At 45.7% G+C, this 144179-nt stretch overlaps 1 protein-coding gene across 1 annotated transcript; it reads left to right on the top strand.

The window, feature by feature from the left end:
- Positions 1–57079: 57079 nt before the first annotated feature.
- On the top strand, positions 57080–141767 carry SMYD2 (SET and MYND domain containing 2). The gene is made up of 12 exons (XM_040351454.1): positions 57080–57338; positions 81717–81780; positions 88267–88377; positions 93372–93432; positions 96114–96238; positions 108421–108488; positions 124135–124237; positions 130792–130902; positions 133382–133502; positions 135280–135454; positions 137631–137739; positions 141027–141767. The coding sequence occupies exons 1-12, from the start codon at positions 57172–57174 to the stop codon at positions 141102–141104; spliced, it is 1293 nt and encodes a 430-aa protein (XP_040207388.1). The 5' UTR covers positions 57080–57171; the 3' UTR covers positions 141105–141767.
- Positions 141768–144179: the final 2412 nt, after the last annotated feature.

The following is a 144179-nucleotide window of genomic DNA, read 5'->3' as shown; positions in this document are numbered from 1 at the left end:
CCTTGGGTATCTATTCTAGACATGTGATCTCCCTGCCATAGTATGTGGCTGCTTCTGTACACCGTGGCACCATCCCGTTCCTCCTGTCACATTCTCAATAATATACAATTAAAAAAAAATCATCACAGAAGGTAGTGGGGCTTCCTTGTGATGGATGAAGAAGGCGTGGACACCTGGGGACTCAAGCCTAGATATCCCACTATCACAGTCAACATGAAAAATACATAGGGCCAGATTCACAGAGACTTATGCCGACGTATCAGTAGATACGCCGTCGTATCAATGCGCCCATTCTTAAAATGAGATACGCTTGAATGTTGCCAAGATACGACCGACGTAAGTCTCCTACGCCGTCGTATCTTGGGTGCATATTTACGCTGGCCGCTAGGGGGCGCTTACGTTGATTTACGCGCCGAATATGTAAATGAGCAAGATACGCCGATTCACGAACGTACATCCGCCCATCGCATTAAGCTACGCCGTTTATGTAAGGCGTACATCCGGCGTATAGTTATTCCACCAAAAAGGAGGCGCAGCCCATGCAAAGGTATGGACGTCGGATTTTACGTCGTTTGCGTAAGTCGTACGTGAATGGGGCTGTGCGTAGGTTACGTTCATGTCGAAAGCATTGAGCCGACGTATCTTAGGGAGTATTTGCGACGTGATTCTGAGCATGTGCGCGCATGCGCCGTTTGATCGGCCATTCATTTACATGGGGTCACGGTTAATTATAATACAACACGCCCACTACCTTCCTAATTTGAATTAGGCGGGCTTACGCCGACCCATTTACGTTACGCCGGCGTAAATATGGGAGCAAGTGCTTTGTGACTACTCAGCTTGCCTCTCAATGTTACGTCGGCGTAGCGCATATGAGATGCACTACGCCGACACAAAGATACGCGGATGTACCTGAATCTGGCCCATAAAATATAATGACTTTATACTGAAATCCTCCAAATGATTGGAATCTTCCAAATCCTGAAATATCAGTTTTGGTTAGAATGACCATTTATTAGTTAAAGTAAAATTGTTATGATAACAATTAGTGTCCTTCTTTTGACACAGCAACTTACATGGCTGTCATTCTGATCATCTTTCTCCAGATATAATAGACACAAACTAATGTAGCTCTGAAAATATTATTACATCATTAAATATTTTTTTTCAAATGCAAGCAGTATACATATCTGAATTTGACATAATTTAAGCCTCCAATAAAGTTGGAGTGTGAGAGAATCAGTACCGGGAGCCAATCATGTGCTGACAAGGAGCATGTTAAAGCGGAGGTCCACCCTAAAAAAAATTCACATTAGTAGTTTCCTTTAACCACTTAAGACCCGGACCAAAATGCAGGTAAAGGATCCGGACAGTTTTTGCAATTCGGCACTGCGTCGATTTAACTGACAATTGCGCGGTCGTGCGACGTGGCTCCCAAACAAAATTGCCGTCCTTTTTTTCCCACAAATAGAGCTTTCTTTTGGTGGTATTTGATCACCTCTGCGTTTTTTATTTTTTGCGCTATAAACAAAAATATTTTTTCCTTTTTGCTATAATAAATATCCCCCAAAAATATATAAAAAAAACTTTTTTTTCCTCAGTTTAGGCCAATACGTATTCTTCTACCTATTTTTGGTAAAATAAAACGCAATAAGAGTTTATTGATTGGTTTGCGCAAAATGTATAGTGTTTACAAAATAGGGGATAGTTTTATTAATAATTTTTTTTACTACTAATGGTGGCGATCAGCAATTTTTTTCCTGACTGCGACATTATGGCGGACACATCGGACAATTTTGACACATTTTTGGTACAATTGTCATTTTCACAGCAAAAATTGCTATAAAAATGCATTGTTTACTGTGAAAATTACAATTGCAGTTTGGGAGTTAACCACTAGGGGGTGCTGAAGGGGGTAAGTGTGACCTCATGTGTGTTTCTAACTGTAGGGGGGCGGGGCTGGACGTGTGACATCATTGATCGTGCTTCCCTATATCAGGGAACAGACGATCAATGACAGCGCCACAGCTCTCCTCGTTCTTCAGCTCCGGGGACCGATCGCGGGACTCCAGCGGCGATCGGGTCCTGCGGCCGCGGTCACGGAGCTTCGGACTTAAAGATGAAGCACAGGTACGTGCTTGTGCCCAGCCGTGCCATTCTGCCGACGTATATGTGCAGGAGGCGGTCCTTAAGTGGTTAAATGTAATAAAAAACATTTTGTTAAAAAAAAATGTTTTACTTGCCTGAAAGAGCCGTTGCTAGGCAGTCGCCCTAATCTGCCTACTAACTAGTCCGCGGTGCTCCTCGTCCTCACGTTTCCTCCTGGGAAATGGGGCCCACTGTCTTCTGGGTCATGTGTGTCTCCCAGAAGACAGCCGTCTATTCACAAAGCGACTCGCACGTTAGGATGGTGGGGCCGCACCCGATCCAATGGACGGATCAGCCTCGGGGGGCCATCATCGGGGGGGCTCTGGACAGGTGAGTGTCCTTATTAAAAGTCAGCAGCTACAGTGTTTGTAGCTGCTGACTTTAAAAAAATGTAATAAAAATCGCGGGTGGAACACCGCTTTAATATGAGGTGAAGGCAGAGTGACAGAGAGGTGAGTTTTTCAGTGGCCCGCTTCGCCTATCACTGACGAGTCCAGGATGACCTGACATCCAAGGAAGTGGGTTGAATGTTGCTGGCCATGAGACTGAGGACAACTTGTGGCAGAAAAAATGTACTGCAGGGGAGATCTGTTGCAACAAAATATATTTTTTTTTTATTTTATCTTTTATTGGGCTATTCATTTTTTTTATTGACTGGAGTTCTGTCTAAATTACATTGTCTTGTTTTCTTGTAGTGCTTCGTACTTTCTGGATGCATCTGCTTGACCGCCCTTGAGTTTCCTTTGTAGAACCGGACTGAGCACAGGGTGAAGGGAAGTGACCTCTTGTGTATGTACGGCTGCTTCCTGTCCAGCCCGTCCCTGCCAATCATTCTATTATGAAGTCTTCTCTAGACCAGCAGAGTGAATGATGCTTCCTCTGGAGAGAGTATATACCTGGTTACTCAGCGCAGCCTTTTGTTCTATACACAGCGGAGGAACGGTCTCTGTTATCACCTCCGCCTTGGTTTCAATGGGTCATAAATTTCACCTTTTCTCATAAAATCCCAAGTCCATTCCTTTCCTCCGCTGTTTGTTATTCTTACTGTAGAAGAGACCGTTGTGAAACTCGGCTCCAGCGCCAAAGTACTCACCAATCTGTCAGTATCAATTGTGAAGACCTTCCGAGCCTTTCAGAGGTGGAAAGAAGGTTTTCTGTAGAAGGTCACACACATGCAGAGGACTTCACACACACCGCAAGATAAGGGGGAACATTCCGCTAAATGAACACTTAGCAAAGAAGTTGTTTTTCTTCTACGAAATGATTCAAAGTACATTCCATCCGGAGATAATGCCATTTGAAATGAGGTAGGGAATCCATCTTACCTTCGGAGAAGATCTAAATTCGGGCATTCGTTATATATGCCAGGGCCGCCATCAGGAATTTTGGGGCCCCTTACACAGCTTCAAGCATGGGCCCCCTGGAGCACAAAGCCGGGGAGGGGGGTGCTGCCGCTGCAAATTGAGAACCGGGGGGGGGGTGCCGCCACTAACTGACTGAGAACCGGGGGGGGGGGGCCGCAAGTTGAGAAGCAGGGGGTGCCGCGCTGCAAGTTAAGAAGGGGGGGCCGCCGTGAATTGAGAAGCTGGGGAGGTGCTGCCCCCGCAAATTAAGGTTTGGGGGGGCTTTGGAAGCTGGCGAACAAAAAAATGTAAAAAAAAAGGGGGTTGCAATCCGGGCCCCTTTGAGGTTGGGGGCTTTGGGTGCTGACCAAAAAATAAAAAGGGGGGGATGTCATCCGGGCCCCTGGGGACCACCAGGCACCTTAGAGGTCGGGGGGACTTTTGGTGCTGACGAAGAAAAATTAAAAAAGAGAGGGGGATGCCATCTGGGCCCCTGGGGACCACCGGGCCCCTTACAGGTGTACTGCCTGTACCCCCCCTGATGGCGACTCCATTCATAATAGCTCTTTGATTGCCACTATTATTATTTTTTTTGAATGGCCATTAATTATAAATTGCAGTGTAATGCCGCATACAGACGGTCGTTTTTTGTGATGAAAAAAAATGACGTTTTTGAAAACGTCATTTAAAATGATAGTGTGTGGGGAAAATGTCGTTTTATGTCTTCAGAAAAACGACCAAAAAAAAATTCGAACATGCTCTAATTTTTTGTGTCGTTTTTCAAAATGTCATTTTTTGTGTCAATGAAAATGATAGTGTGTGGGCAAAACGACGTTTTTAAACCCGCACATGCCCAGAAGCAAGTTTTGAGACGGGAGGTAAAACTACCATTCATAATGGAGTAAGCACATTCATCACGCTGTAACAGACAAAAAAGCACGAATCATCTTTTACTAGCAAGTAACCAGCTAAAAGCAGCCTCAAGGCGAATAGAACTTCCCCTTTAGAGTGCCGTCACTTTGTTCATCATTTTTCAAAATGATGGTGTGTATGCTACATCGTTTTTGAAAATGAAGTTTCAAAAATGTCGTTTTTTTTCATCACTTCAAACGTCATTTTTTTTCATCACAAAAAACGATCGTCTGTATGCGGCATAAGGGTTCCCTGCAGTTCTAAAAATGGCAAGTTTACGCCAAAGAATTCTGTGTCTTCCCCAGAGGAACATCTATTAGCACAAAATATCTAGGCAAAGGACACACCCCTGCCCTTCGTCTCAGGTACATAGACCACATAAAATGATATGGAAAAATGTGATTGGTTAAATCTGCTGATAATTTTCACCAATATTTTTCCTTTGTCCTCAACAGGGGCTACTATGTAATTTTAGTTTTTGGTTGGGTCGTAGTTAACTCAGAGTTATTGTATTGTTTTTTTTGTCCTAGTTTTCTAAAGATGTTGTGAAGGCAGAAATTTTTTTTTTAACTTCATGCATTCTATGCGTAAAGGTAAAAAACCTTCTGTGTGCAGCAGCCCCCCCCCCCCCCCCAATACCTACCTGAGCCCCATCTCAATCCAGCAATGTGCACAAGAGCTTTAGCTGTCCCAGGTCTCTCTCTCCTCATTGGTTGAGACAGAAGTGGCAGTGATTGCCTACGACTACTGTCAATCACAACCAGGAGACAACAGCAGTAGGGTCAAGCCGTGTCTGTGTGTGAATGGACACACAGAGCAGTGGCTTGGGAGCGAGTCTGCTTGGGTGCCCCCATAGCAATCTGCTTGCTGTGGGGACACTTGGCAGGAGAGAGGGGCTAGGAGCGCCAGCGAGGGACCCGAGAAGAGGTGGATCGGGGCTGCTGTGTGCAAAACCACGGCACAGAGCAAGTAAGTATAACATGTTTGTTAATTTAAATAAAATCAGCCCTTACAATTACTTCTTAACAATCACTTTAAGTTGGCTTGTGATTTCCCACTGTCGCCAGTAGATGTCACTGGTATTACTGGTAATAGTATGAGATTTTGAAAAACAAAACTAAGTTATGAATGTTTATATTTCCTTTAACCAATCCAGTAGGAGGTTTGTGTCACTGGTGCATGCTGGGAGAGGATATACATATGTGAGACGGGCCATGTGTTTGCTTTTTCCCTGGGCTAAGGCCTAGGGAGGTGCTGCCTAATGGAGCTCTGATGTTAGGCCCACGCTAGTTCACACCATTTCTCTCTCTCTGGGTCCAGACCGCTGTCCCTTTTATCTCTCACAGGGCTGGGGGGTCCGACTCAGCAAAACCCATCAAGAAAAACCCGGGAATTACAGTTAACCACTAACTTCCCACTGGGGAAGCAGTAACTGCTACCTGCCTACACATGGAAGGGAAGCAGGCCGGTCGGGACTCAAGAAGCAACTTTCTACGCGTGTAAGCGGGTGTAGGGGCTTCACAGAGGGAATCACATGTACTGACTTATAAAACAGGCAACGTTTATTACCAGAGAGACTGTAGTAGAAAGAGTATTTACAGCAGTAAAACTACCATTCATAATGGAGTAAGCACATTCACCACGCTGTAACAGACAAAAAAGCATGAATCGTCTTTTACTAACAAGCAACCACTTAAAAGCAGCCTCAAGGCGAATAGAACTTCCCCTTTAGAGTGCCGTCACTTTGTTCATCATTTTTCAAAAATGATGGTGTGTGGGCAACATCATTTTTAATGATGAAGTTGGAAAAATGACATTTTTTTTCATGATAAAAAATGACATTTTTTTTCATCACAAAAAGTGATCGTGTGTACAGGGCATTAGGGGTCAAGCCAAATCCATGAAAAACAACCCCACTCCACCAAATGATTTTAGCCAGTGCACAAAGCAAGGTCCATAATGACATGGACGAGCGAGTTTGGGGTGGAGGAACTTAACTGGCCTGCACAGAGTCCTGACCTCAACCCAATAGAACACCTTTGGGATGAATTAGAGTGGAGACTGCGAGCCAGGCCTTCTCTTTCAAAATCAGTGCCTGACCTCACAAATGCGCTGTTGGAAGAATGGTCAAACATTCCCATAGACACACTCCTAAACCTTTTGCAGCCTTCCCTTGCGAGTTGAAGCTGTTATAGCGGCAAAGGGTGGGTCAACTTAATATTGAACCCTACTGACTAGGACTGGGGTGTCAATGTTCATGTGCTTGTAAAGGCAGGCGTCCCAATACTTTTGGTAATATAGGCCCAGATTCTCGTAGATGGGCGCAAAAATGTGCGGGCGTAACGTATCTCATTTACGTTACGCCACCGCAAGTTTTTCAGGCAAGTGCTTTATTCACAAAGCACTTGCCTGTAAAGTTGCGGCGGCGTAGTGTAAATCACCCGGTGGAATTCAAATTCGGCGGGTAGGGGGCGTGTTTCATTTAAATGAAGCGCGTCCCCGCGCCGAACAAACTGCGAATGCCCGTCCCTAAAATATCCCAGCGTGCATTGCTCTAAATGACGTCGCAAGGACGTCATTGGTTTTGACGTGGACGTAAATTACGTACAGCACCATTCACGGACGAGTTACGCAAACGACGTAATTTTATACATTTTCGACGCGGGAACGACGGCCATATAGCAGGGGCAACTTTACGCCGGGAAAAGCCTAAAGTAAACGTCGTAACTTTACTGCGCCGGCTGTGCGTACGTTCGGGAATTCGCGTATCTAGCTAATTTGCATACTTGAAGCGGAAATCGACAGAAGCGCCACCTAGCGGGGAAAAAAATTGCAGTTACGATCCGACGGTGTAAGAGACTTACGCCTGTCGGTTCGAATGGATATCTATGCGTAACTGATTCTAAGAATCAGTCGCCCAGATTAGGACTTACGACGGCGTACATGGCGCTGCGCCGTCGTAAGTCCTTTGAGAATCTGGGCCATAGTGTATATTCAAATTATTATATTTGTGCCCAGAGTTCAGCTTAATTGTCTTCTTTTAGAACACTGAGGGTAGTTCATAAGAAAATATTTTGTTTTACCTTTCTTTTCTTTCATTGGATTCAACACAGTCCAGCACTTATTTTCACGATGGTTGAACTATAATATGTCTAATTTTATTGTTTCCCATCTCCTGCAGGATCACATCCGTAAGTATGAGATGAAGGAAATGATTTAATAACAAGGAAACGCATGATTTTCTGACCTGTGTGACAGCAGAGTTCTTGGAGAACGCGCTCATCACCATGTGATCCACAATTTCTCAGCTAAATACTTCAGGAAATGTTTTATGGCTCCTCTGAGAATAAATATTGTAAGCTGCTATTGTTATTACAATGTTATCCCCGTAGGGGCCGCTGATGCAACTGGTTCTCCCCCAAACAGCACAGAGGCCACCAACTACCTAAGCCAACAGTCCACTCACTGCGGCTCCAACAGTCTGAGGGTTTGTCCTTCACTGCGCCCGAAGCCCATCCAGTTGTGTGACACTAGCGAATAAGGCCCAGATTCTCGTAGGGCGGCGTAAATATAAGCGGGCGTAGCGTATCGTAGTTACGCTACGCCGCCGCAACTTAGAGAGGCAAGTGCTGTATTCACAAAGCACTTGCATCTAAAGTTACAGCGGCGAAGCGTAAATGTGCCAGCGTAAGCGCGCTTAAATCAAATGAGGAACAGGGGGGCGTGTTTTATGTAAACTAATCATGACCCCACGTAAATGACGCTTTTTCGAAAGGCGAATGCGCGCGCATACTCAGTATCATGTTGAATTTTCAAATTAAATTACGCCCGCTCAATGCCTAGTCGACGTGAACGTAACTTACGTCCAGCCCATTCACGGACGACTTACGCAAACGACGTAAAACACGACGCATTAACGTACGAACAGCGTCGTGTTTTACGTCGTTTGCGTAAGTCGTCTGTGAATGGGGCTGGACGTAAGTTACGTTCATGTCGACTAGGCATTGAGCAGGCGTAATTTAATTTGAAAATTCGACGTGATACTGAGCATGCGCGCGCATGCGCCGTTCGGAAAAAGCGTCATTTACGTGGGGTCATGATTAGTTTACATAAAACACGCCCCCCTGTTCCTCATTTGATTTAGGCGCTCTTACACGGGCACATTTACGCTACGCCGCCGTAACTTTAGACGCAAGTGCTTTGTGAATACAGCACTTGCCTCTCTAAGTTGCGGCGGCGTAGCAAAACTACGATACGCTACGCCCGCTTATATTTACGCGGCCCTACGAGAATCTGGGCCTTATTCGCTAGTGTCACACAACTGGATGGGCTTCGGGCGCAGTGAAGGACAAACCCTCAGACTGTTGGAGCCGCAGTGAGTGGACTGTTGGCTTAGGTAGTTGGTGGCCTCTGTGCTGCTCCATACCTAACATGACTTACCCCTGCTTTATGAGGGGTAACTTTACATGGGCGTATGTCTTACGTAAATGACGTATCTTGCTACGCCGGGCGCACGTACGTTCGTGAATCGGAGTATCTAGCTAATTTGCATATTCAACGCGGAAATCTACGGAAGCGCCACCTAGCGGCCAGCGGAAATATACAACTAAGATACGACGGCGTAAGAGACTTACGCCGCTCGTATCTCAGATGAATTTATGCGTAACTGATTCTAAGAATCAGCCGCATAGATACGACGGCTCTCATTCGGACTTACGACGGCGTACATGGCGCTACGCCGTCGTAAGTCGTTTGAGAATCTGGGCCTAAGTTTTTGCTATTGTAACACTGATTTTCCTCCCAACCAATCAGGACTTGGGTCATGAGACCTGTCACCCGATTGGAAGAAAGGAGATCCAATTGGATTGACCGCCAGAAGGAGGAGGGAGGAGACACAGGAGAAAGCAATCTTTGGACAGCAGCATTGCCAGTCATAACCAGGTAAAGGCACAGCAAACAGTTTTCTTTTTGGATAAAGGTTTTACATAAATAAATAAAAACTGATCATTGAAAGCACACCTGTCAGTGGTTAACAGTTTGTCTCAACCCTTCTGTTACATCGCAGATAGCAAGAAATTGTGCTACAAGTTTGAAAATGACTTACTAAGCTATTTCTGGACTTGCAGCAAGTGCACATTACATGACTCAGTCCAGACATTCTGCAAGTTCTGGTTCAGTTATGATGTGCAATAGTCATCCCACCACAGGGGTCACTGTGGTTAAATTTCCATGCTTTAGACTTGCAGAACTCTTGCTGTAGACTCACCACTGCAACTTTGCTCTTGCTAGAGACTTGCCACGCACATTTTCTACAAATTGGAAAAGTGTCAACTAGAACTTGTGCTTCAAGTGCTCTGCAAGTGTACAACTTGCTAGTGAAAATGTGCAGCAAGTCAACGAGACTTACAATTTAACATTGCCACAAATCTGTGGCAAGTTATCCTTGCTATCTGGGATCTGCAGGGCAGCTTGTTCTGTTAAAAAAAAAAAAAACAGACATACTGGGCAGATCACTAGGTGAAAATAAAGGAAAAAAAGTCTAATAAGAATACTAATGCATCAAGCAACCAGGGGCGGACTGACCATTCAGGCACGAGGGTCCCATGCCACTAGGGGGCCCCATTAGGGTTGTCAGCCTCAGTAAAACCAGGGACAGTAGGTAAAAAATCTGTGTTTTTTTTAAAAATCCCAAGATTATAGGTTCCCCCGCCTCTCCAATACCTTTCCAGTGTGTGTATGTGTATACTGTGTGTGTATATTGTGTGTCTGTGTGTGTATACTGTGTATGTAAACTGTATGTGCGTGTGTGTGTGTATAGTGTGTGGCCCCATAATCTCCTATTGCTCGGGGGCCCCATAATCTCCTATTGCTCGGGGGCCCCATAATCTCCTATTGCCCGGGGCCCCATAATCTCCTATTGCCCGGGGCCCCATAATCTCCTATTGCCCGGGGGCCTCATAATCTCCTATTGCCCGGGGGCCCCATAATCTCCTATTGCCCGGGGCCTCATAATCTCCTATTGCCCGGGGCCTAATAATCTATTGCCCGGGGCCTCATAATCTCCTATTGCCCGGGGCCTCATAATCTCCTATTGCCCGGGGCCTAATAATCTCCTATTGCCCGGGGGCTCCATAATCTCCTATTACCCGGGGCCCCATAATCTCCAATTGCCCAGGGGCCCCATAATCTCCTATTGCCCGGGGCCCCATAATCTCCTATTGCCCGGGGGCCCCATAATCTCCTATTGCCTGGGGCCTCATAATCTCCTATTGCCCGGGGCCTCATAATCTCCTATTGCCCGGGGCCTCATAATCTCCTATTGCCCGGTTCCCATAATCTCCTATTTCCCGGTTCCCATAATCTCCTATTGCCCGGGGCCTCATAATCTCCTATTGCCCGGGGCCCCATAATCTCCTATTGCCCGGGGCCCCATAATCTCCTATTGCCCGGGGGCCTCATAATCTCCTATTGCCCGGGGGCCCCATAATCTCCTATTGCCCGGGGCCTCATAATCTCCTATTGCCCGGGGCCTAATAATCTATTGCCCGGGGCCTCATAATCTCCTATTGCCCGGGGCCTCATAATCTCCTATTGCCCGGGGCCTAATAATCTCCTATTGCCCGGGGGCTCCATAATCTCCTATTACCCGGGGCCCCATAATCTCCAATTGCCCAGGGGCCCCATAATCTCCTATTGCCCGGGGCCCCATAATCTCCTATTGCCCGGGGGCCCCATAATCTCCTATTGCCTGGGGCCTCATAATCTCCTATTGCCCGGGGCCTCATAATCTCCTATTGCCCGGGGCCTCATAATCTCCTATTGCCCGGTTCCCATAATCTCCTATTTCCCGGTTCCCATAATCTCCTATTGCCCGGGGCCTCATAATCTCCTATTGCCCGGGGCCCCATAATCTCCTATTGCCCGGTTCCCATAATCTCCTATTGCCCGGGGCCTCATAATCTCCTATTGCCCGGGGCCCCATAATCTCCTATTGCCCGGTTCCCATAATCTCCTATTGCCCGGGGCCCCATAATCTCCTATTGCCCGGGGGCCCCATAATATCCTATTTCCCGGGGGCCCCATAATCTCCTATTGCCTGGGGCCTCATAATCTCCTATTGCCTGGGGCCTCATAATCTCCTATTGCCCGGGGACCCCATAATCTCCTATTGCCCGGGGACCCCATGAATTGTCAGTCCACCCCTGTCCAGCACATCTAAGACTTGGTAAGCTACAATATAATAACTATTTTCTTTTGGGTTTATTACTACTTTACCTTCGTTTTTAGTATCTAAATGATGCTGGGTTCTCTAGTTACTTATACTAAGAGTGTATTGATCATTTTTACTGTGATCAAATCTTTCTCATTAATCAAGGAATAGCCTAAATTAGCCCCATGTATTAACTCTTTGTGCTTACAAAAACTAAACTTTTTTTTTTCTTTTTTAATATGGCTCGTGAAAGTGTAGACTGTGCTGCTTAATCAGTTTTGTGGCGAGTTTCCTGTTGCTCCCCTCCGATAGAAGCCGTCTGCAGTTGGGGTTTTCACAAATGCAATTTGAAAGCATCTACTGGCAAGGCTATGTGGGCTAGAGATGGGCAAGTAACACAACTTGGAGGTACTGCCAAGTCACTGCCACGCCAAGGAGCTTACTTGTTTTTATCGAGCCAAGAAGTAGATGAGCCAGATCAAACACTCAGTGATTACAGATCAGGAGAGGGAAAGACTGCATTGCAGCAGCACCCACTGCAGTAAATATGGGGAACAGCTTATCTTCTCTTAGTTGTTGAGCTTCGAAGGACACAATCGTGGAGTAGCTTTATCCTACGTGATTCAAGGGGAAACGAGTATATTTTCACAAGGTACACATTTCACTATTGTAACTTCCCCATGAAAGAGAAATGTTGGGTGACTTTCATGTCTTTACTTGCTTGCTGCCCCAGATTTTGATGACTACATTTCATACAAATGAGGAACAACTTATCTGATTTGTTTTTCCAAAGTATTGGATTCATAAATCTGTTTAACAGACAGAATTATCAGGAGGAGGTCAGCTATAGTATCCAATGTATTTCCCTCTTGTAAGGTTCTCTTTACCTCACTGAGGGCCACCAGGGCAGCCATCAGAAATTTTCACCCCTCCCCCCCCCCCCCCCCCCGAGCCTGACCACCAACATTCCCCAGGGTCTGCCCACGGGCCATCTCACCAAATCCGCACTCATTCCCCCTCACACCTGTACGCACTCAGCCCCTCCTCACACCTGTACGCACTCAGCCCCCTTCACACCTGTACGCACTCATCCTCCCTCACTCATGTACGCACTCAGCCTCCTCACACCTGTACACACTCATCCCCCTCACACCTGTACGCACTCATCCCCCCTCACACCTGTACGCACTCAGCCCCCCTCACACCTGTACGCACTCAGCCCCCCTCACACCTGTACACACTCAGCCCCCCTCACACCTGTACGCACTCAGCCCCCTTACACCTGTACGCACTCATCCCCCCTCACACCTGTACGCACTCATCCCCCCTCACACCTGTACGCACTCAGCCCCCTTACACCTGTACGCACTCATCCCCCCTCACACCTGTACGCACTCATCCCCCCTCACACCTGTACGCACTCATCCCCCCTCACACCTGTACGCACTCAGCCCCCCTCACACCTGTACGCACTTATCCCCCCTCACACCTGTACGCACTCATCCCCCCTCACACCTGTACGCACTCGTCCCCCTCACACCTGTACGCACTCATCCCCCTCACACCTGTACGCACTCATCCCCCCTCACACCTGTACGCACTCATCCCCCCTCACACCTGTACGCACTCATCCCCCCTCACACCTGTACGCACTCATCCCCCCTCACACCTGTACGCACTCATCCCCCCTCACACCTGTACGCACTCAGCCCTCCTCACACCTATACACACTCAGCCCTCCTCACACCTGTACGCACTCATCCCTACCTCACACCTGTACGCACTCAGCCCCTCCTCACACCTGTACGCACTCAGCCCCCTCACACCTGTACGCACTCATCCCCCCTCACACCTGTACGCACTCAGCCCTCCTCACACCTGCATGCACTCAGCCCCCTCACACCTGTACGCACTCATCCCCCCTCACACCTGTACACACTCAGCCCTCCTCACACCTGCATGCACTCAGCCCCCTCACACCTGTACGCACTCAGCCCTCCTCACACCTGTACGCATTCAGCCCCCCCTCACACCTGTACGCACTCAGCCCTCCTCACACCTGTACGCACTCATCCCCCCTCACACCTGTACGCATTCAGCCTCCCTCACACCTGTACGCACTCAGCCCTCGTCACACCTGTACGCACTCAGCCCCCCTCACACCTGTACACACTCAGCCCTCCTCACACCTGTACGCACTCAGCCCCCCTCACACCTGTACGCACTCAGCCCCCCCTCACACCTGTATGCACTCAGCCCCCCTCACACCTGTACGCACTCAGCCTCCCTCACACCTGTACTCACTCAGCCCTCCTCACACCTGTACGCACTCAGCCCCCCTCACACCTGTACACACTCAGCCCCCCTCACACCTGTACGCATTCAGCCCCCCCTCACACCTGTACGCACTCAGCCCTCCTCACACCTGTACGCACTCATCCCCCCTCACACCTGTACGCATTCAGCCTCCCTCACACCTGTACGCACTCAGCCCTCGTCACACCTGTACGCACTCAGCCCCCCTCACACCTGTACACACTCAGCCCTCCTCACACCTGTACGCACTCAGCCCCCCTCACACCTGTACGCACTCAGCCCCCCCTCACACCTGTATGCACTCAGCCCCCCTCACACCTGTACGCACTCAGCCTCCCTCACACCTGTACTCACTCAGCCCTCCTCACACCTGTACGCACTCAGCCTCCCTCACACCTGTACGCACTCAGCCCTCTCTTCACACCTGTACGCACTCAGCCCCCCTCACACCTGTACGCACTCAGCCCTCTCTTCACACCTGTACGCACTCAGCCCCCCTCACACCTGTACACACTCAGCTCAGCACCCTCACACCTGTACGCACTCAGCCCCCCTTACACCTGTACGCACTCAGCCCCCCTCACATCACACCTGTACGCACTCAGCCTCCCTCACACCTGTACGCACTCAGCCCTCCTCACACCTGTACGCACTCAGCCCCCTTCACACCTGTACGCACTTGTAACGGACCTATGCATGCTGCCGGGACACTGCATGCTGCCAGGAACTGCATGGCTTGTCACAATTGGATGTACCACATTGTATTCTGAGCTCAAAGGGTTAATTGGACAAAGGTCTCTTTCACTGCTGAATGCTAATGTTCCCTTCGCATAGCTAATGAACTCTCTTTTGTGTAGGTAACAGCCCCCCTGTGAGGTGTATGCTGATGGGGATTATGTGTGAGTGATAATTGTTTTAAAGGTTAATTGAATTCCATTGTCTGATCAAGTTAAGTTTAGGAGCCAAAACGGCTAGCGACTGATTGGCTCAAGGGAATGTCATTATTTCAAAGTATGTGTATTGAAGCCCCCCCTGGGTGGGGGGGGAGTGTCATTTGTTTCTGTACAGTTTGTAACCAGATATAAGGAAGAAAAATGTGGCATTAAAAGTCAGTCCTGCTTGACTCTGCAAACATAGCTCGTCTCGTTTCTTGGAAGGGCGTTCGATGGGATATATCGGCGGTATCTGCATATCGCAGCTTGCCAGGGAAAAGGACGTCTCCAACGGCTGAGACCCTCTCACTACATGGGTAGCCGTTACATTGGTTGGCAGCGGTGGGATGGTCCTTTTATCCAAAGAGCAAGTGCTGAATGGAGTCGCAGTACGCCAGGCTGAAAAGATCCACACTAAAAGATCTATTGGAGAGTCGTGGTAAGAGCGCCAGCAACAGACCACGGAGGGAGCTGATAGCTGAACTGCTGGGGCTGGACGAAATGGATGGATCCATGGAAGGAACGGAGCCCCTTGCACCGGTCAGCAAAGAAGATGTAATTACTGGGATTGTACAGCAGAGATTATCCTTGTATCCAGAAACGTCCGTGGAACTAATAAACCAGCTGTTCCGGGAAGCAAGGGAAGAGATACAAACGAAGAGGGGACAAGAACTGGAACTGGTAAGAGCGAGACAGCCCATTACACCTGCAGTTCCTACCCCCCCACCTGCTGCTACAGAAAAGAAAATACCGTTCACTGCATTTAAAGCTTTTGTAGAAAGTGAGGAGGAAATAGATGGATATTTGGCGGACTTTGAGAGGCAGTGCTCACTACACCAGGTACCACCAGACCAATGGGTCACTATTTTGTCGGGGAAATTGTCGGGCAAAGCCAATGAAGCCTTTCGGGCTCTCGCTCCAGAGGATATTTTACAATACCAGCAAGTTAAAAAGGCGCTGCTAACCCGATACGCCGTAACTCCAGAAGCCTACCGCCGGCGCTTCCGGGAGTCCAAGAAGATGGCTGTGGACTCCCACATGGAATGGGCCAACCAGTTACAAAGGGTGGCATCCCTTTGGGTCCAAGGGTGCAAGGCCAACACCGGGGAGGAAGTATTGCAGCTGTTCCTAATGGAACATTTCTTCCAAGACCTGGCCGCAGACATACAAGACTGGGTACGAGATCGCCGTCCCGCTAACTTAAACGAGGCGGCTCGGCTAGCAGATGAGTACGCGGAGACAAGGAAAGTAAGCCAGGGTACTATGCGGCTGGCTCAGAAGGTAGAACCGCGTACTCCAACCGTCACCCCACGCCCAGAGTTTCGGGCTCCAGTCCCACCACGTCCTCAGGGGCCTAGCAACTACCCCCGGGATTCGCCTAGGGTGACGTGCCATCACTGCAGCGACACGGGACATATTGCTCGTTATTGCCCTTTGAGAGCTACAAATAACAATTGGAGACGCACAACACCCAACACAGAGGTCACTCCATCACGTCCCTCTGCGGCCCACTGCCTGGAGACCGAGGGGGGCCCTGAGGAATGTCTGGGAATTTGGTATGAGGCAGACCCAATACAAGCTGCCTCTCCAGATAACCGTCAGCATCACCGTCAGGAGGTACGGGTGAATGGACAAGTAGCACAAGGCCTAAGAGATTCCGGGACTACTATCACTCTGATTCAAAAACATCTGGTAAAGCCAGAGAACGTGTCCACTCGCACAGTTGCCGTCCGGGTCGCGGGGGGTGCTGTATTTCGCGTACCCACCGCCCGGGTGCACTTAGACTGGGGAGCCGGGTCAGGAAAGACCACAGTTGGTATCATGGACAACCTACCTGCCGAGGTGGTGCTGGGCAACGACATTGGCCCTCTGACTTCGGCTTATTTACCTACACCTGCTGCTGCTTGTCCCGTCACCACCCGCGTTGCTGGAATCAACCCGCTTGCTGCTGAGAACCGGGTAAGACTACCTTCCCCGACATGTACTGTAGATCTGGCACAATATCACAGTCTAAAATGGGAATGTGACAAGTTAGCCAGTGAGAAATTAGAGATGCAACGACACTATGTCATGTATTATGAGATGTCCCGTGGCTTGAACATTGAAGTGCACAAACAGGCGGAAATTGTCAAAAGATTAAATGGGATTTGCATCCAGGTGGTGCCGTATCTGTCCCAAGAGCATCAGCAACAGGTTTTGGGAGCCATTGAGAGAGCAAAGCAAGTGACTGTTCCAGAATTGAATTCTATTATTCACCATCAGCTACCGACCTGGTAAGCCAATGGGAAGGCCGACGGACTGTCCAGGCAAACGGAACTTTTACCCTAACAGCAGACCGGACATCCCCAAGTTGATCCGAAAAGGATCAATCCGGGTCTGCCGGAGTGTTCCACAAAAGGGGAGTAGTGTAATGGACCTATGCATGCTGCCGGGACATCGATAATCTTCATGCAGGGAGGACTACAAGAAACTGCATGGCTTGTCACAATTGGATGTACCACATTGTATTCTGAGCTCAAAGGGTTAATTGGACAAAGGTCTCTTTCACTGCTGAATGCTAATGTTCCCTTCGCATAGCTAATGAACTCTCTTTTGTGTAGGTAACAGCCCCCCTGTGAGGTGTATGCTGATGGGGATTATGTGTGAGTGATAATTGTTTTAAAGGTTAATTGAATTCTATTGTCTGATCAAGTTAAGTTTAGGACCCAAAACGGCTAGCGACTGATTGGCTCAAGGGAATGTCATTATTTCAAAGTATGTGTATTGAAGCCCCCCCTGGGTGGGGGGGGAGTGTCATTTGTTTCTGTACAGTTTGTAACCAGATATAAGGAAGAAAAATGTGGCATTAAAAGTCAGTCCTGCTTGACTCTGCAAACGTAGCTCGTCTCGTTTCTTGGAAGGGCGTTCGATGGGATATACCGGCGGTACCTGCATATCGCAGCTTGCCAGGGTAAAGGATGTCTCCAACGGCTGAGACCCTCTCACTACATGGGTAGCCGTTACAGCACTCATCCCCCCTCACACCTGTACGCACTCAGCCTCCCTCACACCTGTACGCACTCATCCCCCTCACACCTGTACGCACTCAGCCCCCTTCACACCTGTATGCACTCATCCCCCCTCACTCCTGTATATAGGCCAGCCCCCCTCACTTCTGCATATATGTCAGCCCCCCTTACTCCTGTATATATGTCAGCCCCCCACTTCTGTATATATGTCAGCTCCCCAATCACTCCTGTATATATATATATATCAGCCCCCCCCCCCACTCTTGTATATATGTCAGCTCCCCCCAGACTCCTGTATATATATATCAGCCCTGGTGCCTAGAGCTAGTAATGCCCATAGTGTCAGCAATAGCGCCTAGCTGCTGTGCCACAGACTTCTCTGGGGATAGTAGGGTTGGACCCATTTATACTCCTGTCTATGGCAGTAGGCAGTATATCTCCACTCTTCAAGCATGTAGCATGTCCACAGTCTCTAGCATCACATACACTATATTGTCAAATGTATTAGGACGCCTGCCTTTACACACACATAAAATGTAATGGCATCCAAGGCTTAGCCCACAGGGTTCAATATTAAGTTGGCCCACCCTTTGCAGCTATAACAGCTTCAACTCTTCTGGGAAGGCTTTCCACAAGGTTTAGGAGTGTCTATGGCAGGTGTGCCCAACCTTTTGAAGAGCAAGGGCAACTTAAAGTGGAGGTTCACCCTAAAAACTAATTTTTAACATTAGAGCCAGCATACTAAGTACATTTACTTTGGGCAGGTCATTTATTTTTTTCTCTGTACATACCTTTATATCCTGATTTTGTGCAGGGCTTCCGCGTTCTGATGATTCCGGGACTGGGCGTTCCTATCCTTTGGTTCGATGATCGATGGCTTGTGAAACAGGTCCCCTGTCGCACAACGCGCGTCACCAGATTCCCGGAGATAGCCGAGCTGCGAGTCGGCACTATACGGCGCCTGCGCCCGCTGTGTAGAGCTGACTGCGCAGGCGCCGTATAGTGCCGACTCGCAGCTCGGCTATTTCCGGGAATCTGGTGACGCGCGTTGTGCGACAGGGGACCTGTTTCACAAGCCGTCAATCATCGAACCGAAGGATAGGAACGCCCAGTCCCGCAGTCATCGGAACACGGAAGCCCTGGACAAAATCAGGATATAAAGGTATGTACGGAGAAAAAAAAATGACCCCCTGAAAATAAATGTCCTTAGTGGGGTAGATTCAGGTAGCTTTGCGCAGTTTTTGCCCTGCGCCCCCGCAAATTATCTGCGCTACCCTTGATTCACGGAGCAGTAGCTCCGTAAATTGCGTGGGCGCTCCGGAAAAATGCCCGGCGTAAGCGCGCGCAATTTAAATGATCCCGTAGGGGGCGGGAATCATTTAAATTAGACGCGTTCCCGCGCCGAGCGTAGGGCGCATGCTCCGTCTGGAAACTTTCCCGACGTGCATTGCGGCAAATGACGTCGCAAGGACGTCATTTGCTTCAAAGTGAACGTGAATGGCGTCCAGCGCCATTCACGATTCACTTACTCAAACGACGTAAATTTCAAATTTCGCGACGCGGGAACGACGGGTATACGTAGCATTGGCTGCCCCTGCTATTAGCAGGGGCAGCCTTACTCAAAAACCGACGTACGCAAACGACGTACACTGCGTACGCAGGGCTCGCGTAGGGTTGTGAATCGGCGTTAATATGCAATTTGCATACTATACGCTGACCACAACGGGAACGCCACCTAGCGGCCTGCGTAAGAATGCAGCCTAAGATATGATGGCATAAGGAGCCTTATGCCAGTCATTTCTTAGGCTGCAGTCCGCGTAACGAGGTTTCTGAATCAGGAACATTCGTAACGCCGGCGCAGGTAAGCAATTGCGCTGCGTAACTATGGTTACGCAGACGCAATTGCTCTTTGAATCTACCCCAGTATCATTAGTATGCTAGATCTAATTTTAAAAACATATTTTTTTGGGTGAACCCCCATTTTAAGCGAATTGGTAAACGGTCGCAGGCCACAATGAGCGGAGCGGGTGGATGGCAGCCCACTCGGCTCTATAGAGCCCACTCTACTCTCAGCACACCAAACTTGCAGGTAATAGAAGTCTATGGCTCAGTGAAGGTAACCCACAGATGCACTTCTCTGAACCTGTGGGTCAGTTTGAAAGAAGCCCAGTAACTGGGGGCTGAAGAACAGATATGCCCATATATACACTGGGATTTTAGTAATAAACTTACCTTTAATAATAGTATTCTATTTTATTCAATCCCAGAGCAGGAGGTCGCGGGCCACATCAGAGGGCTCTGCGGGCCACATTTATTCTAATCCCCAAAATTGCGATTCTCATTTTATTCATAATTGTACAGCTCTAATTCATACATACAGAGCTCAGGCATGCCTATCCATATCACACAATGCAATAAGGACTATTTCTAGAAGTCTGTGGTAAAAGTACTCACAGTTGGGGACAACTTAAGCAGCAGCAAGCAGGGTACTTTTATTTTTTGCCACAAATCACCTGGCGCTTTGAACTACTGTAAATACTGCCACTAAGATAGCATCACCTATTCAACAGCCTCAAGACCCCCCCCCCCCCCCACACCACCCCAAGCACTAAAAACATTCGTCTTTAACCTTTCCATTTAGAGATGACTTCCCCAACCCAAACACTTAATCTAGCCACTAAGCAACCCAGTAGCAAGTAAATTGAGCAACTAAGGTTTGCTTGTGAACATAGGCGTATTCAGGGGGTGTGCCAGGTGTGTCTGGGCACACCGTAATCACTACGTGCGGCGCCGATTCTCCCTAATATCCGGGATTCCCCCATGTTTCCTCCCCCTTGCAGTGCTGCTGGCTTCCCCCCTCTACTCTCCCCCTGGCTGCTGCAGGGGATGATTCAGCATGGAGAGCAGGAGAAAGGGCTAGTCATTATGTCATTGACCAGCCCCTTCCTTTTCAAAATGAACACAGTGAACACACTCACTTGCTGTGTTCATTCATAACAGAAGCATAGTAAACTGTGTTTACTATGCTTCAATGTGTGAATGATCAGGAAGCTGCTCAGCACAGAGCTCTTCGTATTCATTCACTGTCCAGTGCAGCAGAGGCGGCAGAGAAATACTGAGGCGACTCTTTAATAAGGCAAATTAGGCAGTCGCCTAAGGCCTCACACTCACGGGGGCCTCGCGGCCGCCTAATTTGCCTCTGCTCAATCACTGTGTGCTAGATCCATGCAACTTTCAGCAGCCATTTTTATTTGCTTGAATTTTTTTACCCATTATGGGCATGAATGGGGCCCCTGTGTCTAAGTTTTGCTTAAGGCCTCACAAAGCCTAGAGCCGCCTCTGGAGCAGGAGGCCCTCCTGGAGCAGAGAACCGGGGGGGGGGGGGGGTGCTGCCGCCTGAGATTGAGAAGCGGGGGGGGTCTGCCGCGAATTAAGAAGCGGGGGGGCCTTTACAAAGAAGAAATAAAGAAAAATATATATAATAAAATGGGGGATAGCCATCCGGGGCCCTGGGGACCTCTGGGCCCTTTAATAAAAAGAAATAAAAAATATATATATTTATTTTTTAAAAAGGGGGGTTTGCCATCTGGGACCCTGGGGCCCTTTAATACAAATATATATATATATATATATATATATATATATATATATATATATATATACACAAATTATTTTTTTTTTTTATAAAAAGAAATTACAAAATAAAAGGGGGGTTGCCATTCGGGACCTCTGGGCACTCTGGGCACTCCAATAAAAAAAAACATTTATAAAAAAAAAAGGGGGGTTGCCATCCAGGGCCCTGGGGACCCCTGGGCCCTTAAAAAAAAAAAAAAAAAAAAACATTTATAAAAAAAAAGGGGTTTGCCACATGGGGCCCTCTGAGCCCTTTAATAAAAATATATATATATATATATATATATATATATATATATATATATATATATATATATAAAATAAAAAAATAAAAAAATGTTATAAAAAAAAGGGGGGGTTGCCATCCAGGGCCCTGGGGACCTCTGGGCCCTTTATTAATAATAATAATAATAATAAATATATATAAATATAAAAATAAAAGAAATAAAAGAAATAAAAGAAAAAAAAAAACTAAAATATATATATAAAAAATAAATTAAAAAAAGGGGGGTTGTCATCTGGGGCCCTGGGGACCTCCGGGCCCCTTACATGTGTACTGCCTGTACCCCTCGGAATTGCCTGTACCTGTTCTGTGACATCGATCTTCAATTCCTTCCCCCACCAAGCGCTGTGATTTCTTCGGACAGTCCCTACAATCCTACCGGTGGAAGAAACAGCAGCACTCCATGGTGGACCAGAAATCGGACTTTTCAGAAAGTGTATTAAATGAAGATTATTCTTTGGGCACCATAGATCTTGAAGGGAATGAAGATTAATGGGCAAAGGAATATGTAAGTAATCCATCTCTTCATTAAAGGGAAATCTTCTTTGCTCATTTTTACATTTTCCAATAGCGTTGCTTTAATGATGTATTAATGAATACAGAGCTGCATTCATTTGTATCCTTATTATATATCTGAAGTTCAGCTTTAAAGTCATACTAAAGGCTTTTTTTTTCTTTTAAATGACAAAGAGGTTATACTTTCCTGCTCCTCTGTGCTATGATATTGCATAGAAAGGTTACTTAACTTTTCTTCTTGCAGTCCCCTGCTCTACCAGCTTATCCCTCCTTTAGGTCCATAAGGGGCGCACGGGCGCCGCCCCATATCTCCTGCCACTTCTCTATCACCATAGATAAATTCATGCATTGCATGGATCTATCTATGGTCGCCGCTGTCAACCCCTATTCTGGTGCCTGACCCCTTTTTGGACGCCGGGCACCTGAATTACAGTGGCGGGGTATTTTTTGGAAGCACCTGATTAGAGCCATAGGAACTAATAGGCATCCAAAAAGGTGAACAGCGGGCACCATGCTGGGCGCTTGCAGTTCACTCAGCGTTGTGTTAGGAAAGCAAATTAATATTCGCTTTCCTAAGGGTCCTTTTACACCAGCGGACCGTTCGTCCGTTCATTACAAGTCCGTTAACGGACTTGTAATGAATCCCTATGGGAACGCGTCCGTTAGCGGATGGAGCATCCGCTAGCGTCCGCGTCAGTCGGGATCCGCTTTTCCGAACGGAAGAAACCCTATTTTTCTTCCATTCGGCGGGAACGGACCGGATGCAGACGGACAGACGGTCCGTCTGCATCCGGTCTCCCATAGGGGACAGCGGAGCAGAGACAGGGCGGTCTCTGCACTGTGTGCGGGGACCGCCCTATCCGCCGACAGCTCAGCGGGGATCCCCGCTGAGCTTTGGCGGACACACGGAGCGGACCCAGAAACGGTCCGCTCCGTGTGAAAGAGCCCTAACACTGAACTGCCTCTCAGCCAATCAGGTGCTCGGGTCTGTTACCTGTCACCTGATTGGCTGAAACGACAGGCGCTGTGATTGGACGCCTATCAGGCATCCAATCAAAGCATACGACGGGAGAAGACATCGAGGAGCATGCAGGACACCACCGCCGTGACCCGCTGCCCCACGAGACAGGTAAGTGCCGGATGGGCAGGGGATGCACACTGGCATTTGATGGGGCACAGTAGCGGCAATTGATGGGCACACTGGCAGAAATTGATGGGCACACTGGCAGCAATTTATGGGCCCAGTAATGGCAATTGATGAGCACACTGGCAGCAATTGATGGGCACAGTAGCAGCAATTGATGAGCACACTAGCAGCAATTGATGGGCACAGTAGCAGCCATTGATGGGCACAGTAGCAGCCATTGATGGGCACAGTAGCAGCCATTGATGGGCACAGTGGCTGCATTTGATGGGCACAGTGGCTGCACTTGATGGGCACAGTGGTGCCAATAGATGGCACAGTAGCTGCTTTTTGATGGGCACAGTGGCTGCGTTTGATGGACACAGTGTCAGCCATTGATGGGCACAGAAACGGCAATTGATGGGCACAGGGGCTGCCCTTGATGGCACAGTGGCTGCCTTTGATGGGCACAGTAGCTGCGTTTGATGGGCACAGTGGCTGCAAATGATGGGTTTTATTCAGTTTGTTTGCGCCCCCCAATAAATGTGAGCACCAGCCGCCACTGCTAAGGAGGTGTAAGCAGGTACATGCGTTCTTCCAACCTGTAGATTGCACTTTGCCATTGTTTCAGGTGGAGAGGAGATTTAAAGGAATTGTCCCCTTACGGACGGATTTGTGTACTCCCCTTTTCCTTATCTATATACATTAGGATGGATATGTGATCCAAGCAATGAAAAATAAAGCATGATACCAAGAAAGAGGAAAAGGGAAATGAAATAAAATAAGAAAATAGCAAGAGGAAGGCAAAGGAAAAGGTATTGGATAACAAAAACAAGGGGGAAAGAAAAGGTTAAAAAGGGAAATGGAAAGGAAAAGAAGCGTAAAGCCTCGTACACACGATCGGACTTCCATCTGACTTTTCCGTGGATTTTTGTGTGAAGGGGCGTTGGCTGTGAACTTGGTACTGTATGCATGCACACGGCAGAACATTTTCAGCCAACATACACCAAACCATGTGGTTTTCCGCTCTTTACCGCTACCCTTTGGGCAACTTCTGCTATTGTTGTCTGATGTTTATCATTGGTTCGGAGCATGTGTGTTTGTACTTTGGATTTTAGTCCGATGGATTTGCGTACACACGATCGGATGATCCGACAGAACACATGTTTTGTCGGACAATTTGAGAGAATGCTCAGCCAACATTTGTTGCCGGAAATTCTGACAATTGTTCGATGGAGCATACAGACGGTCGGATTGTGCGACAAAACATGTCCGTCAGACGATTGTTGTCGGAATATCCGATCGTGTGTACGGGCCTTTAGGGGAAAGGAGGAAAGAAAATGAAAGAAAGAAAAGAAAAGGGAAAGAAGGAGAAAAGAAAGAAAAGAAAAGAACAGAAGAGGGAAAGGGAAGGAAGGCAAAGAGATTGGAAATGAAAGCAAGTAAAATAAATGAAAGGAAGTGAAAGACAATGAAAATAACAGCAATTACTGTAAAGTAAAGCAAAGAATAATGCCGCGTACACATGACGAGAAAAATGCAATTTTTTAAATTGGTCGTTAAAAACGATCGTGCGTAGGCTCCAGAGCATTTTTCACAACGTGAAAAATGGTCATTAAAAATTTAGAACATGCTCTATTTTTTATCGTCGTTTTTCACGTCATGGTTTTTCTCATCGTGAAAATCGGTCGTGTGTAGGCTTTAACGACGGGGAAAAAAACACACATGCTTAGGAGCAAGTTATGAGAAGGGAAATTTGCATAATCAGCCCAAAGGGTGGCGTCATTTGAATGGAACTTCCCCTTTATAGTGCCGTCATAAGTGTTGTACGTGTTGTACGTCACCGCAAGTTGCTCGAGCATTTTTTTTTTTCACGATCGTGTGTATGCAAGGCAGGCTTTACAAGAATCACATTGAGAAGAACTTTGTTTTTTTCCATGACATGAAAAACGGTTGTGTGTACGCAGCATTAGAATGGAAAAGAAAGAAGAGGAAAGAAAGGGGAGGAGAAGGAGAAAAATGTGGAAATGAAATTATAGGAAAGGGAAGGAAAAAAAAAAGGAATAAAAAAGGAATGAAGGGAAAGAAAATGAAAAATAGGAAAGAAAATAAAAAAGTGTAAAGGAAAGTAAAGGGGAAGAAGGAATAGGAAAAAAGAAAAGGGAAAAGGTAAAAAAAGGAAAGCAATGGGCAGAAAGAGAAAGGAAAATAAAGGACATTGCATACTGTATAAGGGAAAATTAGAGGAAAAGAAAAGAAAAAAAGGAGACAAAGGTAAAGAAAAATAAAAGGAATAGGGAATTAAAAGGGAAAGAAGAGGAAAGGAAATGGAAAGAAAGAAAAAAAAAGAAAAAGAAAAAAAAACGAATTGGAAGAGACTAAAATAGATAATGCAAAAGAACGGCACAAGGATAAAAAGGAGCACACAAAAAAGGCAAGGCACTGGATATAAAAGAAAGGAAAAAATAAAATAAAATAAAATAAATTTGAAAGGAAAGGAGAAGGAAATGAAAGGACTCTTTGTAGTGATGTATAGAAAGGCCTTGATAACTGCATTACCTAAGGAAGTTATCAGGGGACATCGCCTCCAGTCACCTGCAACATAAATAAAAGTTATTTTGCAAGACAGGATGAACCTTACAACCTGATGAACCTAACCTTACAAAGAACAAATAGTGCTAAATACAGAAAGAATGCAAATATTGGGTCATGTGTCCTGTAGGATTGTAACCACCAAAGAATTAGGGGCCAGATTCACAGCGGAGATACGACAGAGTATCTCAGATACTCCGTCGTATCTCTCAGAGTATCTATGCGACTGATTCATAGAATCAGTTACGCATAGATAGCCCTAAGATCCGACAGGTGTAATTGACTTACACCGTCGGATCTTAGGATGCAGTACCTCGGCTGCCGCTGGGTGGAGTTTGCGTCGTTTTCCTGCGTCGGGTATGCTAATGAGCATTTACGGCAATCCACATCGGTCTTCGCGTTCGTTACGTCGTCGCTAGTAATTTTTTCCCGTCGCAAATTTACACCTGCTTTAACATGGCTTAACTTTGGTCGAGCCATGTTAAAGTATGGCCGTCGTTCCCGGGTCGAATTTCAATTTTTTTTTGTTTTGGTATAAGACGTCCGGGAATACGAATGGACGCTACGCACGTCGCCATTCTAAAAAATGACGTCACATCGCACAAAGCACGGCAGGAATTTCTAAACTGAGCATGCGCAGTATGTCCGGCGCGGGAGCGCGCCTAATTTAAATGGTACACGCCCCATTTGAATTGGGCGGGCTTGCGCCGGACGTGTTTACGATACACTGCCGCAAGTTTACAGGTAAGTGCTTTGTGGATCAGGCACTTACACTGAAAACTTGCAGCGGTGTAACGTAAACGGGTTACGTTGCGCCGCCGCAATTGTACGAGAATCTGGCCCTAGGTCTTTGTGTTTCACAAAATAAGACATCACTGAAACACTTATTCTAAATTCTACCATTTATTTCAGTATTGTTTCAGCTGTAATTATTATTAATATTTTAAAACATAGTTTACACATTCTGCCTGTAACATTCAGTGTACAACAATCAGTAAAATGTAAATAAAATGTGCAGTACCAAAAATTAACAATAAATACATAGCCGATAAAACAAAACTAAAAGAACTGTGTAAGTGTCAGTTAATAGTAAAATAAATTATATGTGATAAGAAAGTCTCATTCCAAAAATTAAGTCTTGTGAAGAAGTATTGCAGAGAAAACCCAACACCTCCTATAGTGAAATTAATGTTTCCAAATGTGTTCAGAGGTCAGCCACCACCTCCCTGTGAAGTGAACACTCACCAGAGATGATGGCTGCCATTACAACAGCATACACACCTGTATCTTTAAATCTGACATCCACAGCAAGCATAAGGACTTCACCCAATATCCACACCCAAAAGCACTTCTCAGTAGGATTGAACTAGGATAAATGAAGCTCATCGTGAGCCGAAATAATACTCTTATGCCCCGTAAACACACAAATTTCCGATGGCCTAAAATCTGATGGAATTTTTCGTCGGAATTCCGTTCAAGCTGTCTTGCATACACACTGTCAGACCAAATTCCGACCATCCAAAAGGCGGTGACATAAAACACTACAACAAGCCGAGAAAAATGAAGTTCAATGCTTCCGAGCATGCATCGACTTGATTCTGAGCATGCGTGCACAGCTGCACACAGACGATAGGAATTTCCTATAGTTTTTTTCCATAGGAAAAAAATAAAACGTTCTATTTCTAAACACAACATAAAAAAGTTAGATGGGGCCCACACACGATCGGAATTTCCGATGGACTTTTTTCCATCGGAAATTCCGATCGTGTGAACGCAGCATAAGAATGTAGTATTTTAATGTGAATTTGTATAGATATAAAACCATATATAAAAAAACACAAAAATATCTTACATGAAAAGCCACTGCCGACCCAGGATAGTATAGCGACGTGGCGTCAGCACTAGTAACTCCTTCCCGATGCGTTTCTTCTTTATTAAAGTAATGCCCACTGTAATGTACCAGCTTCTGTTTCATTCCAGGTTTGCTTTAATAAAGGAGTAGTAAATACAATGGTTATGTGCAAAAGTACAGTAATGATTAGCAATTGGCAGATAACAGCTTTTATAATTTTACTCCAGCTGCACGGCGGGGGTCTCGATGCTTGTGGCCGGCGGGCGCGATCCCTGCCGGCCACCCACGATCTGGATCTGGGCAGGAACAGGGATTTGTGTCAGGAGAGGAGAAACAGATCGCCTGTTCCTACTAATTAGGAAAACAAAAAAAACAAAAAATTGGGCACTATTCCTCCCCCTAATACCAAAGATTGGGCACTGTTTACTCCCACTGATGCCAGAAAAATGTTCCATTCCCACTGGCCACAGTCTGGCTCCCTAAGTCTGAAGGACAGTAAACTGGCCTTTTGTTTAGAAAGTTTGGAGATCCTTGTCATGTAGTTTAGCAGCTGTGAACAGTGGATTGGGCATTGTGGAGTGTAATGAAGAAAACTGGCCACTAGAGGGAGAAAGTGATCAGTATGGCAAAAACTGAAAATGTATTACCAAATACTTACCATTATTTTCCTTTCCTGATGGACTTCATGGCAGTCTACGTTTGGGTTAACCCCGCCTCCTCTCCAATGCTATAGGACCCCCTACCCTATAAGTTTCAGCTTACCGGTAGAGACTGTGTGCTGTAACTAGCAATACTCTTGACCAATGGGGGGGAACTCCGACTGCCATGGGGTCCATAAGGAAAGGAAAATTATGGTAAGTATTTGGTAATAAAGGTTCTGTTTTCCTGACAGGCTCCATGGCAGTCTACGTGTGGGAAATAACTAGCCAAACCACACAGGTGGGTATGCTGAACAGAAATAAATTTAATTTGACCCGTCACCCGACATGCTCAATACAGAAAGTGACATAAAAGGTATTAATGGAGACCCATGAGGCTGCTTTACAGATAACATCTGGAGCCATATGCTGGACTGCCACCCATGAAGCAACAATAATCCTGGTGGAATGTGCCTTCGCCTGCTCCGGAGGAGCCAAGCCCTCAGCTCTATAAGCCTGTTGGATGGACTGGACAATCCAGGCTGCAAACGTTCTGATTGAGGCTCAATTCCCTTTGTTACTGCCAGCATGCAGGACAAACAGGTAGACAGAGTGTCTGAAATGGGGGAAGTAGCTTGCAGGTATAGCCCCAGAATTTCGTCTACGTCTAGATGATGAATTTTAGTGGACCCCTGGGTCCTGAATGGAGGTAGGACGATTTCCTGGCTTTTATGGAACCTTGAGGTAATTTTGGATTTGAGCCGAACATAGGAGTAAGGACCACCTGGTCCGGAAAGAAGGACAGAAAAGGTTCTTCATAGCCTAGGGACCCGATCTCCGAGACCTTCTTAGCCGTGGTAACGGCTACTAGGAAGTGATTTTAGCTGAAAGGTCTCCGGTAGAAAGCAGGGACGACTCTGTGTTACTGAGTTCAGACAGTGAGTTGAGAACAATGGTAAGATTCTAAATGGGAAATTTTGAGGGCTGAGTTTTAATGCCCCACGGAAGAACTGCTGGAAAAAGGGGAGAACAGCCGCAACGTTCCGGAGAAGGCTGACAGGCTGAGACTTGGACTCAAGAGAGCTGATAGATAGAGATAGATCTAGGCCGGAAAAAAGGAAGCTGAAGATATCCAGAACTTTTGGATTTCTACAGGATCTGGCTATAGAGGATGAGAACTCGACAGGCATGGCCCATATTACTCTATAGATTTAATTTGTGCTCATCTCCGTAGAGTTCATGAGAGTGGAAATCACTGGCGTAAAATGAAGGATGGATGGCCGCACTCCAAACCAAACAGGTTGTCTTTATTTAAACAAACAGCAAAAACATACCAGATCACAGCAACAGAAACAGGAGGATAACCGACGTTTCGCACTGACTTAGTGCTTATTCATGGCTAACATGCATTAAGACTGTTTAGTATATATATACTAAACAGTCTTAATGCATGTTAGCCATGAATAAGCACTAAGTCAGTGCGAAACGTCGGTTATCCTCCTGTTTCTGTTGCTGTGATCTGGTATATCTAACCGAATACACGATAGGAAGTCCGCTCGGACATTGTGGACTCCGTATGTAAGTCTCTGAAATGCCGGTCAGCTTCTTCTGGGCCCGAGATATGATGGGCTCGACCTCCTGGAAAAGTGTGGAGCTCCAAGTGCCCCCATGACTCTTCACATAGGAGATCGCCGTGGTGTCGACCATTCTTAATAATACTGACTCTCCCTTCCAAAGACGGGAGAAGGACTGAAAGACATAGTAGGCTGCCCTAAGTTCCAGGATGTTCTTACCCGGGTTGAGAAGACGTGTACCTATCTTGCCTCAAGCAAGATCCGATCTGCAGAGGGCTCCTCAACCGGAACTGCTGGCATCGGTCGTGATCGTGATCCATGAGATGGGGGCAATGGAGTGGCAATTGAGCAGGTTTTGCGCTTAAGCCACCAGAAGAGGCTGCTCCTCATAGTCGATGATATGTGAATAGGTTGACTGTTGCTCCTTGGCTTCCATTGTTGCAGAAAACCTGACTGGAAAAGGCGTAACCTCTGCAGAGACCACTTGACCATAGGAGTCATGGAGGCCATCGAGCCGATAGTTTTTTGGCACTGTGAAGCCCTGGGCCGTGAAGAGATTAGAGATAACGAAATTTTCTTCTGGATAACCGGGATCTTCCCCAAAGGGAGAGATATGGTGCTTTACACTGTAACAAACTGGGCCCCAAAGTACATCAGGCACTGGATTGGTTCTAGGTGGCTTTTTCCCAGACTTCGGAGCCACCCGAAACTGGACAAGGTGGAGATTACCTGCTCCCTGTGAACCAGCAGCTGCCCTTTTTCTTGGGACAGGAACAGGAGGTCGTTTGAAGTAGTGATACGTTCCCCCTATCGTTCTGATGAGGGCCGCTATGGCCAGAGGAGGTATTTGAGAAACTCCTTCTCCACCGGAACATGGAGGTAAGCATCTTTTAAGTCGATTGAGATTAGCCAATCTCCTGGCTGTACAGATAGTCGACAGAGTCTCCATTTGAATCTTTCCTATTTTATATACTTTGTTTAGGTAAGGTATACCTATCACTGGTTGCCATAAATCGTTGTCTTCTGTGCTAAGAATTTTCCGTCTCTCGGGACGTGTACCACTGCTCCCTGAGGCTTCAGCGAGTCCCATAGGATAGTAATTCCTGCTCTTCCCGACCGCTCCAGTTCTTTCTGAAGTCTTGGGCAGGCCTTTAAGAGTGAGCTTCTCCCGAGCGTTCTGCACTGGGGACTCTTCTGACCGAGCAGACGCCTATCCTGGGGAAGGCGTAACTATAAGGCCCACTTAGCCTTAACTGAGGACAACTAAAGCAGGGGTGCCCAACCAGTGGCCCGCGGAGCCCTCCCATGTGGCCCGCGACTTCCTGCTCTTGGATGGAATAGAATACTGTTATCAAAGGTCTGTTTATTACTAAAATCACAGTGTATATATGGACATATCTGTTCTGCAGTGGTTACTGGGCCGCTTTAAAACGAATCCGCAGATGCAGAGCAGTGCACCTGCGGGTTACCTGCACAGAGCCATAGACTTCTGTTATTACCTGCAAGTTTGGTGAGCTTTCTGAAAGTGCACCAAACCTGCAGAATATAATAGAAGTCTATTGCAAAGTGCAGAAAAGCCAAAGGTACACTGCTTTGCACCTGCAGTGCAGGTAAACAGCAGCGGATCAGTGTGAAAGCAGCCTTGGGCCCTTTTACATGGTCAGTCCGAACCAACTGTGCCCTCTATTCACCTCTAAGGAGTGGCAGACTTGTGTCCTACCTCCAATCCGATCTGGCTGTGTCTGCAGAGCGGACACGGATCTGCCTGCTCCACTCATTGTGGCCCGCGACAAGTTACCAAGTCGCTTAAGTGGCCCTTGTACTTCAAAAGGTTGGACACCCCTGAACTAAAGCCTCGAACACATGCTCGGTATTCTTGGCAAGAACCAGCAAGAAAACTGCTGGCAGAGCTTTCTTGCCGAGTAAACCGAGTGTGTGTACGAGGCTTTCAGGTTTCTTATCTGGAAATCTTCCCAGAATCTCGACGAGAAAAATAGAGATCCTGCTCTCTATTTTCTCATCGAGATTCTTGTCGGCCTGTTTCCCGACGAGAAACCTGAGTGTCTGTATACATACCTGTCACTGTGGAAACCTGCTCATGCTCGAAATGACTTTGCTTCCACGGAAAACAAGAATAAATCTGCGCTATCTATGTGGTGAGCAGCCACAAACAATCTAGTGAAACAAGAAAGTGGTGAAAATATACAAAAACAATTAAGTGTCGCTAAAAAATAATAATAATGATGTTGAAAGTGATATGACAATAATAAATCAACACCACATAACAATATAATCAAATAAAAAGTCAATGTATAGAAAATCAAACAGTAGTGGATCCCCGAAAAATGCACCACCAATGAATGATCTCGTGTGATGGACGATTCTAGACACCACGGTGAAATGGGAATGAGTGAATATGTGAATGATAACCACCACCGGGAGGGGAGGCTTACCAGAAATATTGAACCCTAATAAGCATACGCCTAAGGGGTCAATATAGCTTGTTTATAAGTTGATGGAACCACATCAATCGGATCTGGATATGCAATTGAAACGATGGCTTGAAAACATCACTTTAAACCAGAGCAGTGGTAGTGACAGCGTCTTGATGATAACTCCCAAGAAATCAGATCGTATCCAAGGTACATAAAAGAAAACGAAGTCGCATAGTGTAATACCGTAGTAAAAATGAAATTTAATAACGGTTAAAAACACTTACAGTTTCAATGGAAACAAAGGGCATCAATAAAAGGTTGCGCATGGCAGCAGCAGAGTCCCAATCAACTTATAAACAAGCTATATTGACCCTTTAGGCGTATGCTTATTAGGGTTCAATATTTCTGGTAAGCCTCCCCTCCCGGTGGTGGTTATCATTCACATATTCACTCATTCCCATTTCACCGTGGTGTCTAGAATCGTCCATCACACGAGATCATTCATTGGTGGTGCATCTTTCAGGGGATCCACTACTGTTTCATTTTCTATACATGGACTTTTTATTTGACTTTGCTTCCACGGCATAGGTAGGGTGAAGCAAGATGGCGGCGACGCCATCGAATGTGACGAGCGCATGCTCGTCGTACACAATGACGTCACCGCGTTCTTGCCTTTCAAAAGAACCGCGGTTCTTTTGAAAGGAGTGTGTGTACACTCAGGCGGCAAGAGATTTTTGCCAAGAATTTCGTCAGGAAAAACAACGTTTTAGTCCGAGTCAACAGGAGAATCAGATCGATAGTACCGGTAGCCTCCCCTAAAAAGACTACCGCCAGCTTCAGCTCCTCAACTGCTGGACTTCTGGCCAAGTCATCCGGAACGCCCCTGAGTATGGAGACTATGTTCTCTGTCTAGGCTTCCAAAGTCTTAGCCACAGCTACTAGAGCCAGGGCAGGTTTTTAACAGCCATACCGGCAATCAAATAAGATTTTCTTGGGTCTTGATCTATTCTTCTCTCAAGCCCATCCTATAGGACACAGCAACTTCCAAGGAAGAGTAACCTGTTTTGCCAGACGTATCAATGCTGCATCCATGAGGGGAGTGTTTCCCAGAGACTTCACTTCTTCTGCTTTGAAGGCCTATACTGTGGAGGTTTTGCATGACATAGAAGTTTTCTTGTCCACCTTGCTCCACTCCACATCAATGATATCCTTTGATTCCATAAGGACATAAGGAGTGAAGGGAGAGAGCGTTCCCCGGATGCTTAAAGAACTTTTTTGCTTAGCCGGGGGGGGGGGGGGGGTCTACCCAATTAAGGGCTTCCTTAACCATCTTGAGTAGTGGAGGGACCAGAAACACGTCAAAGCCTCCAACACATTCATCACCTTCCAACTCGCTGTCCGAAAAATCCGGAGAAGCCGCGTAGGGCTGGGAAGGACCAGGGCTTTTTTTCAGGGGGAACTTGGGGGAACTCAGTTCCACCACCTCTGGCTCAGACCCTTTGGTGCCTGCTCACCACAATCACTTGTAAACACAGAAGTCCGGTTTCTGTGTTTACAAGTGACAGCTTTGTAACCCCCTGAACTCTGCACTCTGTATGTAATGCAATTCTGGTATTTAATGCCCCTTTAAGACCCTTCTACTGTTTGTGAAATCTGAACGGGTCGTGGTTGAGTTCCTGCACCTATTTTCTGAGAAAAAAAGCTCTGGGAAGGACCCATATCTTTTTGGGCCACATCAGCCAAGGAGTCAGGTAGAATGGTGGACTGGCTTCGTGTGTGGGATGTATCCTATTTTTAGGGATTGCTGCCCCACACGTTTAACAAGAGACTCTATATTTGCTTTCTGTCTCTTTATTCTCTCAATCTGCAATCAGAGCGGCTGACATGGCAGTGGGTGCGTTGACTGGATAAGGAATGGAAACATCTCCTCTAGTTGGAGGAGGAATGGAAACATCTCCTCTAGTTGGAGGAGGAATTTAAACATCTCCTCTAGTTGGAGGAGGAATGGAAATATCTCCTCTAGTTGGAGGAGGAATGGAAACCTCTCCTCTAGTTGGAGGAGGAATGGAAACCTCTCGTCTAGTTGGAGGAGGAATGGAAACCTCTCCTCTAGTTGGAGGAGGAATGGAAACCTCTCCTCTAGTTGGAGGAGGAATGGAAACCTCTCCTCTAGTTGGAGGAGGAATGGAAACCTCTCCTCTGCTGCCCAGATGGAAAATTCTCGTCTAGATCTGGACTATGACCACGACTTGCAGGTCCGATCTGGAAGGGCTAAAAAAGAGAGATGTAACAAACGCAATTTTAAAACCCTTGAGACTACAACCCTGGGCCCCCTCCCCTCGCCTGTACGTACCTTGTGCGTGAGGGCTGGCTGCATAACGACAGTGACCTGCCCATAACCTCTGGACAGAACATCGATATAAGTAGGGACGGTCTGCAGATGACCCATGAATGCTACATGTATCGGGTAAGCCACCCGGAAAGATTATATATTATTCTTTTATTTATTTATTTTTACTTTTTTTTTTAGGGGAGAAAAAACATTCAGCATAGATCACCTGAAGACCAGGCTGGGGGGAAGCCGCCTCTCACTGTCTGCTGGGATTTCCCATTGTGACAGGAGATGGCAGACCTTCAAATCCCCCATCTCGCGCCTACGCCGTGGGAGACAGACGAATGGGCCCTGAGCTGCACCGCATTAATGGTATGCCGGATTCCGAAAAATATGTAGGTGATGTAGGTCCATGGAAGAGGACAAAAAAGGAACACAGTCTCTACCGGTGAGCTCAAACTTATAGGGTAGGGGCCCTATAGCATTGGAGAGGAGGCGGGGTTAACCCACACGTAGACTGCCATGGAGTCTGTCAGGAAAGAGACATTTATTGTATTGCAGACATACTGTATTTATTTTATTTTTTTCAAGAGAGATCCACCATATATTGCTTATTTGGAGAGCTGTTGTGAAAGGAGCCTTAGAAAATCAACGAGAGGGCAAAGGAGGGGAAATAGAAGAATTAGGGAGGATAAAAAAAAAAAAAGGAACATGACTTGTATTTAATATTTGACCTCTACCCTAGGTGTTCCCAGGGGGGCTCTGGTTCCCATCTCTGCGCTGCAGTATATTTAATTTGGAAAAATACGAAATATACATTTTTGTCTACATTTTAGCGTGTTAAAATGCCCATTGAAGCAAGTGGCAGTGCATTACCATGCATAAAACATGTGACGTGTTGGCAACAGGTCTTAACAAGTTTGGTCAATAGCTTTTAACCCTATACACTCTAAATCCTAAATTAAAACCACAATGAAAACATGCGTCAACACATGTCAATGCACAACGCACGTTGAGGCATGTTAACACAGCTACTTAATGCTACAAAAAAAAAACTCTACCTACACACATAGATCCAAATGAAGGAAATGCATCTAGTGTTCCTTGAGCCCCCGTTCACACCGGTGCAACTTTTTTTGCAATTTCAGGTGCAACTTGCATATACATCTGTGCATGAAGTCGCACAGATGTCAGCCAAGTCGCACCTGAAAAATGTTGTTTCTTTTCAAGACTGAATATTATATTTATAATTTGTCCACCAGGTGGCAGCAAGTGACAAGCGAACAGAAACAGAGCTGGGCTGCAGCCACATTAGAGGAATTTACAAATCCTTCACTTTAAGTAAACCTTTCCTGAGATAAACAGATTTGTTATGCCGCGTACACACGATCATTTTTCGGCATGAAAAAAAACGAAGTTTTTCGGCATGTAGAAAAACAAAGTTTTTTCCAACTTCATCATTAAAACGACGTTGCCCACACACCATCGTTTTAAAAAAAATGCTCTAGCAAAGCGCGGTGACGTACAACGCGTACAACGGCACTATAAAGGGGAAGTTCCATTCGGATGACGCCACCCTTTGGGCTGCTTTAGCTGATTCCGTGTTAGTAAAAGACGATTCACGCTTTTCTGTCTGTTACAGCGTGACGAATGTGCTTACTCCATTATGAATGGTAGTTTTACCAGAACGAGCGCTCCCGTCTCATAAATTGCTTCTGAGCATGTGCGGGTTTTTAACGTCGTTTTAGCCCACACATGATAATTTTTTACAACCCGAAAAAGACATTGTTTAAAACGTAGTTAAAAAATGCAGCATGTTCGAAAAAAAAATGTTTCGTTTTCCAGAACCCGAAAAATGATGTGAAGCCCACACACGATCGTTTTAAATGACATTTTCATGCCGAAAAATTATCGTGTGTACGCGGCATTACACATGGGCAAACGGGCAAAAAACATGATGCATGTGCATTTTCGTGGTCCGAACACAGGTGCGATGTTGTCACACTTGGGGTGTTCGGATATTAAAGAATTTTGATTGATCTTGGAGTGCAGCCATCTCTTTCATTGTTGTCTATTGGAGTGCGCACTTATCTGCGTCCAGAGCTGTATAAAAGTAGAATATTTGATTTCAGTAATATAAGCTTACATGCGTGTATACATAAGTGTATACAAGCGGATATTTGTAAATTGGAACGATGTCAGCTAGAAGAGGATGAGGAAGAATTGTATGTGCGTTTGCACATATGCATGTTATGCACCTTTACATGCGGATATGCTAGGTCTCTGTGGATCATAACTTGGGTTTTTTAAATGCGAGTTGCCTGGTATTTATGCTGATTTCCTGGCTTCAATATGAGTCACAGATCTAGAACAGGGGTCTCCAAACTTTCTAAACAAGTATTAGGGGGTGTCAGTGGGAGGAATAATGCACCATCATTGGTGTCATTGTGATTAGTAGTGCCCCATCATTGGTGTCAGAGGAAGGAATAGTGCACCATCATTGGTGTCAGTGGGATTGGTAGTGACCCATCATTGGTGTCAGAGGAAGGAATAGTACACCATCATTGGTGTCAGTGGCATTAACAGTGCCCCATTTTTTGTGTCAGTTTGAGGAATAGAGCCCCATCATTGGTGTCAGTTGGATTAATGTACCCCATTGTTGGTGTCAGTTTGAGGAATAGAGCCCCATTATTGGTGTCAACAAGAGGAATAGTGCCCCATTATTGGTGACAATGAGAGGAATTGTGCCCCGTCTTTGATATTAGTGGGAGGAATAATGCCCTAAGAGTTTGGTTTGAATCGTGAGGGAACCCCCACGCAACTGTCCCCCTTTGTTATCATTCACCTGTAAGCTGAGAATCCTGTCTGACAACTAAATGAACTATGCATTAGGGTAAAAAAACATTTTATGTGCAGCAACCACCCCAACACCCCTCCCCCTCCCCCCAAGTTATATGAGCCCAAACTCAATCCAGCGCTGTGCCCATGCTCTCCACTCTTGCAGGGAAGATCGGCTTCATTGGCTCATGCTGCTGTCAATCAGATCCTGTGATGAGGGAGCAAGGTGGTGGTTATGAGCCGCACTGTCTGTGTCTATAGATGCAAGCAGCATGGTTCGGGATTGAACCCCTAGGTGTCCACGAAAGGAAGTGGCCTCCTATAGTGACACCCAAAAAAGAGGAGGCCAGGAGAGCCAGCGGGGGACCCGAAAGGAGGAGGATTGGGGCTGCTCTGTGCAAAACCATTGCACAAAGCAGGTAAGTATAACATGACTGTTAATTTTTTAATAATTATGCTTATAATCACTATAAAAAAAATCCTGTAGTATCTTTCTCTTAATGAATCCCCATCACCGGCAGTAAATCACCAGAAACAGGGTGGCTACAGAGCTTTTACCTACTACTATGGTCAGGGTCGGGATAAGGGGTAGGCAGAAGGGGCGGCTGCCCTGGGTGCAGTACGTATTGTAGGGATGGGAGTGCCGCAACTTCCTTCTACTATAAGGCTGATGGGAGTAGTGACAGCAGCATCACTACTTCTGTCAGCCCAGTGCTGGAAAGGGCAAGGATGGGAGTAAAGAGCCGGGAGGAGGTGCAGGCTGTGCGCTTTGTCCCTCTCCTCTACATAAGCTCTCACATAATGAAGAGGGGGGCAATTTGGCATCTTTGCCCTGGGCACTGGATCTTGTCATGGCAATGCCTATGATGTTACTCCTTGACGGAAGCAGAAGCTCCCTCATCAGCCAGAGAGCAGCGACAGACAGGACAATAATGCTGTAGCCCAGCCAGTGAGAGAGCGAGGACATAAGGGCAGGTGAGCATTCTCGGTAGCAATTTAATAACAGGGTTGTTGGTGTGAAACAGTCTTAGGCCCCTTTCACACTGGGGCGGTTTGCAGGCGCTTTTGCGCTAAAAATAGCGACTGCTTTTTCTCCAGTGTGAAAGCCCGAGGGCTTTCACACTGGAGCAGTGCGCTAGCAGGACCGCTCCAAAAGTCCTGCTAGCCGCATCTTTGGAGCGGTGAGAGGAGTGGTGTGTTTACCGCTCCTCCACCACTCCTTCCCATTGAAAGCAATGGGAAACTACAGCTATACCACCAGCAATGCGCCTCTGCAGAGGCGCATTGCCAGCGGTATTAACCCTTTTTCGGCCACTAGCGGGGGTTAAAACTGCACCGCTAGCGGCCAAATACTGCCGCTGTTCCGGCGGTATAGAGCTGCTAAAATAAATTACAGATAACATTTTCTACTGACATCTGTCTACAAAAGCTCCTAGAAGAATGGTTGACTTGAAATTCCATCCCTTCAGATGACTGTCTTATGTCTATTGCACCTAGCAGCCATAGGCGTGCGCAGGGGTGTGCCAGGTGTGCCTGGGCACACCCTAATTACTATGGAAGGGGCTAGTAAATATGTAATTTACCGGCCCCTTCATTTTCTAAATGAACACAATCGCTCACTGTGTCCATTCATAATGGAAGCATAGTAAACTGTGTTTACTGTGCTTCCGTTTGTGAATAGACAGGAGAACAGGAAGCTGATCAGCACAGAGCAATTCCAGCTGAGGCTGCAGAGAAAGGAATGTGTGTTTGAGCTTTGGGGTGCACACCCTAATGTAATAGGCTGGGCACACCTATGCTAGCAGCTCTGTGACTTGGCCTATGGCCTTGTGCATTCATATGCTCACTGAGCTCTTTGATGAATCCTTATTATTTATAGTAGGGGGGGGGGGGGTGTTATTCACTATAATATGTGCAGGGCCCATTCCTTTGATGGTTTCTTATCTATTATAAAGCTATTAGACCCCAGGCACAGGTGATCGATCGCTCAAGCTTGTTGATGATACAGGGTCACATTGGAGGCCACAGGTGCTCTTTAAATGATCTTCTGAGGGCATGGTACAAAATATCAGCAGAGGAACTTCGGAGATAAACGAATCATCTCATTAAAAACAAGCTGCTCTTTGAGGAAGATTGATAACTTTCTTCCAGTGCCAGCACGGCAGGATCCCTGGATGGCGTTTCCGAGTGGCGCTCATCTCCGCAGAGAAGTGACAGTTGTTTCACTGGTAGTCATGGACAATTAAATCTTCTTCTCTTGTAGAAATAATTCTCAGCAGCTGAAGACAACAGCCACAATCTGGTGCGGAGCTGTCCCTATTAGAATCGCGCACGTGCTATTTCCTGTGGTGTCGCGCTTAACCCCTTCTTTGCCGGCGCACTGGACTCAAGCTGCACCGTTTTATCGCCTACTGAGCGGGTGCGCTGGACAGGTAAGTGTCCTTTTTTTAAAAGTCAGCAGCTGCCATATTTGTAGCTGCTGACTTTAAAAAAAAAAAATCGTCCGAACCTCCGCTTTAAGGATCCTTTATGAATGTATTGAAACATATGCTCCCAATCCTCTCTAGAAAGAACTATATCAAGGTCTCTCTCCCATTTTTGATTAGTGGTATCCTCTTTGGGATCAAGGGAAGAGAAAAAAAGAGTATATATAGTAGAAATTAAATGTCTTTGAGGAGAAGGACTGAGGCATAAGGCTTCAAAAGGGGTTTTGCATCTATTCCAAGTCAGACATGAATTAGATGTAAGTAAGAAACTATTAAAATATTGATAATCGGTTGAAGAAACACCACTATCATAGTGCTTGAGAAGGAATACTTCCAAAGATATAAGACGTCTGTTCTCAAACATAGAATTTGCTCTTATCGAAGCTTTAGGTGTAGAAATATTTTTGTTTAGTTCCGATTTTTTTAATGGAAGGTCCGGGTTGTGGTTTAATGGGGTTAAGGGACCGCGAAAAGAAGCTATATGTAGGGTATTACATAAATATCTAAATATTTGTAAAGTAGGGCCATTAAGAGGGTGGGTACCATTTTCATGTGGGATTTTGCGTGAACTAATCCAAGGTAAGTGGTGTATGGGTAATAAAGAGGCCGATGGTAATATGTGCTTCAAGAAGATCTTTGTTCAGCGGGGAGGGAGCAGAAAGCAAGTTGAATGTTTTAAGAAAGTACGGGATAATATAATCTGTGAAGGTTTTATAATAACTGACAGATAGGTCATCAGGACCAGGACATTTACCTGTTTTAAGTTGTTTGAGTGCATTGATTCAACCCATCCAATAGGTTTATCTAAGTTTGCTGCTTCAGCAGAAGTAATGGGATCTGGACTGTATTGTGACAAGAAATCGGTAATCATCTTCTTCCTATCAATAGCGTGATCTCCACTGATAAGAGTCGACAAGTTATATAGTTTGGAGTATAAAGTTTGAAAATGACTAGCGATCTCTGAAGAGATGCATATTTTTTTACCAGAGGGATCAGAAATAGAGTGAATGGTAGTATCAGCCAACTTAGAATGAAGAGTTTTGGCAAGGAGTTTACTGGATTTGTTTCCAAATTCATAAAAAAGTTTATGTGTAAGAGCGAGTTTGCGCCTAGTTGTTTTTCCCAATATATCAAGAAGTTCTTCCCTAACTTTCAAGAGTTCAGAGAAAGTATCTTTTGCTAGAGATTGTTTATGTTTATTTTCCAGGAGATGAATTCGATTAGATATATGCTTGTCTAAGTTTTTTCCTTTTAGCAGCGATAGAGATAAATCTACCTCTGATCACACATTTATGAGCTGACCATAGAGTTAAAGCGGTGGTTCACCCTTAGAGGGCATTTTTTAGCCTTAGATTCCTGCTCGTTTTTACTAGGGGAATCGGCTATTTGTTTTAAAATATGAGCATTACTTACCTGTTTACAAGATGCATCCTCTCCGTCGCTTCCGGGTATGGGCTGCGGGAATGGGCGTTCCTTCTTGATTGACAGTCTTCCGAGAGGCTTCCGACGGTCGCATCCATCGCGTCACGATTTTCCGAAAGAAGCCGAACGTCGGTGCGCAGGCGCAGTATAGAGCCGCACCGACGTTCGGCTTCTTTCGGCTACGAGTGACGCGATGGATGCGACCGTCGGAAGCCTCTCGGAAGACTGTCAATCAAGAAGGAACGCCCGCTCCCGAAGACCCATACCCGGAAGCGACGGAAGAAGATGCAGCTCGGGTAACGGGTAAGTACGGATCATATTTTAATACAAATAGCCGATTCCCCTAGACCGAACGAGCAGCAAGCTAAGGAAAAAAAAAAAAGAAATGGTTGAACTCCCGCTTTAAGGGATGAATCTCATCAGAATCGTTCTCCTGGAAGTATTGCGTAATGTCAGAATTCAAAGATTTAACGTTCTCGGGATCATTTAGAAGGGAATTATCAAGTCTCCAAATCATAGACCTAGTTGGTTTTGAAGAAAAAGTTAAAGTGATGGAGATGGGATGATGGTCTGACAACACCATAGGGTCAATTGCAGCATTGACAAGATCATCAAGGTCATCTTGAGTCAAAAAGAAATAGTCAATTCTGGTATATTTATTGTGAGGTGAGGAAAAAAAGTGTAGTCCTTAGTATTAGGATGCAGAGTGCGCCATGTGTCATGTAGAGTAAGGTTTTTAAGTAAATTATTGACTTTATGTAGGGCGTTGTAAGGGATAGTAGACGTGCCTGAGAATGAATTAATCAAACGGGTAAGGGCCAAATTAAACTCACCCCCTAAAATCAGCATTCCAGATTTAAAGACTGTAAGAAGTTGAATAGTTTTTTTTTAAAGAATGGAACCTGTAGTTTGTTAGGAACATAAATATTAGCTAAGGTAATGGGTTTGTTATATAACGTGCCTTTAATAAAGATGTATCGACCATCATTATCCAATAAGGTGTCTTGAATTTGGAAAGGGCAATTTTTGGAAATTAGAATAGAAACACCTTTGGTTTTAGAGTCAGGACTAGTAGCATGATAGTTAATAGGATAAAGTTTGTTATTAAAAGTCGGAACGTTATGTGATTTGAAATTAGTTTCCAGTAAGAAGATAATTACAGCGTTAGCTTTTTTCAATAGTAGAAGCAATTTGGATATTTTTTCTGGGATATTGAGTCCGTTTACATTCAAAGAAAATATTTTGACCTGTGAAAGAGGTAATTTATTATTTATAAGTGGCATTGTGTAAAATAAACCCTGTCAATATATACTCTTATGTCTTAATATGTAGTTTGCAAGCAAGCAAATAAAAATAAAATAAAAAATAAAGAAGGGGAAGGGAACTGGGAGAAGAGGGAGAAGTAAACGCCCAAACTGTTAATCGTGAAGAAGTAAGATTAAGGCCTCGTACACACGATAGGTTAACCAGAGGACAACGGTCTGATGGACCGCTTTCATCAGTCAAAACCGATCGTGTGTGAACCCCATAGGTTATTTAACCATCGGTTAAAAAAAAGCCAACTTGCTTTAAATTTAACCATGCATGCTCAGAATCAAGTCGACGCATGCTTGGAAGCATTGAACTTCGTTTTTTTCAGCACGTCGTTGTGTTTTACATCACCGCGTTCCGACACGATCGTTTTTTTAACCGATGGTGTGTAGGCGCGACGGACCATCAGTCAGCTTCATCGGTTAACCGATGACAACAGTCCTTCAGAATGTTCTCATCGGATGGACTGATCGTGTGTACGAGGCTTAACTCTTTCTTCAAAACAGAGGAATAGCGGTATGAAATAGAGTAGTTTCAGTGAATGATAATTCTGAGGAGATAGACACCAAAAACTACTACTACGAGGGGTTGGAAAAAACCAAGTCAGATAGATGAAACGCGGTAACCAGGATAACCCGCCGCCACAGATTATTTCACATAAAAAAAATTATGAAAGGAAACAGGAGAATAGAGCGTGTCATTATAGACATACAGAAAAATATATATATATGGAAATTAAGGTTAATGCAAGCAAAGTTATTAATATGGAAGATCATATGAGAATATAAGTTGAAATAAAGAATAGGAGGAGTAAAAAAAAAATGGGGGGGGGGTAATAAATCCATGAGTGTATAAACATTCACGGGTTAAAATCTCCATTAAAGGTTAGTATCAGTTAATTGACTAATGCCATTATATTAAACAAAAAGTGGAACTTCTGCTTAATCCATCCCAGGCGATCGCCTGTCCACTCAGGGAGCGGACAAGCTGTCACGGCCGGGTGCCCACAGTTAGAATGGAGGCGCCGGCGGAGAGAGGGGGGTTGGGAGTGAAGCTCCGGGCAGCCGCGTCGCTGGACAGGGTAACAGGTAAGTGTCTGTTTATTAAAAGCCAGCAGCTACAATTTTTGTAGCTGCTGACTTTTAATAAACAAAAAAAAAGCTGGAACTCCCCTTTAATAACTGCAAAATAAGAAACCATTTTCTTTCAGTGAGCGTGTAAGCAACATACGGGGTTGGATCCAATTCTGAGCCATTTGTTGGCTGCCCTCAGTAACACAACATCTGCATAACAAGTCTTCTTTCAGTATACCTTCCTGTTTGTCTCTTCAAGGATGGAAATAAAGAAGTCCAGCAAAGTCACTCAGCAGAACCAGCACACAGATTCATTGTGGCGTCAATAACCTTTCCAGCATTCATGGGTCAGCATTCATGGGCCCTTCCCCTTTCCTTCCCTCCTGTGATTCTGTCATCTTGCTGGACCAACTTACTTCACTGTTTCTCTCCACTTATTTTTGAGATTGAAGGAAAAAAAATTGGAAAAATTCCATTGTGTTTGTGTTCTTTATCCGCTCCAGCTTTCCATTTTTTTTAAAAAAAATACCTGGCTCCTGTCCTTTGTGGCTCCAGGAAAAGATGACAATAGCCTGGAGGAAGCAGAAAGATGGTTCCTGAGGTCAGAGGTCACTTCCTCACTCACCTGGTCTCAGGTCACTCCTGGCATTAACTGCTGCTTTATTTTTTTCAGTTTCTCAAGCATTACGTTCCTCCCTTCCTCTCACACAGGAAGGATAGTTTTATTCCCCTTGCAAAATTTCACGCTATGGTGGCTAATTTCTGAAACTTGGGCTGGTGTCTATGCTGCTAACAAGTCAAGTGTTATGCCGCGTACACACGACTGTTATTTATGTCATGGAAAAAAACAACGTTTTTCTCTACGTGATTCCTCTCAAGCCTGCCTTGCATACACACGATCGTGAAAGAAAATGCTCGAGCAAAGCGTGGTGACCTAATACACGTACGACGGCACTATAAAGGGGAAGTTCCATTTGAATGGCACCACCCTTTGGGCGGCTTATGCAAATTTTCCCGTCTCATAACTTGCTTCTGAGCATGCGCGTTTTTTCCCCCTTGTTAAAGTGTACACACGACCGTTTTTCACGACGTGAAAAACAACGAGAAAAAAGTAGAGCAGGTTCTAAATTTTTAAAGCCCCTTTTTCTTGTCGAGAAAAATGCTCTGGAGCCTACACACGACTGTTTTTCGCGACCAATTTAAAAAATTACATTTTGCTCGTCATGAAAAACGGTTGCGTGTATGCGGCATCAGCTTTTGTTTTTTGACCCGCTCTGGAAAAGTTGAATATATAACTGCCTACCTACACAGGGAGAAGCAACAGGTCCAATTTAACAGCCTCCCATCTGGCCAATGTACATAGACAACTGGATGCAACCTTCCCCATTCTGAGTGGACGTACCTGTAAATCGCTCAAAGCGGCATGATCCTGTGATGGCTGTGTCCTTAGTACACAGCACATCACAGATTGGGATATGGGCTCTGTGATTGACCCTCCCGATCATGTGAGGACTGTGTCCAATCACAGCCTTCACACTGTGTAAACAGAGACAGGTGTCTCTGTGACCCACGGTTTGTTTAGTGTGCTGCTCAGGCTCGATCACTATGGGGAGTAATGTGGGGGATGCTGCAACCACTGTAGGAGTGCCAGCATAAGAATGGAGTGTGTCCCGGCTCCTGTAGTCACCGTAACGAAAAGAGGAAAGATCCCTGGTGCCGCACTTCTCCGCACCCCCCCCTCCCCCAGTGAGCTCTCACTGAGCTCAGCGGGGAGACCTGACACAGAGACACATGTAGGAAGAAAGGAAAGATCCATGGAATCCTATGGTGGTATGAGAGACACAACCTCCGCCTGGGCTCCCACCAGGCCACTCCTCCAATGTGTTTCGCTCCGCCCCCTGGCACTTAGTCATGGGGATATACAACATCTGTACCACTGCACCAAACATCTGTCACGGTGTATCATTGTCTTATCAGCATCTGTACCAGTGCACAAAAACGTCCCCCCTTTGTACAGACCTGCCATGCTTCCCATCTTGTGTGAATAAGGTAGCGGAGGGGAGGGGGAGTGCTGTAATCTGTGCTGGGGGAGATCTGTGCTGGGCGAGATCTGTGCTGGGGGAGATCTGTGCTGGGGGAGATCTGTGCTGGGGGAGATCTGTGCTGGGGGAGATCTGTGCTGGGGGAGATCTTTGCTGGGGGAGATCTGTGTTGGGAGATATCTGTTCTGGGGGAGATCTTTGCTGGGGTAGATCTTTGCTGGGGTAGATCTGTGCTGGGGGAGATCTGTGCTGGGGGAGATCTGTGCTGGGGGAGATCTGTGGTGGGGGAGATCTGTGGTGGGGGAGATCTGTGTTGGGGGAGATCTGTGTTGGGGTGATCTGTGTTGGGGAGATCTGTGCTGGGGAGATCTGTGCTGGGGGAGATCTGTGCTGGGGGAGATCTGTGTTGGGGAGATCTGTGTTGGGGAGATCTGTGTTGGGGAGATCTGTGCTGGGGGAGATCCGTGCTGGGGGAGATCCGTGCTGAGGGAGATCCATGCTGGGGGAGATCTGTGCTGGGGGAGATCTGTGCTGGGGAAGATCTGTGTTGGGATCTGTGCTGGAGGAGATCTGTGCTGGGATCTGTGCTGGGGGAGATTTGTGCTGGGGAGATCTGTGCTGTGATCTGTGCTGGGGGAGATCCATACATCCCAATATTTTGAGATGGGCATGACACCTACTAGCAAATGTATGGGACACCTACTAGCAAATGTATGTAGGCATAGGACACGCCCCCTATCACACCCCATTAAAGAAGAATTAACCCCAAAAAAAGGTTAATTAAATCCACAAGGGCTTTTTTTTGCCACTACTATTTCTTTATACTCCCTTTTAAAATGTACAAATGCAAATGCAGCAATTTAGAAATTGGATGAAAGGTTCAGCGCTGGGAAATACTTTTTGGAAGATTTCACTGATTTATGCTTTCCCTCCAGTTTAGCTGTTACTGCTGCTGTTTCTTCGCAGGATCAAAGGGGAAAAGAAGCCGATAATTCTAATAGCCCCGGCATTACCCAGGAGATCCTGGCATGCAGAGATTGTAAGGATGGCAGTAGGGGATCCATGGATTCTACCATGTCGTGCTTTCGCAAAGGGCCGGTGTTCCATCCTGCCTTACAATTGCTAAATTTAATGGTTTGGCTATTGAAGCCCACATTCTGAAGAATCAGGGACTTTCGGGTTCAGTGGTAACTACCCTGATTAATGCAAGGAAGCCGGCTTCCAGGACCATTTATTATAGGGTCTGGAGATCCTATGTTTCCTGTTGGGAAACCAAAAGATGGCATCCTCGGAAGTATGCCGTAAGCAGAATTCTTGCCTTTCTGCAGTTGGGGGTAGAAATTAAGCTAGCCGATTGGGATATGTGTCCAGAAAGGCCCCTTTCACACTGGGGCATTTTTCGAGCGAAGCCTCATCTGCAATCCCAATGTGCTGGTAAAGCACCGCTAAGACCTTAACGTTTTAGGGCGTTTCTGCAGTGCCTCAGTGTGAAAGGGTAAGGCGTTTTTACAGCGCTTTCAATGCAATTCATTTCAATGGAGAGGGGCGTTTTTGGAGCGTTTTTTCAGCGCCTAAAAGCTGCTCCAAAGATGCTGCTTGCAGGAGTGTGAAAGGGTCCATTGAGATTCATGGAGAGCGTTTTATGAGCGTTATAATAGTGCTATTTTTAACGCTAAAACGCTGTTAAAATGCTTCAGTGTGGAAGGGTCTAAGTCAGGGCTCAAAATGTCAAGTCCTGAGCTACTAGCCAGGCCTCAAGACATACTCGCCACCAGTTGCCCCGCCCAACCCCTACCATGCCCGCCCCTAGACACACCCTCATAAATCTCATGAAATGACACTTAAATGTTTTATGCAGAATTAACCTATAAAAATAAATATTAACAACAACTTCATCCGTGCCCAAAAATGCGGCCTGCCCATGTCTACCAATGCAGCATGTGTCCCCAGGGCAGCAAAATGTCCCCCACTATTTCAGCCAGAGTCCCCCCCCCCCACACTATTTCAGCCAGAGTCCCCCCCCCCACACTATTTCAGCCAGTCCCCCCCCCACACTATTTCAGCCAGAGTCCCCCCCCCACACTATTGCAGCCAGAGTCCCCCCCCACACTATTGCAGCAGCAGCCAGAGTCCCCCCCCCCCCCACACTATTGTAGCAGCCAGAGTCCCCCTACACCACTATTGTAGCAGCCAGAGTCCCCCCCACACCACTATTGTAGCCAACCGTTGCTGGGTAGAAGAGGAGCCGCTGCGTTGTTCAAACCGCTGGGAACATGACAGCTTTCCATTCAATAGCTGCGTTCCCCGCCGACGCCGTGCACGTCATACAGCCCCTCCCCCCTTGTCCGGGAAACTTTGATAGACAGATCACCCATCCAATGGATGGGATGGGTGATTTGTCTATCAAAGTTTCCCGTCATGTTCCCCGCAGCGGCTCCTCTTCTACCCAGCAAAGGTTGGCTACAATAGTGTGGGAGGGACCAGACAGCGACTCTCCTCTCCTTGCTCACCCCCCCCTGCTCCCAGGCAGCCCACACTCGCCTGCCCTCAAAATGTACTTGCATTTTGCGAGCAGGCGAGTGTAAATTTTGAGGGCTGGTCTAAGTGATGTAGATATGTGCATTTGCACATATTTACATCACTTAGGCCCCTTTTAGACTGGCGCGGGAGCCGCGGTGTTGGTATAACGGCGCTAAAAATAGCGGCGTTATACCGCCGGGATTGCTTCGGGAATCGGCAGCTAGCGGTGCGGTATTAACCCCCGCTAGCGGCCGTTAAAGGGTTAATACCGCCGCGGTTCCCATTGTTTTGAATGGGAAGGAGCAGTGAAGGAGCAGTATACACGCCGCTCCTCTCACTGCTCCAAAGATGCTGCTGACAGGAGATTTTTTTGTCTCCCGCCAGCGCATCGCCTCAGCGCATCGCCTCAGTGTGAAAGCCCCCGGGCTTTCACATTGAGGTTGCTGGGCAGGAGTTTTTCAGGCGGTATAGCCGCGCTATTTTTAGCGCTGTACCGCCTGAAAAACTCCTCAGTGTGAAAGGGGTCTAACTGGACACATATCCCCCTCAATTTGTATAGTGGTGTGTGCACTATCATTTCATTAGCGCTGCGTTTTGTTCATTTTATTTAGTCTTTGGCACGATTTATGAGACGTGTTTCGCGCTAGCAGCTTTATTTCTATACCTTAGCTGATAGGAGTGGTGGCTCGCAGGATTGTTGCCTTTTTATTTAACCCTACTCTACTTGCCAGAACCAGCTGCATGAAGCCAATGAACTTTTTAGCTGTTTGTAGGGGTGGAATTCTGAACACCACTGAAACATTTTTCCCCCTAGCCACCAATGTAAGTGGCATTTTCTTTACTGACCACCAATGAGACATAAACAAAAATAACAATTTCATGGATTGCTTTGGAGAAAAGGGTTGAGAAAGGTTGCTCTACTGACTACATTGCTTCATTTGAGCCCACTGTATAATTTCTAGCATGCACGGTGATGTATCATGTATGACCTCACAGTGTGGAGAGCATATTTACAGAACAACTGACAACAGGTGAAGCATTTCTTAAAACAGGTGAAGTCAACAGTGTTATTTCTGAGTATAGCTGGTATGGCATCTGCTGAAATTTGACTTGGTACTTAGGCTTACTGACTCCTTCCTTACATGTGGTATAATAGACATCAACATTATATTATTGTATGTGAAAATTCACGCAAAGATGCATGCTATAAATCCACACTACTGCAGACGCATAGGAATGATAGGAATATTACTACAGGAGTATAGGAATAATAGGGACATTACCGCAGGAGCATGATATGGGTGATAAGGACATTACCGCAGGAGCATAGGGGTGATAGGAACATAACTGCAGGAGCATAGGGGTGATAGGAACATTACTGCAGGAGCATAGGGGTGATAGGAACATTACTGCAGGAGCATAGGGGTGATAGGAACATAACTGCAGGAGCATAGGGGTGATAGGAACATTACTGCAGGAGCATAGGGGTGATAGGAACATTACCGCAGGAGCATAGGGGTGATAAGGACATTACTGTAAGAGCATAGGGGTGATAGGAACATTACGGCAGGAGCACAGGGGTGATAGGAACATTACTTCAGGAGCATAGGGGTGATAGGGACATTACTGCAGGAGCATAGGGGTGATAGGAACATTACTGCAGGAGCATAGGGGTGATAGGAACATTACTGCAGGAGCATAGGGGTGATAGGAACATTACTGCAGGAGCATAGGGGTGATAGGAACATTACTGCAGGCGCATAGGGGTGATAATGACATTACTGCAGGAGCATAGGGGTGATAGGAACATTACTGCAGGAGCATAGGGGTGATAGGAACATTACTGCAGGAGCATAGGGGTGATAAGGACATTACTGTAAGAGCATAGGGGTGATAGGAACATTACGGCAGGAGCACAGGGGTGATAGGAACATTACTTCAGGAGCATAGGGGTGATAGGGACATTACTGCAGGAGCATAGGGGTGATAGGAACATTACTGCAGGAGCATAGGGGTGATAGGAACATTACTGCAGGAGCATAGGGGTGATAGGAACATTACTGCAGGAGCATAGGGGTGATAGGAACATTACTGCAGGCGCATAGGGGTGATAATGACATTACTGCAGGAGCATAGGGGTGATAACGACATTACTGTAAGAGCATAGGGGTGATAGGGACAAAGCCTAGGAAGGTGGGGGCACATGGAGGCATAGGATCCTGTGTCTCCATGCGCCCCCACCTCCCCCGCCGGTAATTGAGGCCATGGCTTTGCGGCCTTGTGAAGTCCCAAGCTTCCTTCTGTGACCTGGTGCCATCTGGTGGTGGCCGTTGGCATTACAAGTAAAACAGCAGTTCTAATGTGTAATTTTTCACTGTTTTCACTGCCATCTCCTTCCCTCTAATTAGAACCCCCAAACATTATATATATTTTTTATTCTAACACCCTAGAGAATAAAATGGCGATTGTTGCAATACTTTCTGTCACGCCGTATTTGTACAGCGGTCTTACAAGCGCACTTTTTTGGGGAAAAAATACACTTTTTTTAATTAAAAAATAAGACAACAGTAAAGTTATCCAAAAAAAATGTTATATTGTGAAAGATAATGTTACGCAGAGTAAATTGATACCCAACATGTCACGCTTCAAAATTGCGTCCGCTTGTGGAATGCCAACAAACTTTTACCTTTTAAAATCTCCATAGGCGACGTTTAAAAAATTCTACAGGTTGCATGTTTTGAGTTACAGAGGAGGTCTAGAGCTAGAATTATTGCTCTCGCTCTAACGATCGCGGCGATACCTCACATGTGTGGTTTGAATACTGTTTACATATGCGGGCGCTACTCACGTATGTGTTCGCTTCTGTGCGCGAGCTCGTCGGGACGGGGCGCGTTTTCTGGCTCCTAACTTTTTTAGCTGGCTCCTAGATTCCAAGCAAATTTGTCAAACCCTGGTATAATTAATATTTCTCATGAAGTCCATAACAAAGATGGACGACACCTCCAAATAACCCAACACCGTATATATATCTGTATGTGTGCGGGAGGTGGGTCAGAAACATAACATACATATAAGTACATAACACAGATATATAGCGATACACACCAAAAATAGTCTTGATAATATTGACAGGGGGCGATGTGGGGCTGATGGAAAGAGCAGGGACTCAGCCCTCAACAGGAGGACGATACGCTCATTGGCGAACAACTAGAAGAGAGATACTTATAGGCAGATTCAGGTATAGTTACGCCGGCGTATCAGTAGATACGCCGTCGTAACTCTGACTCTGCGCCGTCCTACATTTAAGCGAATGCTCAAACTGAGATACGCTTAAATGTTGCTAAGAGACGAGCGGCGTAAGTCTTCCTATGCCGTTGTATCTTAGCAGTCTATTTACTCTGGCCGCTAGGGGCGTGTACGCTGTTTTACGCCTAGAATATGTAAATCAGCGAGATACGCCTATTCATGAACGTACGCGCACCTGTCGCAGTAAAGATACGCCGTTTACGTAAGGCGTTTTCAGGCGTAAAGATAAACCACCAAAAAGATGGCACAGCCAATGTTAAGTATGGACGTCGGAGCCGCCGTCGAATTTCACGTTTGCGTAAGTCGATTCAGAATAGGGCTGGGCGTAGGTTACGTTCATGTCGAAAGCATTGTATTTTTGCGACGTGATTCGGAGCATGCGCACTGGGATACGTCCACGGACGGCGCATGCGCCCTTCGTTCAAAACGTCATTTACGTGGGGTCATGCTTTATTTACATAAAACACGCCCACCTCTTCACAATTTGAATTAGGCGCGCTTACGCCGGCACATTTACGCTACGCCGCCGTAACTTAGGACGCAAGTGCTTTGTGAATACAGCAATTGCCTCTCTAACTTGCGTCGGCGTAACGGAAATTACATACGCTACGCCCGCACAACTTTAAGCCGCCGTACGTGAATCTGGCCATTAGAGTATATCAAAATCAAACTTAACCACTTGCTTACTGAGCACTTAAACCCCCCTCTTGCCCAGACCAATTTTCAGCTTTCAGCCCTCTTACTTTTTGAATAACAATTGCGCGGTCATACAACACTGTACCCAAATGGTATTTAATCAACTAAAAAAAAAAAAGTTTTATATTTTGTTATAAAATTTTGCAAACAGGTAATTTTTCTCCTTCATTTATGTATAGCTGAGGCTGCACTGATGGTCACCAATAGGCAGCACTGATGGGCACAGATGGGCTGCATTGATGGGCACCGATAAGACGCACTGATAGGCGGCACTGGTGGGCACTGAGAGGTGACACAGAGGTGGCACTGAAGGGCATTGATAGGTGGCCCTGGTGGGCACTGAGAATTGGCACTAATAGGTGGCACTGATAGGTGGTGGTGATGGGCACTGATAGGTGGTAGTGATGGGCACTGATGGGTGGCAATGATGGGCAGTGATCAGCAGCGGTTGGTGACACTGATAGGCAGCACTGCTAGGTGGCACTGACGAGGCATTGATTGGCATCACTGGTGGGCATTGATAGGTGGCACTCGTGGGCATTGATTGTTTTGCACTGGTGGGCACTGGCAGACGGTACTGGTGGGCACAGATGAGGCAGATGTGCCTCTTCCTCTTCGGGACGGATGTCCTTTAGGCCCCTTTCTCACGGGGCGGATCAGTAATGATCCGCCCCGTGAACCTCCGCTTGCTCAGCTGGGATCGATCCATTGATCCCCGCTGTGCAGGGACCGCCCTGTCTTTTCTCCGCTCTCCCCTATGGGGGGATCGGATGAACACGATCCGATCCACCAGACGGATGGAAAAGTAGGTTTTTCCTCCGTCACACTTTGGCGGAACGGAGCGGGTCGGATGTCAGCGGGCATGTCACCGCTGACATCCGCGGCTCCATAGAGGAGCACGGAGCACCCATTCAGGTCCGCCTAAAAAAAACTGGCAGGTGGACCCGTGTGAAAGAGCCCTTACACAAAAGCCGGTGATCGGCTTTTTTTTCTCCACGCGCTGTCAGCGTGAGGAGAGAAAAAAAAAAACGATTACTAAGCTTTTTTTTACATCACGTGATCAGCTGTCATTGGCTGACAACAGATCACGTGGTAAGGGGCCGGGATCTGCCCCTTACTCGGATCTGTGATCACCCGAGTCTCAGTGATCACAGCGCACGCCGCTCACTCTGCCAAGTGGTGTTGGCCCCATAATTATGCATGTACTATGAGATGGCAGGACAATGGGCCTCAGCCCGAGGAACCCCTAGCAACCTCCAAAAGAACCTTAGGGTACCACAGAACCCCAATTAACAATGAATGGTCTAGAATGATGCTGAATGTTCTCCAGACAGGAAATGAGGTGGTTTTCATATGACTTGCTGCAACTTCTAATGTACACTGTGAGAAATTCTAAACTCATTGCCTGTCCCAGTGCGCATACTGTCACTAGTGTCTCCCACTACCTACAGATGTGAGGAGTGTGGCCCAATCAGGGTGACCATAGCTGGACAGGGAACATGATGGTATCAGGGGCCTTTTAGGGACATGCTGCAAGAGAAATACCATTCCTTCTTCCTATCTGCAACTCATGAGATAAGGAAGCTCTTCTACATTCCCCAATGTTTATATTTAGCCTGATACAAAGAGAACCTGTCCCTGCACCACCCAGGATGAACTTCCATACAGGGATCATACAGGACACTGTGCAGGTACAATACACCAGGGAAGCCCCAAATTCAGGGTGTGTTCACTATGGAGATGTCAGAACCTGTGTCCCCTACATCCTACAATATCTGGGGCCCCACCTGGTGGGAGTATCTGTATCACAGGGTTCATTTTTTATTTTTTTTGTTAGTATACACTGTAGGATTGTAACAGACCTGGGACACCTTTGGGCACTCCAAAAAGAATAGTAATGTGGCGCACATAGTGCCCCCTCACCCTCCTGTCAAGCCCTGTTCCAAGTCACATTCCTGTGTGAATAATGTGTCCGGGTTTCAGTACATGATTCAAATTCCGGACTGTCCGGGTGAATCCCGGACGGATGGCAATCCTAGGGTGAGTCTAAGGCCCCATACACACGAGAGGATTTATCCGCGGATACGGTCCAGCATACCGTATCCGCGGATAAATCCTCTCGAGGATTTGCGCGGATTTCCATGCGATGGAGTGTACTCACCATCGCATTGAAATCCGCGCCGAAATCCTCTGGCGATGACGTGTCGCGCCGTCGCCGCGATTATGATGCGGCGACGTGCGCGACGCTGTCATATAAGAAATTCCACGCATGCGTCGAATCATTACGACGCATGCGGGGGATCCCTTCGGACGGATGGATCCGGTGAGTCTGTACAGACCAGCGGATCCATCCGTTGGGATGGATTCCAGCGGATAGATTTGATAGCATGTCAGCAAATATTTATCCGCTGGAAATCCATCCCAGGGGAGAAATATCCGCGGAAACAGATCTGCTGGAGTGTACACACCATAGGATCTATCCGCTGAAACCCATTCGCTGGGATTTTTCAGCGGATGGATTCTATCGTGTGTATGGGGCCTAAGGCTGGGTTCACACCTATGCAAATTGGAGGTGGGTTTCGCTGCATCCAATTTGTGTAGCAGGAGAATGTTACTGGCTCTCTATGGAGCCGGTTCACATATCTCTGGAGCGGATCGCACAGAAACTCTGTGCGTCTTTGGTTTCCGTTTCAGGGCTGAATACCGGCAAAGATTCAGCCCTGAAATGGACAACAAGGATGCACAGCGTTCCTGTGCGATCCGCGGTAAAAACTTTACACTGCAGAATACGCGTTTCAGATGTCAGTCCTTAGTCATGGCATGGAACCTCTACACTATCTTACCTGACTACTACACTGACCTACCTGACTATAATGCTGACCTACCTGACTACAACGCTGACCTACCTGACAACAATGCTGACCTACCTAACTACAACGCTGACCTAACTGACTACAACACTGACCTACCTGACTACGACACTGACCTACCTGACTACAATGCTGACCTACCTGACTACAACACTGACCTACCTGACTACAACACTGACCTACCTGATTACTACACACATTTTCCTCACATTTCACTTGCCTACCTGACTACTACACCAACCTGACTACCACACCTACCTGTCTAACCACTACACTGTTCTCCTTGACCTGTCTGACTACTACAATGCAGGGATGTATTCTGGCCTAGGCCGACAAGGCCCAGGCCTAGGGCGGCACTTTGCGGGGGGCGGCCGGCCGGTTGCGATTTTGCTGGGTCTGGTAAGAGGGTCTGTTGGCCATTATTCATTACTATTCCCAGGGACGGAGCCATTAGGAAGTGCCTAACCTGCTATTCTCTAGGCCTTATTGACCGCCACAATGTCCCTCTCTGTCCTCTTCCCACGGCATCCCTCTGTCCTCTTCTCACGGCATCCTTTTCCCACGGTGTCCTTCTGTCCTCTTCCCACGGCATTCTTTTCCCACGGCGTCCCTCTGTCCGTCACCCACGGCGTCCCTCTGTCCGTCACCCACGGCGTCCCTCTGTCCGTCACCCACGGCGTCCCTCTGTCCGTCACCCACGGCGTCCCTCTGTCCTCTTCCCATGAATATGACAGGGCGGGTCTTAAAGAAGAAGGGGTGGGTCATATTTAAATTAGGGGGTGCGCAAGTTTAGTCAGGCCTAGGGCAGCACAAAACCTAAATACACCTCTGCTACAATGACCTACCTACTACACATAGGTGTGCACACAGGGTGTGCCTGGGCAAACTCTAATCACCCTGTGCTGTGCAGATTCCCCCTGCTGCTTGGCTGCAGAGAAAGAGACTGGGAAATCTCTGTCCTCAGTCCCTTTCTCTGTCTCAAAAGTGAGACATCAGGGGTCTGTTTAGACCCCTGATATTTCACCAAAGCCCCCCAAGGGGGCTCCTAATTTTTTTAAAAAAAATATAAAATAAAATAAAATTGTAAAAGATCAAAAATTAAAATTAAAATAAACTACACCAATCTCTGCCCTACTGACATCGTCCAATGTTCTACTGGCACGTCCATTGTTATATATACACGCATATGTGTTTGAGCTTTGGGGTGCACACCCTAATGCAGTAGGCTGCGCACACCAATGCTACCTGACCACTAATTTCACTGGCCCAGATTCAGGTACATTTGCACGATATTTGCGGGGGAGCAGGGCAACGATTTTGCCCTGCGCCCCCGCAAATATTTTGCGCTGCCCTCGATTCACGGAGCAGTAGCTCCGTGAATTGCGAGGGCGCGCCGGCAAAATTGCCCGGCGTAAGCGCGCGCAATGTAAATGAATCATTTAAATTAGGCGCGCTCCCGCGCCGAGCGTACAGCGCATTCTCCGTCGGGAAACCATAGGTTACACGGCGCAATTGCTTCTTGAATCTGGGCCACTGTCCTGAATCCGAATCCTGACTTGTAAACGAACCAATCTGACCCCCCAGGTACAGGCACAGTGCAGTACACAGATTGCTCAGCAGGTGATGAGCCGGCACTAGGACCGCCCGGCTCCCCGCTCCTCCAGCTGTCTCCCTGTGTCTGTCTGTCCCGGGCAGACATTAATAGCCGCACACCGATCTTTCCGCAGACCCCGACACAGCAGGCTCCCCTCTCCGCAGACATGGGACCCTCTGAAGGCATCGAGCGATTTGACAGCCCGGGGAAAGGACGAGGCATGCGGGCCCTGCGGCACTTCGGTCTGGGAGAGCTGCTCTTCACCTGTCCGGCCTACACCTGTGTGCTGACCTCCCAGGAGCGAGGAAACCACTGCGATCTCTGCTTCTGCAGGTACCCCGCCCCGGCCTGACGAGTGCGCCGCTATTCTGTGCTATACGGCCGGCACGTGGGGGCCACTTCCTCACAGTCCTGAGCCAGAGATACATTGTATATCAGAGGGGGAGGGGAGCGGGGGCCACACACTGCTGAGCTGGGGGCCCTCAGTGTACACCCTGCACCGCTGCCAGAGCTGGGGGCCCTCAGTGTGCAGCCTGCACCACTGCCAGAGCTGGGGGCCCTCGGTGTACACCCTGCACCACTGCCAGAGCTGAGGGCCCCTCACTGTGCAGCCTGCACAACTGCCAGAGCTGGGGGCCCTCGGTGTACACCCTGCACCGGTGACAGAGCTGAGGGCCCCTCACTGTGCAGCCTGCACAACTGCCAGAGCTGAGGGCCCTCGGCGTACACCCTGCACCACTGCCAGAGCTGGGGGCCCTCAGTGTACACCCTGCACCACTGCCAGAGCTGGGGGCCCTCAGTGTGCAGCCTGCACCACTGCCAGAGCTGGGGGCCCTCAGTGTACACCCTGCACCACTGCCAGAGCTGGGGGCCCTCGGTGTGCAGCCTGCACCACTGCCAGAGCTGGGGGGCCCTCAGTGTGCAGCCTGCACCACTGCCAGAGCTGGGGGGCCCTCAGTGTGCAGCCTGCACCACTGCCAGAGCTGGGGGCCCTCAGTGTACACCCTGCACCACTGCCAGAGCTGGGGGCCCTCGGTGTGCAGCCTGCACCACTGCTAGAGCTGCAACACCCCCTCAAGTGCCTGCACTGCCATGGCTGCCCCCTCCCCCCCAGTTCCTACACTGGCATAGCTGGGCTCAATCATCCTTCCACTGCCATATCTTCACCCCCTGTCCTTTGCCATAGCTACCCCCCTTTTCATGCTTCCATAGCCGGACCCCTGGCTTCCTTTCCTTGGCTGTCCCTATTCTCCAGTCTAATGGCGGCCCAATAGTATAGGAGGTCACATTCAGTAATCTCAGTAGATTCCTGTAGACCAGCCAGCCTTCCTCAACCGTTTAATCTCAGAGGAACCCTTCAAATAATAGGTCTTGGGGTACCTCTGCCAAAACTAAGTTACAGGATTTGTGAGGCTGTGATTGGAACTACTGTACAAGTGATATGAGACCACACACACACACACCTAGTGATATCTGTACTCCAGCAAACAGGAAAAAATGATTTCACTGGAGAGGATAATTGTGAGGATGATCCTTTCCATTTCCAATGCATTGAAGAAATACAGATGGTAGAAGTGGTGACAGGGTCTCATCCAACACAACATTTAGGATTTGTATACAAGTGTGTAGAAAGCTGTGTGTGGGACTAATGCATGTGATGATGTAGTGCCATGTCATGTTTCCGAAATTCTTCTAATCTAATTGGTGCTCTGGCCTTGGTTTGCTGTGCCCCATCCACTGCTGGTACCTGTCTTCCATCTGCTTCCCTATTCACCCATCAGAGCTGCAAAGCACTAACCCGTACCCCTATGGGGGGGGGGGGGGGAACGCGAGTGGCCAGATACTTGATCTAAGACCTACCACATGGGTTCAGTTAGACCTGTGGTTGCTCCAACACCGGCCTGACACAAAAAATTACTTTGGAATTTTGAGGAGTTCTGGAATTGGAATGGTAGTAAAGTGAAAGACAAGTACCAGCAGTGGTGGGTATGTGGCATGGCCCTGTTACTTATCTGTGATTGGGCAAAGGGCTTTGGGGGGGGGGATATCATTTGCCATATAGAAAATGTCTGTCCTTTTATTTCTCTTTATTCTTTAGGCCTCATGCACATTAGGCATTTAGCACCAGTGCATGGCGTTTTTGGTACAGGCAATAAGTCTAGCACAGGGCTCAACAAACCCTGGGCGCCAGGTCGCAATTGCAACTAGAATTAGCAACCTGGGGTACCCTATCTCCGTGCGCACCCCCCCCCCTCGCGATCGCATCACACCGTCCGGAAATTGAGGTTTCGGCCTTCTGCAGTCCTATGGTTCCTTCTGGTATCTGGCACCCTCTTGGCTTCCCTGCCTGTTTCCATCTCCTTTCCTTAGAAGTTAGAACACACACACACACACACACACACACACACACACACACACACACACACACACACACACACACACACACACACACACACACACTTATATATATATATATATATATAAATTCTCCCTAGAGAATAAAATGGTGGTCATTGCAATACTTTCTGTCACACTGTTTTTGCACAGCGGTCTTACAAGCGCACTTTTTGAGGAAAAAAATACTTATTTTTTTAATAAAAAAAGACAACAGTAAAGTTAGCCCAATTTAATTTATATTGTGAAAGATAATGTTATGCCGAGTAAATTGATACCCAACATGTCACGCGTCAAAATTGCGTCCGCTCGTGGAATGGCGACAAACTTTTACCCTTTAAAATCTCCATAGGTGATGTTTAAAGAATTCTACAGGTTGCATGTTTTGAGTTACAGAGGAGGTCTAGGGCTAGAATTATTGCTCACGCTTTACCAAACGCGGCGATACCTCACATGTGTGGTTTGAACACCGCTTTCATATGCGTTTGCTTCTGCACGCGAGCCTGGCAGGACTGGGCACGTTCCTGGCTTCTAGATTCCAAGCAAATTTGTCAAGCCCTGGTCTAGCAGCCTATAAATCTCTGAGAGGCTGCAGCTGCTGGACAGTGCAGCAAATGGCACTGACGTTACGGATATATCGGCCCAGGGATGAATGCCTGGGACTCGGACATCTTACATTATGGGCATTTTTCCATGGGCGCGTACTGCCCTAAACATTAGTACCACTCTATGTACTGTACATCGGCAGCAGAAGTTTTTATCCTCCTAATAGTTTTGCCGGCTATGAGGCTGGATGTTTTGTCTGTCCCTGTCATCCACACCAAAATGCCCAGATATGCATCGGGGGTTAAACACCCAAAGTGCTTGAGACCTTGTTAAAATGCATACACTGCCAAGAAATGGGGAAAGTAGGAGGGCATCCCGGGCTTTTCTGTGGGGAAAACATAGCTGGCATATGGCCCTGGTTGGTCAATTTATTTGAAGGTGATTGTCAGTTTGGTGTCTTGGAAGTTGTTCTCCAACCATCAGACCAAGTGACAATTGGTAGACTTGGATCTCCAAATGTTTTGAGAATGACACAGATATACATTTTTCACAAAGTCTGCTGCCTCAGTGTAATTGTCAGATGTTACTATGGTATACTAAAGTATAATTACAACATTTTTATAAGTGTCAAAGGCTTTTATTAACAATGGGATTAAGGTCTGGGGAGTTTCTTGGCCATGGACCCAAAATGTCGATGTTTTATTCCCCCCCAAGCCTAGTAGTTATCACTTTCGCCTTATGGCAAGGTGTTCCATCAAGCTGGAAAAGGCATTTTTCCTCACCAAACTATTCTTGTATGGTTGGAAAAAGTTGTTCTCTGAGGATGTTTTTGTACCATTCTTTATTCATTGTTGTGTTCTTAGGCAAAATTGTGAATGAGCCCCCCCCCCACTCCCTTGGCTGAGAAGCCCCCACACATGAATGGTCTCGTGATACTTCCCTGTTGTCGTGACACAGGACTGATGGTAGCGCTCCACGTTCTCCGGACAAGGTTTTTTTCTGGATGCCCCAAACAATCGGAAAGGGGATTCATCGGAGAAAATTACTTTACCTCGGTCTTGGAGCTGCACAATTAATCGTAAAAAAAAAAAAATCGTGATCTCGATTCAACCCCCCTGACGATCTCTATTGCAGAGTTTGGTGGAGAGACTTATCTTCTCACTCCGCTATAAAAAGAAAATGTCTGGGCAGTCTAAGTTTTTTTCGTTTGTTTGTTTTTTTAACAGGAAACTTTGTAACCAACACTTCCTTCTTGGATCAAAGGGATAAACTCCTGTGTATAGAGAAAAAAATTGGGCAGTCTGCCAAGTTAACGTCTGTGTAAATGCAGGAAGTTTAACCACCTAAAGTCAGTCTTTTTCTGACACTTGTTTCTTAAAGTGGTTGTAAACCCCAAAAAACATTAAAAAAATTAAATAAAAACCTGCAAGACAAAGGCATAATGAGCTAGCATACTAGCTCATTATTTATCTTAGATCAAAGCCCCCGCAGCGACCCTCGTTCCTCTCCTCCGCCATGATACCTGGAGTGACTTCCGGGTATCGCGCGCTCCAGCGCTGTGACTGGCCGCAGCGGCGATGACCAGGGCTGTGGAGTCGGAGTCGAGGAGTCGGGGGAAATTTTGGGTACCTGGAGTCGGCAAACAATGCACCGACTCCGACTCCTACTAAATTTAGATTGGAATAAAAAAAAAAAAAATCAAGTTTAAATGTCCCAATTCACAAAAAGTTATAATTAATGACTTCTCTACTGTAAGAATAAAGACCAATGCATGCAGTGCCTCACGTAACCGCAAAACGAACACGTTAAGTGACCGTGAAGAAGCATGCTTTTCATGTGCTTCACTATATGGCACGCAACGCACAATTAGGAGCTGCAATACTTCTACTTTCCATAGTGTTGTGTTCTGCTGTTACAGGGAACGCATGTTAGAGAACCAGTAAGTGTCCAAATAAAAAAAATTCCAACAGGAGTTTTATAAAGCACTAAAAGAAGTTGAAAAGTATGATCGCGCATCAAAACTTACTGTTGAAGAAGCCATCCTTGTTTATCCAGAGATCCTTAGTGATGTGGCCAGAATAGTTACTGCAATGCCACCCACCCAAGTCAGTGTCGAAAGATTATTTTCATCCCTAAAAATAATAAAGTCTGACTTAAGAGCCTCTATGAAAGAGGATCTGGCAGAGGCAATTCTCTTCCTTAGAACTCTACATTGAATTGATTTGCATTTGCTAAGCCTAGAACTACATTTCAAGATTAATATAAACCATTTCTAGGTTTTGCAGATTTTGTTTTTGGTTCATTATTGATAAGCTTTGTTTTTGTTCTAAAACAACCAAATAATGTGGTTTGTATTTTTGAACTGGTAAAGATCCTGTTCCTGATGTTTATGCCTGCTGCTACTATCCAGTCACTTGATTGTTTTCATTGTGTTTGTCTTTTGCTTAAACTGTGCAATACAGTAGACTGTTGGCTTCCCAGCCAGTAGTCATGTGGTAGGTTGCGTTTCTTTCCCTCAAGGAATGTATAAAATACATTTGCATATTAATACAGAGGAGTCGGAGTCGGAAGTACATAAAACTGAGGAGTCGGAACATTTATCTACCGACTCCACAGCCCTGGCGATGACGTCACTCCTTCGCATGCTCCCGGAACTAGCACAATTTGTGCGTTTCCGGCACTTTCCCTTTCAAGACCCGGCGCGCTCAGTGTGCCTGCGCCGTAGACATCAGTGCCCGATTTTCTGCAAATATCTCCTTAACCATGTAGGTTTCAGCATGTGTTTAAAGCCCTCGTTTTGCACAACCGAATTTGGCCTCATGTCTGCACCTATAAACGCACCAATAGCGCTTGTGATGGCTTTAGCCCGGCCTGATTGTGAAACAAGGGGCTGCTTAAATGCCACGGTGATGAGCAGTTTTCGCTTTCGTTTTCACTCCTGTCAGTGAATCGGATCAATATCTTCGGTTCAGATCATGGATCAATGATGATCCGTTGCACCACCAACTTCAATGAATAATAACAAAAAAAAAAATAACAGTAAAGTTAGCCCAATTTTGTTTTTTTTTGTTTTAATGTGAACGATGTTACGCCACCAGAATTGTGAGAATCGTGATCTATCTTCTAAACAAAAAAAATTGTGATTCTCATTTTTAACCAGAATCGTACAACTCTACCCAGTCCTCAGCAGTCCAATCCCTGTACCTTTTGCAGAATATCAGTCTGTCCCTGATGTTTTTCCTGGAGAGAAGTGGCTTCTTTGCTGCCCTTCTGGACACCAGGCCATCCTCCAAAAGTCGTCTCCTCACTGTGTGTGCCAATGTCCTCACACCTAACTGCTACCATTCCTGAACAAGCTCTGCACTGGTGGTGCCCAGATCCCCCAGATGAATCAACTGTGGGAGACGGTCCTGGCACTTGCTAAACTTTCTTGAAGCCTTCTTTACAAATGCAGTGTTAATGAGTGTGTTGGGTTGTGTGGGTTTTTTTTTTTTTTTCCCTTCCATATACGCTTAAAATGGGGGTTCACCCTAAAAACAAATTTCTAACATTAGAGCCAGCATACTAAGGACATTTACTGTATGCAGGTCATTTTTTTTTTTTTTTATCCGATACCGTTATATTCTGATTTTGTCCAGGGCTTCTGCCCTGCATGCGGGACTGGGCGTTCCTATCCCTGCCTCAGGCTTCTCATGACTGCGGGACTGGGCGTTCCTATCCTTGGGTTAGATGATTGTCGGCTTGTAAAACGGTTCCCCTGTCGCATAAGGCGCGTCACCAGATTTCTGGAAATAGCCTGAGATTCGGGACTATACTCGCCTTGTGTGACAGGGGAACTGTTTTACAAGCCGTCAATCATCTAACCCAAGGATAGGAACGCCCAGTCCCGCAGTCATCAGAACCCGGAAGCCCTGGACAAAATGACAATATAACGGTATGTACGGATAAAAAAAAAAAATGACCTGCATACAGGAAATGTCCTTAGTATGCTGGATGTAATGTTAGAATTTTTTTTTTCTTTTTTTAGGGGTGAACCCCCGCTTTAACTTAATTTTCATGGCTAAGAGTTAACTTCAATTCATCTGTTCTCTCTTCATAACGTTCTGGAGTATATGCAAATTGCCATCATAAAAACTGAGGCAGCAGACTTTGAAAATTTTATATTTTGTGTCATTCTCAACTTTTGGCTGTATTTTCAACCAGATGCAAAAGCAATTTAATGCTAGTTTGGCTGCTCTTGACATCCTGAAAGAGGAGGTCTGGGAAAAAAAAAAACATTAAAAGCCAGCAGCTACACATACTGTAGCTACTGGCTTTTAATAAATGGACACTTGCCTGTCCTGGAGTCCAACGATGTCGGCAGTAGGGTTCTCGGCGTGAAGCCGAAAGGCTACACTGCTGCCGCCATTGCGGGTAAGGGAACCCGGCATTGTAGCCTTTCGGCTTCACGTCGGGAACCCTACTGACATGTGTGAGGCCCCGCTCCTCTCTCCTGTTACCCCCGGAGGAGGGGGAGGGGGGAGCCCCGTGGTGACGCCGTGGCAGGACTCCCAGAAGTGGGAAAGGATAGGATACCTGTCAAAGACAGGTATCCTGTCTCCCCCGAACATTACAACTTGTGGGGGAGGAATCCAATGAGCAAAGTTCTACTTTAGAGTGGAGCTCCGCTTAAAATGTGCTTTCTTGGTGGGCAAGGCAGTTTGACAAGTAAGAAAACCCTGCTTCCCACATAATCTGCTGCTTCTCCACGGAGCAGAGCGTTCCTCTGGACCAAAATACATTGGGGAAGATTTACTAGAACTGGTGCACTCAGAATCTGGTGCAGCTGTGCATGGTAGCCAATCGGCTTCTAAAAGTAGCTTGTTCAATCAAGCTTTGGAAATAAAAACCTGGAAGCCGATTGGTTTCTATGCAGAGTTGCACCAGATTTAGCACTCTTCACAGCTAATAAATAATCCCCAATGTCAGGGCTGTGCAAGTAAATCCAAGCGTTTACTAACATCTGAGACCAACTTTATGGTGCCAAATAACTGCAGAGGTTGTATCAGATGGCTCTCGCACACATAAAAAGATGCACCTTTTTCATGGCCTCTTTCTGGTTCTATACTCAACTTTCTGTTGGCCCAGCTGCTCCCTCAGCCCATAGTTGCCTCCTCCCTCCTGTATGGTGGCTTTCAGCTTGGTTGTACATACTCCATGCTGACGTGTGCGACACTAAGCCAGTGTGCTGAGTTGTCAGTTGTTTCTAATTTCCAAGGGCAACCAAAGTGTAAAAATATCCAAGGCCAATTATTTTAGTTTATAAAAATGCCCCGACACTGTGATTTTATTTATTTGTCCTGCAGTATGGTTGTAACTCCGGCATTTTATTTCCCTGGATTTTGCAGTAACTATGAAGGTTCTAAAGATTTTCCATGTTAACTAGCAAACTTTTTGCTGGAGTTCCACTTTTTCAGCCTCTTTAATGTATGTGTGGTGTTTTTTATTTGGAAAGTTGGGATTCCAAGTTGTGTAAGGGCCCTTTCACATGTACGGATCACATGAGGATCCGTACACGTCTCATCCGCTTGCTCAGCGGGGATCGCTCCGTTGATCCCTGCTGATCCGGCAGATGACAAGGCGGTCCCCTCACACTGTGCAGGAAACTGCCCTGTCAGATCTCCGCTCTCCTCTATGGGGGGATCGGATGAACACGGACCATCTGTCCGTGTTCATGCGATCCGCAGACGGATGGAAAAATAGGATTTTCCTCCGTCTGCAGAAACAGACCACATCGGGGACCGATGAGATCAGATGGTCATCCGCTGACACCTGCAATCCCATAGGGATACATGTATTTCATCCGAAAACGGATTGATGAAATACGGTCCGCAGGTGTGAAAGGGCCCTAACAGTTGGGCGGTGTTGCATGCACATAAAAATGAGCCCCCCGAAACCCTCTTCTCTTTGGCGTTCCATCCAGCTGTCGCATCTGTGACATCACATACAAACAATAGTGTCCTTACATTTTAAGTGAGGATACTGATAACTTGGAGCATCAGGAGAGCAAGCGATAGGAGGGGTTTTCTATTAACTTACAGGCCAACATCCAAAAAAGAGAACTCCAGCTCTGCTCCGCAGCAGAGCCAAAGTTTCTCTCCACACATTGGCGCCACCGCTACCATGTAGAGGGGCTCCTACAAAACTCCTCTCTCCCTTGGCACCAGCCAATCCATGTTCACCATGGCCCAACTCTCATCCCTATGCATGGCGCTGGGGATGAGCAGAGTGCAGCATACACATCCAAAACCTCATCCCCCAACAACCTCAAGTGTCAAATACCCATCCTTCAAGAGCCCCAAAGAGACACGCATTCCCTTAAGCCACCAAGTGAGAATAAAAAAATAAAAATAAATCCAGCTTTTTTTTTTTGCACATTGTGAATACTATAAGGGCCCTTTCACACTTGCGGATCCCGTGAGGATTTGTTCCTTTAATATCCGCTTGCTCAGCGGGGATCGCTCTGTTGATTCCCCGCTGAGCTGACAGACGACAGGGATCGCCATGTCAGATCTCTGCTCTCCTCTATGGGGGGGATCGGATGAACACTGACAGTCTGTCCATGTTCATCCGATCTGCAGACGGATGGGGGGAAAAATAGGATTTTCCTCCGTCTGCAGAACCATAGCGGGGACCGTGTGAAAGGGCCCTTACTCTTTAGTCTTGTTCTTGTGACAACTATAACATTTTTATTTGCCCATCTTTTTGTCTCCAGTGAGATTGATCACCAGTACAAATACAAAGGGTAAAAAAACTACCTAATGGTGTTTACAGGCAGAAATAAAAACCTGGCAGGGGTTCTAATCCTTATCTACCCAACACTTAAAATAACTTGCACTCAGTTTTTGCAGAATAGCGCATTGGGTACTTTAATCAGGGTACATCTTGCTGTTGACAATCTAAATCTTCATTGCACTTGCAATGGCTTTAAACATTAGCTGCTGGGGGTCAGGGTCTTAGATTCTGCAGTTCTATTCAAATTAACAGTCTTCTTAGCGCTTCAGTATACGATTGCAATCTCGCTGCAAATGCTAAGCTGGGTGAAAGACTGACAAGCTGACCACACGGTCCTCTAATGCCGAAGCTTCAAGTTCCCATAGTGAAGTCATATTGAGATTTGCGAGACCAAACATTACATGTGAGGCTTGGGGGGGGGGGGGGGGGGGGCGGATCAAGTTGCCTTCCACAGCCGAGCTCCTTGATAAAGCCTCATCAGACGTATCATGTTTACCCTGGACAGTCTGCAACTTCTGCTGGCATCCTGAAAAGCTCTTGGATCAGGCCACGCATTTCTTAGCTAATGCTTCAGCTGTCTGAAGAAGTTCTTGTAACTCCGGGATCAGCTTGTGTGCTGAGTTATTACTACCGTTTGGGTACCTGGGCATAACAAGGGCCCTCCTGTAGCAAAATGTGTAAAGATAAATAGTAATTTACCATATTTATCGGCGTATAACACGCACCCTAAATTCAAGAGGGATATTTCAGGGAAAAAAAACGTTCCATGGCCCCCTGTGTATAACACGCGGGCACAGTTTACCCTCTATTTTCAGGGTAAAAAAAGTGAGTGTTATACGCCAATAAATACAGTACTTAGATTTTTTTTTTTTTTCTTCAGGATTCCAGTGTATATAAAGGGAAGAATCAGTGTGGCTGACACAGTAAGGGCTGGACAGGGGAACACTGAATGCCAGGCAATCCTGCTAAATCCAGATTAAAAATAGTATAGCTGGTAGCTGATTTCCAGTCCTGGGATCTACACAGCCATACCAGACTTATGATGTTTTTACTGAGAGACGGGTGCATTGGTTTATTCAATGTGTGTTGGGTGACATTTGCAGATTTATTGGCATTGCACCAGAGCATACAGTGCAGGACACATTGCTGTAATGTGCATTAAAGCGGAGGTTCACCCTCAATATAAACTGCAGCTTATTAAGACTGGTACAATAAGTACATATACAGTCCGCTATCCATAATTTTTTTAAATGATTGCAATCAGGCCTGGATTTTCCACAAGGCCACTGAGGCCAGGCCTTGGGGCGGCAGTGGCATGGAGTCCCCCGACGCCCGGAACATACATTTAGGGCGGTAAGTTCTGGGGGAATCCGCTCGCTCGTTAACAAGTGATTGCGGCGATGTCGCCGAAATCACTTGTAAAATATGTGCTCCCGTCCGTTCTCCCCTCTCCCCCACCCCACATACCTCTCTCTGCTGGCTCTGTCTTCGGGACTCCGTCCTCCCCCCGGCCACCGAGTCTGTCTCCTGTCTCTGCTGCCGATGTACACAGTGAGAGGGGAGAGCTGTGCTCTTCCCATCTGAGCTGTGACAGGAGTTATAGCACAGTGCTAGGACTCCTGTTTTGGAGGTGACATGGTCAATAAAGAGAACATGTCACCTCCAATTGCTATCACACAGGGAATTGTTTTCTCCTGTGTGATAGCAAAAAAGTTAAGTGAAAAAAAATTGATAAAAAATAAATAAGAAATAATAATTAAATTAATGAAATAAAAAAGTAAAGAATAAAAAAATAAATAAGAAAATGATACAAAAATTTTAAAAAGTAAGCAACAAGCTACAAATAAATAAAAATAAACAAACAAAACATATTTGATATAACCGTGCCGCACATTCTCCATTGATTTGAGGGGGGTGCATTGTGGAACCTGGCCTTGGGGCGGCAGGGAGAGCAAATCCGGCCCTGATTGCAATACCTTTTAATCCGCACACAATACAAGGCACTTCCGGGTTTCCCTCCTGTGGGAGTGGGCGTGTCCTTTCATTTCTAAGCGCCCCAGTGTTTTCTGGGACTAGATCGCAATGTCTCCTGGGAGCACAGTGTCGCGCTTCCCAGGAGACGATTCTTAACGCTGTTTCACAAAATATCGCTAGATTTTACTCATCACGTGACCCATGACGCAGGTCACGTGATGAGGGCCCATCTTATGCCGCCATTTTAATTGTTGGCAACCGTGAAGTGTTGACGGCGCTGCTCGCCGTCAACACTGCCCATGCGCGGGATAGAGCAGTGAATGCTGGGATATCGGCATTCACCGAATCCCGGAAGTCTTTGCTTGTGGGCTTCACAATGCCCATAAGCAATATGGAACCGAACTGCACGAATTTTTATAAATACTTATTTACGGCAGAATTTCAATGCGGATGCCTAGAAAATTTTAAGAAGTGAGTACTCTCCACTATGTTAAAAGCAGTAGATGCACAGGTAGAAGAAGAGGGGGGAAAAAAAAAGCATTTCCCGCGGAACCCCCGCTTTAAGATGGTTGTAAAACCTTCTGTGTGTTGCTCCTCGCCCCTCCAATGCTCACCTCAGCCCCCTCTCAATCCAGCGATTTGTCTCGGCTGCCTAGGGTCTCTCTTTCCTCATTGGCTGAGACACAGCAGCAGGAGCCACTGGCTGTCAATCACAGCCATTGAGCCAACGAGGAGAGGGCAGGACCAAACCACAGCTCTGTCTTATGGACGCCTAGAGTGGGGCTCAGGAGCGAGCATGCACTAATGGCCCCATAGCAAGTGGCTTCTTATTGGGGGCACTGGTCAAGGGGGAGGAGCTCGGAGGCGGATCAGGGCTTCTCTGTGCAGAACTATTGCACAAAGCAGGCAAGTCCCCCCTTTTTTTTATTTTTTTTATCGACTAATTTCGATTAATTATGACGCACATAATTTTTTTTGGATCACAACCAGACATCTCCCCTCTGTAATATGGTCCACATCTACCCCACTGTATAGGAAGTTTAGTGCTTGCTTAGTCTTACCAGAGAAGCCGGCCGAACACAAGCAGTTGAGGCCAGGTGATGACGTCAGCGCGCCGCTCTAGGCTCATCTAGGCCGCCACTGGGTGGACCAAGCTCCGGGAGCTAGGCCGAAGCTGCGGCCTTTGCTATGACTGAGGCAGCAGCAGATCACGTGGTGCGCCGATCTGCATATGGTGACCCGTTCAGATCACGGATCATTTACGATCCGTTGCACCACTAGTACCGATCAAAAAGTATAATTAATCTTTAATTTCCACAGCTCTAAAATATATATTCACACACACACTTTTTTTTATTTTTTTATTTATTTTTTTGAGCTAACCCTTTAATATCACTTTAAATGGCGAGATACATTCCAGGTGCATCACAACTAAATGTAAGACAATGAACACATTTTCTTTTTAAAGCGGAGTTCCGGCCACAATTTCACTTTTTAAATATAAATACCCCTGTAATACACAAGCTTAATGTATTCTAGTAAAGTTAGTCTGTAAACTAAGGTCCGTTTTGTTAGGTTGTTACAGCATTTAGACACTTTATAAAATAGAAAATTGACTGGGGCCATCTTAAGTGTGGGCATCATGAAGCCAGACTGTATGACTTCCTGGATTTCAGCCTCGCAGATCTCGCACATGCTCAGTGCTGCACAAGCAGTGTAATAGGTTTCAGATCAGGTTTCAGCACCTGTACTGTCCAAGTCACATGATTCTTCGAGACTGGGGAGTGCACAGACTCCTGGAAAGTTACACCCACTACATTCCCAGGAGCCTGTGCGGTGTAGGTTAGGAAGCTTAAGCACCTAGGTGCAGGAAGAGGGAAGATTAACTATTCTGCCTAGCAACAGCACTTTGAAGGCATCTAAAAAAAAAAAAAAAAAAAATTCTTAAAGGACTAATGATTTTTTTTTAAAACTACTGATGTAATGTTATATTCATGGGTGGAACTCCACTTTAAACCAGTAACATCCTTGGTAGAAAAGTCTGTCCTGTAGAGAAGGATCGGTCAGTGATCTCTCTGCAGATGTCTGACTCTTCTACCCCCTCCCAAAGAACACTACCCAGGATGAGCCTGCCCTAAACAAATTTTGTTTTGATGCTCCCTGGAATAAATGTAGCTGCAAGTACCCATTTCAGTTAGGATGGCCATAGACAGTTTGAATCGGGTCGGTTCCAGCTTAACCAACCAAGATTCAAATGTGTATTAGCAGGTTGAAGGTACCAAGTTGATCGATCAATCAACTTGAGTTCAACTAGCCTGCTAGTTGCTAGACGCTAGAGATAAGTCCAAGTAAATCTGGCAGGCTGGTTGTCGATGGCTTGGCAGGAGGGCTTCCTCTGTCGGCACTGTCTGTGTTGATGGGGGTAATGGTGTGGCTTTCTTTCCTGCAACCAAGCGTCTATGGCCTGCCTTGCTTTACTGTTTTTCTATAGCATTACATTCGCTGAAGATTATGTGCAACTTTGGTGTTGCACAGAAGCTAAAACGTCTCGCTCATTAAATTGCCATCAGATTTATATAACCACATAATGCTTCTATTACAGCCTGCTGGAATCTTCTGTAGTAGTACAGTATGCTGCAGCTTTCAATTTAGAACAATGTCCTGTGAACCACCACAAGCACTTGCGAGGTGCATCCAGTGTCTTCTCAGTTACAACTCATGCAGCTGTCAAAAGTTCTCCAGGCCGGGTAGCAGTAAAAATAAACACGTCTGCAATCCAAGCACTGCTATTCATGTTGAGCTTGATGTGACAGAGTGCTAAGCAAAGAGCTCTTGTGTATCAAGTACTGCTGTTCAGTACGGTTTTTGAAGCCGTAGTCATCTGTCGAAAACGCAAACTTGATAAGTGTCCTGTTCTGTGTGTGTAAAGCCTACGAGTAATGGTCTAATATTCTGCTTAAAAAAAAAAAAAGGGAAAAACCGCGCTACTACACAAAATGGACTAAAGGCAGCAGCTACGTGCGATACACACAATAGACAATGAAAAATAAAAAAGCCGCGCCAAATTACTCTAAATCATAAATTGCTAAATCAGTATAAAAATGTATTTCTTAGGATTGAGCCCAAAAAGAAAAAAAAAGTCTATAATAGCCAACAGGTGCACTGAGTGTTGGGAGCTGAATATACACTGTTCATTGTGCTGCCAATGGAGAATCCATACAGATTGGTGTGTCAGGATTAAACTTTATCAAACTCCAGATCACCAGGTTACATGCATGCAATCAGTGCCAGCCCTCCACCGCAATCTTAAGCAGCTTACCAGATGGCAAGCCTTTGAAACGATTGGCTATAGCCCAGCCACGGCCTTTGTACCCCAAGGACAATGGATGAAGCAATTTGTCTCAAACCACAGGTAAGAACTCTCCAGGACTCAAAGCTTAAACTCTTTTGACAGAGGACTGCAGCTCAGTCACGGATTATGGCTCCCCGACACTGACGAATGGACCAGTAGTCTCCCCAATTAGTGGACCGTAAGGATACAAAGAAGGACGCAATAGCGTAATACCGCAAGGTAACAATTTAATAAAAAAACGTAATGTACTTACAAGATCATAGATTAAAACAGCGTGTGTACGAAATATTTTCAAAAAGCCGGCACTGACGTAGCCTCCCAGACGCGTTTCGTCACTAGTCGGACGTTCTCAATGGGGGTGAACGTCCGACTAATGACGAAACGCGTCTGGGAGGCTACGTCAGTGACGTCACCACGCTAAGGAGGAGGGCTCCTTCAAGCCGGCCGGCTTTTTGAAAATATTTCGTACACACGCTGTTTTAATCTATGATCTTGTAAGTACATTACGTTTTTTTATTAAATTGTTACCTTGCGGTATTACGCTATTGCGTCCTTCTTTGTATCCTTACGGTCCACTAATTGGGGAGACTACTGGTCCATTCGTCAGTGTCGGGGAGCCATAATCCGTGGCTGAGCTGCAGTCCTCTGTCAAAAGAGTTTAAGCTTTGAGTCCTGGAGAGTTCTTACCTGTGGTTTGAGACAAATAGCTTCATCCATTGTCCTTGGGGTACAAAGGCCGTGGCTGGGCTATAGCCAATCGTTTCAAAGGCTTGCCATCTGGTAAGCTGCTTAAGATTGCAGTGGAGGGCTGGCACTGATTGCATGCATGTAACCTGGTGATCTGGAGTTTGATAAAGTTTAATCCTGACACACCAATCTGTATGGATTCTCCATTGGCAGCACAATGAACAGTGTATATTCAGCTCCCAACACTCAGTGCACCTGTTGGCTGTTATAGACTTTTTTTCTTTTCTTTTTGGGCTCAATCCTAAGAAATACATTTTTTATACTGATTTAGCAATTTATGATTTAGAGTAATTTGGCGCGGCTTTTTTAATATTCTGCTTAATTTGTAATGGAACATCATGGCCTCTCTGTAACCACCTTCTTAGTTATATCTGGTCTGGATAGAGATAGATTCCACTCAGAACAGGCCTCGCCATGGTCGACCAAATAAGTTAAGTGCACGTGCTTAGTGTCCTATCCAGAGGTTGTCTTTGGGAAATGGATGCATAAGTGCTGCCAGCATTGCTGCAGAGGTTGAAGGGGTGGGGGGTCAGCCTGTCAGTGCTCAGACCATACGCCGCACACTGCATCAAATTGATCTGCATGGCTGTCGTCCCAGAAGGAAGCCTCTTTTAAAGATGATGCACAAGAAAACCAGCAAACAGTTTGATGAAGACAAGCAGACTAAGGACATGGATTACTGGAACCTGTCCTGTGGCCTGATGATACCAAGATAAACTTATTTGATTCCGATGGTGTCACGCGTGTGTGTCAGCAATCAGATGAGGAGTACAAAGACAAGTGTGTCTTGCCTACAGTCAAGCATGGTGGTGGGATTGTCACGGTCTGGGGCGGCATTAGTGCTGTTGGCACTGGTGAGCTACAGCTCATTGAGGGAACCATGAATGCCAACATGTACTGTGACATACTGGAGCAGGACATGATCTCCTCCCTTCGGAGACTGGGCTGCAGGGCAATATTGCAACATAATGACCCCAAACACACCTCCAAGACGACCACTGCCTTGCTAAAGAAGCTGAGGGTAAAGGTGATGGACTGGCCAAGCATGTCTCCAGACCTAAAGCCTATTGAGCACATGTGGGGCATCCTCAAATGGAAGGTGGGGGAGCGCAAGGTCTCTAACATCCACCAGCTCTGTGATGTCATCATGGAGGAGTGGAAGAGGACTCCAGTGGACACCTGTGAAGCTCTGCTGGACTCCATGCCCAAGAGGGTTAAGGCTGTTGAAAAAAGAAATGTTCCTGGACTACCGCACTTTGATAGGCGATTTTTTGAAACAAAATGAACAAAGGATAAAATCCAAAGCTGTATAACATCCAAAAATTCATGCAACACTGCAATCAATGGTAGAAAGTGAACATAGGGGACAAAAAAGCTAACATGTTTCACATCATGAATAGATGCTTAGTCATAGCTCAGGGTTAAGGCCGTTGCTGGGAAATAATGGTGACCACATAAAATATTGACATGTGTGATATATATATCTCTCTCTCTCTCTCTCTCTCCACTTTATTAGGGACACCTTGCTAGTACCGGGTTGGACCCCCTTTTGCCTTCAGAATTGCCTTCATTCTTCATGGGATTGATCCAACAAGGTGTTGGAAACATTCCTCCGAGATTTTGGTCCATAGTGACATGATGGGATCACGCAGTTGCTGATTTGTGGGCTGCACATCCATGTTGCAAATATCCCGTTCCACTACATCCCTAAGGTGCTCTATTATATTGAGATCTGGTGACCAGCCAGTCTATTGGGTACGCGTGTTCAATTGCTTGGTAACACAAATTGGCTGACTCACAATCGCATGGCAGCAACTCGGTGCATTTAGACGTGGTGAAGTCGACTTCCTGAAGTTCAAACCGAGCCTCAGAATGGGGAAGGAAGGGGATGACTGTGGCATGGTTGTTGTTGCCAGTCAGGCTGGTCTGAGTATTTCAAAAACTGCTGAGCTACTGGGATTTTCACACACAACCATCTCTTGGGTTTACAGAGAATGGTCTGAAAAAAAGAAAATATCCAGTGAGCGGAAGCTGTGCGGACAAAAATGCTTTTTTGATGTCGGAGGAGAATGGTTGGTTTGAGATGATAGAAAGGCAACAGTAAATCAAATAACCACTCGTTACAACCAAGGTATGCAGAATACCAACTTTGAATGCACAACGCATCAAACCTTGAAGCAGATGGGCTACAGCAGCAGAAGACCACACCGGATGCCACTTCTGTCAGCTAAGAACGGGAAACTGAGGCCACAATTCACACAGGCTCACCAGATTTGGACAATAGAAGATTGGAAAAACATTGCCTGGTCTGGGCCTCGATTTCAGCTGCCACATTCAGATGGTAGAGTTTGGCATAACCAACATGAAAGCCTGGATCCATCCTGCCTGGTATCACCGGTTCAGGCTGGTGGTGGTGTAATGGTGTGGGGGGATATTTTCTTGGCACACTTTGGGCCCCTTGGTTCCAATTGAGCATCGTTTAAATTAGGGTTGTCCAGATACCGATACCAGTATCGGTATCGGGACCGATGCCGAGTATTTGCGGGAGTACTCGTACTCGCGCAAATACCCCCGATACCTAAATAGAATACTTTCCCCCCCCCCCTTTCCCCCCCCCGCCGCTGCCGCCGCATCGCCCCGCCGCTGCCGCCGCATCGCCCCGCCGCATCGAAGGACATGGCTAGAGGGACATTGCTGCATATGTGAGGGACATGGCTAGAGGGACATTGCTGCATATGTGAGGGACATGGCTAGAGGGACATGGCTGCATATGTGAGGGACATGGCTAGAGGGACATTGCTGCATATGTGAGGGACATTGCTGCATATGTGAGGGACATGGCTAGAGGGACATTGCTGCATATGTGAGGGACATGGCTGCATATGTGAGGGACATGGCTAGAGGGACATGGCTGCATATGTGAGGGACATGGCTAGAGGGACATTGCTGCATATGTGAGGGACATGGCTAGAGGGACATGGCTGCATATGTGAGGGACATGGCTAGAGGGACATGGCTGCATATGTGAGGGACATGGCTAGAGGGACATTGCTGCATATGTGAGGGACATGGCTGCATATGTGGGGGACATGGCTGCATATGGGGGAGACATGGCTGCATTTGGGGACACATTTAAAAAAAGTATTGGTATTCGGTATCCGCGACTACTTGAAAAAAAGTATCGGTACTTGTACTCGGTCCTAAAAAAGTGGTATCGGGACAACCCTAGTTTAAATGCCACGGCCTACCTGAGTATTGTTGCTGACCATGTCTATCCCTTCATGACTACACTCCATCTTCTGATGGCTCCTTCCAGCAGGATAATGCACCATGTCACAAAGATCATCTCACCACTGGACAATGAGGTCACTGTACTCCAATGGCCTCCACAGTCACCACATCTCATCCAATAGAGAACCTTTGAATGTGAGATTCCCATCATGGATGTGCAGCCGATAAATCTGCAGCAACTGTGTGATGCCATCATGTCACTATGGACCACAATCTCTGAGGAATGTTTGCACAAGGTGTTGGAATCTATGGAGTGAAGAATGAAGGCAGTTCTAAAGGCAAAAGGGGTCCAACCCGGGACTAGCAAGGTGACGCAGCGGAGGTAGAGGTCTCACACAGAGCTGCAGTCCGCTGTACCTTGGGAATCATTTAGCTGGGAGTTCAGCAGAGAGAATGCTGGTGGGGATCTAAGCTGCCTTCTGGTTGTGTAGGAAAGGGCTACATTTTGTATCAAGAGGACTTCTCAGATTTTTATTGTAGCAACTTGGGGCCAGATCCATGTAGCGCGGCGTAATTTTAGGCAGGCGTAGCGTTTCGTAGTAACGCTACGCCGCTGCAACTTTGAGAGGCAAGTGCTGTATTCACAAAGCACTTGCCTCTAAAGTTACGGCGGCGTAGCGTAAATCTGCCGTCGTAAGGGCGTGGAATTCAAATGACAAAGATGTGGGCGTGTTTTATGTAAATTCTACTTGACCCCAGGTAAATGAAGTGTGTGTTTTTTTTTTTTTTTTTTTTTTTTTTTTTTTTTTTTTGGAACGGCGCATGTGCCGTCCGTGGGGATTTCCCAGTGCGCATGCTCGAAATCACGTCGCAAATAGTCAATGCTTTCGACGTGAACGTAATTTATGCAAAGCCCTATTTGCGAACGTTTTACGCAAACGACAGAAAATTTTACGCTGGCCCTACGTCCATACTTAACATTGCGTACGCCTCATAGAGCAGGGGTAACGTTACGCTGGAAAAAGCCTTACGTAAAAAAAATGCGCCAGGCTGACGTACGTTTGTGGATTGGCGTATCTAGCTAATTTGCATACTCAACGCGGAAATCAACGGAAGCGCCACCTAGCGGCTGGCGTAAATATGCACCTTAGATCCGACGGCGTACTAAGACGTACGTCAGTCGGATCTAGCCCAGCTTCAGGCGTATCTTGTTTTGTGGATACAAAACAAAGATACGCCGGAGCATCCTAGAAGTTACGCAGCGTATCAATAGATACGCCGACGTAACTTCTTTGTGGATCTGGCCCTTGGTATTTATAGTGTGTGTGTGTGTGTGTGTGTGTGTGTGTGTGTGTGTGATCTAAAATCCCACGCATCCTCCAGTTAAACGCTGCTATTCATCAGAATAGACGGCCGCCATCTTGTTGGTTTGAAGCCAAGCCATATTGATTTGTTGGATTTCTTTTATCATTTAATTGAAACACTTTTAATAAATATTGCATTTTGGAACACTAAGGCCCCTTTCACACTGGGTGCGGGAGGTGCGCTGGCGGTATAGCGGCGCTATACCGTCCTTGTCATGATATTCAGCCGCTAGCGGTGCGTTTTTTTAACCCCTGCTAGCGGCCAAGAAAGGGTTAAAACGTCTGCTACAGTAGCGGTTTGCAGACGGTATAGCCGCGCTGTCCCAAGATGCGGCTAGCAGGACTTTTGCAGCGGTCCTGCTAGCGCACCGCTTCAGTGTGAAGACTGCAGGGCTGGAATTTTTCAGGTGCTATTCAAAGCCTTGGTGTGAAAGGGGCCTAAGAGTTCTGCTTCCCTTTTACATCAACTGCTTTGGAGGAGTTGGAGCAAGTGATGAGAACGGAAGAATAACTACCCGGATTCTGACCCCCCCCCCCCCCCAACCTTTATTATCCACTGCGCTTTTTGTCCACTCTCTATGTGGTGCTCACAGATATCTGGTAAGCAGCTATATGTGATCACTGTTGGTGGAGGATCCTTCTGGCTTGTTTGACATCTTACTACACGAGTCCTCTGGGGTTAATGAATGAACTCTTATATTTTAATTTTTTTTTCTTGGCACTTGTATACTTTTAAACCACTTTTAGAACGGTTAATCTACTCTGTTAAAGTTGTTTTTAAAATGGCGCTGCACTATTAATGCTTCCTCCAGTGCACTTTGGCTGCGTTCCTACATACAGTGGGACCATAGAGAATGACCATAGAGAATGACTATAGCCACCCTCCAACAGGAAGTCGGATCACAGCAGGGGAAAAAAGGCATTTGGCATATTGGAGAAGAGCAATTTTCTTCTCCCCCCCTTTTTGTTTTTTTTTGTTAACAATACATACTTAAATAGACTTTTCTTATTTTTAAACACAACATTTTGTGTCACTTTGAGAACCTACAGGATTAGTCAAATACATAGGGAAGCTGTATAAGCTCCCGTTTGGTTAACCAATCAGCCTGATGGTAGTGGGTGATGTTCCCAAAATAAATACATTTTTTTTTTTTTATTGAACCATTTTCCTTCTAGTGAAAGCTGTTTCAGCTGTTCACACCCTCTAAGCAGTTGTCTTATTTAGGGCGGACACCTGTTGTCACTTAACTGCGGAGTCGCGGCCCGTATGTCATAGCGTCTTTTTATAACCCGCCCCAATGAGTGATTTGTTAGCCTTACAACAATTATCTGCATGGCACATTAGCTCTTCCTAAGTGCTAATCCAATTCATGTAAACGTGTCCGTCTATCCTCGCCAGGCTAATTACTGTACACTGGTCTATTTATGGGGCCATTCTTCAGGGTACCATATTCCTTACAATATTATGAATTGGTTGGTATGCTCTTCTGCTGAAAGGGTTAGCTGGTACGTTTGTTGGGGTGGCATATACTTTAAAGTGTTTGTTTGTTAACCCAAAAAAAAAAAATGCAGATTCTGGTCCCTTAAAGCAGATTACACTGCAGAGCACTTGTTCAGGGCGCAGGCAACGTCAGAACCGTCTAGTGCTGTGGTCTCCAAACTGTGGCCCTTTGCCTTTATCTTACCCTTGGGGCACTATTTCATCTACTGATACAAGACACTAGTCTGACAACTGACATTCACAATGGGGCACCATTTCTCCAAGGGACATCAAAAAATGGGCACTATTCCTCCCAGTCATAGGGCACTATTCCTCCACCAAATACTGAATATGGTGAGGTTTACTCCAGGGTTTGACAAATTTGCTTGGAATCTAGGAGCCAGCTAAAAAAGTTAGGAGCCAGAAAACACGCCCGTTCCGACGAGCTCGCACGCAGAAGCGAACACATACGTGAGTAGCGCCCGCATATGTAAACGGCATTCAAACCACACATGTGAGGTATCGCCGCGATCGTTGGAGCGCAAGCAAGAATTCTAGCTGTAGACCTCCTCTAACTCAAAACATGCAAGCTGTAGAATTTTTTTTTTTTTAAACGTCGCCTATGGAGATTTTTAAGGGTAAAAGTTTGTCGTGTTGGGTATCAATTTACTCGGTGTAACATTATCTTTCACAATCTAAAAAAAAATTGGGGTAACTTTACTGTTGTCTTATTTTTTTTCCCCTAAAAAAGTGTGCTTGTAAAACCGCTGTGCAAATACGGCGTGACAGAAAGTATTGCAACAATCGCCATTTTATTCTCTAGGGTGTTGTATATATTTTGTATTATAATGTTTGGGGCTTCTAATTAGAGGGAAGGAGATGGCAGTGAAAAATTACACATTAGAACTGGTTTTACTTGTAATGCCAACGGCCACCACCAGATGGCGCCAGGTCACAGAAGGAAGCTTGGGACTTCACAAGGCCGCAAAGCCGCGGTCTCAATTACCGGCCGTCGCGGGCCCGCCGCGATCGCGCAGCGGGGGAGGTGGGGGCGCATGGAGACACAGGACCCTGTGCCTCCGTGCGATCGCGCGGCGGCTCCACGACAGCCGGTAATTGAGGCTGCGGCTTTGCGGCCTCAATTACCGGCGGGCGCCAGGTCACAATTTCTTGTCGCAATTGCGATCTGGCGCCTGGATTTTGTCGAGCCCTGGTTTACTCCCACTGATGCCTGGGGAAAATGTTCACTCCCGCTATTGAACAATAAACTGGCCCTTTTGTTTAGAAGGTTGAGACCCCTGGTCTAGAGTACTCAATGGTTCTAGGCATTAGACTGAAATAGCATACATACGTAAATGTATGTCAGTACAATTTTTCTCTGAATGTAGGGTTATGCCCTTAACCCTTTTGCTGCCAGAGCAGTAGAGGGGGTGTGTGTGTGTGTGTGTGTGTTTTTTTTTTTTTTCTCGCACATTTAGAAAATCTGTGGCCTGAAGGTTAGTCAAAACCCCCAAACTTTAAAGGGGTTGTAAAGGTTTGTTTTTTATTTTCTAAATGGGTTCCTTTTAAGCTAGTGCATTGTTGGTTCACTTACCTTTTCCTTCGATTTCCCTTCTAAATGTTTTTTTTTTTTTTCTTCTTTGTCTGAATTTCTCACTTCCTGTTCCTCCTCAGTAAGCTGTTCTGGCTGACTAACCCCCAGTCAGAACGACTCAGATGATGGTGGAAGGCTTACTGAGGAGAAATTCAGATAAATTCAGATAAAGGGGAAAAAAAAGATTTAGAAGGGAAATGGAAGGAAAAGGTAAGTGAACCAACAATGCACTAGCTTAAAGGAACCTATTTAGAAAATAAAAAAACAAACCTTTAAAACAAACCTTTGCAAGCAAACACTCTGGGGAATAGAATGGTTGTAGTTTCAATTCTTTTATGTTGCACATTATTTGCACAACAGTTTATCAAGTGAAAAATTCAGAAAACCTACAATAAAGTTGATTTTAGGACACACAAATGCAATATATTGCCAAACCTTTTGATAAAATATAAAAAGCTGAATTTCCAAAATAGACCACCAATGTCTTGCCTACCCACCAATGAAGCGAATGGATCGCACTCCATTATCTTCTTCCCCCGAATGCAAACCTTCCTTTTTTTTTTTTTGTCATCGGGTTTCTTGCCGAGAAAACCGGTCGTCTGTATGTTTGCCTGTCCCAGGTAAACCCGCGCATGCTCGATAAGAGTTTGACGCTTGCGCGGTAGCGTACAAGTTTAGTGTGGGGTGTAGCAAGATGGTGGCGACGGCATTGAAAGTGACGAGCGCCGGCTCGTCATAGTCGATGTCATAGTCGATGTCACCGTGTTCTTGCCATTCAAAAGAACGGCGGTTCTTTTGAATGGCCATCTGTATGCACGGCTTTGCAAGAAAAGCTTGTCAGGAAAACCGCCGTTTTTTCCTGACGGGATTCCCGTCCGTGTGTACATGGCCTAAGTGGTGATTTTTTTTTTCTGCCTGTGTGCGTGAGACCTCTTTGACATTTTCTAACCACCCACTATATTTTATACTGCTACCATTTGGAATTGTATATATGTGTGTGTGTATATGTATATGTGTGTATATGTATATGTATATATATATATATATATATATATATATATATATATATATATATATATATATATATATAAATAAATATACAATTTTATTGACACATTGGCCAACCAGATGGAGCAGTGCCAGAATAGATCAGCACAAACCTTTTACCTTCCTGTTCACTTGTCATGCTGTTTGACTCTATGCCATTCCCCCACCAATGGGAAACCTAATATGCATTTGTTTGCTTTGATTTCAGGAAGGAAGGTCTTGCAAAATGCGGCAAATGCAAACAGGCCTTTTACTGCAATGTGGATTGCCAGGTAAGATCCTAACGTTCTATATGTGTAATGGAATGATTAACAAGCTATAAGCAGTAGATAAATTCTGCAAAAGTAATAAACAGCCAAAAAATTGCCAATCAAAATAATTTTACATGTCTCTCACTGCAGGAATTGTGTGGTTGTTTGTAATCCGGAAATGTTCGTAAGTCGGGCCGCGCATGCGCGGAACAACAATTGCGGACATTTCCGATGTTCCGTCGAATGCCGTTCTGCGCATGCGCGGAACGGCAGATGGTCCACGCAGAATGGCAGATGATCCCCCGCAGCGTCCCGTTCAACCGTAAGAGTAGTTTGTAAATTGGGGACCCGCTGTAGTGGGATGAGGATTAATTATTATAATTCTATTTATTCCAGCAGCAACCCAGTTCTTCCAGAGAGATGCATTTATTGTGTCCCAGTACAGAAGAAGGTTCACAAGATACTTGTAACAGATGACAAAATCCAACAGAGTAAATCATACAATGAGTCCATTTGTCCTAGCATGTATTGGCAAGCATAGAGAGAGACTACAATCCAGCATATGTCTCATCTATAATATGCACCTTTTTATAGCTTCCATGCATGCAATAATATGTATTATAATCTAGACCTGTGCTCTCATCGTGAAGAACATTTTTAAAGAATGAATGCACACTTAAAGCGGGAGTTCACCCCCAATTTTTTTTTTAACATTAGATTGATGCTCATTTTGTCATAGGGAATCGGGTAGTTTTTTTTTAAAAATCGAAGCAGTACTTACCATTTTAGAGAGCGATCTTCTACGCCGCTTCCAGGTATGGGCTGCGGGACTGGGCATTCCTATTTGATTGACAGGCTTCCGACGGTCGCATACATCGCGTCACGAGTAGCCGAAAGAAGCCGAATGTTGGTGCGGCTCTATACGGCGCCTGCGCACCGACGTTCGGTTACTTTTGGAAAATCGCGACGCGATGGATACGACCGTCGGAAGCCTGTCGATCAAATGGGAACGCCCAGTCCCGCAGCCCATACCCGGAAGCGGCGGAGAAGATCGCTCTCTAAAACGGTAAGTACAGCTTAGATTTAAAAAAAAACACCCGATTCCCCTTGACAAAATGAGCATCAATCTAAGGTTAAAAATTAACTTTTTGGGTGAACCTCCACTTTAACAGCTCAAATCTTCGCCCTGAAATACTAGTCTGCCACTTAGGGGGGATTTCTAATTGATCAACCCAAAATACTTTTGATCCTATTGTTAATAATAATTTCAAATTGCTTATGAATTGTACATGTGGTGGATTGTAGTCTCTCGATGCTTGCTAGGACGAATGGGACTCTGAAGGCTTTTGTTCATTGTAATATTTACTCTGCTGGATTTTGTCTTCTGTTTGCAAATATCTTGTTAGTATCTTGTGAACTTTGTTCTGTGCTGGGACTCAATAAATTCATCTCTCTGGAAGAACAGATTGCTGCGGGAATAACTAGAATAATAATGAATCATTGTCTCGCTACAACCTAGAGCAGTCAAACAGATTTTAGTGTATTGCAGTCACTATTGCAGTAAAAGATGCATTCAGATTGGCTGTTGTAGGGTAAAGTATATTTAAACCCAAGGACATTACGTTCCTGTTTTCAGCCTGCTCCAGTCAGTCACTTGATCCACTGTGTCATCCAGAGACAGCTGCAGGGGAGAGGAGAGAACGCTCGACAATGACTGAAATGCCTGGGAACACTGACATCACCCATAGGCTTCTATGGCCTGTCTGTTGGTGCTCCCTCTTCACCACTGCAGCTGTTGCTGGCTAACGCAGGGGAGCTGTGTCACTTGAACAGACCAGCGCGGGTTGAAAATGGGGTAAGAATATACATCTCACATTTTTAAAGGTTTGTCAGCATAGGTGTTCAGGGGAGGGAGAGAGAGAAGTTTTAGGGTTTGCCTGGAATTCTATTTGAAGGGCAGTTAGGCTGCATATACAATATACTGTATATGGAGCTGCTGCACTTTTGGGCTTTAATATTTTGAATATTTTTAATATTTTGAAGCTCACCAGTTCTTAAAATGTGGTGTCTGCACTTGTTTCCTTTTTTTTTGTACTGCAAGAAATCCATTGGCCCCCTAAACTCTACAGAGCAGCTAAAGGGGCTGTTCACATCCACATCAAAAGTAACGCAGCTTGTTGACAGGCAGCATCGGCGTTCAAGTTAATGGGGCTGTGTCGCAACTGTGAACCAAATACTTGGTGGCTTTCATTAGCACCATTAACCACTTCCCGACCTCCTCATGTACATATACGTCAGCAGAATGGCACGGACAGGCACAATCACGTACCTGTACGTCCTCTGCTAGACGTGGGTGGGGGGTCCGATCGGGACCCCCCCCCCCCGGTACATGCGGAGGTCGGGTCCGCTCGGGGAGCGATCCGGGACGACGGTGCGGCTATTTGTTTATACCTGCTCCGTCGCGATCGCTCCCCGGAGCTGAAGAACGGGGAGAGCCGTGTGTAAACACGGCTTCCCCGTACTTCACTGTGTCGGCGCATCGATCGGGTCATTCCCTTTATAGGGAAGACACGATCGATGACGTCATTCCTACAGCCACACCCCCCTACACTAGTAAACACACACAAAGTAAACCCTAACTCCTACAGCGCCCCCTGTGGTTAACTCCCAAACTGCAACTGTCATTTTCACAATAAACAATGCAATTTAAATGCATTTTTTGCTGTGAAAATGACAATTGTCCCAAAAATGTGTCAAAATTGTCCGAAGTGTCCGCCATAATGTCGCAGTCACGAAAAAAAAAATATCCCCTATTTTGTAAACGCTATAAATTTTGCGCAAACCAACCGATAAACGATTATTGCGATTTTTTTTTTTTTTTTTTTACCAAAAATAGGTAGAAGAATACGTATCGGCCTAAACTGAGGAAAAAAACATTTTTTATATATGTTTTTGGGGGATATTTATTACAGCAAAAAGTAAAAAATATTGCATTTTTTTCAAAATTGTCGCTCTATTTTTGTTTATAGCGCAAAAAATAAAAACCGCAGAGGTGATCAAATACCACCAAAAGAAAGCTCTATTTGTGGGAAAAAAAGGACGCCAATTTTGTTTGGGAGCCACGTCGCACGACCGCGCAATTGTCTGTTAAAGCGACGCAGTCCCGAACTGTAAAAACCCCTTGGGTCTTTAGGCAGCAATATGGTCCGGGGCTTAAGTGGTTAAAAAACTGCTGTTTTTTCCCCCCCCCCAAAAAATGGAAACGCAATCAGAAGTCGGCAGGATCGCCTCCTGAATGCCAGACAGCAGCTGCTTAGGCAAACTCTGAAAAGCAATTGATCGCTTTTCAGAGAATGACCAAATGTGAACTTGGCCTTCTTGAACGATTCGTGTAAACTTTATATCCTACATGTCAAAGCAATTGCCAGATAGAATCCATTAATTAAGCCGGTCATTAATCATAAAAAAAATTGAAATGCCGGTCACTTTTCTTCCACTTAGCGTGATCCTGCCTGAGGATAGGTTTTAATTAGCAGTGCCTACGGGGAAGCAAATTTAGCTATAAACCTTTTTCCCTCACCAATTTTTTCTCTTTCCAAAGTTCTAATCTTACAGATTAAAATATACAAGGACGAATATAATGTGCTGAGAGGAGTGTTCGCTGTTCTGTATGACGTCAAGTTTATTTTCCCTGCCTGGAGAGTCCTTGGAGTGCTCTCTGACCAATTATTTTTTTTTTTTTTATAAGCTTTTGGGAAGTATCCACCAAGCACAATTGTATGTGAATCAGGCTCTGCATTTTGCAAAATAGACAAAGTAGGCACATGTGTGAGAATTTAATAAACCTGGAGCAGACCGAAGCTGATTGGTTACTATGCACAGATTCTAACTTCAGCTTGTGCAGTTCAGCTTTGAAAATGAAAGCTAAAAGCCGGTTGGTTGCCACGAACGGCTGATTCTGGTTGCTCCCGATTTTCCTAAATTATCCTCATGGAATGTTGAGTTCACATCAATACTCCATCGGTAATTGTACAACACTGTGTAGACCTGCCATTTTTTTAAACCAGGAACCCTAGGGATTATCCAGAGTTTGGTAGGGGTTCTGTGAGCCATCGGCAATTTCTGCCTCCCAGATAAGTTGCAACTGAAACCAATTACTATCTTTTTAGTTACTGTAGCTATAAGGTCCCTTTCACAGTGGGGCGGGAGGTGCGGTGGCGGTAAAGCGGCTGAAAAAGGTTTAATGCCGCCCGCAATGAGCCTCTACAGAGGCGCATTACAGATGGTATAGCCGCGGTTTCCTATTGCTTTCAATGGGAAGGAGCGGTAAACGGTTGCGTGTTCTCCCTGTGCCTGTGTGGGTTTTCTCTGGGTATTCAGGTTTCCTCCCACACTCCAAAGACATGCTGGTAGGTTAATTGGCTCCTGTCTAAATTGTCCCTAGTATGTATATGTATGAATGTGTGTGTTCGGGACCTTGGGGGATAGGACTGATGTGAATGTACAATATATATATATATATAGTGTGTGTGAATTGACGGTGCTATATACAGTGTAGGCAATGTGATTACCTAGAGTAGGCATGTCCAAAGTCAGGCCCGGGGGCCAAATGCGGCCCCCCTGTCGATTTAATATGGCCCCCCTGGGGATTTGGATATGTATATTGTTTGTGGCCCCCAGGGCCACAAAAGATATATACTGTATTTATTGGCGCTGCCTTGGAGGGGACAGGACGAGCGCTGTCAGATTACATGAAGAGAATCTCCTGTTTACTCTGCAGCGTTTCTATTGGAAGTCCAGTCTCCTGGGATGCCATTGGACGACTGTTCTGTCTATCATAGGAGGCAGGACTTTGTATTAAAGAGGCCACAGGGTAAACAAGACATTCTCTGTCAGCACTCGTCCCGCCCCCTCCCTCTGCCCTCCGAGGCTGCAGATGGGCATCGTTCAGGCTGAACTGATGGCAATGGTAAGGCTGCATTTATGGCACATGTGAGGCTGCATTGGTTGCAATGGTGAGGTTGCAATGGTAAGGCTGCATTTATGGCAATTGTAAGGCTGCATTCATGGCAATTGTAAGGCTGCATTCATGGCAATGGTGTTATACGCTGATAAATACAGTATATCCAAATGACACGCCCAAGCTCATCCTTGGTCCTAAGCAGTGCTCTGGGATTTGTTATGGCCACAAATAAAATATATACAGTATATCCAAATAACATGTCCAAGCTCATCTCTTCACCACACACAGTCACAAAGGCAGGAGAATTCTTGTTGGGCTGTGTATTAGTGCTCAGACGAACACAATTAGACAGAATTTTAATGGTTCAAAGAATGTCAGGCAAAATAGTCGGCCCTCGCGCATGTTCACTTCATCAATTCTGGCCCTCTTTAAAAAAAGTTTGAACACCCCTGACCTAGAGTGTTCAGCTTGCATTTTTTTTTTTTTTTTATCTGTTTGCGCTAATTGTTTTCCTTTTTACATGTGGTGCTATATAAGTACCTAAAATAAATGTTAAAATGGTTGTAAAAGGCTGCTACAGACAGTTAAATCTCAACTCCACGTTCCATGGTCCCGTCCCATATGCGATGCCCTCGGTCATCCTCATAGATGCAAAGAGCAGTGCTGACATCTGCATTAATACGCTGTCATTTAAAGGGTGCTGTGCTGACAACCAATTGGGGGCAGGGCCGTGACACATTACATTATAGCATATTTTCAGCCTTCTGGATTGAATGACGTTGACCATTGTTCAGCCTAGAAAACTGAGAACATCTTGTGGTGAAAAGAAGTACTGAGTAATAAAGCTTTGTATGAAGATTAAGAAGCCATGTTACAACTCTATAGTTGTTCCCCTGTTATTTAAGGTGGTTGTAATTTCACACTGACAGAAAAAATCCATGAACTACTAGAGCTCTGAACCGCACCCAGGTAGTTAATTGAGAACTACAAGCCAACAGCTACAAAGGCTGTCGGTACTTGTAGTTCGTTCACAGAATTCTGTGAATTAATGAATGACACGGCCTTGTGGGAGGAGCCCCTCTTTTTAGATGGTGACAGCAGGTATAGGGAGAAGATCCCCCAGCCCGCTGTCACAGGGAGTGTAGGGGATCTTGAACAAGTTTGACCTAAAAAAACTGGTTCCTGAAGGTGAACATATCCTTTTTAAATAAACTTGTGGCCGTGGTTACATGTGTGCATCGCCTGTATCTATTTTTGCAGAATAAATCTGTGTATGAAATGAGTGCTTGACTCTGATTTTATTTAGGTATAACAAAAGAAAACTTTTATATAATCCATAGAAATCAGATGTGTGCTTTTTATAATTTTTTTTGTCCAGCTGAATGGAGAGCTTCATTCTTGGATTTGCAGCAATTTTCCTCTCTCGGGATCCTTTTGTGTCTTCCCCCTATGTAGAAAGGAAACACATTTCACTCGACCTTTGTGTGCAGAGAAGACAGTTGTATCCTCATTTTAATGGCTTTGCTGTTTTTCTGACCATACAGAAAGGAGACTGGCCCATGCACAAACTAGAGTGTTCCTCCATGTGTGCCTACGGAGAGCAATGGAATCCTTCGGAAACTGTAAGACTGACCGCAAGGATAATAGCCAAACAGGTGAGGCCGGGGAGGAAACCAAAATGATACATCTCTGCTATGTGACTCTTTCCTGCTTTTCCTTCATGAATTGCATATATCTTTTATCAGGATTTTTTTTTTTTGGTATTTTTGTGAAGTATGACAAATTTCTTAAAGCATGAGAAGGCTACATAGTGAGGCAAATGAGTGTCGGTGTGTTTATTGTAGATGGGTGTAGTACTACGTGCACCCAGAATTTTCCATTGTTTGGGCTTACCGATCAGGTCCATAATCCAATATTGCTGATCCTTTGGGCTTATGCTGTTGAAAAAATGTAGTGTTTTTTCAGGCGCATTCAACTTACATTTGAGATCAGTTTGAGATGCTTCTGAGATGCATCGGCCTCCTTCAGGACATTTTTAAATTTCCATCGACTTGTATTTGAAGAGAATCCGTTTTAGATGCATTCAGAAGCTGTCAACACAAGCCCATACATTTGATACATTGTAAATTTGCGTACATTTATTTTGACAAATCGTTTTCACAATTACTGGCTGCTGGGACTTACTGTTTTTGAAATGCAGCATTAACGTGAAGATATAAATGTTGCCTTTTTTTTTTTTTTTTATTGTTAAAGAAAACATGCTGTGGTTTGCTTTTGTTATTTAAAAAAAAAAGTTATACTTCCTTCCAAGGGTTTTGCACAGAGCAGCCCCAATCCTCCTTTTCTGGGGTGCCTCGGCGGCACTCCTCCATCGCGTACCCCCACATGGAGCTGCTTTCCGTGGGGGCACCGCTTACGGGCTCGCTTACGAGTCGCCCTGCTACGTCCATTGACACAGCAGGACTCAGCCCCACCCCACGTGTCACTGGATTTGACAATCTATCCAATGAGGACCCGAGACAGTGGCTGGAGCCGCTGGGCTTATGCTAGTCGCTGGAATGATTGAGTTCAGGTAAGAAAAAAAGGGGGGGGGGGAGCTGAAGCATCACATTAAGTGGCCGCAATATGTAACTGACCTATAAAAAGTATGTGATTCCATTAGTCGGAATAAAGGGAGAATTCTTGATTTTGGGTTTGTTCCAGTAATTCCAAAGCACTGCATCCATAGAACAGACATGACAGCCAAGCAGTGAGCATTTTCAGTAAAAGAGCTCAGCGGTGGCAGCTACTGTACATACTTGCCGCTTTCTCCTTTTGCTCAGCAATGCTCTTTGTTGGGATAGATGAGTAACGGCCATACCCTAAATCCTAGGACAAATGTCCTCTCGCAGACCTCTTTTTGGCAGGCCAAGGGTGGTGGGGCATGTTTGTCCAGATCTGTTGCCAAGTACTGAATGCAAAGGGCTAACTCTGGTTCCTGTTGAACAGTACAGTATATCTTGTTACCCTGTACACCTTCTATAGGAGAAAAGATAGGATTATAAAAATGGAAGTTGACAGTACAAAGTCTACAGTGCATATTAGAGCTGCACGATTCTGGCCAAAATGAGAATAAGGTTTTTTTTTTGCTTCGAATAAAGATCATGATTCTCGCGGTGTAAAAAATGTTCACGTTATACAAAAAAAATGTGAGCAAACTTTACTGGTTAGGTTTTTATTCATTAAAGCGGGGTTCTAGGCATAATTTTTTTATTTTTTTTATCAAGCTAAAATTAATCAGGTTAAATTAGAGCTGCACGATTAATTGCGAAAAGATCGCAATCTCGATTCAGAAAATCAGAGTTGTTCTTTCACATTAGCAAGCATGTGAGGTCAGCAGGTTTGCTGCGGCTTTTAAAATGTTATATGTAAACAGTCCGTCAGATTTACATACTTTTATTTAAGTACATAAGCTCCGTTTTGTGTTGAAAATAACTTTAAATACATTTTTGAGAATTGTGAGAGAATCGCGATCCTTCATTTTATGCAAAAGAATCGTGATTCTCATTTTTCCCAGAATCGTGCAGCTCTACATTAAATAGTCCCTAAAACATATTAATAGCTCCCCCAATCATTCCAGAAATCATTGCAAACACTTGCCTTATATCCTCCAGCTCATGTTGTGGCCGTATCCATCATATGTGTCGGCATGTGAAGCCTAGTTCCTTTTTTTCTTCCTGGTTTTCCCAGAGACTCCTGGGAAATGAGTGTCATCATTGCCCAGGAGGCAATGGGGTCTTAGGACAGGAAGTTGAACCACCTAGGAGAAATCTGCCTAGTTACAGCCAGATAGAAGTGAGTAAACATCATTTTTAGCCAGTTAATATCTTCTTAACCACTTCCCGACCTCCTCATGTACATTTACGTCGGCAGAATGGCACGGACAGGCACAATCACGTACCTGTACGTCCTCTGCTAGACGTAGGTGGGGGGTCCGATCGGGACCCCCCCCCCCGGTACATGCGGAGGTCGGGTCCGCTCGGGGAGCGATCCGGGACGACGGCGCGGCTATTTGTTTATAGCCGCTCCGTCGCGATCGCTCCCCGGAGCTGAAGAACGGGGAGAGCCGTATGTAAACACGGCTTCCCCGTGCTTCACTGCGGCGGCGCATCGATCGGGTGATCCCCTTTATAGGGGAGACTCGATCGATGACGTCATTCCTACAGCCACACACCCCTACACTAGTAAACACATACACAGTGATCCCTAAATGTTACAGCGCCCCCTGTGTTTAACTCCCAAACTGCAACTGTCATTTTCACAATAAACAATGCAATTTAAATGCATTTTTTGCTGTGAAAATGACAATGGTCCCAAAAATGAGTCAAAATTGTCCGAAGTGTCCGCCATAATGTCGCAGTCACGAAAAAAATCGCTGATCGCCGCCATTACTAGTAAAAAAAATAAAAATGCAAAAAAACTATCCCCTATTTTGTAAATGCTATAAATTTTGCGCAAACCAACCGATAAACAATTATTGCGTTTTTTTTTTTTACCAAAAATAGGTAGAAGAATACGTATCGGCCTAAACTGAGGAATTTTTTTTTTTATATATGTTTTTGGGGGATATTTATTACAGCAAAAAGTAAAAAATATTGCATTTTTTTCAAAATTGTCGCTCTATTTTTGTTTATAGCGCAAAAAATAAAAAACGCAGAGGTGATCAAATACCACCAAAAGAAAGCTCTATTTGTGGGGAAAAAAGGACGCCAATTTTGTTTGGGAGCCACGTCGCACGGCCGCGCAATTGTCTGTTAAAGTGTCGCAGTCCCGAACTGTAAAAACCCCTTGGGTCTTTAGCCAGCATATTGGTCCGGGGCTTAAGTGGTTAACCGTGTAGGTTAAGGAGATATTTCTTTCACCTACAGGCAAGCCTTAGGCCCCTTTCACACTGGGACGGGAGGCGCGGTGGCGGTATAGCGCTGCTATACCGTCGGAATTGCCGCGTGATTTGGCCGCTAGCGGTGCGGTATTAACCCCCGCTAGCGGCCGATAAAGGGGTTAATACCACCCGCAATGCGCCTCTGCAGAGGCGCATTGCGGGCGGTATTGCCGCGGTTTCCCATTGTTTGTTTTAAATGTGAAGGAGCGGTATACACGCCACTCCTCTCACCGCTCCAAAGATGCTGCTGACAGGAAATTATTTTTCTCTCCCGCCAGTGCATCGCCTCAGTGTGAAAGCCCTCTGGCTTTCACATTGAGTATGCAGTGCAGGAGTTTTTCAGGCGGTATAGCAGCGCTATTTTTAGCGCTGTACCACCTGAAAAACTCCTCAGTGTGAAATGGGTCTAAATCTAGGCTTACCTGTAGGTGCAAGTTGCAAGAGTGGGTTTACAACCACTTTAAGCTCGCAATGGGAAAAAAATAGATTAATCATGCAGCTCTAGTGCATATGTATTTCTGTGATTTCAGTAGAGTGTTAAGTTGATTTTAAGGATGAGGAAATGTAGATTACTACTACTACTACTACTACTACTACTACTACTACTACAATTTTTATTTTTTTATGGCCAGTTTTAATTTTTTTTTTTTTTTTTTTTTTCAGTCTGGTGTTAATATTATGCAGTCTGCTATCCAGCCAGCAGGTGGAGCTGTAGTCCTAATTTCCCCAACACCAGCATGGCTTCTTTTCAGCTGTGCTGAAAGAGGCTCTTGTCAACAAAACTCAATCGGACAAAGGGCACTGCAAAACAAACTGCTCTGCTGTCTCTTTAGCTATGCCTTTTAGACATGATTTTATTTTATTTTTTATTAGGACTTTGGTAACAGGGTGCATATCTTAACCTTCCAGCAGAACCATATTGCAGATTTTGGACAGAACAGGAACCCTGTACATTGTCAAGGTTACATAAAAGGCATCACTTTGCCATAGATATATATCGCACACTTATTACTGCTAACATTTTGAATCTGATATCTAAAGCACTGTTGGATAGTCGAAGCCTTAAGATATTTTTCTTATTTTTTTTTTAAATCTTTCAACAAAAGACACGGCCATGGCAAGACTTTAGTTGGTCTGCCTGGAGCTCTCTCTGAAATAATAAAAAGAGAGAAAAAGCCTAACGGAGCACAAACAAATGCTGTTCTTTTAAACATTGGAAAACTGACTGGCAAGAATGTATAATGGCTAGCTTGTAGGAATAGATAAACACACCCTATACTCTATGAAAGCTTAGTATGCAAAATACAGTCCTCTTAACCTCAGCTGCTGGGCCACCTGCAAACCCATATTTAATGGCCAAGATTACAAAGTAGTGGCCCCAGGCCAACAGCTGAGCTATGCGTTTTATACTCTGTCAACAGCGAACGGATCCACTTACCTCAAAGTCCGACTTGCATGCCTGCCTTATTTGGATGCAAGAGAAACAAAGGGAAATTACATATTTAAATGAACCCTGCTATTTTTCTGATCTGATGCTACATGCAGATGGAGGATGTTCAAGACAGAGCCTTATGGCAATGTTGGTTTAAAACGATAATAAAAAAAAAAAAAGCAGCAACTTAAACGGACAACCACTAAGCTAGATGGTAATTAGAATTGGTGATCTTTGCCTTTCTCTCTGTTCAGTGTTTATTCAGCCATTTAGTGTATTTTTTTTTCCCCCCCTAGAAAACTTGCAAAGAAAGAACACCATCGGAGAAGTTCTTGACGGTTAAGGAGTTTGAATCTCGTAAGCATTGTGTTTTCATGTAGATGGTTGTAGTGTGTGTGTGTGATATAGAATATAATTTATTTTTTATTTTTTTATAGTGTGTGTGTGTGTGTGTGTGTGTGTGTGTGTCTGTGTTAATATACAATTGGAAAAACTTACTAGCAGACAGGGAAGGAGGGGGTTTCCCTGATACGTCTGTCAGAGAACACTAATCTACGGGTGCAGCCGCTGATTGATGACATTTCCAACACTCCCGTTCAACTTTTAAATTGACTTTGGTCAAGTGGGAACAGCAATAGATGGATCAAAATGTGTTCATCCCCTGCTGAACCAACCAATCTTTTTCTTATTTCATCCTTTAATGCCGGGGTCTCCTAACTTTCTAAACGGTTCCAGTTTACTGCTCTTTAAACTTTAGAGGGGCCAGACTGTGGCCAGTGGGAATAGAAACTGCCCAAGCAACGGTGAGTAAAAAAATAAATACATAGTGCTTAAGGTGGAGGAGGACTAGTTTCCCATTGTTAGCGTCAGTGAGAGCACTAGTTTCCTATTGTTGGTGAGAGCACTAGTTTCCTATTGGCGTTGGTGAGAGCACTAGTTTCCTATTGGCGTTGGTGAGAGCACTAGTTTCCTATTGGCGTTGGTGAGAGCACTAGTTTCCTATTGGCGTTGGTGAGAGCACTAGTTTCCTATTGGCGTTGGTGAGAGCACTAGTTTCCTATTGGCGTTGGTGAGAGCACTAGTTTCCTATTGGCGTTGGTGAGAGCACTAGTTTCCTATTGGCGTTGGTGAGAGCACTAGTTTCCTATTGTTGGCGTCGGTGAGAGCACTAGTTTCCTATTGTTGGCGTCAGTGAGAGCACTAGTTTCCTATTGCTTGTGTCGGTGAGAGCACTAGTTTCCTATTGTTGGCGTTGGTGAGAGCACTAGTTTCCTATTGCTTGTGTCGGTGAGAGCACTAGTTTCCTATTGCTTGTGTCGGTGAGAGCACTAGTTTCCTATTGCTGGTGTCGGTGAGAGCACTAGCTTCCTATTGCTGGTGTCGGTGAGAGCACTAGTTTCCTATTGCTTGTGTCGGTGAGAGCACTAGTTTCCTATTGCTTGTGTCGGTGAGAGCACTAGTTTCCTATTGTTGGCGTCGGTGAGAGCACTAGTTTCCTATTGCTGGTGTCGGTGAGAGCACTAGTTTCCTATTGCTGGTGTCGGTGAGAGCACTAGTTTCCTATTGCTTGTGTCGGTGAGAGCACTAGTTTCCTATTGCTTGTGTCGGTGAGAGCACTAGTTTCCTATTGCTTGGCGTCGGTGAGAGCACTAGTTTCCTATTGTTGGCGTTGGTGAGAGCACTAGTTTCCTATTGCTGGTGTCGGTGAGAGCACTAGTTTCCTATTGCTTGTGTCGGTGAGAGCACTAGTTTCCTATTGTTGGCGTCGGTGAGAGCACTAGTTTCCTATTGCTTGTGTCGGTGAGAGCACTAGTTTCCTATTGCTTGTGTCGGTGAGAGCACTAGTTTCCTATTGCTTGTGTCGGTGAGAGCACTAGTTTCCTATTGTTGGCGTCGGTGAGAGCACTAGTTTCCTATTGTTGGTGTCGGTGAGAGCACTAGTTTCCTATTGCTTGTGTCGGTGAGAGCACTAGTTTCCTATTGCTTGTGTCGGTGAGAGCACTAGTTTCCTATTGCTTGTGTCGGTGAGAGCACTAGTTTCCTATTGTTGGCGTCGGTGAGAGCACTAGTTTCCTATTGTTGGTGTCGGTGGAAAGAAATAATACTCCATATTTGGTATCATTTAGAGGTATTACACCTCACTGTTGGTGTCCGTGGAAGGAATGGTGCCTCGTCGGTGTTAATGGAAGAAATGATGTCTTGTATCAGTGGGAGGAACCATGCCAAAGGGCAAGAAAAAATGCAAGTAAAGGGCCATAGTTTAGAGACCATTGCTGTAATGGAATCCTGCAATGCGTAACAGTGCCATTGATGATGCATCCTTCTAAAATTACTAACTTCCTGGCTGACATTTATTTCTTTTATACTTTTGGGTTAGTGATCTGACTTCTGGTATTGCCCAAAATCCATTATTTTCTACAGAGTTTCCAAATCTAGAGTGCAAGCTGATGATCAGGAGGAGGTATTTGGGTTCACTTTCAAGCGGTAGAGACCCCTGGATAGGCATTTCCAGTTTGGTGATCTTAATTTTGTATTCCTAAGGCAGGCCATAGATTATACAATTTTCTTTCCTTCTGCTATGGGTGGAAGGAAAGAAAATTGCTTGATTCCCCCATCAACCCTAACTGCCCCCCAGCGCTATTGCTTTCTGCCGCCAGGGAGCAACCGGGTGTAGCTGGTGGCACAAATTGTTTGTTAAAAACATGACGGAGTGGTTGCACACACGTCAATCAATGGATTGACTTGTCAACAACCAAGTGCCTACTCTTGGATCATAATGCGGCCGGTTCAGCAGGGACTGGTCAATCTTCGATACATGTATGGCCAGCTTTGGAGTAGATTGGGTGTGGGATGGTGAGAGTGTACAGAATTGCATGGATTGTAAACTGTCTTGTCCTTCTACACAATACAACACAACATGAGTAGGCGGATCACTTACTGCAGAAAATAGATTTTTAACTGTGCCTTAAGCCCTTTAACTGGACCCATACAGTGACGTTTTTGCAGAAAGCTGTAGCTTTGTTTGTTTGTCTCCGCAGACTTGAGCAAGCTGGACAATGAGAAGAAAGAGCTCATCCAGAATGATATTGAAGCCTTACACCACTTTTACTCCAAGAATTTGCACTATGCTGACAATGCAACTCTAGAATTCCTCTTCGCACAGGTGAGGTTCCCTCCTTTCATAGAGCAACTCACATTTGTTTATCGGGTCTGGAAGATGTAATTACACTCGGGGGAGCAGACATTAGTTTTTAATTTCTTTTTATTGATTTTATTTTTTATTTTTTTAACCACTTAAGGACCGGACCAATATGCAGCTAAATGACCCAGGGGGTTTTTACAATTCGGCACTGCGTCGATTTAACAGACAATTGCGCGGTCGTGCGACGTGGCTCCCAAACAAAATTGGCGTCCTTTTTTCCCCACAAATAGAGCTTTCTTTTGGTGGTATTTGATTACCTCTGCGGTTTTTATTTTTTGCGCTATAAACAAAAATAGAGCGACAATTTTGAAAAAAATGCAATATTTTTTACTTTTTGCTATAATATCCCCCAAAAACGTATCTAAACATTTTTTTTTTCCTCAGTTTAGGCCGATATGTATTCTTCTACCTATTTTTGGTAAAAAAAATCGCAATAAGCGTTTATCGATTGGTTTGCTCAAAATTTATAGCGTTTACAAAATGGGGGATAGTTTTATTGGATTTTTATAAATACTTTTTTTTTTTTTTTTTTTTTTACTACTGGCGGCGATCAGCGATTTTGTTTTTTTTTTTTGTTTTTTTTTCCGTGACTGCGACGACATGGCGGACACTTCGGACAATTTTGACACATTTTTGGGACCACTGTCATTTTCACAGCAAAAAATGCATTTAAATTGCATTGTTTATTGTGAAAATGACAGTTGCAGTTTGGGAGTTAACCACAAGGGGGCGCTGAATGTGTTAGGCTTCACCTAGTGTGTGTTTACAACAGTAGGGGGGGTGTGGCTGTAGGACTGACGTCATCGATTGTGTCTCCCCTATAAAGGGGATGACACGATCGATGCAGCCGCCACAGTGAAGCACGGGGAAGCCGTGTTTACATACGGCTCTCCCCGTTCTTCAGCTCCGGGGAGCGATCGCGACGGAGCGGCTATAAACGAATAGCTGCGCTGTCGTCCCGGATCGCTCCCCAAGGGGATCCGACCGCCGCATGTAGCGGGGGGTCCCGATCGGACCCCCGACCCACGTCTAGGCAGGTACGTTGATGTGCCTGTCTGTGCCATTCTGCCGACGTATATCTACATGCGGCGGTCGGGAAGTGGTTAATTTGTATTTGGGAAATACAGCAGACATTAGAAGCCTTCTGCAAGTCTACTGCTTTTTTTTTTTTTTTAAATATGAATCAAAACAAGTAAGGGAAAAATCACTTTGATTCAAATGACCAGTGGCAGTTGGCAAGGGATCACATGGACCTTTTGCATTCTTCTTTGTTTTGTAGGGCAGCTTACTATGCACCTGTAAGGTTTTTAGGGTGTTTATTTGAAAGAGCCACATCATTTGGCATGGTCAGCCAGTTTGTTTTAAACGTCTCGGGCAAGAAAGAGCTGGAATGGGACAAATGCTGCATGGGGCCAATCTTGTCTGACAAATACAGGCAATACTAAGAGGAAATGTTAGATCTTCAAATGTGCATGGATTGTCTTTAAGGCAATGACTGGTCACTATACATAACATCTAGAGACATAAGAGCTGTTTTTTAAGGAAAAATGGATATGCTCCATCTGTTATATGCTGCAAGGTTATGCACAACACAGCCCACCTTACAGTTTATATAAAAAATGAGGCCCATTTGTGGGTAAAAAAAAAAAAACACTTTTGTCCAGCTTCCTTCTGTGGCGTCTATGAGAAGATTACATCACCATCTTCCTGGTGAGAGCTCAGGGAATGCCCTGAGATCTTGGCAGAAGGATGACCATGTTATCTGAAATATCACAAGAAGATGCTCCTGCAGTGTGCTGGAGTGTCACATTATGGAATATGGAGAATACTGAGCACTCCGCAGCATCTGATTGAGTTGAGGGGGAGCGATTATAAGATGGATATTTATTACATGTACAAGTATAGTGCCGTCAATTTACACAGAGCTTTACATGTATATTGTACATTTCACATTGGACCCTTCCCTTAATGGAGCTTGCAATCTAAGGTCCCTAACTCCCATCCACATACTAGGGCCAATATAGACAGGAGCCAATTACCTACCAGCATGTCTTTGGAGTTTGGAAGGATACCAGAGGAAAACCCACACAGGGAGAACATACAAACTCCAGACAGGAACTGCTGTGATTATGATACAAACCAGCAACCCCAGTGCTGCCAGGCTTTTATATAATTCATCTATTGAAAATGTCCTCAATTTTTTTTTTTTTTTCTTCTTTCAATCTCTTCTTACATTTTTAGTATAATTGGTTATGGCAAGTGACCCCTCTTTCACCCTCTCCATCACACATTCTCATATCTCCCACTTCCCAAAGCTGTCAGATAACTCTGGCTAATGTGAGGACAGAAGTCACCAGGGGACTCTTCAATTAGTTAGGCAGCTGTTATTGTTTAGAAACAGAGAGGCACTGCGTTCTAATTTGGGGAATGGTGATCCTGAAAACCTAACTCTGCAGAGAAGCAGAGGATTCCAATGGACCTGTCATTGTGGCTCGCAGTGCTGCCATTGTGTTGTACTAGATCAGGGGTGTCAAGCTCCATGTCATTGTGGGCGGCATCCGCATAATGATTACCCTCAAAAGGGCCGGTTGTATCTATAAGATTAGATGTCCAGCACATCCCCCTCCTCTTTCATTAGATGTCAAGAGCCACCCCACCATCATAAGTTGAGTCCCCCAATCTCCCTTGCATCACAGTGCACCCCCCTTTCCTTATGCTGCTGCTGGGAAGAAGCTGGATGCATTGCTTGAAAACGGAAAGTAAGGATCTGGAGGAGGACCAGAGGAGGGTTGGAGCTCTCCTGCAGCTGCAGGAGAGGTGCGAGGTCCACTTGAAATGGCCTGGAGGGCCAGATTCGGCCCATGGGCCTTGTGTTTGACACCTGTGTACTAGATGGTCCTTCTATACCACACGGAATGAGCCTTCAACCAGCTTCAGCTTGGAGATATATTAAAGGAGTCCAGCCTGAGCTTTTTAGGCTGGACTTCTGACAGGAGTGCCATTTGTTTTGCACTCCTGTTTTCAGTGTAGAGAGGTCTGAAGTCCGCTCTCTGCTGACGACGCTACCATCAGTAGGGGCAGCGCATCATCCCGACTTTCAAGTCTGGATCTGCCAGCTGCCCTGATTGATGTCGGTCTCAGTGGGCCGCTCCCCGCCCCTCCACTGCTCAGCGCTCAAATGAGAAGTAGAGCAGAAGTATGCTAACTGATGGTCAGCATCGCTCTGATCGGGGGGGGGGGAAGGGGTGAGAACCAATCAGTGGTGTTCGGTTGTTTTTGTTCTCCAGGGGAAAAAGCAGCATCGGTCTGATGCTCCATCCACCGAGGTAAGTATAATTAGCAAAAAATAAATAAAACCCGTACTTCTTTTTAAATACAGATCTAATGAGAAACTGTGCTCAGACTTTGCACATTTATACTTCTTTCATATTCATTGCGGGAAACGAGAAAACTTTAAAGCTAAAGTTTAGCTTAAAATGTAGTGCGATTACAACAGGGAAGGAATGATACCGCTCTAAAAGCTACTGACCCCTCGAATTGCTTCTGCCCTACTGAAACCGACACTTGCTGGCTCTGCACAGGTGTATTGAATTGGAAAAAATCCTGGACTGCCGCACTCTGTTAAACAACGTCTTTATTGGATAAAATGGTGCACCATTTTGGATTATGTTTTGTTCTGATTTTATCCAATAAAGACGTTGCGGCAGTCCAGGATTTTTTCCAATTCCATACAACTGGGACTGGCCTCTGGTGACGTTGTTTCATATCCTGCTTGTTGCTCCATACTTTTCTGTATTTTAAGGAGATGGATCCTGACATTCACCCCCCTCTTTACATAGAATGCTTTCTATTCTGAGGAAACACTGTGCATTCTGTGGGTGAGAATGAAGGAAGTAAGGGTAAGCGGTGCCGATTCTTCAGTTGCGGGCATTAATCTTAACCTCCATAGTGCCAGAAGATCACTGATGTAGGGCGTTATCTGGCTTCAGTGGAGGAAAGCCAAGGCAGCATGATGTAGGATTTCATTAGACGCAAGTTATGTTCCTGTTGCGATATACACAACATTTTTAACACATTTTTAGCTTAACCAGGTTGTACTGCTGCCTATTGGAGATGTGAACACTGTCAAAAAAAACTGTAGGGCCAGCTCAGGGACAACCCCTCTTGCAATCGGTATGCTTCGGTTTTTGTTACTTATTTTCATAGCTGCAATCGAAGAGGAAACTCCAGCAACAATCTAGCCTGCTTATCCTCGGCCTGCCTTTTGAAATACTGTATTTGAACCACGTAGTGAACTGGACATTGCAGGGAAAACCTAGATGTGACCTTCAGGCACTAGGTTTCTCGTGGGGCGCTCTCAAGACTATTTTAGTTAGCGGTGGCACACTTTCTGGGTCCAGAGACACTGGAATTGACCCAACGCTTGCCCTGTTTCTGCAGACTTGGTGAGTAAGCTGGTCAGGCCAGGCACCAGGAGCTATCACATTCTTATAATTTGCCAGACGCCATTATTTCCCTGTATTCTGTTTGCTTTAGACCCCATTCACACCTAGGCGTTTTTACGCCTGTAGCGCTACGCCGCTGCCGCCAGAGGGCTGAAAACAGATGTCCCTCTATGGAGATGGTTTACATCTCCACGCCGAACGCCTGTCGCCTGCCGCGTGAAAAAAGGTCCCGGACCTTTTTTTCAGGCGTCTTCGAGCGTTCGGCTAGGAGATGGCAATCATCTCCATAGAGGGGGTCATCTTGGGGCACATCTAGGCGGACAATACCGGCGTTTTGTCGCCGCAAATCGCGGTACAAAACGCCGCTATTTTTACCGCGATTTGCGGCGACAAAACGCCGCAATTTCGTCCGCCTAGATGTGAATGCAGCCTTATTTAATGTGGAAGATGTTAACGACGCTGTGGGACTGAGCACCAATGTCTGCTGTGTTGTATGTGCTCAATCCCCCCCCCCCCCCCGAACAAAGCGGCATTGAGGAAACATGTCCCAACTGATACTCTTTTGTGCAAAAAAGCTACATGGAATTTCAGTTTTACAACTGTTCATGATGCCTGCCTTTGGTTCCCCAGCCATCCAGCCTTCAACTGATACCAGCTGCCTTGCTTTCGTGAGTACTTGAGGCATTACCGCGTACCCTGAGCTTTTACATTGCCTTATCACACTGCGGCTGCAACATGTTTGATTCTAGACACAGCAAGGCTGTTCCCATTGCCCTCAGCTAACTTTCTACTAATGGCTTTGGGTCTACTTGCAGCGCACCTAGTGATGGTGCCAACATATGCAATCTGGAGTCATGCTGTACTCTGTTATTCAATTTCAGCCCTCGGAGCAATTCTTAACCACTTACTGCTCGATCAGGGGTGACTGGGTCCTCTGCCCTTATGCTAGAGTTTTTACAATAGTCCTGCAAGACTATTTATTACCCAATTCACCCAGTTATTTACTGACTCTGATCAAAGGCCACAAGCACATATTCCTGCCCCCCCCCCCCCCAGCCGTTTCTGCATCTGATTTAGCTTTGGCGTTAATGGTTTCTGGAGCTTTGACTGCAGAGACTCTTGTCTGAGTTGCTCAAGGTATGCACTTACCCTAGAGTAGTCAATGTTCACTGCTATTACTGTGTTTGGTCCTTACTAATGCAGTGCACACCACTGTACAAATTGGAGAATCAGTTTGTTCATTCTATTAATGCCGTTTCTAGTCTTAGGTTATTTAAAACTCCTAAGGGTGCAAAGACTTTGTCCCTTTTTGCATCAGGTTCTCGGCTTTTTTTCAAGATATGAAGCACCCTGATAAGTTGCATTGGTTTAGCCTTGTATCCGTTTTGTGCAGAAGTGGTCCTTTCCCGCTGTGGATCTGACCATCTCTCCTCTTTTAACAAGGCGCTTACTTTACTGGTGAGGGTCCACCTTTCTTAAAGTGGATGTAAACGTGATTCATTAAATTTGAGCTGGGCACCTATATCTGCAGTATTTTGTTATCTCTCAAGTCCCCTAGCTTTGTCCTGCTCATTCTTCTATCAGCCTGATAACTTTTGACAAGCTCTCTGAGACGGGAGATAGAAGTGTGTGTCGGGGGGGGGGGGGGGGGGGGGGGGGGAGGTTGCTATAAATATTTTGGCAGACTGCTAAACTATTCACAGGCACGCTCTGCATGTGTGGGGAGGGGGGGGGGGGTGTGCCTTTCCTTCAATCAGCAGTCTCGGTGTCTAGCAATAATCCACTCCTACAGGGGAATGAGCAAGTGAAAAATATAACCGGATGTGCACTTTCTAAACCGTATAAAAACGTAAAGACAGCAGATATACATGTAAAACTTATATAGGGAGATTTTTTTTCATCTGTGTATCATCTGAGGCTGTTCCCTTCACTGGATATAGGAGAGGGTTTAGTGTAAGAAGGGAACCTTGCTCCAAATAATACTTAATAAATGAAACCTATACGTATAGCTGCTCCCCAAATAACAATGGAAAAAACCCACTGTGCATTTGGAAAAGGGTAAGTGATGGGGGCGCTATGCGATTATATGTGCCTAAACTTACTGGCCACATTACATGGAATAAAGTGACATGTAATAAATGCCGCGTGAGGTATCTGGTACCTGCCAGAAAAAAATGCTACACAATATAAATTGTTTAGAAATATAAAGTGCAACAGAATATAAACCAATGTGACAAACTTTAAAAAAAGTCCATAATATGAATTGATGGTGGCTGATTTCTTGATGGCAGAAAGAGAAGATATATCCTTCACCGCAAACAGAAAACGCCCTCAAAAGTGCTCAGATATGCAAACTGCTCACCAGATGAATAGGACTTCTTTAATTAAAAAGACGGTCTGATGCGCTGTAGTAAAATCCTAATAGGAACCCTTAGTTAATGGATGAGCTCTCTGTGTGGTGTCCTCCTTTCCTCCAAATGATCTTCTAAGGAAAGCAAAGGGACAATCCGTAGCGCAATAACGTTTTAATGTATAACATTTGTACACATAAACGACAGGGTGCCTGCTTACATTTGTAGGTGCGTTAGCCTGGCACTGAGGAAAAACTTCCATGAATTGCGGTGTCGGGGGTTGTTCGTTGGTGGGCTCACGTCCAAATTGGCGTGCATTCCACTCGTGCTGTGAGAAACAAGAAGCTCGGATCCCGAACTGGCGTGACCGGAAGCGCCTTGATGTACATTTTGTAGGGAATTCTGTCATCGTGATGGACTTCACTTTTTTTTTTTTTTTTTTTTTTTTAATTTCTGTCACATTGGTTTATATTCTGTTGCACTTTACATTTCTAAACAATTTTATACTGTGTAGTATTTTTTCTGGCAGGTACCAGATGCCTCACGCAGCACTTTTTGTGCCGCTTTATTCCATGTAATATGGTCGGTAAGTTTAGGCACGTATCCTAATCGCGTAGCGCCCCCATCACTTACCTTTTTCCATATGTGAGGGTTTACATCCACTTTAAGGAACTAACAGATAAGCAGTTGGGAGGTCCTGTTTTAAAGCTCTGGTTTTGCTTGTGGGTCCTGCCCTTCAACCGATTTCGGCTGTGACTTTACATTGTCAAACCTTGTCAAAATCGCTTTAATTGTTTGAATTCCTACGGAGGTTGATCCCTTGCTCATTAAATATGTAGAGTAGATGGGCCGGATTCACAAAGCACTTGCGCAGACGTATCTCGAGATACGCCGCGTAAGTGCAAATATGCGCCGTCGTATCTGTGCGCTGTGCCCACAAAACTAGATACGCCTAAAAATAGGCTTCATCCGACCGAGGTAACTTGCCTACTCCGGGGTAGAGTGGGCGCATATTTACGCTGGACGTATTTGGTGCTCCCATTGATTTTCTATTAACATGTGCAAATGAGGGAGATACGCCGATTCACGAACGTACGTCCGTTCGACCCAGTGCGTGTAAAGTCATATGTCCGGCGTAAAGTTATGCCCCATAAAGGAGGTGTAACTCGGCAGCATCCATGCCAAGGTCTGCACCAGGGAACTCAAGCCGTCGTATTTAAATTGGACGTGAATAGGGCTGGGCGTAGGTTACGTTCACCTTGTAGGCAGTGATCCGTCGTATCTTAGGGAGTAGATCCAACGTGATTCTGAGCATGCGCACTGGGATGCGTCCACGGGAAGGCGCATGCGCTGTTCATTATACGTATCTGTCTGAGACTCGGCCCATCATTTGCATGGGGTGACTTGTCTCTCTGCGCAGCGTATATTAGATACGCTGCGCCGGCATAAATATGCGCCAATGTATGTGAATCCGGGCAGATGTGTTTGTTTGTTTATACTACACATCGCTTTTTTTAAATGACAAAGTGCCTTTACTCCATATTCACCATTCATTAATGCATAATAAACCGTAAATGATTAGTGCATTAATATACATTGACCCATATATCCATTTCAAGTACTAAAGAAACAAAATGGTGTCCATGCAATTTTCAAAATGCTTGCAATATATTCTTATCAATAAAGTGCCATCCAGTGCATTATTCGTCTTCAGTGTGTCACCAACCACATGGAGAACTCACCAGGACCCCTCGTTTAGGGTGGGTCACTATGCACTTTATCCCCTCTGGGGATCACTTATCCAGCAAACCAGGCCATATAGTCACTCTCCAATATCGTCAAACAACCAGAGAAAATATAAGAGCTCCAATAGTGTAAAACCTTACAATTTATTAAAAGTGCACCACAATAAAACTACAGGCTTAACCGCTTACATTATTTAGTGCAAACATTTTTACACTTTTTAGCAATAAATAAATGTATTACCAGTGTATGGCGTTCTAATTCATTAAATCACTAAAAAAAAAATGTGGCTGGGGCTCTGATGGCCGACTCTCCACCTTTGCTGGGGTGTCTGCCACGGACCCTCCGTTGGACTTTTAGAGCAGCTTCCAGCTATGCAACTTTCTGCGCCAGTGTCTACGGACCCTTGGCACCTCTCGCCGGCTTACGGAATTGGAGCGCATGTGTTGCCGGGGGGAACCGGTCCGGCATGGTCTCTCTCAATTATTTATGCCTCCTTGACTAGACCGGCGGAGGGATACATTCCTCCTTTCCTAACCAAATGGGAGTCTGACCTAGGCACCCAGTTCATGGACGCTCAGAGAGAAACGATCCTTTACTTTTCCCATAAGTCATCCATAGCCACGAGGATACAGGAGACATGCTACAAGATCCTAACCCGTTGGTACAGGGTGCCTACCACCTTGCATCGTTTCCTCCCACATGTCACCAGTGTTTGCTGGCGGTGTGGAAATGCTGAAGGGACGATGATGCATATCTTTTGGGACTGTCCCAAACTTGGCGGGAGGTGATCTGCACAGTTAAGCACCTGACAGGTGTTGACCTGGAGGGGGACCCGGCGGCCTGTCTGTTGCACCTTTCAAGACCGCTCAAGAAATGGAAGACCTCTCTCACAATCCAGTTGCTGAACGCAGCCAAGGCATGCATCCTCTTTGCTGGAGATCGGAGGACCCCCCCCCCCCCATCCAAATACTTGTGGTTTTCTAAGGTGAACGAGATCTGGCGACCCTGGAATCACTTTGTATACACTGACGCTTATTTACAGGAGGTGGCTCAATCGAGCTAAGCTTCCTGGATCCAGCCTCACTCTCTGGGCGAGAGGTCCCTTCTTGCCTCTTGCTCTCTTTCTCCTTTTTTTTTTCCTTTACTCAGTACTTCTCTGTTCTGGGGACGTTCACTCCTCCCTCCCTCTCATCTTTCCCCTCTTTGATATTCAGGGGTGGGAAATACCTTACAGATGCGTGTGTATCTTTAGGCATCTTTTGTTTTTATGTTGCCCCATCCCCGGGCGCACTAGGCCCAAGGGAGGTTTTACTTCCCGCTAAGTTTACCTGAAAATCCCAAACCAGGTTACTCCCTGCTACCATTTGTTTATGATCGGTATGTCTTGCTGTCCTTTTTGTCTTTTTAGCATAGTTTCCTCAACTACGTATAGAAGTTTTCGATCGTTGTCCCGGCGTGATGCACTTTGCAATATCCCTGCATATGTCATTACTAGGTCCACATTCTATGCAGCGTTGGGCCTGTTGTTTTCTGACTTTAAAGAGCCTAAATGTTACTCAATTGACATACTGTGAACTTTGTTTTCTTTGACAGTCACATGTAACTTTCTTTGGTTAATAAAGGAATTTTATTAAAAAAAAAAAGTCTGGCCCTTTGCAAAAAGTGAAAGATGCACCTCTAATCAAAAAACAAACATGAAGGATATTGATCACATAACTTTTTTCGGTCGGTTTAAAAAAAAACGCAACAAAAAACACACCTCCCTGTTGAAATATATTGAAAATGCTGCAAGAACGCATCAATAACGCACCTGTTACGTTTTTGATGCGATTACAAGTGTAGCTGTTCTTTTTTACATTCTTTAGGAATGGATTACTTGGTCCAATAAGGGAGAAAGATCGCAAAAAGTATCCAGTATATGTCTCACAAGCATACAATTTCTGAGTATACAAATGGCGATTGTTTCATCAAGCAGCGTTTGCAAGAGACCTTTAGGACAATTGGATATGTGTGTGTGTGTGTGTGTGTGTCTGTGTGTGTGTATACGGCAGACTGCTGGATAAAAAAGACGCATACTGTATTTTCAATTGTTCCTATTATGTTACAGAAAACATTAAGATCCAAACATTCCTAGAATATTGTAACAATAGCCTGGCCTTGCTTTCCAGACAAGAGCACAGCAATTGTTAGACACTTTTCAGAACAATAGTTTGACTTTGTCATCTGTGTAAACCTTTATACCAAGCAACAAGATGGTTACTCAAGCCTAGTACACACTGCTAGTTTTTCGTTCAACCCAGAAAAGCTGAACGAAAAAAGAGATGGCAGCTCAGGAGGAGCCACTGTACCGTGCTCCAGAACACTACGTTTAGTGCTCTGACATCGGGAGCCGATGGGCAGACTTTTTTTTTGGTCATAGTTGGCTTCTGTCGGACTAACTGCTGTACAAACAAGCCGAATGTTTGCCGGTTTACTTTAAACCGGACGATGGCGTCTGACATTCGGCGCATATGTGCTACCCTTTAAGCAAGCCATACATGGATTGAAATTTGACTGGTTCAGAGGGACCGGCTGAATTTCGATTTGGCTATGGGCAGGTTGATTGAACTCAAGTCGATCCATTGATTTGTAAAACCAGCCTGTTGGAAAATGTTCTATTGATCAGCACCACTGGCTAAGGTGGCAGTGGTCATCAGTATTGTGTTCTGAAGGTGGGGAAGTCCCCTTGCTGTCAGAATACAATGGCGCAGAGAGAGAGATTCACCCATCCACATTGAGTGCGTGGGTGAGGGAATCGCGTCATATTGTGTGGCTTCTTTCTTTCTTTCTTTCTTTCTTTCTTTCTTTCTTTCTTTCTTTCTTTCTTTCTTTCTTTCTTTCTTTCTTTCTTTCTTTCTTTCTTTCTTTCTTTCTTTCTTTCTTTCTTTCTTTCTTTCTTTCTTTCCTTCCGAACAAAAAAGATGACATGTATGGCCAGCCTAAATTTCACAAATTTTAATTCCTGATAAAACTTCAAAATGTTACTTCCGTACCACAACCAATTGTATCATCTGTGTTTTATCAGGTGAAACTGGATTGGCTGTGATAGGCAACTGCTTTCTTTCTTTCTTTTTCTTTCTTTTTCTTTCTTTCTTTTTCTTTCTTTCTTTTTCTTTCTTTTTCTTTCTTTTTCTTTCTTTCGTTTCTTGTCAGAGTTTTAGCTGTACAACTACAGAGCCAGACATTGCTCGCATCTACTCTACACCAGCATCTTCCTATGTTTCCAGCCAGTTCCTCGCCATTGCACACAACAATGCAGTTCTTGCACTGGTTAAATACTTTTGCACATTAATTTCTGCAGCTTCAGATTGAAAATGAGCACCTCTTATGCATTACCTGGTATTTGCTGTCTTCCCTTTTTTTTTTTTGGGTTGAGATTGAGTGTGTGTGTTTGTGTGTATCTCTCTCCCACATGGGTTAATGTTGCATGAGTAAACCGCTTTTTTTTTTTTTTTTTCTTGTAAAGAAAATTATGCATCAAAATAAAGTAATATGCAATATTAAAATGGCAAGAGGATTATGGAATGCAGTGATCCCCATTAATCTCTTTGTGTTTCTCTAGGTTAACTGTAATGGCTTTACCATTGAAGACGAGGAGCTGTCTCACTTAGGATCAGCTATTTTCCCAGAGTATGTTGTTTTAATTGTGAAATTTTTTTTTTTTTTTTTTGCAACAGATGGAACATATATTGTAATGCATTCAGATATCCTTTTGCCTGTGATGTTGCTGTATATTCAAGTGTCAATTTTTCAGAAACGAATTGTAAATTGTGAACATTGGTGGCATTTAAAATATAACTTTTTGTTTATTTTTTTAGTTTTGGATAGAACAGAGAGGGATTGTTTTTTTTTTTTTTTTTTTTTTTTTTGGTGCCCCATTGGGGAGATTTACCCTCTCCATTCGTCTTCTTTGGGTTGCAACCAGAACAGGATTAGGGGTAAAATCTATGTATGGGGGACACTAATTCTGGTGACATGCATTGGTTTTCTCACTTTGGAGGGTTTTCCCTTCACATTCTGTGTTTGCTATGGGACAGGAAGTGAAGGCAGATCTCCCCAATGGGACACTGATATTATTCCTTGCCATAGTTCCCAGGTCTGCTCTGAGAGGTGTGTGTGTGTGTGTGTGTGTGTGTGTGTGTGTGTGTGTGTGTGTGTATATGTATTCTCTTTAAGAATAGATTCTTCCCTGGTTTCCACTCTGGCGGTTACAGTAGATCAGGGGAGGTATGTTTGGGCTAGAGGCAAAAATGTGGGGGGGGTGTGGATCAGGGGCAAAAAATGGTGAAAGTTCAAGGATAAATAGGTGCTGCTTACAGTGCAGCATGGAAACATTAAATCGCCTGTGTAGCTAAATTGAAGTAGATGGTAACTCCTATAGAATTTAGAAAACTACATGCTAAATCTTATATATTGGCATTTGGAGAAGCTTTTCTTTAATATGCCGGTGTTTTCTGCCTTTAAAAGTCCTTGTTCAGGCAGTTCTTGTTATAGGGTGCTCTGTCTTGGTCTCCCCCCCCCCCCCCCCCCATGCATTCTTACACTGGCCAGTAGGGATTGCAAGGGGCCCTTTCAGCACACATTGCACAGACATGGTCCACTCGTGTCACCCTTCGGATATGCAACATGAGAATTGCCTTGCAGCCATCACTGGAGTACATATAGATATAGACAGGAAGTGGCTATGAGAAGTTACAAAAAAATCTCTCTATACACCCCGCTGTAGCAAATTGTCGGTCGGTTACGATTTACATCCACATTTTAGCCCCATCCTGAGAGAGGGCGCATTTCTCTATATATGTATCTATTAGGGGAGAGCATATTCAATACGATTATCCTGTCCATGATTTGATTCTGTGATGCATCACGATTACTGTGCAAATGCACATGGTTAAACTTTTTTTTATCCAAAAATTCAGGCAGTCAGAAAAACTTGATTTGAAAAACTTTGCTGTGCAAATCCACTGCACAGAGCAGATAAGTATAACACGTTTGTTATTTGGGGGAAAAAAAAAAAAAAACAAGTCTTTACAATCACTTTAACAAGGACATTTCTAGCAAGATCAACGGGTAAACCTCTACTTGCTAAAAAAAAATGTTCCTGGCCTAAACAATAAACGAATACAGCCACTAGGACAGCGCAGACGGCCGGGTGCTGCAGATCCCACTGTACAATGATTTCCATATCTTAGTCAGTGATCCCTTATTATAAGCGAGCCATGATGCAAGGAAGACTGTCATGCCTTAATTTGCGGATCACACAAGCCTCTCTAATCCATTGTTTAAATGCTGCATTAAACGGATTAGCGCCAGAGGTCAACAAGGAAGTATAATGTAGCACATATAATTCTGCAAGTCGCTCCTCCGCTATATGAGGGGGGGGGGGAATTAATAGCTAGAAATAAAAGCTATGTGAGCTGGACATAAAAGAATTATCATGCTGGTCTCTAGATTAGTCTTAATCCTTCCATCTCCAGTTATTTCCCTCAGAACTCCTTGCCTTTAACCTTGTAGAAGGCCATATGTCCACACATGCCATTGCTTTCATCTGTAATAAGATAGTGTGCTGGGCCATTAGTGTCACCACAAATCGTGTAACGGGTCACATAACATCAACCAACCAGAAATTAGCCAGATCCATTAAACCTCATGCCTGAGCTAATGGAGCATCTTGATGATCAAAAGGAATCTATGATGTCCAATTAGGATTGTGATAGCCAAAATCATTCTCGTAAGTAATCAATGAAGATGCCTTTCCCCCAGGAACCCTCCTCTGCCAGACACATGACACCAGGCAAGGTATGGACTGCGTGACCCACAGCATAGCCCTGAAATAGAGAAGCTGAATGGGCTTATGTATAGGCACAGCTGCCCATCAACTGAACCCAGATCCTCCCCTTTCAGATTGGGATTGGGTCACGTGATCCTGGGGCAGTGAAGTGAATCCATAGAAGCAAGCCTTAAAATTATAATAAAAAATAAAAATTATATATATGCTGCGTTTTTATATTCTATATATATATATATATATTATATAATTTGTTGAGTTGGCCAAATCAATGTCATCCATCGCTCCGTACGGTGCTCCACCTCTCGGGGAGAAACAGAGGCAGAGCCTGCATGGTGGATAAAGCCCCCTCCCCCTTCACTGAAGCAGAAAGTCAGCTGATGAGCTGACAGCCAGTACTGTGCAGGGGGAGGAGCTCAACGAGACCCGACATCAGGAGAGGCTTCACTGGAGATACCGGAAGGAAAAGACACACTGAGCAGCATGGAGGAGGGGGAAATCGACTGACACTGAGAGAAGGTGAGTGCCAGTGGCACTGATCCCATCCCTCCACTACCATTTCCCCTCTGCCTGATCCCAGCCGTTCCTTCTCTTCTCCGGTCCCTCTTGGCTGTTCTTGGGCCCCTCCCTCCTGTCGAGTGCCCCCACAGCAAGCATCATGCTTGCTATGGGGCCACCCGAAACAAGCTGTAGCTCCGTGTGGACATGGAGCAGCGATTTGGGGGTCTCTCGCTCTCTCTCCTGGCTCAAAGGAATCAGGCGGGGGAGTCCAGGAGAGTCAAGGTACTCGTGGACATCGTTCGATGGAGCTCAGGTTAGGATTAGGGGGCTGCTGCATACAGACTGCTTTTTATATTAATGCATTAACCACTTACGGACTGGAAGAATTTGCCCCCTTAATGACCAGGCAATTTTCCCGAGGCGTCTTTCAGGACAGCACCTTGAGATATCATGATCCTCCCACTCCATCAGGAAACCCCTTCTTTCATCCTTTTAAAAGGAGGCCCCTCCTTGCACTCCTCAGTTTTTGTGTTTCCTCCTCCGGAGGGAGCATCTTCTTGGGAAGGGTCTGATGTCTCAGATGCTGCCTGAAAAACTGACCCTTTCCTCTTACCTTTTTTTCAGGGACTGTCTGCTCTCCCGTACCACCCGCGCGGCGGTGATGGTAGTCGGGCTCCTCTCTCTCCCGGTGCTCAGTGGAGCCAGCCTTCGGCGATCGTGAGGTGCCTCGTTTTTGCGGGGCGTCGCCATTTTGGCGTAGCCTGGTCGCCGGAGAGGCGCGTCATTGCCGGCGCGCCAGGAGGAGGGGTAGGGCGGACGCTGGAGCCTACTTCCGCTTCCTGGTGCGGCGCTATTGGAGTCCGGGAAGCGCCGTGGATGCCACAGAGAACGCTGATTCCTGCAATGGAGACTGCAGATGCATTAGCGGTGGAGACAGGCACGGGCACCAGCAGGACCTCGGCGGGAAGCAGCAACGTAAGTCTGTTTTTCCCCAGGGGTGAGGGTTCTCTCCTTTTTGGGATTTCTCTCTCGGTCTCTTCACTTTTTTCCCTCCAGTGGCATGGGGGCCTGTCAGGGCACGGGTGGACACCTTTTGTTCCTAAGTGCACCTAGGTGAGGGGGGGGGGGGGTCATGTTTGTTTATTGAGACCGGGTCTCATGCTGGATCCCCCTATATTTTTTCTTCTCTCCCTGTTCCTTTTTTTTTTAGGTCAAACCTGAAAAAAAGAGATGTCCTTCTTGTAAGGAGAAAATGGGGGAAAGTTGGAAGAAGCCATGGTGTAAGGCATGTATAGCAGCCTTAGTACAGAAGGAGTCGGCCTCAGTCAGAGAGGAATTGATGGCTTCTGTCAAAGATGAGCTTTTGGCCACCTTTCAGACTATGAGAGAGTCATTAGCTCCTGTCACCATTTCTCAGCCCTCCACATCACAGTCTTCTCAGGAGACAGGGTGGGCTCCTAGGCCCTCTGATAACGAGGGGTCCAGGGATAGTCAGCCTCAGGCCCCCTCTAGTGAGGACTCAGAAAATGAGGAAGAAATAGAGCCTCCCTCAAAATTTAAGCTGTCCCTGGAGGATGTGGATGGCCTCCTCAGGGCTATTTATGCCACTTTAGGTCTCAGTGAGGAAAAGAGGGACTTAAGCCTGCACGATCGCATGTATGCCGGTCTCTGCGAGCCCAAGGGGCGTACATTTCCAGTTCACCCGGTCATCTCCGAAACAATCTTGCGGGAATGGCAGGACCCAGAAAAGAAACCATTTTTTTCAAAATCCCACAAAAGGAGGTTTCCCTTTTGGAGAAGATCCATCAGTCGTGTGGAACAAAATTCCTAAACTCGACGCAGCTTTTTCCCAGGTGTCTAGGTCCACAGATTTATCCTTTGAGGATATGGGGATCCTGAAGGACCCGATGGATAAGCGAATGGATCTTCTCCTTAAAAAAGCCTGGCAGTCTATTATGGTTAACCTCAAGCCTGCCATGGCTACCACCTGTGTGGCACGCAACTTAGAGTTCTGGTTAGACAAACTCAAAGCTCATATTGAGGCAGACTCCCCAAAACAGGACATTTTGGACTCTTTTTCTACCATTTCTGCAGCCGTAGCCTATATGGCAGATGCCTCGGCCGAGGCGATCAAAATGTCCGCTAGATCCGCTGCTTCAGCCAACTCAGCCAGAAGGGCTTTATGGCTCAAGACCTGGCCTGGTGACACAGCATCCAAAAGCAAGCTGTGTGGAATCCCGTTTTCTGGGGATCTTCTCTTCGGCCCTGAACTGGATAGTATCCTGGACAGGACGGCCGACAAGAAGAAGGCCTTCCCGGTCAAAAATAAGAACCCCCCCTCCCAAGCGTTTTTTTCGGGCCTTTAAGCAGCAGGATAAGGGGAAAAGACCGCAAGGAAAAAGGAACTGGGCAGCGCAGAAGGGCAAAGGAAAGGGAGTCCTTTTCCATCCTCCTGCGCCGGCCAATAAGCCGCAATGACTCGGCCCTGAGGGTAGGCGGGAGGTTACAGGGGTTCCTTCCGCAGTGGTCAGCTGTATCAAACAACCAGTACATACTGACCACTCTAGCTCAGGGATACGCTATAGAATTCTCAGAAACCCCGCCAAAGAGATTTCTGGTCACCCAGGCCCCAAGGGATCCAGTGAAGTACGTAGCGCTAAAGTCCTCGTTGTTGGAACTTCAACAGCAGGGGGTGTTGGTCAGGGTTCCCCTAGTAGAACAGGGCAGAGGGTTCTATTCCCATGTATTCTTAGTAAGGAAACCTACGGGGAAGTTCAGGCTGATATTAAACTTAAAGCCCTTAAACAGATGTGTCCTGTACAGGAGATTCAAAATGGATTCAATATTCTCAATCCGGAATCTACTGACGCCAGATTGCTACATGGCGTCGATAGACCTGAGGTATGCGTACCTTCACGTACCTATCTCCCCTCAGTCCCAGACGTTTCTCAGACTGGCGGTAGAGATGGGGGGTCAAGTTCAGCACTTCCAGTACAGGGCCCTCCCCTTCGGGCTGTCATCATCACCTCGGATCTTTACGAAGGTGCTGGCCGAAGCCTTAGCCCCGCTGCGGCTACAAGGAATAGCAGTCATCCCTTACTTGGACGACCTCCTCTTCTTTGCTCCCTCAGAGGAAAAATTGTTGAAGGATCTTTCTCTGGCGCGAACCCATTTGGAATCCCTAGGATGGATTTTAAACCTTCAAAAATCCGCCCTGGTTCCTTCTCAGAAGATTTGTTTTCTGGGATACCAGGTGGATTCGCGGAACCAGAGAATTTTTCTCCCCCCAGAAAAAGCATCCAAGGTCTTGGACACTGTTCGGTTGCTTCAGTCCCATCAGTCTTTGACGGTCAGACAGGTAATGGCATCCCTAGGAATTTTGACCTCCACCATGCCGGCGGTCCAATGGGCGAGGTTACACTTCAGGCCCCTGCAGGCTTTTCTTTTAAAGACATGGGATCGGAAAACCAGTTCTCTGGACACCCGGGTAAAAATACCGGCCCGGGTAGTAAGATCCCTTTACTGGTGGAAAAACCAGCGGGTGCTTGCAGAGGGTCTGGAGTGGTCCTTCCCCGTGGGACTGAGGCTCACCACGGATGCCAGCGCCTGGGGATGGGGAGCGCACCTAGAAGAGAAATTTTCACAGGGGAGGTGGTCAAGGGAGGAAGCCCTGCATTCCTCAAATTGGAGGGAACTAAAGACGGTGGCCCTGGCACTAGTGGAGTTTGCTCCATTTCTCAGAGGCCATCATGTTCAGGTCCTATCGGACAACGCTACAACAGTAGCATACTTGAACAGGCAGGGGGGTACAAGAAGCCCTTCGCTTCTGTCCCTGGCCACAGAGATTCTCTCCTGGGTAGAGAGCAATTTTCTCTCCTTGACAGCCCTACACCTAAAGGGGTCCCTCAATACGGTGGCGGATTTCTTAAGCAGACACCAGATTCGGGAGTCAGAGTGGTCCCTGAATGCGGAGGTCTTCTCAGAGATCACCAGCAGGTGGGGTCTCCCAGAGGTAGACTTATTTGCCTCGAGAGAACTCCCAGGTAGGAAAATACTTTTCTCTGAGTCGGGGGGATGGGTCCCTAGGGGTAGACGCTCTGTCGCATCCCTGGGATTTCCGCCTCTGCTTTGCCTTTCCCCCGTTTCAGCTAATTCTCCTAGTTCTGAGGAAAGTTCAGAGAGAAAGTGTGCCGGTCATTCTCATCGCCCCATTCTGGCCCAAGAGGGCACGGTTTGCAACGCTTCTAGCCTTGTCAACCAGGCCTTACTGGCACCTGCCCCTCAGGCAGGACCTCCTAGTTCAGGGTCCAATTTCTCACCCAGATGTGGCACGGCTGTCCTTGACCGCGTGGCTTCTGAAAGGGAAATCCTGAGTGGAAAGGGGTTCTCCGACCGCTTGGTTTCCACCTTACTCAACAGCAGGAAGAAAGTAACCCGAGCCATTTACACCAAGGTTTGGAAAGTTTTTTCCTCTTGGTGTAGCTCTTCGAGTCAGGACCCTAGGGAACTAAAATCTATCCTGGAATTTTTACAGGAGGGGGCTGATAAGGGCTTAGCTGTTAGCACCCTTAAGGTACAGGTATCCGCACTTTCAGTTTTTTTGGAAAGATCTGTAGCCATAGAACCATTGGTGGTGAGATTTTTTAGATCTCTTTTGAGGTCTAGACCACCAAGGTTAAAGGGTTTCCCGAAGTGGGAACTCTCAGTGGTCTTGAGATCTTTGGCAAGCAAGCCTTTTGAACCCTTAGGGGAAGCTTCAGTTAGGAACCTTACCTTTAAAACTTTATTTTTAATCGCTATTACCTCAGCACGTAGGATCAGCGAGTTGCAGGCCCTGTCAGTGAAGGAGCCTTATTTATGTATATTTTCAGATAGGGTAGTGCTTAAAACTGACCCTAAGTTTTTGCCCAAAGTGGCTTCTAACAGTAATCGTGTACAGGACATTGTACTTCCCACTTTTTGTTCTAACCCTTCGGGTGAGAAAGAATTATTTTTTCATATGTTGGATGTCAAACGGGTCTTGTTGTATTATTTAGAAATAACAAACCCGTTTAGACGCTCGGATTCTTTATTTGTCCTTTTTGGGGGTAACAAAAGGGGTCAGCAGGCATCTAGGGGAACACTAGCTAGATGGCTGAAGCTGGCTATCAGGGAGGCTTATTTACAGTCAGGCCGGACTCCGCCAGAAGGTATCCGTGCCCATTCGACCAGAGCTCTCGCAACTTCCTGGGCAGAAAGAGCTGGTGCCACGCCGGAGCAAATCTGCAGGGCAGCGACGTGGTCAAGTTTCCACACGTTCGTGCGACACTATAGGTTGGACCTCGCCTCAGCTAGTGATCAGGCTTTTGGCAGGAAGGTCCTACAAGCTGTCGTCCCGCCCTAAGGTAGTAAGTCTCTGTGGTCCTCTCAAGGTGCTGTCCTGAAAGACGCCTCGGGAAAATTCAAGTTAGGCTTACCGGTAACTTGTTTTCCAGAAGTCTTTCAGGACAGCAACGACCCGCCCTATTGTTTGTGATGTACTATGCTGTGACTAACATATATGCTTGTGTGTTCCAGCCGGGGCCGGAGGTTTTCTCTATAACAACTGAGGAGTGCAAGGAGGGGCCTCCTTTTAAAAGGATGAAAGAAGGTGTTTCCTGATGGAGTGGGAGGATCATGATATCTCAAGGTGCTGTCCTGAAAGACTTCTGGAAAACAAGTTACCGGTAAGCCTAACTTGAATTTTTTGCGATACAGCACTGTGCCGCTTTAACTGACAATTGCGCGGTCGTGTGACGTTGTACCCAAACAACATTTATGTCCTTTTTTTTTATTTTCCCCACAAATAGGGGATAGATTTATGGCATTTTTATTTATTTATTTTTTACTAGTAATGGCGGTGATCAGTGATTTTTAGCGGGATTGCGACGGACAGATCGGTCACTTTTGGGACCAGTAACGACTGTATATAATTGTCCCAAGCAAGTTCTATCAATTCTAATGGGCATCCCATGCTTCCCTAATCCCATCCATGTTCAATCACATCAATAAAACAAACCAAGCACATGGACAGTTCTATGTCTCTGAGAGGGGAATGCTAGGCTGGGCACTGTGACCGGTTCGACTACAATACTCGGCAGCTCCTGCAGGGGTACCGCTACATATACATTACATAATATCAAAAGATTCTGACTATCTGGAGAAATCTCTGTGAGCAAGGGACAAGGATGAAACCATCTTTGGATCCTCAGACGCCACTGCATTAAAAACGGCCTCGATTCTGTGATGGACATCGCTGCTTAGATATAGGAATACTTCCAAAAATCACTGTAGGCACAGTTGGCCGTGCCTTCCAAAGGTGAAAGGTAAAGTCTACCATGCAAAGAAGAAGCCATATCTGAACATGATCCATAAATGTGACTGTCTTCTCTGGGTCAAAGCTCAAATGGTCTGTTGCAAAGTGAAAAACTGTTTTGTAGTCAGACAAATTGAAATTTGACGTTCTTTTTGGCAACAATGGGCACTGCGTCCTCCAGACTAAAGAGGAAAAGGACCTTCAAGCTTGTTATCAGCTCTCAGTTCAAAAGCCTGCATCTCTGTATGGGGGTGCATTAGTATTTATGGAATGGGCAGCTTGCATATCTGGAAAAGGCATTATCAATGCTGAAAGATCTATCCAGTTTTAGAGCAGCATATGCTCAAGCAAGAATGAGCAAGCATTCCTCTCCCAAAACTTTAGCAACTGCTCTCAGTTGCCAGTGATATTAAAAGAGGGCATGCTACACTGTGGTAAACATGGCCCTGTCCCCTACTTTTTTGAGACGTGTTGCTGCCATTTGTTTCAAGATTAATATATATATATATATATATATATATATATATATATATATATATATATATATATATATATATATATATATATATATATATATTATATATTATATATTTTTTCTGCTGTGAAAAAAAATGTGCTGAGATTTGCAAATCATTGCATTGTTTTTTTTTTTTTTTTTTTTATGTAGATTTTGCACATAGTCCCACCTTTATAGAATTGGGGTTGTTCTATGTGTGTATTTAATCGCAGTACACCTGGAAAGTATTTTCAGTGCTTCACTTTTTCCACATTTTGTTACAGCCTTATGCCAAAATGAATTAAATTCATTATTTTCCTAAAAACTCTATAAACAATACCCCATAATGACAACATGAAAGAAGTTTGTTTTGAAATCTTTGAAAATTTATTAAAAATAAGTAATCCCATGTACATAAGTATTCACAGCCTTTGCTCAATACTCTTGTTGAAGCACCTTTGGCACCAATTACAGCCTCAATCCTTTAGAGCAGGGGTGTCCAACCAGTGGCCCGGGGGCCACATGTGGCCCACGGAGCCCTTGGATGTGGCCCGTGACCTCCTGCCCTGGGATGGAATAAAATAGAATACTGTTATTAAAAGGTAAGTTTATTACTAAAATCACTGTGTGTATGTGTGTATATATATATATATATATATATATATATATATATGTGTGTGTGTGTGTGTGTGTGTGTGTGTGTGTGTGTGTGTGTGTGTATGTATGTATGTATATGTGTGTGTGTGTGTGTGTGTATATGTATATGTGTGTGTGTGTGTATATATATATAATATATAGGCATATCTGTTCTGCAGTGGTTACTGGGCTGCTTTCAAACTGATCCGCAGGTGCAGAGAAGTGCACCTGTGGGTTACCTGCACTGAGCCACAGACTTCTATTACCTGCGAGTTTGGTGAGCTTTCTGAAAGTGCACCACACCTACAGGATATAATAGAAGTCTATGGCAAAGTGCAGCTAACCTGCAGGAATGCCACAGGTGTACTGTGCTGCACCCCTGGTGTAGGTAAACGGCAGTGCATCAGTGTGAAAGCAGCCTTGGGCCCCTTTCACACTGTCAGTCTGACCAAAGCTGACCCTCCATTCACCCATAAGGAGTGGAAGATGTAAATGTACTTGTTTCCGTTTACAAACTCCTACCTCCAATCCAATTCGCAAAAAAGAGAGAGAGTGTAGAGTGGGCTCTATAGAGCCAAGTGGGCTGCCATCCACTCGCTCCGCTCATTGTGGCCCGCGACTGGTTACCAAATTGCTTAAGTGGCCCTTGCTCTTCAAAAGGTTGGGCGCCTCTGCTTTAGAGTATGATGCTACAAGCTTGGCACACTTTTTATTTATTGGGGGCATTTTCTTCTATTTTTTTTTTTTTTGCAGGACCTCTCAAGCTCCATCAGATTGGATGGGGAGCGGCACAGCCTTTTTGAGATCTCTTCAGAGATGTTCAATCCAGTTATAGTCTGGGCTCTGGCTGGCCACTCAAGAACATTAAGACCCCTTTCACACTGAGGAGTTTTTCAGGCGGTACAGCGCTAAAAATGGCGCCTAAATACCGCCTGAAAAACTCCTGCACTGCATACTCAATGTGAAAGCCCGAGGGCTTTCACACTGAGGCGATGCGCTGGCGGGAGAGAAAAAAAATCTCCTGCCAGCAGCATCTTTGGAGCGGTGAGAGGAGCGCCGTGTATACCGCTCCTTCCCATTTAAAACGGTGTGAAACCGCGGTATTAACCCTTTATCGGCCGCTAGCGGGGGTTAATCCTGCGGTAATTCAGACGGTATAGCGCCGCTATACCGACACCGCTCCTCCCCTCCAGGTGTGAAAGGGGCCTATGAGTTGTCCCATAGCCACTCCTTTTGTTATCTTGGCTGGCTGCTTAGGGTCATTGTCCTGTTGAAAGATGAACCTTCACCCCAGTCTGAGGTCCATAGCGCTCTGGAGCAGGTGTGTGTGTGTGTGTGGTGTGTGTGTGTGTATTTTTTTTTTTTTTAGATGATATAGATTTATATCTATATCATCTCAATGATGTCTCTGTAAATTGCTGCATTCATCTTTCCCTCGATCCTGACTAGTCTCCCAGTTCCTGACGCTGAAAAACATCCCCACAGCATGTTGCTGCCACCGCCATACTTCACTATAGGGATGGTATTGGCCAGGTGATGAGCAGTGCCTGGTTTCCTCCAGACATGACGCTTGCCATTCAGGCCAACAGGTTCAATCTTTGTTTCATTAGACCAAAACATTTTGTTTCTCATTTTCAGAGTCCTTCAGGTGCCTTTTTTTTGGTGAGCTCCAGGCGGGCTGACACGTGCCTTTTACTGAGGAGTGGCTTCCATCAGGCCACGCTACCATACAGGCCTGATTGGTGGAGTGCTGCAGAGATGGTTGTTCTTCTGGAAGGTTCTCCTCTCTCCGGAGAAATGCTGGAGCCTGTCAGTGACCATTGCGGTCTTGGTCACCTCCCTGATTTAAGGCCCACTTTAAAAAAGAGTCCTTTTTATGGCTCTAAACTTCTTGTATTTATGGATGATGAAGGCCATTTTGTCATTGGGGCCTTCAATGCTGCCTTCCCCCAGATCTGTGCCTTGATACAATCCTGTCACAAAGGTCTACAGACAAATCCTTGGACTTGGTTTGTGCTCTGACACGAACTGGTAACTGTGGGACCTTTTATATAGACAGGTGTGTGCATTTACAAATCGTGTCCAAGCAACTGAACTCCAATCAAGGTGTAGAAACATCTCAGGGATGATCAGTGGAAACAGGAGGCACCTGAACTCCATTTTAGATGTCATGGGAAAGGCTGTGAATACTGTACTTGTTTATATGTGAATAATTATTTATAAAGATCTCAAACTTCTTTCACTTTGTCATTATGGGGTATTGCTTGTAGATTTTTTAGGAAAATAATGAATTTAATTCATTTTGGCATAAGGCTGTAACATAACGCTGTGAATTCTTTCCAGATGCACTGTGTATGGAGAGATGGATCGAGTTATATCTATCTTGGCATACATTATGTTTTGTGGTTTAGATATGCTTTAAAGTCAACCCAATAACATTAGCAAATACAGTAGCTAGCTATATCGGACTTCTCGGTTTGGAAATTCTAGCTTTATGGTTATTATGTTGATGTCATTTCTATATATTGTTTTCTGAATTGCAGACCTGGAGCTTGAGCCCTTGTGAGTTCTGACTTTATGGGTTGCAGGCTTTTATTTTCTGCCAGACAACAAGCATTTTCAGAAGGAGATCATTAAAGGCAGCCTCCTTATTTCTCCTGGTGCATGCTTCTCTTAAAATGCCAGGCCACCCAAAATGGTTTTGGCCCACCACCCCTGCTAGACTTTTTTTTTTTTTTTTTTTTGTTATCTATTTTATATTTGGGAAATGTAAGTAGAGGAAATGGAACAAACAATGGTGGGTAGGGACACCCAAAACTCCCAGGTGAACAGGAATGGAGCCAGGTAATTATGGAAGGAATATTCCACTATTGAATCCTTAAAGTGGAGTTCCACCCATTTTTTTATGTTTGTCTGTGCTGCATGCTCTAATCTCATAGTGTTCAGAATGGACAATTTTTTATTTAATTTGTTGCTTGTAAATACCTTTTATTTTGAAGTCCTTCATTACTTCCTCCTCCTTATTTGCCTAGGCTATTTGCAAGGGTTTCTGGAATAGGCATCATGTTTCCCAGTAGTCCTTGCAAACCTGACTGAAACCTATTACATTGCTTGTGCACTGAGCATGTGCGAGATATGCAAAGCTGAAATCCAGGAAGTCATACAGTCTGGCTTCATGATGCCCACACTTAAGATGGCCACGGTCTATTTCTAGATTATAAACTATTTAAATGCTGTAACAACCTAACAAAACGGACCCTAGTTTACAGACTAACTTTACTAGAATACATTGAGCTTGTGTATTACAGGGGTATTTATATTTAAAAAGTGAAATTGTGGGTGGAACTCCCCTTTTAAAGACCTCTAGGAAGCAAAGGGAAGATTCAGCCCATCAGACTCCACCTATAACAAAATTATCCATTTTGGGTTATGTGATCCTTGAAAGTAGAACTCCAGTCAACTCTAAATCTGGATACACACTTTACAATTTTTCCGTAGATTTTTATTTATTTTTTCCTTCAGATTTCCCACAACCATATAATATGAGGTCAAACCTTAAAGTGGATGTAAACCCTCCATTCACCCAGTGAAGTGAACGGCTTTAGATACACACAGATGAATCAAATCTCCCTACATAGGTTTTACATGTATATCTGCTGTGTTCACATTTATATACTGTTTAGAAAGTTGAGATTGTGTTAGATTTTCTCTTCCTGGTTAACAAAGTGTGATGTCTGGGCATACAGCCAAGATTGGTGATTGGAGTAAAGGCACACACCCCCTCTCCACATAGGCAGAGACCCTCAGATGTGTTTTTTGTAATAGGACCTGCTCCCTGATAATCTATTTTAGCAACCTCCCCGGACTGAAGATTCAGGCTGCTTTTGCTTTTTAAAGTGTCTGAGAATTTGTCTGGAGTCCTCAGGCTGATAACCGAGGACCAGTTCAGGAGAGAGCTATGGGACACGGCTCATTGAAGTGAGCTAACAAAATACTGCAGATATATGTGCCCAGTTCAAATTTCGTGAATCGGGTTTACATCCACTTTAAGACTTTTTTTCAATTTGTATGCAATCGGGCAGGCCCTTGCACTACATGGTTTTGGTAAATCTAAAGGAAATCGGACAACAAAGGTTGTATAGTGTGTAGAGCTGCACGATTAATTGTCAAGAATCGTTATCGCCATCTTGACACAGGGTTTCACGATCTTTGACATGAAAATAATTTTCTCTCTGCACTTTGGTATGCAAAGAATTTCCTGTCTGCTCTCAGCCAAAAGTCAAAGTCTGGGCAACCTGCCAAGTTTTGAAAACATTCTTTATCAGTGGAAAGTTAAGCCTAAACATTGTATCACATTGACTTTTACATCAAAGGAATAAACTTCTGTATGTAAATTAGGAACCTTTAACCACTTAAACGCCAAACCTTTTTCTGACAGCTCTTTTCACGTTAATATCATAATTTTTTTTTGCTAGAAAATTACTTAGAACCCCCAAACATTATATACATTTTTAGTAGAGACCCTAGAGAATAAAATGGCGGTTGTTGCAATATTTTATGTTGCACTGTATTTGCGCAGCAGTCTTTTTAAATGCAATTTTTTTTTGGGAAAAAATTACTTTACTGGCTAGTTTTAAAAAAAAAAAAAAAAAAATCCTTAAAGTTAGCCCTTTTTTTTTTTTTGTATAAATGTAAAAGATTTTGCGCCGTGAGAATCGCGATCTTCTTCATTCTAAGCAAAAAAATTGTGATTCTCATTTTGGCCAGAATCGTGCAGCACCAATAGTGTGTATGGGGTCTTATTCTGTTATGGGAAAAGCTATGGGGCTTCCATTGCTGGCTTCTCCTTTGAGAATGTAATGTCCGTGGATGTTAGAGGATGCCTTGCCTTCTATTGTTGAGTATCTGGCTTGAACAAAGTATAGAGAGAGTTCCATCATTTACAGCAGGGGTAGGCAACCTGGGGCCATCCAGATGTTGAACTACAAGTCCCATCATGCCTCTGAGTAATTGTAACTGCCAGCCTTGCAATCCCCCCATGGAAAATGTAGTTCCACAACAGCTGGAGGGCCCCAGGTTGCCTACCCCTGATTTACAGCATGCAACTGAATTGGTGACAAAAAATGGGCAACTAGCATTTTCAAGAGATCTTGCAATGGCAGCCTTTATTATTATTATTATTATTATTATTATTATTATTATTATTATTTTTTTCAATAGGAGTCACTTTATGCTTTTTGATGTGGGCTCGCTGTTGCAATGGCAGTTCAGTTAAGTCGGGAAATAGCAGACAGTGATTGGGTGGGTGATGGATCATGACAAATGGAATAATAAAAAAAAAAAACGCTCTTCATATTCCTCCAAAATCTTCACTTTCCTTCAGACTTTACGGAGAAGAAGCTGCAGCATCGGGTGTCGGGTTGAGATATAAAGACAACAGAATATCTGTTATTGGTCATTAGTAGAGAGAATTGTAATTAGAGCAGACTACTAATGATTTGCATTCTCCGATCTGTTTCAGCGTCGCACTAATGAACCACAGCTGCTGTCCCAATGTAATTGTCACTTACAAGGGCACCGTCGCCGAGGTCCGAGCTGTACAAGAGATTAACTCTGGAGACGAGGTGAGAATTAAGCCCAACAGACGCCTGTAAATCTGATGTTATGTCTGACTCCTTCCCTGGTAATGGGTTTCTTATAAAGTGACTATTTAAAAGAAACATTATGGATAAGATTCTGATTTTATATATTCCAGAGTTGAAGTAGCTGTCACAGTTGTACCCCACTTTTATGACTTCATAATGTAGATTCCTCCTGATCTTTAATTCCCACTAAGCAGCAAAACGGACATGTGAAAAACATCTATTGATGAACCTGTCTAAAGCTGCCCATACACTATATCGATGTTTCTCAACTTTAGTCCTCAAGGGCCAGATTCACGTAGAATTGCGGCGGCGTAACGTATCGTAGATACGTTACACCGCCGCAAGTTTTCATCGCACGTGCCTGATTCACAAAGCACTTGCGATGAAAATTACGCCCGCGGCCTCCAGCGCAAGGCGGACCAATTCAAATGGGCGTGTGCCATTTAAATTAGGCGCGCTGGACCTACTGCGCATGCTCCGTTTCTTAACTCCCGCCGTGTCGTCATTTTTTTTCGAACGGCGACGCACAATTCCGGACGGCTTACACAAATGACGTTATTTTTTTAATTTTGACGCGGGAACGACGGCCATACTTTAGACAGCAATACGTTTGCTGACTAAAGTTAGGGCACCAAAAACGACGACTAACTTTGCGACGGGAAACTAGACTAGCGGCTACGTAGCGAACGCGAAAATCTGGCGGGAATCGCCGTAACTGTTAATTTGCATATCCGACGCTGGTTTACGACGCGAACTCCCCCCAGCGGCGGCCGCGGTACTGCATCTTAAGATCCGACAGTGTAAAACAATTACACCTGTCGGATCTTCTGGCTATCTATGCGTAACTGATTCTATGAATCAGTCGCATAGTTAGAAACAGAGATACGACGGCGTATCGGCAGATACGCCGTCGTATCTCTTTGGTGAATCTGGCCCAAAGTATCCCCAACAGGTCATGTTTTCAGGATTTCCCACGGCTGTGGTAATTACTAAGGCAGTAAAACTGATCAAATTGCCTGTGCAAAATAATAGGAAGACTGAAAACATGACCTTTTTGGGGGAGCCAGCTAAAAAAGTTAGGAGCCAGAAAACGCGCCTCGTCCCGCCAAGCTTGCGCGCAGAAGCGAACGCATTCGTGAGTAGTGCCCGCATATGTAAACTGGTAGAGTGAGAGCAATAATTCTAGCCCTACAACCCCTCTGTAACTCAAAACATGCAACCTGTAGAAATGTTTTCAACGTCGCCTATGGAGATTTTAAAGGGTAAAAGTTTGTTTCGCCATTTCACGAGCGGATGCAATTTTGAAGCGGGACATGTTTGGTATCAATTTACTCGGCGTAACATTATCTTTCATAATATAAAAAAAATTGGGCTGACTTTAATGTTGTCTTATTTTTTTTTTTTTTTATTAAAAATGTATTTTTTCCCCCAAAAAAAGTGTGCTAGTAAGACTGCTGCGCAAATACGGTGTGACAGAGTTTTGCAACGACCGCCATTTTATTCTCTAGGGTGTTAGAATAAAAAATATATAATGTTTGGGGGCTCTAATTAGAGGGAAGGAGATGGCAGTGAAAAACACATTAGAATTGCTGGATTGCTTGTAATGCCAACGGCCACCACAAGATGGCGCCAGATCACAGAAGGAAGCTTAGGCCTGCAGAAGGCCGCAAAGCCGCGGCCTTAATTACCGGCCGGCGCGGGCCTGCCGCGATCGCGTGGCGGGGGACGTGAGGGCGCAGGGAGACACAGGATCACTATTTCTTGTCGCAATTGCGACCAACACTATGGGGTGGAGAGTTGCTGTTTGAGTGCTTTTACAAGTGTTTTTCTGCTCATCTTAGGCATTTATATTGAAGTCTATGCGGCCAAAACACTTGTAGTCTGCCAAAAAGAAGCTTGTGTGCTTTTTTCTTTCAGGCGACAGAACACTCATGTGTACAGGGGCCATTGGAATAAATGGGATTTGGCTTGTTAAGCGTTTTTAGAGCTACAAGCTTCAAGCAGAAAATCGCTCATGCGCAAACAGGGCCTAAAAGTTTTTGTATTTCTGTCTTTCAGTCCTGAGATTTACACAGCCCTGCCACACCTCATCGTCCTGCCTGGTAGGGTGGGAGACCTGCTCGGGTCCAGTTAAGTAACATTTTAGGGTCTAGTCCCCCTTCCCCAGCCTGTGACTGGGCAAGAAACGGCAGACTTATGAGCTTTTCTGTCATGCTGCTCTCTCTCCTCTTATGAGCATGCACCTTGTTAGTACAAGCATTGCAGAACTGGCTGGCATCTTGTGCTGCTTCTCCCTCTCCATGTCTGAGCTCTGCTATACATGGTCTTGAAGAGATGTACACAATTCATGAATACGGGGCTGCATACTTCTTTTGTGTATCTGTCTAGAGGTCCGCTTTTTTTTTATGTGTCCTATGAATCGTGCCACCTCAGGTTTGTTGTCCGTGTAATATTACCTCAACCATTAAAAAAAATGCTCAATCTTTAAAACGGAGTTCCACCCAAAAGTGGAACTTCCGCTTAATCCACTCCTCGCCCCCTTGCATGCCACATTTGGCATGTCATTTTTTTGGGGGGGGGGTGGGGGCTTCAGGAGAAGTGGGACATCTTGTCCCACTTCCTCCTTCCGCCGAGGGGCCGCTAAGGCGATACGTCATATCGCATTTTGGCGGCCCCTCCCTGTCGGCGATCGCCTGGGACACGTGACCGGTCCTAGTTGATCGCCTGTCCAATCAGATAGCGCAGCGCTGCTCACGCATGCGCAGTGAGTGCCCAGCCGTGAAACCGAAAGCTGTCACGGCCGGGTGCCCACAGTAACAATGAGCACACCGGCCGGAGAGGGGGGAGAGGAGCTCCGGCCGGCGCGTCGCTGGAACGTGGAGCAGGTGAGTGCATGTTTATTAAAAGCCAGCAGCTACACTTTTTGTAGCTGCTGACTTTTAATGAACATTAAAAATGCCTGGAACACCCCTTAAGCCTAGATTCGCACTGAGTGCGGCAATGAACTCTCACGACTTCATTCCTGCATGTCGGTCTCTATTTCGGGGACGATTTCAGAGACATCTGTGCGGGTTTCTGCACAAATGTCTGCTGGAAAATGAAATCGGCATCTTAATAAAACTGGTCAGCAGAGGGAATCATGACGTGCTGTAGAATTTCCTGGTAGACAGCTGGGCAGACTTTGGACTTAAAGTGGTGGTTCCACCTGAAAAAAATATTCCACCAAAAATCGAAAAAAAAAAAAAAAAAAATGTACTCACCCTAAAAAGCTGTTGCTATGCGGAAGTGCCGAATCTGCCTCTTCATCCTCCGCGGCGGATTCTCTTCCTCCTCCTACACTGGGTGTCTTCTTGTGAATGGGGCACGCTGCATTCTGGGAACTGTGTGTGTCCCAGAAAGTAGCCGGCCCATTTACAAAGCGCCGTGCTGCTTGCGCATGCGCAGTAGGTAACGGGCAGTGAAGCCGCACCGATTCACTGCCTGTGTCCCTTACTGTGGATGGCGGCGCTTGGAGCTGCTAGGATCGAGGATCGGCCTCGGCGGGGGCAGATATCGCTGCCGGCTAGGACAGGTAAGTGTCCTTATTAAAAGTCAGCAGCTACAGTGTTGGTAGCTGCTGACTTTTAATTTTTTTTTTTTGTAATGGAACATCCGCTTTAATTAAACACAGTGGACCAACACCAGGAGATGACATGGCTCCCTAAATCATGGACAATTTTGCAATTTATTTGGAAATCAAGGTACCAGAGTCTTGAGGGATGAGTGGAGAGGCACAGAATCTAAGTTGTATGAGGTGCAGGGTAAAGTTTCCACAGTCAGTGATGATTTGGGGAGCTACGTCATCTCTGGTGTTGGTCCACTGTGTGTTAAGTCCAAAATCAGCACAGCCGTCTACCAGGAAATTCTAGAGCACTTCATGGATCCCTCTGCTGTCCAGCTTTATGGAAATGCTGATTTCATTTTCCAGCAGGACTTGGCACCTGTCCACACTGCCAAAAGTACCAATACCTGGTTTCATGATCTTGGTATCGCTGTGCTTGATTGGCCAACAAACTCGCCTGACCTAAACCCCATAGAGAATCTGTGGGGTATTGTCAAGAGGAAGATGAGATCCCAGACCCAACAATGTAGACGAGCTGAAGACCGCTATCAAAGCAACCTGGACTTCCATAACACCTCGGCATTGCCACAGACTGATCTCCGCCATGCCGCATTGATGCCGTAATTCATGCAAAAAAAGGAGCCTTGACCAAGTACTGAGTACATACTATACTCTAAATGGGCATATACTTTTCACTAAGTCAATATCTTTATATTAAAAATCCTTTTTTTTTTTTTTTTTTTATTGGTCTTGTGTAATATTCAAATTTTCGGAGATGCTGTATATTGGGTTTTCTCTAGCTGTAAGCCATAATCAAATATGATATGTATTAATGATCAAGCCTATATTTGGCCCTTTTAATTCAGGGGTACATAGAGAACAATCCCCGTAAGGTTTCAGCTTATCCTGTCACTAGGACGGTCTTTGTCCAGGAACGCTGTGAAACCGCAGTGGCTGTGAGCTAATGTCAGACCTTTCCCGGCCACGCCAAGAAATACTTGTGCTATCCCCGTACCTCCCTGACATTATACATGTGGAATTCGGGGGACTGGGAAAGAGCCTTAATTGCCGGGGACTTCAATAGACATGCCTTTAAATAGATGTGACCTATAGAAGTTCCGGGTCCTGCTGTGCAGCATGGCCCATTGGAAGCCGGCCAGCTTGTAACATAGGAGCAGCAAGTCTTACTGTGACGCTTTTACTAACACAAGAAGTCACAACTAGCTGGAAGATTATCAGGATAAGAATGGCTGCATGGGGGGACATAGTCTGGCAGAGGCCCGTTTTTCTTTGTGGCAGTCTGCTTACTGCTTGGAATCTTGATAAGATTACGAGGAAGGGTCTAAACATATAATTAAATGGACCCCTTGAATAAATGTAGGCATGCCACAGGCTCCAGGAATAGATTTACACTATGAGTGATAGGGTTGTACCAGCTGTTGTTGTATAGGATTATGCTGTCCTACAGTACCCCCTTGTGGCTTTTAGAGATTATTACAGCAATCATGCCAAATGTTTTATAAAGGAAAAAAAAGACTTTGAAGGGGTTGTGAACCCTCATAGAATGCATTAAGGTGAAAAACCTTATGTAGTGGTGCAGCCCACCTGTTTGACTAACCTGAACGCTGTCTTCCCTACGGCTGGGAACAAGCATGCCAACTCTAGCTGGTGTATCGTGTTCTGATTGGATAGATTGATGGCAGCGCAGCCATTGGCTACCGCTGCTGTCAATCAATCAAATGACACGGGGACAGGGCTGAGCCCTGCTTTGTGTGTGAATACACACAAAAGCAGGACTCGGGAGTGCAACCGCATGGGTGTCCACCAAGGAGAGCGCTTCTCCAACGTGGACACCCATTGTGGGAAGGAGCTGCCGGGTGACACCGGAAGAGGCAGATCGGGGCCAATCTGTGCAAAATGAACTGCACAGTGGAGACAAGTGGTGACTCTAAATAACAGAGGGTTTACAACCCCTTTAACAACAACCCAGTCACAAAATTAAGATGCCTAAAGAAGTATGCCTGTAAAGCTGAGATATGCAATTAGCAGACCTCCAGCTGTTGCGGAACTACAAGTCCCATGAGGCATAGCAAGATTCTGACAGCCACAAGCATGACACCCAGAGGCAGAGGCATGATGGGACTTGTAGTTTTAAAATGGCTGGAGGTCCGCTTATTGCATATCCCTGCTGTAAAGACATTACACTGGCCTAGTTCTCTGCCAGCACCATTATTCCTTTGTCCCTTTTTTTAAGAGTTGCAGTGAAAGGGAAATCCTAGTCATCTGACACACTTTTCGTGTCAGATTTCTGGTCCCCCCCCCCCCAGTTGTGGTCCCTTCTGCTAGTCCCTATGGTCAGTACAGTGTCCTGCAGGTCTGTAGAAGGGACATTCTAGACACGGTTACCTTGCCCATTCTGGTCTCCAGCACTAAAATAGCCAGTGTTTGCTGATTATAATAGGTGGAACTGTGACATCACTCCTTTTGTCATGTGTTCTCGACATGCAATGCTAGACCTGAAGGCTGTCCCATGGGAGGAGATAATTTACTTCTACCATACCGGAAGCACCTGCTTCAATGGAGGAATTGGCAATGCCAAGTATTTGGTAAAGGGGTGGTGGGGGGGTTGGTGCGCTCTTTACATGCCATAATGCAATAAAAGCTAGTGGGGCTATACAGGACCCCTTTGTCATGACTGTCTGATGAAGGGGCCCTGCGTGGCCCCAGAACATTACACAACCTCTTATTGCATTGTGATACGATTTGCTTTAATAATTATCTCGACTATATGAGATGGCTGCTTGGTGTGCTGGTGACAAATTGTCTTCCGTTTTACTTTATTGGTATTGGATGAAGATTGCATGGATACTACATTGTTAATAGGTGTGTGTGTGACCGGTGCCTTAACTGTCAATGTCTTTCTTGTTCCTAGGTGTTCACCAGCTACATTGATCTGCTCTACCCCACAGAAGATCGGAATGACCGACTGCTAGATTCTTACTTCTTCACTTGTGAATGCAGAGAGTGCACAATAAGAGAGAAGGTGAAGATACAATCATATTATTCTGAATTGCTTATAGTCTAGATGTGCTTGCCAGCAACTACTAAAGAGAATGAAAACCTTGTAGGTAGAGGAAAAGGTGCGGCTATAGAAGTGTGGACCTCAAGGGACTCTGCTGCTTAGTGGCTAAAGGGTGTGTAGTGATCACACTGTACTCCCTGGAACAGGGGCTCAGCGCAAACTGCAACCCAGTTCCAGGCTCTACACGCGCGCACACACACACACACACACACACACACACACACACACGTGTTACAGAAAGCTTAATCGGGCTCACAAGTTAATCTGATGAGGTAGATGGATAGACATCCATTAAGGTGAGCATTATTTTGTGTGTGTGTTTTTTTTGTTTTTTTTTTCCCCAACGTCACGTTTTGTTGCTTTGCAGCCTGAAATGCAGACAGACACAGATCAGCTGTGGTCATTTTGATTAGCTCGGCATGAACAGAGCTTTCCTGGAGCATTTCAGTACCTGGTAGTGCAACTGAAGCAAACGATCAACTATGGGTGACAAGGCACTGTCATCGGGATCTCTGGGATAAAGTTGTGGACAGGCACAAGTCAGGATATGGATACAAAAAAAATTACAAAGGCTTCATCAATGCCTAGAAGCGCAGTGGAAGAAGGTGCTCTGGTCAGACGAGACCAACTTTTTGGCCTAAAAGCAAAACACTATGTGTGGCGGAAAACTAACACTGCCCATCACCCCGAACACACCATCCCCACCGTGAAACATGATGGTGGCAGCATCATCAATCCCCTGCTGGTTTTGTAGGTTGCCCACTGACAAAAATTATCAATCTATAATTTTAATGGTGTGTTTTTTATTATTTTTACTTTTTAAAAAAAGTAAAAGACCGAATAACCAAAAATATCCAGAAAAACACATTTAAAAAGTTTAGTTATAAATTGATTTGCATTTTAATGAGTGAAATAAGTATTTGATCCCCTATCCATCAGCAAGATTCCTGGCTCCCAGGTGTCTTCTATACATGTAACAAGCTCAGATTAGGAGCACTCTCTTAGGGCCAGTTCACACCAGATGCAGTTCCGTACAGTTTTGTGCACATTTTTTCTGCACTAAAAATGCATGCACAGTGTTTTCTATGTATTCCAATGGCTCTAGTTCACACCATGCAGTCAGTTTCCGGTGCAGAAACTGACTGCATGTTGTGAACTAGAGCCATTCGAACACATGGAAAACACTGTGCATGCATTTTGTGCAGAAAAAAAGCACACGGAATTGAAGGGAGTGCTCCTAATCTCAGCTTGTTACCTGTATGGAAGACACCTGTCTACAGAAGCAATCCATCCATATTGCAATCTCTCCACCATGGCCAAGACCAAAGAGCTGTCCAAGGATGTCGGGGACAAGATTGTGGACCTACACAAAGCTGGAATGGGCTACAAGACCATCGCCAAGCAGCTTGGTGAGAGGATGACAATAGTTGGTGCGATTTTATTCGCAGATGAAAGAAACGCAAAATAACTCAATCTCCCTCCGTCTGGGGCTCAATGCAAGATCTCATCTCGTGGAGTTTCAATTATTATGAGAACGGAGAGCAATCAGGCCAGAACTACACGGGAGAATCTTGTCAATGATCTGAAGGCAGCTGGGACCATTATCGCCAAGAAAACAATTGGTAACGGACTACGCCATGAAGGATTGAAATCCTGCAGCGCCCGCAAGGTTCCCCTGCTCAAGAAATCGCATGTACAGGCCGGTCTGAAGTTTGCTCATAAACATCTGAATGATTCAGAGGAGAACTGGGTGAAAGTGTTGTGGTCAGATGAGACCAAAATCGAGGGCACTGAAAATGGGTGGTGGATGGGTATTCCAGCATGACAATGACCCAAAACACACGGCTAAGGCAACAAAGGAGCGGCTCAAGAAGCACATTAAGGTCCTGGAGTGGCCTAGCCAATCTCCAGACCTTAATCCCATAGAAAATATGTGGAGGAAGCTGAAGGTTCGAGTTGCCAAACGTCGGCCTCAAAACCTTAATGACTTGGAGAGGATCTGCAGAGGAGTGGAACAGAATCCCTCCTGAGATGTGTACAAATCTTGTGCCAACAACAAACGTCTGACCCCTGTGATTGCCAACAAGGGTTTTGTGAAGGGGCCAAATTTTGCTCATTAAAATGCAAATCAATTTATAACTTTTTTGAAATGTGTTATTCTGGATTATTTTTGTTTTTGTTATGTCTCTTGCTGTGATAATAACCCTACTGTTAAAATTATAAACTGATAATTTCTTTGTCTGTGGGCAAACGTACAAAATCGGCAGGGGGCCAAATGCCTTTTCCCTCACTGTACCATGTGCGGTCAGCTTTATGTAAATAGTAGTAGATGACGCCTTTCCTTGAAAGCCAATCGCTCTGTGTCTGCATGTACAATTTTTACATCAGAAGCTGATAACACGACGTGTGGGTTTTATTTATTCTTTTTTTTTTCTGCCAGGACAAGGCAAAGCTGGAGATCCGGAAACTCAATGAACCACCCAACCCTAAGGATGTACGAGACATGATCAAATATGCCCGAGGTGTGGTGGAAGAGTTCAGGAGAGCCAAGCATTTCAAAAATATCCTTTTTGTGTGCGTTTTACCTCTAGGCCATCACTTATGTTCTGTCTTCTGCAAAATATTCCATTCGGCAACCTTTTGGTTGTATGCTTGTGCCCTCCACCTCTGATACATCCGCACAACAAGCCCAGGGACAGAACATGGCAATCTCCCAATGCATCATGGGGGCTGATGGATCCATTGAGCCCTGGCATGCAGCGTTTACATACAGTGAGCTATTAAAAAGAAGAAATTGGGTTCTGATAAGACGTTAAAAGGCCAATTTTCATGTAAATGCATAGTATTGTTTGTGATAATTATTGGCCAAATCGTCCCCTCCGCTCCTCACAGGACCTCCTGCTCTCTAGCTCCCTTGTTGCCTCCTCCCATGCTCACCTTCAGGACTTCTCCAGAGCCTCTCCCATCCTCTGAAACTCCCTGCCCCGGTATGTCCGATCAGCCCCTACCCTGTCCACCTTTAAGGAGATCCCTGAAAACTCATTTATTCAGGGAAGCCTATCCCACAACCACCTAACAACTGTCCCTGAGCAACCCCCAACAAATCATTCTCTGCAGCTATTGCCCTTTGTACCACCACCCCCTTCCTTTAGAACGTAAGCTCTACGATCAGGGCCCTCCTGTACCTTTTGTATTGAACATTGTGAAGCGATGCGTAACCTGTTATGTTATATTATATTCTGTTTGCTTTGCTAGCAGCAGCTTGGCGTTGGCAAAGATGATGTGCCTTCTTTTCCTGTTATTTTAGCAAACCAAAATGGGATTTTGTTTTTACTTTTTGTGTTTTTGATGAAAGTTTATTTTTGTCTTTTAGTTAGTTATACTTCGTTACTTTAGGTCCTGGGGCAGTGCCAATTGCGGCCCGTGGTCCGGTTTCATACGGCCTCACTAGTAATTTGGATATATATATATATTTTTTGGCCCCCAATGAACCGCTGGGGAGCGGGGGCACAAGAGATATATACCGTATTTATTGTTCCTGGGAGGGGGCGGGATAAGCGACGTCAGATTACATACAGGAGAATCTCTTGTTTACTCGGCAGCCTCTGTAATAGGAAGTCCTGTCTCCTGGGCTGGCATTGGACGACTGTTCTGTCTATCATTGGTGGGACTTTGTATTAAAGAGGCTGCCGAGTAAACAGAAGATTCTCCTGTATGTAATCTGTTGGCGCTCGTCCCACCCTGTCCCCTCTGAGGCTGCAGATGGGCATATGGATCAGGCTGCATTGAGGGCAATGTTGCTGCTGCATTGAGGGCAATGGTGCGTCTGCATTGATGGCAATGGGGCATTAGTAAGGCTGCATTCATGGCAATGGTGAGGCTGCAGATAGGTACTGACCCTTATTTTGCTTCACAGTTCTGTATTTAAAAAACTGGTGCGTGTTATACGCCTGTGCATGTTATACGGTTTATCCAAATAACACGCCCAAGCTCATTCTTGGACTTTTCACCACACAAAACCACAAAGGCAATGGAATTCTTGTTGGGCAGTGTATTAGTTAATATGTATTTTATTGGGGGAAAATGGTCGGCCCTCACGCATGTTCACTTCATCAAATCTGACCCTCTTTGAAAAAAGTTTGGACACCCTTGGCTTAGGTATTCATTTCAGCCAGAGTACTTTCATTCATTAAAAGTAGTAGTACCCTGGAATCTATACAGGGGCCCCCACCAGAGAGTCCTGGGGGGGCAGTCCAAGCCTGGTGTGACAGTGGTACCGACAGGGTTACTTCCCTGAGGGGGTCTGTGATTTTTATTTTTTTTTCTTAACCATACCACGTCCTAGCGAACTGCTGGAGATGTGTGAGCTCAGTATGGAGAAGATGGGAACGTTATTTGCAGAGACTAACATTTATATGTTACACATGACGTATCAGTCCATGGGAATCTGCCTGTACATGCAGGACTGGGAAGGAGCCTTGAAGTATGGAGGGAAAATCATCCAGCCGTACCGGTAAGTCTCAATTGCCATACTCATTCTCATAACATCTGAATTGGCATTAAAGAGCACCTGTAGTGTTTTTATATGGTGGAGGGTGACAGTGGTTTACCATGTACTTGTGTCATTACAGCCATGGAGGGTTTAGTGTATTCTGAAAGTGTTTTAAAGGTAACCTGTCATTAAAGCATAATAAAAAAACTGCCACAATGACCTTCTGAAAGTCTTAGTTGGTTGTCATGCCTATTTTGTGACTTCAGTACCTCCCAGAGGCATTGACAACCAGAACAACAAGCATGCAGCAAGTGAAGTCGCAGCTTCCATCCACATGCTTGTTACATATACCATATCCTAAACCCCAGCATTTACCTAGTGAAGCAACAAGCCTCAGGTGATACAGAGATGAAATTGCTCCTACATAGGTTGTACCTGTTTCATCTTTAATCCTTTCCCCTCTACAACCTCTTAAAGCACACATTTTGCACATCCTATTTCTGATCATCAGCAGGCATGGGAAGGGATCTGATGTCGTACGCTGCACAGCATAGAGAAGAGCGCTGAGTGTAATCTCAGATCTGACTGTAGGGAATGGGCAACACAAGATAGAGAAGAGAGCTGAGTGTAATCTGAGACCTGAGGGAATGGGCACCCCCCTCCCCCTCACTGACTCATAGGGAAACTTGCACAGCTGAGGCTGTCATTCCTTCTCTCTGGATTGCTTGGTGTCGGAATAGACTGCCAGAGGCAAGTTATGCAGCTTGCAGGGGAATGACAGAGCAGGCAGTAATCGCATGTGCTTTGGATTGAGGAAAGAACACACTATAGAAGGATATGCCGCATTCATTTTTCATGTCAGATATTTACAACCATCTTTACGTGAATAGTCTGAAAATAAGATTGGACATTCAGGAGAGTCTGTTATAAGACTCGCTTCTATATTGGCACCTTAAAGCGGAGTTCCACCCAAAAATGGAGCTTCCGCTATTCGGAACTCTCCCCCCCCCTCCGGTGTCACATTTGGCACCTTTCAGGGGGAAGGGGGTGCAGATACCCGTCTAAGACAGGTATTTTCACCCACTTCCGGGAATACGGGACTGCGGCAGACACGCCTCTACCCAGTAGTGTATTTAGGGTTTGTGCTGCCCTACGCCTGGCTAAACTTGTGCACCCACCCCTTCCTGTCAAAGCCGCACCCGCCCTGAAATTTTTAAGTGACACTAGTTCTGAGGGCCTGGAGGTGGGGGCAATGTATTCCCTTAATTTGCATAGATTTCCTCACTTCCTGTTTGGCTATGGGACAGGAAGTGAAGGGAAATCTCTGCAATGGGACCGGGATGGTAAAAAATAAACAGATAGGCGCTATAACCCTCCCTTACTCTATCCAAAATGAAAAAAAAAGTTTTCCCTATAACTATAGTTCTACTTTAAGCACAAATTTCTGATAATTTTATGGAGAGGACTAAGAAGATATAACCATGCCAATGGTGCAGCAGAAAACATATAGCACAGTGAGGAAGGCTTGTGATCCAGAAGGATAGGACAGCCAAAATTAGAAGCAGCGCCCCCACAGTTGCAGAATGCCGGCCTCCCGCATACCAGAAGCCGTGTGGGGGCTTTACGGGGCGCTAGACTAATTTGCCTCTCAGCCCAGTCTGCCCCATATGACTGGCGCTACACTAACAGTGTAGCGCAAGCCGGTGGGTACTCTTTCTGTGCTGCCCCCCTGCAAAGTGCTGCCCTAGGCCTGGGCCTTGTTGGCCTAGGCCAGAATACAGCGTTGCCTCTACCTGCAGCCCCCTGCTGTCTTCTGGGAAGCACATTGTTCCCAGGAGAGAGCGGGGAACAGTGACGGTGCGGCGCACTACTCGTACATGCGCAGTAGGGAACTGGCCAGTGAAGCCGCAACGCTTCACTTCCCGATTCCCTAACCGAGGATGGCGGCGGGTGCAGCCGAGGGACGAGCGATTGCTCGTCCTCAGCTGACATCATCGCGAGCGCGCTGGTCAGGTAAGTGTCCATTTTTTAAATGGCTTTTAAAACAAAAATTTGGCGGACCTCCGCTTTTAATACAGTTAAATTGTGATATCCAATCGGAAATAATTTCTGCTAACCACTAGTGAGCAGTCTTCCCAGGTACATGCTTCCATAGAATATATTGTATCTTTATATCATTTGTTCTGTTTTTTTCCAGCAAGCACTATCCTCCCTACTCTCCAAATGTGGCCTCCATGTGGCTGAAGCTGGGGAGACTTTACATGGGCCTGGAGAAGAAAATTGCTGGGATTAAGGCCCTAAAAAAGGTATGCAAGGCACTGTGGGAAGTCTACATTTGTGTTCATTTTCCTTTTTTATTTTTACTCCTTGACTAGATGGAAACTGATCTGCAATAATTGGTTGTCCTCCAGCCAATTGCTGACCTGCCACAGTACATTTACCGCGACGGGGTACCTGTGCGTCGTTGCCGGTTTTTGGGTGTAAGGTGTGTACATGCAACCCTCCCCCCGCACGCCTGCTCTTTTGTGATAGGCAACCATTTTTTTGTTTTTGTTTATGAAACTATTCACTTAGTGTTTACTATTGTGATTAGCTGTGTTTGGCCACAGCTAATCACATGGTACAGATGGGTCCGGTCTGGACCATGTGCTCACTGTGAGCAATCACAGAGCTCACCCCAATAGTACACAATGAAAGGCATGAGGCAAAGCCTTTCATTGTGTACAATTGTCATGTGATCTGTAATTGGCCACAGTGATCACATGGTACCAGTAGTGGGGGGGGGGGGGTACAGTGAATTGTCATTGGATGGATCGTACCGGAGCATTGCCCATTGCTAGGATAATAGGTCTCCCATCCAGGCCGTCATATCACAATAGGCTGAGCAGGAAGGAGTTAAAGAACAACTCCATGAAGAGAAAAATGTTCTCCCATGCACTGGGGCTGTGCCCGCACTGCATGGGTTAACTGTTTTGTCCAGGGGTGCCCCAAAAGGCTATATTTACCCGATCCTTTTGTAAAACTGCGCTCCCCACATCCAGTGGTGGACTATTCCTGCCACCCTCGCATCCAGAGCTGGTCTATGGGCGTAATGACGTCGGCAACAGTCCATTCACAAGACTGCTAGTGGGCGGGAGTGGCGGGGACCGGTCTTGTGCTTGGAGGATCAGCAGATTAGGTAAGTATATCTCCACTCTGCAATCCCCTAGACAAAAACTAGCAGTTAACCCATGCAGTGCAGGCACTGCCCCACTGCATGGGAAAATAAAAATGGTGTGTGTGTGTGTGTGTGTGTGTGTGTGTGTTTTTTTTTATTTAAGTGATTTTTGCCTGGAGTTCTTTAAGCGTCTCTTTCCTGGGCAAATAAGTTTTTAACCCCTTTTTTCTGACCGCCTCCTGGACCTTTAAGAGTTTTCTAAAAGCCGGCAGGTGGGCATTCAGGTCATGTGACCGCTCCGATTGGCAGTCACATGATCGGAAAGACCAAGTATGCATCAGGCGCTTATTGATCACTGCCGGTGATCTGCCGTGCTGGTTCCAGGTATCACGGAAGTTCCAGCGCATGCGCGAACTGATGCGCAGAGATGGTTCCAGCCATCGGGAAAGTTCCTTCAAGCACTGCGCAGGTGCAAACTTGCTGACGGAAATCCCCGAACGGCAGCCGGCATCCAGGGCGACGTGGACTTAGAGGAAAGTGGCCAGTCGGCCTCACGTCCTCGCTGCGCTCGGACGGCTCGCTTCGCTCGCTCGGCCTCCTGGCTCTTTTTTTAACATCCTCCAATCCACGGGGATGTTAAAGAATGAGCCTGGATGCCGGGCGAGGTTTGGGGATTTCCGTCGGGAAGTTTGCGCCTGCGCAGTCAGTGGAGGAACTTCCCCCATAGGGGAACATTGAGGACAAGTCAACGGCTAAAGCCGAGCTGCATGCTATGCGGCGCTGTATAAACTTAGTGCTGAGAGCGTGGTAGCTGGTGGGGATCAATAAGCTCCTGATGCATACTTGCAAACGGGATCTTTCCAATCATGTATATGCAGCCAAATAAATTCATGTGACCGACGTCAAGTTTGTTCCTCTTAACTGAAATCCTCCAGTCCTCTTATTGGCTTTGTTGCTCTTCTCTGGACTTTCTCCAGTTCATCCTCCCTGAGGACTGGGGACCAGAACTGGGCGGCATACTCCTCTTAGATTGTAAGCTCTATTGAGCAGGGCCTTTTAAAGCGCTGCGTTAACTGTTGGCACTATGTAAATCCTGTATAACAGGGGTCTTCAATCTTTTTAAACTAAGGGCCAGTTTACTGTCCTTTTATGCTTTAGAGGGGCCAGACTGTGGCCATTGTGCGTAAAAAAAAAAAAAAAAAAAAAAATGTCCCAGCATTAGTGGGAATAAACATTGCCCCATCATTGGTTTTAGCTGGAGGAATCGTGCCCCATCATTAGTTTTAGTATGAGGAAAGGTCCCCCACTGAATGGTGCCAGTGGGAGGAAGGGTGCCCTATTGAATGGGTGCCAGTGGGAGGAAGGGTTCCCCACTGAATGGGTGCCAGTGGGAGGAAGGGTGCCCCCCGCTGAATGGTGTCAGTGGGAGGAAGGGTGCCCCCACGCTGAATGGTGTCGGTGGGAGGAAGGGTGCCCCGCTGAATGGTGTCGGTGGGAGGAAGGGTGCCCCGCTGAATGGTGTCGGTGGGAGGAAGGGTGCCCCGTTGAATGGGTGCCGGTGGGAGGAAGGGTGCCCCGTTGAATGGGTGCCGGTGGGAGGAAGGGTGCCCCGTTGAATGGTGCCGGTGGGAGGAAGGGTGCCCCGTTGAATGGTGCCGGTGGGAGGAAGGGTGCCCCATTGAATGGTGCTGGTGAGAGGAAGGGTGCCCCACTGAATGGGTGTCGGTGGGAGGAAGGGTGCCCCACTGAATGGGTGTCGGTGGGAGGAAGGGTGCCCCACTGAATGGGTGTCGGTGGGAGGAAGGGTGCCTCCACTAAATGGGTGTCGGTGGGAGGAAGGGTGCCCCGTTGAATGGTGTCGGTGGGAGGAAGGGTGCCCCGTTGAATGGTGTCGGTGGGAGGAAGGGTGCCCCGTTGAATGGTGTCGGTGGGAGGAAGGGTGCCCCACTGAATGGGTGCCGGTGGGAGGAAGGGTGCCCCACTGAATGGGTGTCGGTGGGAGGAAGGGTGCCTCCACTAAATGGGTGTCGGTGGGAGGAAGGGTGCCTCCACTAAATGGGTGTCGGTGGGAGGAAGGGTGCCCCGTTGAATGGTGTCGGTGGGAGGAAGGGTGCCCCGTTGAATGGGTGTTGGTGGGAGGAAGGGTGCCCCATTGAATGGGTGTTGGTGGGAGGAAGGGTGCCCCATTGAATGGGTGTTGGTGGGAGGAAGGGTGCCCCATTAAATGGGTGCTGGTGGGAGGAAGGGTGCCCCATTGAATGATGTCGTGGGAGGAAGGGTGCCCTACTGATGGGGTCAGTTGGAGGAATAGTGTCCTAAGTGCCGTATAGAGGCAAACAAAGGGCCACAGTTTGGAGACCACTGCTGTATAGTAAATACTCAGTTTGGTAGAATTTTTATTTTATTAATTATTATTTTTTTTCTGTTCTTCCCCAGGCAGTCGCTATAATGGAGGTGGCTTACGGACCAGATCACCATTATATAGAAGAAGTCAAGAAAGAGATGGAGCAATAACACCAAAGGTGTACTGTACACGCTTCTATTTAAATGTATGTCAGGAATGCCAGTGTATGTCGGTGTGGCATTGCTGGACATGGAAAGATGCTTCGCCCAATGGGAACGATGGATTCCTCTGCACTGGCTGATAAGACCTCCATTACTTGTAGCACTCAGAACACCTCTAGGTTCTTGTGTATGTACTAAAATTCCACTAGGGGGCGACATAACACCGTTGCTCTTCACACCATAAAGTGAACCTGTGCTTAAATGTTAACATTGAATTCTATGAGCTGAGTTGCTAATGAGTAACAGAAAAGATTGTCCATATATCTGAATGCCAAGGGACTTGGTCACATAATCTAAGCTGCAGAGGAAGAACAAAACGCATATTAATTTAATATTTCCCTTCAGCAGAGATCATGTGACAAAGTCCCAAGGCTTTTGCATATGTGAGCAACACTGGAGGGAACCTTGAAGCACTTTCTCCAGGTAAGGTAAGTATTCCACCACATCTGTTGCGCTTTATTTAGCCATCCCAGCAGGACTGTTGATGTTTACATTTGAATATAGATCCATTTTCATGTGAATTGTTGGCATGTGGGTACAGGCTGTAGTATGTCAAATGCCCCCCTATAGCCAATACTGCTTTGTATCTATAAAGACGCTATTTTGTCATGCTTTTTAAGATATATTTCATATAGTATTACATTTGTTGTGTACATACTTGTGAGCAGTGGGGGTTGGGTTCTCTTCAGGGCAGTGGTCATCAACCCTGTCCTCAGGGCCCACTAACAGGCCAGGTTTTATGTATTACCTTGGGGAGAAGCAGACTAGAATACTGCAATCACTGAGCAGCAAATGATATCCCCTGTCATGTATTTCAGTTATCTTGCAAACCTGGCCTGTTAGTGGGCCCTGAGGACAGGGATGATCACTGCTTTAGGGGACAGAGCACTTCCAGGGACATTTCTTTAACCACTTAAGGACCCCTTCACACCGATAATCGGCAGAATGGCACGGCTGGGCACATCCACGCGTGTACTTGACCCGGTCCGAAGCTCCGCGGCCGTGGTCCCCGCGGACCCGATCGCCGCCGTTGTCCCACGATTGGTCCTCCGGAGCTGAAGAACGGGGAGAGCTGTGTGTAAACACACCTTCCCTGTTCTTCGTTGTGGCAGTGTCATTGATCGTCTGTTCCCTGATACAGGGAAACACGATCAATGACATCACGCGTCTAGCCCCCCCCCCCCCTACAGTTAGAAACACATATGAGGTCACACTTAACCCCTTCAGCGCCCCCTAATGGCTAACTCCTAAACTGCAATTGTCATTTCCACAGTAAACAATGCATTTTATACACAAAAATGTGTCAAAATTGTCCGAAGTGTCTGCCATAATGTCGCAGTCACGAAAAAAAATCGCTGATCACCACCATTAGTAGTAAAAAAAAAAGTATTAATAAAAATGCAATAAAACTATCACCTATTTTGTAAACTCTATAAATTTTGCGCAAACCAATCGATAAACGTTTATTGCGATTTTTTTTTTTTTTTTTATTTTTTTTTTTTTTTTTTTTTACCAAAAATAGGTAGAAGAATACGTATCAGCCAAAACTGAGAACATTTTTTTTTTTTTTTTTATATATCATGGCAAAAAGTAAAAAACTTTTTTTTTTTCAAAATTGTCGCTTTTATTTTTATTTTTTTATAGCGCAAAAAATAAAAACCGCAGAGGAGATCAAATACCACCAAAAGAAAGCTCTATTTGGGGGGAAAAAAAGGAAGCCAATTTTGTTTGGGAGCTACGTTGCACGACCGCGCAATTGTCAGTTAAAGCGACGCAGTGCCGAATCGCAAAAACTGGCCAGGTCCTTTACCTGCATAAAGGTCCGGGTCTTAAGTGGTTAACTTCAGAGCCCAGAGACTTAAAGCGGAACTAAACTCAGCAGCAGAACACCCCCGAACTCCCTGGCTTGTTTTGGGTGCTGGTCTTTTGCCATCTTGATTGGCCGATTGCAGGATGATGTCACTCAGGTGCATGTAGAGGAGTGCAGTCCTCCTTCGCTATACACGGGGACTGGGCTGAGCTCTGTGTACTCTGAGCCAGCAGCCAGGTTTTATGGATTGCAGAAGGGTCATTTGTGGGGGTTCTGAAGCTTCAACCCCTCCAAAAAACGCATTTCATCTGCATGATGAACCAGCAATTCACCCTTCTGTCCTCCGACTCTATACTCTCTTACCAGAACAGAAGATTGCTGCTTTGTATGGCCCCCGGGTCTGCCATGTGATTACCGGAGTCGGCAGGGATCGGACTCTTGGGGAAGGATCTGAGTAATCTCCCAGAAGGAGCCTGAAGGGTGAAGTCCGGATCTCCTGGAGGGGTTGACACTTTTGTATCTGCAATCCGAGAGCCGTTGGGGGTTATTTACCAAAGGCAAATCCACTTTGCACTACAAGTGCGAAGAACACTTGACATTGCAGTGAAAGTGCACTTGGAAGTGCAGTCGCTGTAAATCTGAGGGGTAGATCTAAAATGAGGGGAAGCTCTGCTGATTTTATTATCCAATCATGTGCAAGCTTAAATGCTGTTTTTATTTTTTATTTCCCTTGCATGTCCCCCTCAGATCTACAGCGACTGCACTTCCAAGTGTAGTTTGCACTTGTAGTGCAAAGTGGATTTGCCTTTAGTAAATAACCCTCATAGAGTGCGGCACTGGAAGCTCTTGGTGTTAAAGCTGTAGTAAACCAATAAAAAAATAATAATAATTGGACCCCTGCAGGAAAATGTCATAATAAGCAAGTATATGCAGCATATTAACATATTATTATGACAGACATGCCTTAAAACAAAGCCCGACACCGCTGTCGGGGATTCCATCTTCACTCGATCTTCCTTCCGGGTCAGCAGGGGAGGGGGCCGTTTGAATAGCCGAGCCGTGGTGACGTCACATCTATGGCACAGAGCTCTGATTGGACAGCACCGGCCATTCAGAGCACAGTGCGCATGAATCGATGACCTCACTAGCTGCTGCTAAAGTAAATATTTACTGCACCTACAGGTAAGCCGCCTTATAGATTTACCTGTAGGTAT

The sequence above is a fragment of the Rana temporaria genome, chromosome 4 (assembly GCF_905171775.1).
Source record: "Rana temporaria chromosome 4, aRanTem1.1, whole genome shotgun sequence".
Taxonomy (NCBI): Eukaryota; Metazoa; Chordata; class Amphibia; order Anura; family Ranidae; genus Rana; species Rana temporaria.
The sequence above is the reverse complement of the archived record's forward strand: the minus strand, read 5'-3'. Positions and strand labels throughout refer to the sequence as shown.

Coding starts and splice junctions, on each gene's coding strand:
- SMYD2 (XM_040351454.1), top strand. CDS start 57,172: ATGGGACCCTCTGAAGGCATCGAGCGATTTGACAGCCCGGGGAAAGGA. Junction 88,378..93,371: donor CAAGGATAATAGCCAAACAG/GTGAGGCCGGGG, acceptor TTCCCCCCCTAG/AAAACTTGCAAAGAAAGAAC. Junction 96,239..108,420: donor TAGAATTCCTCTTCGCACAG/GTGAGGTTCCCT, acceptor GTGTTTCTCTAG/GTTAACTGTAATGGCTTTAC.